Source organism: Chenopodium album, chromosome 19 (genome assembly GCF_948465745.1).
Source record: "Chenopodium album chromosome 19, dcCheAlbu1.1, whole genome shotgun sequence".
NCBI classification, from domain to species: Eukaryota; Viridiplantae; Streptophyta; class Magnoliopsida; order Caryophyllales; family Amaranthaceae; genus Chenopodium; species Chenopodium album.
The window spans coordinates 465534-576730 of record NC_137852.1 but is presented as its reverse complement, the minus strand read 5'-3'; the positions used below and the strand labels follow the sequence as shown (position 1 = coordinate 576730).

Sequence of the window (111197 nt, the reverse complement as noted above, 5' to 3'; positions counted from 1 at the left end):
TGTAAGCAGTAAAAATGTGGTCAAATAATACAGTAAAACAAAAAAGGTAAAAACAAAAGTACCTGAAAATGGAGGCAACGTATAAAAATGACGGCGAGACCAAATCAACGGCGACGACGTGCAAAACGAACATATTGAACGGAATATACGTCGACAAATGGAATTTGCCTCCAATTTTTAACGGCGAACGTAACGGTTACGTCCAATCTCAACGACTGCACACAAAACACACGCACACTCAATACGCGCCGATCAACAAAAACGCAAACGGAAAGATCGATTCAAATTCAATCACCAAAAAAAAAAAAAAAAACAGAAATCAAACTCCTCAAAATTGGTCCAGAACATAGAAATTCTACTTGTATTAAATCTAATTAATGCTTAAAATCGATTAATTAGATTTAAAATATCTATAGAATTTTTTTCTTTTTTTTGCAGGTCCACTGATTATGTACAAGCTACAATGTCCAAATTGTTCAAACATTCAAACCAAAAATCTCCAGATTTTGTCCAGAATCGATATCTTTCTCCATGATCACCATCAGATCTTTGCAAATTTGCAGAAACTCGGCAAAAATGGCGGAAAATTTCAAATTTCAACCAACCTATTGTAACCAAATCAACGAACATCATAATCACCATTACCAGATTTCGACATGAAACGAAGACGGCTAGGACGACGCTGGAAATCGAATCTCCTTTTCTGTTGATGAGACGACGGACGAATCAGAGCCGTTAAAGCACGTTTCACCCAATCACCTTCAACGGTACCGATTCTCACCAGCGAGTTCGTCATCGCAGATCGCCGAAGATTCAGTCGACTTGGCGAGCACGAAACCGAGTGAGAATCGCCGCCGTTTCGAGCAGCGTTTCGATGCATAGAACACCGAAACGAACCAGGATGATTCGTAGGGGAGCACATACACGTCCTCTTTATACTCGCAGGTTTCGAAACGATTTGATCACGTACCGAAACGCGCGAGTTCGGGGAGTGAGAGCGGTGGCTGAGTGAGATACGAAACGGCGCAGTACTCGTCGGAGAGAGATTAACTCTGGTCGGAGACGACGACCGGTGGAACAACGACGATGACAGAGGTGAGGAAGACGACGATGACGCGAAATTCGACGGTAGAGATGAAAAGGAAAACGGATCGGACGGTTGAGATGACGGCAAAGATGAATTTGAAGAAGAGTGAGAAAATCTACGAGGAGGTGAAAGTGAACGTTGAAAGGAAGGGAAAGTTACAGGGAGAACTGGAGCATTGTTGCGTGATTTTGAAGAAGCCGCCATTGATGAAAGCTTGAAGAAAATAGAGGAAGAGAGAGAAAATGGAGGGAAGGGTATTTTGGGAATTTTAGGGCCCCGAGGTGGGGAGATGGTTTGGCAAACTGCGTAATAAGAGATGAAAGGGTTGATTATATAGAAAGTTGGGGTAAGGGTATGATTAGGAAATTTGAGGGTTTATTAGGGGTAGATTAGTAATTAGGAGGTGGACAAAGAAGGAAGTGCGGGTGAGGCAGTGGAGATCTAACGGCTATGATTGAAGTGGGTGTTAATGTGAAGAGTACGGGATTAATGGCGTTTTTTCAACGGGTTCTCGTGGCCTGCTATATTGGTCGACACGTCTCTTATTAATTTATTTTTAGGGATCTTGTTTACAAAATACACTATTCTGATATGTATTTCAGTGTAATATACTCGCACTCCGTATTTCGGTATTTGTATAGCTGTATGTGGTATTCCGTATTAAATTAAGAATTTATGATAAATTTGTATGATCGACCGAGTGATCGATCGCTGGCGATGTTTAATGTTAACTCTGTATTAATGTTAATTGAAGTTCATAATCGATTTATATATACTTTAGAAACGGCGCAGTACTCGTCGGAGAGAGATTAACTCTGGTCGGAGACGACGACCGGTGGAACAACGACGATGACAGAGGTGAGGAAGACGACGATGACGCGAAATTCGACGGTAGAGATGAAAAGGAAAACGGATCGGACGGTTGAGATGACGGCAAAGATGAATTTGAAGAAGAGTGAGAAAATCTACGAGGAGGTGAAAGTGAACGTTGAAAGGAAGGGAAAGTTACAGGGAGAACTGGAGCATTGTTGCGTGATTTTGAAGAAGCCGCCATTGATGAAAGCTTGAAGAAAATAGAGGAAGAGAGAGAAAATGGAGGGAAGGGTATTTTGGGAATTTTAGGGCCCCGAGGTGGGGAGATGGTTTGGCAAACTGCGTAATAAGAGATGAAAGGGTTGATTATATAGAAAGTTGGGGTAAGGGTATGATTAGGAAATTTGAGGGTTTATTAGGGGTAGATTAGTAATTAGGAGGTGGACAAAGAAGGAAGTGCGGGTGAGGCAGTGGAGATCTAACGGCTATGATTGAAGTGGGTGTTAATGTGAAGAGTACGGGATTAATGGCGTTTTTTCAACGGGTTCTCGTGGCCTGCTATATTGGTCGACACGTCTCTTATTAATTTATTTTTAGGGATCTTGTTTACAAAATACACTATTCTGATATGTATTTCAGTGTAATATACTCGCACTCCGTATTTCGGTATTTGTATAGCTGTATGTGGTATTCCGTATTAAATTAAGAATTTATGATAAATTTGTATGATCGACCGAGTGATCGATCGCTGGCGATGTTTAATGTTAACTCTGTATTAATGTTAATTGAAGTTCATAATCGATTTATATATACTTTATCACGCTTTCTCACATAAGAGTTTAAATGGCTTGAAGTGTGGATGTGATATGGATTCCTTCATACCTAGTGCGAAATATTTACATGAAAGTATTTAAGAAGGGGTGTATAAGATTTGAACCTCTTTGTGTCATGCTGGCTCTTAACACCATGTTAAACGAACAACTCAACTTAAACTTAAGTTGATGGTTGAAAGAAAAGCAAGTTAGATTTGTATAAATTATAAGATTGCATGGTAAGTATATTGCAATGGGGGAAGGGCTTTGTAATAAAGAGTACAAAGTTCTTTTTTTTCAACAGTGCTACCTTTGTATATCAATTTTGAAAATCTTGTTTTGTTGTACTTTCATTTTAAGCATCTTTACGTGTTTACCTGAATTGATAGAGTTAACATGTAGTTATAAATCACTGATGTGGAAATTTTTAAACAAGGTGCGTAATGAATATGAAGAGTATTCATTTTTGATAGTTTTGGATCATATTTTGCCAATTTAGATCCTTAGATTAAAACTACCGATTTTAACAAACAATCACAAATCTAGATGTCAAAAAATATGACGTGGACTTGTCAACGATTCCATGGGGATAACTTCATATTGGTAGAGTTTGTAATTCGAGTTCTTAATATTTTGGATCAAACATAATTAGTTTAAACTAGAAACTTCTTTTTCTTACTGTAATTTTTTGGTTGGGATGCTAAGGAACTTTTGATTAAGAGCTTGTTCTCATACGTTGAAGTTCAGTTCAGTTCAGACTTGTTCAGTTCAGCTCTCAATTTCCTTCTCTTATAAAATATTCAGTTCAGTTCAGTTCAGTCAATGAGAACAAGCCGTAAGAAACAAGAAATGAAATAGTTAAACTTTAAATAGGAATAAAAAGCGTCGGTTATACATGACTATCACATATCAGTTAATGACAAAGTGTAGATCGAAGAGTGGATTGACAGATGAGTTTCACCATTTCATACCAATAACGTGATGATGGATGTGAACATGTCTATTGGCTTGAATTATGTCTATGAATGTGACTTGAGCCAATGCACTTAAAGGGGAAGTTGAACATATGCTACGCACAAGACTTTCCTTCAATTTGAGTTGCCCAATGTTTCAAGTCACCCTGATACATTTTAATTTGCAATAGGCCAGGTATTCCGAGGAGTGAATACGGACATACAATTATACATCGTACTATGCGTGAATATTGGGTCTATGTATAAAAGTCAATTTAAAATAGTGTTTATTATTATGCGATTTGGGATGACGATTAACAAAACACAAAGTATGTAGTAAGAGTTGTAAAATTTGTTTTATATTCAAAATATACTTAATAAGTTTTGACAAAAATGTCATATTTGAACGTGCACCATCAACTTTCACATACTTCCTCCGTTTTTTAATACTTGCAACACACCCTTTTTTCATGGTATTTAAGAAAAGTAGGTCTCATGTGATTTAAAACACTTAAAATAGAGGAGAGAGATTGTTAAGAGTATAATTTAATGGGTCGTGAGATTATATAATACTCCCTCCATTTTTAAATACTTGCTCCACTTTTCCGGCCGTTTTTGAATACTTGCTCTATTTTTTTTTTGGAAAGCTTTAACAATATTTAATTCATTTATTACACTTAGTGGACCTAACATGATACTCTCTCTCATCCTATTTTTCCACTACTTTTGCTTTTTATAGTTTTTTATTTTCTCAACTACCCCACTACCTCCATATTTTATTACGGAGTACTTTCTCCAATTTCTCCTACAACTTTGCGCATGGAGAAATAGAGCAAGTATTTAAAAACGGAGGAAGTAAGGGTGATAGTACAACTTTTGACATAAAATACCTTCCAATTATAGTGTATTGCAACTATTATGACATTTCCATTTTAGGGAAGTGTTGCAACCATAAAAAAACAGAGGAAGTATAAAATAGTGCAAGAAGCCAAGAGCCTAGGTATATATACTGATATACACATCTTCTTGAACCATTTCTCATCAAATATTAACTAACACAAATACAAAAATTTATACTCTAGTGAAATAGTAAAAATCAGTTTTAATTTCTAAAAAGACTATACGAGTACAAATAATGAAATAAAGGTCAATAATTCATTATTAGAACCGGTTGAAGTATAATGTAATACCCCGTGTTTTGTTGAGTAGTAAACCGAGAACAATTGATTAATGTCAAAGTAAGGAAATGCACAAATACAGCTGTGGAAATGTTAACTTGAGGTGTTCAAACAATCAAACTCATGCTCCATGTTGACACGACCAATATAATTGACTTTTCTTACAAGATCTAACTAGTATTATTTAATCAATTTAAAATTTGGACAGCTTAAATATCTAGGTGGTTAGGACTATAAATTTTGAACTTGTCAGAAATCTGAAGAAGAATTTTATGTTGAACTTGTCTAAACCACGATCAGTGGCTCATGTAATTTCATTGAATTGATTTTCTTTTTTTTAGAAATTCACAAATAAGATCCCGCTCAATTCATCTTATTTTTGTTGAATTGAAATTATTTTTATTGGACTTAAATAATTTTTACTGAACTTAAAATTATTTTTACTAATTCTATGTTATATTTCTTCTTTTAAAATACTGATTTTTATTAAACTGAAATTATTACTGAGCTAAAATTATTATTATTTTTATTATACTGAGTTGAAATCATTTTACTTGAACTAAAATTATTTTTACTGAAATGAAATTATTTTTTTCTAAATATTTTTTTAAAAGTGAACTAATTAAACAGGTGACGAAATTTGATATCAAAATAATTTTTATTTTTGATATAATTGTTTTCTTATGGTGAGAAAATGCTTCGATCAAATTGAATACTGTAGTAGGGAGTAGATCAGTAGAGAGACTAACCTACAAGTTTACATAAACTTCTTTCTTGAAGTATGAATTGAAAAAATGTTTATTAAATCCAATAAAATTCTAGATTGCCGAGAAATAGGAAGAATAAAACAAGGAAAAGTCATCTTAAAAGAATCCTTAGTGGAGGCCTTGAAATTATAAAATTCATTAGTCATTGCCACAATGCCTTTTCTCACTTGATTAATGTAATATTCTTTTACTCTAGGAGCAATTATACTCCATGTACGATAAGTAAAGGCCTACATAGCTTAATGACCTTCATGAGAGTAATTGTTTGTACAACTATAGTACTTAATGACCTTCATGAGACTAATTGTTTGTACAATTATACTACATAATTCATATACTTTGTATTTGAGTAATCAAATAACTTTCCTCTCAACTTTCTTTTTTAAAATTCCACATTAGGGAGTAAAATTTTTGTGCATGTACTTATTTTGTTTGTATTAAAAGACGCATATTTTGATAAGGAGTATGTGTAGTTAAATGGTTAAGTTTACAAAGATTAATCATATGTCCAATTAAAGAAAAACTAATCGTGTCTTATTATGTGTACATATATATTAAATTATCTAAACTTATACAAAATTTTCATTTTTTAAAATTTCATCAAATCAAATATAGATCAGATCAACATAATAAGTGATTCAAATCCCAAGATATCCTTTTTTAATTGCATATGCACATGTCCATCTGTTAACTTCTTGGCAATACAGTCCATATTATAAGGACTTTAAACACAAAGAAGTGACTTATTAATCTCATTAATTATTTCCTGACATTAGAACTCAATCATTTGGGTACATTTTGAGTAACTATCATATCCAAATGCCCTCCTCTTACACGATTATGTAGTTTACGACCATGTTTGTCCTCCTATTGAGGAGCAGTACACATGCTTATAGTACTCTGTAGAAGATATTTCTTTTTTTTTTTTTGCTTGTTAACACGATTATTATTATGTACTACTTCGTATTTTATATAGAGTAATAAACTAGTATCGTGTCAACATTAGCTGTTTCTTAACACAGTTCGTACTAATTAGATTATTGATACTTGTAGGGTAAATCAAATTTACGGAATACATAGTAAACGAAATGATGACAAAGCTAAAATTCTAAAATTCAGTAATAGCACCAGTATCAGAATTACAGCAAAAATTAGTAATCAATTTACACATTAAGATTTCTTGTAATTACCTTCACTTAAGCGCCTTTTGGTATACAACCTGTGCTTACGTTCTCTACCATAAATCACCCAGAAAATGAGGGACAACATCACTGCAAATGAGACCAAAACCAATCCTGCATACACCCATCTGCTATAGCGCCGAAGACCAGGGCAATGATCGGTGTATATGCTTGTGAAGGTTTCCCTGACAAAAGAGCAGTCCTGTAATGCAACAAGGTCAGGACCATAGTTGTGCAAGCCATAGCTCACATTCACCCGCGGCAATCATTTGGTTGTACATGGCCGGTGTTAAACGGCCTGTAGTAGTGCATACTCCAGTTGGATCAACCTGGCACACATAGTTACCTAAAGCCTGCAGGAAGAAGTGTAGCCAGTGTTATTAGGACTGCAGGGTAGTAGTAGTGTACTGCACCTAGAAACTTTCCTAGCTTGTCGAAATTTCAGGAGTGTTTTGTGAAAGCTTATTTCAAGGCATAATCTGTACAAAGCTAGAGGTAAATAATTTGAGGATTATATGTACAAATAGTTCGAAAAAGGGTTGGTTGGTCTGTTACCTGAGTAGCATTGTTCAAATCAACTTCACCACGAGAGCATTGACGGTCCATTAAATCATGTGTGAATGGGTTGCAAAGAAAAGGCAGTAGAGGGCCAGATTGATTATAGTAAAAGGGTTTGAATTGCACACCAAAATTGATGTTAGAGACATTGGATATAACTGAGTTAACCATGTCCACAAGCTGAGATGTAACCTCCTTGCTTCGCTTCAAGGTTTCCTGTGAAGTAGCAGGGTCGACACAAGGAAGTACTTCATCTAATGCTGTATGAGCCGTTGGGTTCAAAGACCACTGATGCATTGCCAAACAAGTATCTGTGGCCACACTGGTGAGAAACAAACAAGTAAATACGACGAATTTGGTAAGCAAGACGGATACACTAAGGTCAAACAGTATGAGATGTGATAACATAACCACTGAGAATTTTTGAAAGAACATTTGAGTTACAACCAAATACTTACTTGTGGAACAGAAGGAATACGCCGCACAAGATAAGAGTCCCAGTCAATATAATCCATCCAAAAACCACAAGCCTGCAGGATTTCCAATACTCATCTTAAGTGTCACATGAATGTAATGATAGTTGCAGGAGCTAAATTTAGTTAATTGTAAAAATGGTAATATATTCAAGATCTGCTAGTCACTTACGTATACACAAGAACTTGCATACCGAACATTGAGAACACTGAAACAAGAGAAGCGCACAATACAATCAGCATGTTAAGTTCACGAAAGACAGAAGAAAATTCGACATCATAGAAAGCTAATAGCCAAAGTGACTAACAGAATCCTAGAAATGCTAGGAAAAGCATGATGGCAGCAACTATAATGAGAGCGAGCCTCCTGCAAAAACACAAACATTATCAATTCTAGCTGTAAACTTGGTGATTATTTAGTTGTTGTAGGTTCTAGAACTTACACAGAATCTAATACTTCTCGTATGTCATCAGCAGTGTTAGTCGACTGGTGATCCAGGAAGCTAGAAGCAGCAGTGATCTTCATGTCTATGTCGTCAATGTCAGTTTGCACATTAGAAGGCAAGAAAACATTTTGAATTCCTATTTGCTTTGCCGAGGAAAGATAACTGGACACATTGTTGAGCTTCCATTCGGTTATATCAGCTTGACTCACAAGATATTCCAAAGTCGATACAGTACTATGGTGAAACTTTGCTTGTCCGTTATATAAAACAAGACATCCAACACTGAAACAAAATATTATTGACGGATTAAGAATATGTATTGTACTTCGATGTTCTAATGGTACTACTGTTAGAGAGAAAGGGGAGAGCATACACTGCAGCAAGTGTGAAGAGTATAAGAAGTACGAGTGAAAGAATGTAAGCTATACGTGAATAGCCAATGCGCTGCTCCCTTCGACAACAGTGACAGATAGAAATGATCAACAAACACAGCCCAAAGACAAAGAACCAGACTAAGGAGATGATGAACAACGGAGCAGCAGAGTATCCAACACACTGAAATACAACAAAATAAGGAGAATGTTATGAGGTTCGAGCTTCAAAATAAGTTATAATCAGAAACAAAGATGCAACATAATTAGCAGCCAAAATTTTGGCATATAGCCATACATTAAGCTACAATCAAGTCTCTGAAAGACAATGCTGCTGATATTTTCGCTATGCCTTTCTCTTAGCATGTCTTATATTCTCATGAGTTTGATCACAGATTCACAGCTCAAAACCCGACTTTTCATTGAATTAAATAAGTTAAATCATGACATTGGTCGATTTGACACTCTTGGAAGTAGCATACTCATCCCATTTCAACCTCATCTCCTATCTCATTAGCTTGTTGTGAAGTACTAATGTACAAACTACAAAATTACCTTAGAATGCAAATATAAGGGAATAAGTGTTGTCAGTTTGTAAAATAAGGTTGGTTTGTTAAAAATTAAAATCACCATATAGTGCACTCTTTTGCACAAAAATTGTAAAGAACACAAAATGTGATGCTAAAGACTAAAGAGAGTAGCCTTATTGCATAGTACAATGCTAAAATCATGCACGTACTCTATTCGAAATTAGTTGTCACATTAATAATTCAAATTCCATCATCAACGTTACAACTAGCAATTCATTTGCGCTATAGGGCCTAGGGGTGTCCATTCGGTTTTCGGTTTGGATTTAGCCCAAATCCAATTCGATCCGAAATAAATTTCGGTTTTTAGTTTTCAAATCCAATCCGATCCGAATTACTTACCAAATCCGATCCGATCCAATCCGAATTATAATTCAGTTATTTGGATCCAATCCGAGAATCCGAATTAAAATACATTGCTAAATTTTTTTGGGTCTAACGCGATTACAAAAATAAAATTGCAATAATAAAATTCAATTCTTGAAAGTATAGTAGTACATGATTTATACAAGTATTGAAAACATAGGTTTACATTATTAATATTATTATAATCATGAACATAGTTTAACATGATTAATGTTAACAATATTTTTTGAAAAATAACACTTTCATAATTCGGTTATTTCGATTTTTTGGATCCGAACAAGGCCAATCCGATCCGATCCGAAAATCCGAATTTTCAAAAAAATTCAATCCGATCCGATTCAATTTAAAGTTCGGATCCGATCCGAATTGATAATTCGGTTTGGATTTCGGTTTTTATCCGAATAATGGACACCCCTAATAGGGCCCGGGCCTTTGGAGGGTACTTTAACGAATCAAACATGACATGAACTTGGTGACAAAGTTCTTCAAATGATCAGTGTACTAATTTTAGGATCTGTTCAAAACTTTCCAATTTCCCTAAAGTATGCCACAAATTTTGTGACAGGTTGTATTCAACCAGTAGTTTCAGTCAAATTTCTGGTCCCACCATTAATCCTTTTCCCCTCTTTTCCTCTCCCTAATCAATGTAATGTATTATGTATGTGGATTATCTTCACTACATAAAATATGATTAATGAAGATGGGGTGATTAAACTAATGTTTAGCTGGAAATTATGAAGATATTTTTAGGAGTTATGCACAATACCTAAAGTGTGCAGCATTGGGCCCAAATCCATAAAGATAGAGACCCATTTCGATCATAAAGTTCAAAGTAATAAGTGCATTTCTAATTTACAATCATAATCATAATTTTGCCACTAGGAAATAGGAATAGCGATGTACACATTTTGAGACCATGTTAGCAGCTTAGGTACTATTTGTAGACGTGTAGCACTACCTCATAAACCTTGCAATATTTATGAAGTCATCACCCCTAGTTTTATGCACTAATAAAAGATGAAAAAGTAAAATTTGACAATTTAATCATGGCTTAACCTTGTGTCCTCTATCCTTAAGGAGTTAAGGACATATTGGTTCATTAAGGGCATATTGGTATTTTGCCTAATGTAAGAATGTTATATGCCCAAAATTTACTAGTTAGTACTCAATTGGTACATCTTTGCCTAATGTTACATTGTTGAATGCCTAACTCTTTATGCAAAGAAACCTTTTCTAATACAAAGTAAATGTTTTTCACAAGTTAATCAACTTGTCGTTCATTTCCATATCACAATCATTAATCAGTAAAGAAACCCCGTTTAACATACTTTCACACATAGTTTCGATTATGTAACTAGCTAATTGAGTCACCTAATAAAATAAAAACTCAAAGGACAAACATATCCTAGACTTCTCTTTATTTTACCTTCATGCTAAGTTGCTAACCAAGTTATCATTCCTAAATCCTAATTTATACGTTCTAAGTGTTTCTTTTACCCTCCAAAAAAAAAAAAATCCAAAATAAACACATGAATAATAAAATGGATAAAACAAGAAAAAAGAAGATAAGAAGTAAGAACTTACAGCCCAGTAATGGCGGTCAGATATATTCCAACCACCATTGTAATACTTAAAACCATCTAAAGGATCCTTTCTATGTGTTCTTCTTGGTGCCAATGTCATCAACGAACTTTCTCCTCCGTAACCGCCGTAACCACCATAACCACCGTACCCTTCTCCCACTCCTCCACCAATACTCGGCCCCTCCGAAATTCCCCTTTCACCCCCATTATTTGTATTATTTCCTTCACTTTCCCACCCTGAAAATTCAAACAACAAAATGTTAATGTAAGGGGTAAAATGGTAAAAACGATAACTAACTATAAGTCTGGTATAAGACGGTCTGACCAACCATGTATTAGACACACGACGAAAGGATATTATTGTACGTGGTTGGATTGTGAGACCGTCTAATACAAGAATTTATGAGATGGTACCTGGAGAAGGAGGGAGTGAAGCGGGAGTAGCAACTCCAACTACAAGTGTTAAAGTGAACAAGTATAGTAATGTAGGTAGGAGATGAATTGAAGGGCCTACTTTACTACTATTACTACTTCTACTTGTGCAGTGGTTTTGCATTATGAGTGTTTTTTGAGCAGAGAAATGGTGAGAGGAGAAACAATGGGGATTGGAGGAAAGGGATTGTAGAGTAGTGAAGAGTGAAGTGTGAAGTGTGAAGTGTGAAGTGATAGTGACTAGATAGTGTCAAGGTTAGGACTAGAGGGTGAGGATTGAGGAAACATCTACCCCACCACCAACAAAGAATTTTTAGTTTTACTCAAATGCCCTTTTTCGATTTTATTTGTGCTATTGAAGTGGTTTTTTAGGGTGTGTTCTACTCATTTTATTACATTATAAAAAAATAGAAATAAGTTAGAGAAGTATAAAACAAAATACAATTTGGTAAGTTTAATTGTATAAGTAAATAAAGTTCACGTTATCTTAAATAATTTGAATAATTTCTTGCGTTCATCTAATAATTTGTTGATGATTGTTAGGCGATTAAATATGATGAAATTAGAATTGTTTAACCACCTTTTAAAACTATTAACTATATAATATATATGTGTTTGAAGCTTACAAGTTGGGGGCACTAGTTATTTACATGAATGTTTTGCTGATTAGTTGTTTACTTGCAATTTAATAAGTTTTCGGGCAAAAATAATGGGAGTATAAATAATGATTATGATGTAAAAGTTGCTAAAACCTATCGAAAAGTAGTCATGTATTGAACATATTTCTCAAGGGCTATAAATAATTAGGTGTATTATATTCAAAGTCACACAATTAATACAATAATATTCATATAGATATACACTTGTAAATCTATTCTTCATAATTGATTTTGGGAAGTGATAACAAATTTCGTTTATACTAACCCTTTAGTCCCTTTTACATTCGACTATGTAAAAACAAAATAACTAAACTAATGGGTTTATTCACAATTGATTATGTTCTTGATACATGCATTCCATTCAATAACATAACACTTTGAATCTTGATATATGTATTTCATTCAATAAATTAACACCTTGATAAATGCATTATTCACAATCCAATTAATTAAAAACAAGGGCATTTTGGAGAGCAATGGTGATGGAAAGTTACAAATTTGTAGCCAAAAAAATTGAAAACTGGACCTCAGAAGAATTGTGGGGTCCAAAAAGTTGAAAAACCAATAAGACAAGCTTTTTATAGGGCTCAACCTTCAAGAAAATCATGATTTTTTGTCTTTGTTGACTCCAATCAAAATCCTTTTACATTTAGCAAGAAACAACACAACAAGATTCAGCCCATTAGCCCAAAAAATAACCGGGCTTTAAATCTAAAAGCCCAAACAAATATCTGGGCTTTACATTCAAGAGCCCAAATAATAAACCCAAAATAGAACTAAGGATATTTCGGTAATTAAAAACAATTAGGGCTTCTTCAGTCGGCTTACTATATAACTAAAATTTCTTTCATTTCCACTGCTTTCAAGCTGTATTAGTATTAGGGTTTCTGTGAGTGTGCCGTAACGATTTTCTCTCTCCTCGGAAAGCTTCTGCAAAACCCTAACAATGGCGGAACAGGTTTTTCTCTCTCCTCTATCTATTTCTTCATAATGCTGTGTTAAAATCCTTGAATTCAATGGATTATTAAATTTTTTTATTTTTTTTTGGTAGACGGAGAAGGCTTTTTTGAAGCAGCCTAAGGTGTTCCTTTCGTAAGTGATCATCGATTTTTCTGTAATTTTCTGTTGAATTTGAGCTGTGATTTGTTTGAATTTGATTTTATTGAGGTTGAATTTGATTTTATTGAGGTTGAATTTGATTGAAAATGGTGATTTGTGGAAATCTGTAGGTCGAACAAGTCTGGTAAAGGAAAGAGACCTGGAAAGGGAGGTAACAGGTTCTGGAAGAGCATTGGTTTGGGATTCAAGACTCCTCGTGATGCCATTGAAGGTATAATCTCTGATTTTTTGATGAATTTTGTTGAAATAAGCTAGTTATGTGTATTTGTATAGTTCTATTGATCAATGCTACAAAATGTATGAATTGATGAACAATTATTTCTTGTTAAATGACTTGAATTAGTGTTTGAGTTTTAGAGTACTGGATAACTGTTGATGTAAGGCGTGCTTTAGTTTGCTGTATTTCGGTTTAGTGTGAGATACTGAATTAAATTTCGAGGAGATTGAATCAATAGTTTGATCTTTCAAGTTTGGGATCATTTGTTTTTGATTCAATGTTGTTTGTGCTTGTCCTAGTTGATTTGTGGAATTCAAATCTTTTGTTATTTTGAAGTTTTCAAATTTGGATGATACTATGTGCTATGGTATCTGATTAAGGTGGATTAAGGCTTTGATTGATTGAATATGTGCGTGTCTGATTTAAGTTATAGGAATTCTTAGTGGCTTAACTTACATGCACTGCCTGCTTTAAAGAGTGTTCTTTTCCAACTCGTGTCTATGTTCGGTGTCATTAGTGTTTATGATAGTCTTATATTGTGATAAATCGTGTCATGTCATTCCTCATTCGTATCTGTTTTTTACTTGAAAGAGTTTCAGTTTCTAATTGGAAAATACCAAGCATTTATAAAATGCTGATTCTTATTTCTGTTTATAGTTATTTGTATTGCTTGATTGATCACTATCTAGATATTTTGTGAGTCTAAATAGTAGACTATGCGCCTTAAAAAATAAATTTATTTGATCCATGTCCTGTTGATTTGATATCTCTGTCTTTAAGTGAATGTTGAGCTTAATAAATGTAAAATTATAAAACGAGTACGTTAAATTTCCAAGTCATATAACGAAATATATTTAAGGCCAATGCTCATTCTTTTTTCCCCCCCTTAATATGCTGTTTCCAAAGGCATAATGCTTTTGTAGAGTCGAGTCAAGTTTTGTTAAAACGCTGTTTCTAAAGGCATAATGCTTTTTTAGAGTCAAGTCGAGTCAAGTATCGACTCCATACTATTTTATGGAACACAGTGTTCAATGCAGCTCACATACTTTACCTTTGTGTAGGAACATACATCGACAAGAAATGCCCATTTACAGGCAACGTTTCTATCAGAGGTCGTATCCTTGCTGGTACCTGCCACAGTGCCAAGATGCAGAGAACCATAATTGTTCGTCGCAACTATCTTCATTATATCAAGAAGTACCAAAGGTTGGTCATAGTTAGCTTCTTTATCTTTGAATTTTCTTTTTCAAATTTTCACTGATTAAGCTTTATTATCCTTAGATATGAGAAGAGGCACTCCAACATCCCTGCCCATGTTTCACCTTGTTTTCGTGTGAGGGAAGGTGACCATGTGATCATTGGCCAATGCAGGTCTGTTAATACTTTTTTCTCTGAACCGTGTCAAATTTTGCTTGTGGTCTGAATCATTAGACGTGTTGCTCTTATTTGATTACATGGGTTTGTATTGAATGTATCCCTTGTACTGGTCTACCTTGCAGGCCTATCTCAAAGACAGTGAGATTCAATGTCTTGAAGGTCATCCCCGCTGGTGCTGCTACTGGTGGCAAGAAGGCTTTCACTGGTCTGTAAACCAAATTTTGATCACATTCTACTCTTTAGAAGTTGAGAAAGCAGTCAGAAGAAACCTTTTTCATGTATTAGAAGTGTTTCTATGATTGATTTTAGAGTATGTTTTTATCAACTCAGTTCCTTAAATCTGATTTTGTCGGCTAATTTGTTTTTTCATCGTTTATAAATTATTGGCACCCTTTTTTGCTTGAGCTTTCTCATCGTACTTCAATTTCAATTGATTCCATGCTAATATTCTAGCCGATAGATCTTTAGCTGGTATAAGGTGTATGGATATTCTACTTGTGTCTGGTAGCTGTTGGTTGATGCAACATTCCCACCTTATCCAATTTTGGTTCAGTTACATTTTGAGACTATATATCTTTGGGTTGTAATCTTATGATTCGAATAAGCAGAGGTAAATCTATGGTATCTTAATTCTATTCATCCTATGGCTCCTATCATATCAAAAATAAGTCAAAAACAGAATCTGAACCACATTTCTGGTTAAATGTAAACCTTAACTCAAACACGGAATGCCATGTTTTTAGTTCCCTGAATTTTATATTTCAATTTAGATGCATATGCTGATTGCATAATTTTGGTGACAAAAACTCATTGAAATGATACAATAAAACGCTTAAGTCTAAACCACTCAACACCAAAACTTCTAGTCACAAACTTTACGAGTAGCAAATAAATCTAGAATAGCATAAATACATGGCAATATGGAATAAAATCATCTCAATCATATCATTCATATGTATGACCAGTGTCCTTGAGTGAGCCCAACCATGCAGGTGGAACCATCCCAGTTTGTTCTTGAACTGTCTTGAACAGTGGCGGCAAAGTCTGATAGATATTAGCGACCTCTGCCATTGCCGTACCTCCGGCTGTCTTATCATTCGATCCCTCACTATTTGTCCACACACTTATCTTAGGTTGCAAGCCCTTGATACCCTCAGCATTAATTTTAGCAATGTCTTGAAACATGCCATTGTTAATCATCATATAGTCCCTTAGAGCTGCGTAATTGCCCCCAAGTGCCTCTAATAAGGTACGTAAATAGGTGCCTTGTGCTTGTGCAAGTGCTAGAATTCCTTCTGCCTCCTTTTGCTTTGCATAAAGGTCAGCATCAGCTGCTTGTTGACGAGAGTAAAATGCTGCCTGAGCAAGTGCCTTTTGTGCTTCTGCCTCCTTTTCTTTCTTGAATAGTGTTGCTTCCGCTGCTTTTTGCTGTTGGTATAACTCCCAATTTGCTTCTTGTACCTATTTTCACATTTTGACAATAGTTTTAGTTTATGTTGGTGGACCAAAGGGGTCATTATAGGTATACAAGTCATGTCAAAAGTTCTGCATTGTAATGAGAATATGAGATAGAGGAAATATTGTAAATTTATAAGGAGCGGTATTCAAGTGTAATATTTTGTATATTCGTCTCAATACTCAAAGGCTATTTGTATTAGATTGCTATAACTATATGCATTTGTGCAATAGAATACTTTCTTGTGCAATGTAAACTATTGATGACATATTGATTACATAGCTACACAAACATCTATCTTGGATATCTATATTGCAATCTTAGATAAACTAGGTTATTGTCATACTTTAAAAGTTAATGAATATCAAAGATAAATGACCAATTTTGACTGTATTTGAATTACTTTCTCCTTATTGTCTAATTATAATTAAGATAAGTTGTACTACGTATAATTAGTAATTGTATTTGTAAAGTTGTGATACTATTATACTAACCTTTGTTTCATACTCAACACTAGCTTTACTCAAAAACTCAGCCTTCAATTTTTCAGTTTGAGTCAAAGCATTCATCCTCTCAACTTCTCTTTGCAACTCAGCTTCTCTAAGTTTGACTGCTTTATCAGCTTCCACCTCAGCAACCTGTGTTTCTTTAGTCCAACTAGCCTGCTTTGTTGCCAACTCAGCATTTGCTTCTGCCACCTCAGCCAACCTTTCATTCTCATATATTTGCACCTCTGCCTTCACCTTTATCTCTTCCTTCTGTGCTCCTCCTTTCCTTTGCACTGATATTATCCTCGTTTCTGCATCAATCTTTGATGCGTACTGCAACGTTTCTCCATCCCTCAACTTCGATCCTATCTCACCCTTCTTTCTTGCTTCTGCAACATCAATCTTGGCCTAGTGTACATGTCAAAAGATGCATTAAAAGTTAGTACTCAATGAATAATGATGTTACAAGTGTTAAATATGAAAGCGTCTATTTGTAAAATCACATTGTATACGAAGTATGTACTTGATTATGAGAGGTTTAAATTGAACAACATAATACAATGATTGGATATAAAAAAAAAAATGTTGAAACCTGATTGGCAGCCTCCATTTGAGTCTTTTGGCCCAAATAAGATAAGTACTCATGGCCAGGAATATCCACCAATTGCTTGATATTTGCATTATAAATGAGCAATCCAAATTGATTAAGTTCAAGCTGCACCTTTTCAAAGACCTCCTGCTTAAACTTCTTAGCCCCACTAAAAACCTCCTCCATGGTCATGGAAGCAGCAAGTACTCGTGTCTCACCCTCGATCACACCTTGGACAAGCTCCTCCACATGGTGCGAGTGTTTGTCATGAGGAGCAATGAGTTTGGCATACTTCATGAGGGAATCATCATTGTCGGCTCTAGGCCCTATGGTAAACACTGCTGGCAGGATGAATGGCAGCTTCTCTGAGCTCATGGCTTGCACCTCGAAGGTGTAGTTGACCGGTGAAATGTCGAATTTGGTGCATGATTGCCCTGGTAGAACCCATGCCTTCTTGGCTAGCTTTATATCCGAAATTCCTGCCCCGGTTACTACTAAATATTCTGATGCACTCGCTATATAGAAAAACATTTTGTGTTTTTTCTTACACACAAATTAAATTCTTGATGTATAATGGCAAAATTTTTTAATGCTGATCATCAAGGTGTAACAATTTGGACTAATCTGAGATTAGCTATAAGATACACGAATCAAGACCAAATTGTTGTACGACCTTACAAATGCAGGATGATTTATGACTGGTAACAATGTTTTTTTTGATAACATGTATGGAACAAGGAATTGAATTTATCAAAACTTGTTATTTGCAAGTAGAAAATTAAAAGAATTTTCTTTAGAGAAACAAATTTCGATTAAACATATATTGTAGACTTTGACTGAATAATATGAAATTATTGAATAATCATAGCTATAGACTTTGACTAAATGAAATTATTAAAATAATAATCCACCGGCAATTACATTGTTTGTGCATCGCCTATTTGATCATTTCGTTAGAAGACGAAAGGTAACTTCTGTGTAGGCAGACAATACTTGCATATAATATACGAAGTACTTAGCAATTTTGTACATTATTAAATATCGAATCTTCTTTATTTTCTAATAAACGTTCGTTGAACGTGAGAAATGTTTACAAGTTGATGTTATGCGCAAGAACTTGGAATGTTAATCGAAACGTATACTTTGACGAATACTAGAATATACTACGTATAATAAGTGGGTTATTATTTAGATTGATCATCGCCGAAGTATAATAGTGGCCTAATGAGAAAAGAGAAACTAATCACGTAATTACTCTTTTACTTGGTCAACCACATTTTGTAACATCTAGAACTATGTGTGAATGTGTGATGCCTTAAAGTTTTAAGTCCTTGATATAGATTACGGGAAGTATGAGTAAATACATCTCTCCTAGCTGGGACTATTATTGAAGGCAAACACATAACATAGTTGGAATTATTAGATACCGAGTAATAAACATTTGTTAGGAGTAATTAATTTCCTGAGTTACTTATCTTCTTTTTCTTTTCATTTTAACTATTTTTTGGTTTAAAAATAATGAAATTAATTAATGTTAGGCACTTAGGTCACTAATGACTACCATACATTTGTGATGATCTATTTAACCCCACTATTTATGTAGACATACTACTATTTGTCAAAGTATATAATTCGATTAATATAATTCCAAGTTCTTGCGCATTACGTCAAGTGATCTTAGAGAAGACTTGTTAGTTCTTACAGGAGATCATATTAAAAAACAACTCCATATGCATATAGAATATTTCAAATTGTATGTATATGCTACAAATAACAATCTAATTCATACAATCGCCCACGACGTTCGACGTTTGAAAATGAGCTACGACAATGAAGATTTAGTATCCTTGTATATATAATTCCTAACAAAGCTATGATTATCATTTTCTAACGAATGAAATAATCAAACAAATGCACAACCAAAGTATGGTGGTTCCCTGAATAGTTAAGCTTAGTCAAAGTCTACCATACCACAAATGATTAAATGAATTTGAAACTCCAAAGTAAATTGTTTTGTAATTTCTACTTGCAAATTTAATAATATTGAAAAAGTATGAAACTTTACAAGCATATTAGACTTTCGTACAAGCATATTCCTTGATATAAATCACCCGGCTTGATCTTCTAAGAATGTACAATAGGTTGGTTCTCATTCGACTTTCGTACATCAGATCGATCAAATTTGCTCGAATTAGTCCAACTTGTTGCACCTCATTGTTGATCTTTACAAAAATTTTCTACCTTATTGAGACCTCTTAAATTATATATCAAGTATCTTTGAGTTAGAATAAGATGAGGTTCAAAATAGCGAGTGCATCAGAATACTTAGTAGTAACCGGGGTTGGAATCACGGATATAAAGCTAGCCAAGAAGGCTTGGATATTACCAGGGCAGTCATGCACCAAATTCGACATCTCACCGGTCAACTACACCTTCGAGGTACAAGCCATGAGTTCGGAAAAGCTGCCTTTTATCCTTCCTGCAGTGTTTACCATAGGGCCTAGGGTCGACGATGATGTTAGCCTTATCAAGTATGCCAAGCTTATTGCTCCTCATGACAAGCGCTCCCACCATGTGGAGGAGCTTGTCCAAGGTGTGATCGAGGGTGAGACACGAGTACTTGTCGCCTCCATGACCATGGAGGAGGTTTTTAGTGGTGCTAAGAAGTTTAAGGAGGAAGTCTTTGAAAAGGTGCAGCTTGAGCTTAATCAATTTGGACTGCTAATTTATAATGCAAATATCAAACAATTGGTAGATATTCCTGGCCATGAATACTTTTCTTATTTGGGCCAAAAGACCCAAATGGAGGCTGCTAATCAGGTTTGGAGATTTTTTTTTATATATATTTATTATTAGCTCGATTCTGTCACTAGTACATGTCTATAAGCTGGTCTTCGTGTTATTATGTTGTTCAAACCTTTCATAATCATATTAAGATGTAACATGACTTAATAGACGCGTTAATATATTTGTGCCAAATTGTTAGTTTAGATGAACTACTACGAGAGGGGGGGTGAATAGTAGTAGGTTCCAATCGCGGAACTTAAGCGGAAATAAACAATAAAAACATAAAGAAAACTTAAGCACACAGCAAGTTTACGAGGAAACCATCCAGCGCCTAAATGGAAGTAAAACCTCGGCCCTATTGGGACTTATAAACAACTTCCACTATAATAGGCAACTCTCCTAGTACAACCTATTACATAGACCTTTGCTTCGCAAGTTCCTCTTAAGACACTTGCTGATTGACAGGAACCTATCCTATCAGACCTAAGACAAACTCAGGCACCTTTTTCGACCCAAGACACACTCAGGTTCCTTTCTCGACCTAAGACACACTCAGGTTCCTTTTTCCCACTTGCAACCCAAGACAGACTCGGGGTGACTGACTACCACTCGAATTTTAGAGAATTCAAACTCATACACTTGTGTGAATTTAAGAGAATCCACAATCTCACCCCAAAACCAATTACAACTCAAAGACACACTCTAACACATAAATGGAAAGCTACACATGAAACCCGAAATCAAAATGATAAAGCTTAAACCTTTTGGCAAACTTACTCTTAAGCACTAAGTGGTTTTCACGCTTAAAACTCTCACTTTGCTAAGCTGAAATACTTCTATATTTATAGGAGTTCCTCAGCTTCTCAAACTAGGGTTTTCGCAAACAAGATAGATCAAACACAAATCTGATCTTATCTTCTTTAAAACCGAATCCAAACAGATTTAAATTCGTTTTTATAAAAACCAAATTTTATCAAATTCGTTTTTGTTAAAAGATAAGATTTTATAAAAAAGATAAAACCAAGTTAAACCAGATTTTATAAGATAAAACTCATTAAGTACTTTTTTATAAAATTCATAATTATCTTTTACGAATTAGTTAGTTTGCCAAGCTTTATCTGATTTCTAATAAGTTCCAGGCATATCTATCATTTATATGTTTACATCATCCTACGAAAACAAACTTATCTTTTACACAACTATAAGTTATGAAGTCCATCTTCTTCGGTTGATATCTTGATCTTTGTGTTGATCCTTGATTGTTGAGGCTTGCCCCAGCATTACACCAGAACCAGGTCGTTACACCCGTTTTGAAGTTCCTGTTGAGAAACTTCGGGAAGTTCCATTGCTGGAACTCTTCTTCTGTTCTTTACTTGTCCTCATGGATCTTCCAAAGTTCCTTTGTTCCAGTTCCTACTTCAGCCCTCTACGCTTACTGAACCTGCCAACATCACAACACTAGAAAATCCTTATTAAAAGGAAGTTTGCTCAATTCTTAGTATCATCATCAAAACCTCATAAGGGTCAACACAAATCTTTTTTTTTTTTTTTTTTTTTGACACAAAATAAAAATATTTATTCTCTACTAGGCAACATTTGTAACATATTTGAGTAGTACTAACAATTTATTTTGTAACATGTTTTAACACTAGGCCAAGATCGACGTTGCAGAAGCAAGGAAGAAGGGAGAGATAGGATCAAAGCTGAGAGACGGAGAAACTCTGCAAAATGCGTCGAAAATCGATGCGGAAACGAAGATAATATCAGTGCAAAGAAGTGGAGGAGCAAAGAAAGAAGAGATAAAGGTGAAGGCAGAGGTGCAAATATATGAATTTGAAAGATTGGCTGAGGTGGCAGAAGCAAATGCTGAGTTGGCAACAAAAAAGGCTAGTTGGACTAAAGAAACACAGGTTGCTGAGGTGGAAGCTGATAAAGCAGTCAAACTTAGAGAAGCAGAGTTGCAAACAGAGGTTGAGAGGATGAATGCTTTGACTCAAACTGAAAAATTGAAAGCTGAATTTTTGAGTAAAGCTAGTGTTGAGTATGAAACTAAGGTTAGTACTACTTCATACAATTTATCTTAATTATAACTCGCAAATATAGTCATAATTGGTCATCTAATTTTGACATTTATGAAGTTTTTAACAAATATATAGACAATAACCTATTTTAACAAAGATTACATATTGATATCCAACACACTCATTTAATCTCAATCACTAATATGTATGTATAATATTGTACAAGAAAATCGAACTTACTATTTCACAAATGCATACTAGTATACTAAAAAAATATTGTAAAAGCAAACTGAAACAAAATGATAAATGTGAAAACAAAAAAGGTACAAGAAGCAAACTGGGAGTTATACCAACAACAAAAAGGAGCAGAAGCAACTCTATTCAAGAAAGAAAAGGAGGCTGAAGCCCAAAAAAAACTTGCCGAAGCAACATTTTACTCCCGTCAACAAGCGGCTGATGCCGAACTTTATGCAAAGCAAAAGGAGGCAGAAGGTATACTTGCACTTGCACAAGCACAAGGCACTTACGTACGTACCTTATTAGAGGCACTTGGGGGCAATTACGTCGCACTAAGGGACTATATGATGATTAACAACGGCATGTTTCAAGACATTGCTAAAATTAATGCTGAGGGTATCAAGGGCTTGCAGCCTAAGATTAGTGTGTGGACAAATGGAGGTAATGTTGGCGAGGGTTCGAGTGGTGGCACGGCAATGGCAGAGGTCGCAAATATTTATCGGACTTTGCCACCTTTATTCAAGACAGTTCAAGAACAAACTGGGATGGTTCCGCCTGCATGGTTGGGCTCACTTAAGGACAACAATAATGGTCGTATATACGATTGAGGTTTTACTTCAAATTTCTATGGATGAATAATGCAAGCTATTGTAAATTGATTTTTTTTTTTTTTAGGAACCGTTAATTGGGAAATATTATTAAAGCATTGTAAATTGAATTTGTTTAAGCATGTATTGATGATTATGATTGTTATTTGCACCCAAAAAAAATGATTTTGATTGTTATAAAACAGATAGGTTGGACTTGCACTTTTGGATAAAGCCCATAAAGGTGGAGTTGGGCTGTTTAATTGTAAGGGTTTGAATTTATCCTATTCCTAGGCAGTTAAAAAGTCCTCCTCTAAGTTTTGTCTCTTAATTCTTTTAAAGAAAGTTTTGTTTCCTATATAAAGGTGTGATAGTGTCAAACACGGTAAAAAAAAAAAAAAAAAACAAATTACACATCACAATAAGTAGCGAAGTACTCTTAAGTCTTAGCTCAAGAAACTCTAATAAGTACGGCATTGGTTTCTTTTCCTTGTTGGTTTGGTAGAGTTAAAAAACAATTCATGAAAAGACATCTATCAACCACACCAAACCAACAAGGAAAAGAAATCAATGCCGTACCTATTAGAGTTATTTGATAATTCATATAACCCCGTGGTTACATGAAGTTTTATACTGCTTGCATTGAATAAGTGTCGTGATTATTGATAAATTGGATTAAATTACTCGAATTGGATTCTTTGTGACTAGGAGCCTTTAGGGTCAGTATGATGATTGTGGCCTGAATTGTAACACCCCTAAATCTCCCTCTACGGAAATACTAGCATAATACGTATAATTATACCGTAGAGATAGACTTGGGCGTGTTACCGCCGCTTGATTACGCAAGGCTACTCAAAATACTTAACTCAATAACAAAAACTTGCAGCGGAAACTCAACTTTCTTTAATTAATACTTATGAAAATAGTAACATTGTTATGAGTACTCAAAATAAACACAAGACCAACATTCCTAAACTAGGTGAAGCAAATCCCGGGACTGCCATATGCTCATTCATGACTCCACCTGAAAATATTCAACACTGCTTACCATTACGGTAAACAGGGCGAACCAAAACAAATAGGAAATACGGATTAGCAAAATATGCTATGTACGATAAGTGCAAGATAATGTAAACTCAATTTATTTGCAAACATGCTTTTAAAACCAATTCCAATAAATAATCCAATAATTCCAAAACTCATGATTCAAAACCAATTTCAATGATTCAACATATAAAATAATTGATAAACCAATTCCTTTAAAAATCCAATTCCTTTTTGAACCAATTTCTTTAAATCTAATTCCTCACCCAAGTGTGCACACCCCCCAAGCTAGTCTCCTTATATTACAAGGCTATTCTTGAGGAAAGACTAGGTCATACAAAGTCCATAGTCTTATCAATAAACCAAATCCGCATAGTGGGATTACCAACATACTTATAAAGCATTAATAATAATATTTCAATGGCTCAATAATAAATCCTTTTAATATCCAATAATTCCAACATAATTCAAACTCCTTCCACATACTTTCAAATCAAAACCTTTTAAATAAATACTTGAGAATAAAATCTCATATTAATACTTTTCAAAATCAATAACTCTTCCTTGAAAAAAAACCTTTTATTTAATTCAATAAACTTTTCAAATCAATTCCTTTAAACATGATAAGTAATTCGATCAAACCATTCAAAACATGATTTAAAAATCAATAATTCAAAATACTTTTATCAATACCTCCAAACATAATTTATTTCAAAATCATAATTCAAATCAATTTAATTTCATCACCAATCAAATCATATAAAACATGTTATTCAAACCAATCACTTTCAAAGGTATTTAGCCACCTAACGTACCTTGATCCTTGCTTAGTAAACACACCAAAAGAACCTCAAGAATCTTGATAGAACACACCCTACAAATAAATATAACTTTAATCAATATAAGGTTAACAAATAATTAAAAACCCCCAACTATATGTACATGAACCTTTTTAATTAATTTCTCATAAACATCATTAAAATATGATTTTATATAATTAAAACTACTCATAATAATTTTTATAAATCCCCCATAATAATAATAATAATAATAATAATAATAATAATAATAATAATAATAATAATTGAATAAGAGAAGAGAAGAAGAAAAGATAAGAAACCAAGGAAAAGAGAAGAATCGGATTTGCGTAGGAAATACTAGGCAGAACTTGCAGAGGCTATAAATCCTTTGATATAACTCCGAATTGGGTGATTCTTGAGCCTAACCTCAAGGATTTTTCGAGAGGAACAATCTTCTGTGAAACGTTAATACCCCAAAAACTGACCAGAAGTGCCCGAAAATTGGCTTCAAAGATAAACGGGATGATTTGTGTAAAATTGAGGAGAAGAAAAGAAGAGAATTGGTGTGAAGAATGTGAGAGGTATGAAGGGGTATTTATAGGCTAGTATGAGCATGAATTATAGTAGGAAAATGTAGGAAGAATTATGGTAATTAGGGTTTAAGAGATTACTTGGAGAAGTGAATAAAGAATTAAGGAAAGTTTGGATATTAAGGTGATTGTATATACTTGAATATGGAATGTATGTATGTCATGAAAAATAATAAGGAAATTAGAATTACTTGGGGAATAATCAAGAGGAACAAAAGGCAAGAGAATATGATGATTGGATACTAAAAAGATGGAGAATTAGAATTAAGGAAAATAGAAGATTCCCCTACTAGTATTTAGGAAGATTTTGCTCGGTTTAAGGAATAAAAATAATTGTGTAAATAATATAGAATAATTAAATAAATAATTAATTAATTAAAATACCAATTATTCACCAATAATTAACTAAGAAAATCATTTTTTTCTATACATAGAAAATCCAAATTTCCTAGCTAAATAAATGGGAATTTTCGACCATAATAATTAATTTATAAAATATTATTTTTCTTAAATTAAAATATCCGAAATATGTAAATAATCCGGTTTTTAAAATAAGATAAATGGATAATAAATCTTATCCAAAATAATGATTAGTTTTCAAAATGCTTTTGGCGCCAAAATTCAAATATTATTTTGGCTCCAAATAATAAATTTACTAAAATACCCTTTTTATAAAATAATTCCTAATTAATTAATTTGGAAGATACGTATGAAAATACGGGGTATTACATGAATAGCGCCTGTAAATTAGTACAGCGAAGGAGGAGACCAAGTTGATCGTGTTCTCTAGATTCCACAACAACGGGGTGAGCCGCCGGAGCTTCTAATTCCCAATTTCAAGACAAAACGGGGTTTAAAAGGACCGTTAACCTTGGTCTAACGTCCCAATTATGTGCCATATCAGCTCCAAACCATGAAAACATTAAAATATTGAAAGATGCTTCAATAATAACGAAAATGGCATCATATTAACGAAATATGTTAACATGGCATATTAACTGGGGCGGGCTCGGTACTATTATGTGTTACTAAATATAATTATATTTTATTTTTTTATTATCAATTTTGTTTTTGGAAATTTTTTAAATGAGAACTCCGAAACATACTTCCTTCGTTCTTTGGGAAAAAATTGTACTATTTTCTTATTTAAAACATATGACCCACTATCCATTAAAAAAAAAAGCATATGACCCACTAAGGGTCTGTTCATATTTACTGAACTGAGCTGAACTGAACTGAACTGATTAGAGCTGAACTGAACTGAACTGAACTGATTGGAACTGAACTGAACTGAATTGAGCTGAAATGAATATTTTATGTGAGAGGGAAATTAAGAGCTGAACTGAACTGAACTGAATTGATTGGAACTGAACTGAACTGAACTGATTGGAGCTGAACTGAACTGAAATTAAGTAAATGTGAACAGGCCCTAAATCATACTCCAAAAAACCTCTTATCCCATTTTAAAGTGTATTACATCAAGTAAACCCCACTTTTTATAAATATCATAAAAAATGTGTGTTGCAACTATTCATTAGAAGGAAAGGACCCTATTTAATTTAACAACACTAATTAAAAAAAAGAAAAGAAAAGAAAAAGAATAATAATAGTGTGTTGGAATAATAGGAGTAGAAAAGGAAAAAAAAAAACACCTCGAATTCCTCTTCCTTCTGTTCACTCCCATGTTCCTTTTTTCTCTCTCCTCTGTGTTTCCTCACTCTCACTCTTGCTGAGAAGCATAATTGATGACAAGAACAATTGCAATATCCACAAAAATAAAAGGTACTCGTATTGTTCTTCTTTATTATTCTTTTTCTCCTGCTCTTGTTTATTATTCACTAAAGCTTTAATTTATACTCAGCTTTTTAATTTGTTTATTGGAATAATTAGTCTTGAGAGTTACAAAATGCCAGAAAGTTCAATTTATTAGTTTAATTTGATAACCTTTAGTCTGTTAATGTATGTTTTGATTGTAAATATTCTAATTTTTATGTGCTTCTTTGCATTTTCAGGATAATTCTATGTCAGTTTAATTTGTATTCTGGAATTTGATGGTGGAAATTGAATAATTGATCAGTAATTTTTTATTTATTTTTTTTTTTTTTTTGGGGGGGGGGGGGGTGTGTGTGTGTGTGTGTAAGTTGGTGGCGGTGAAGGCGGCGAAGGCGGTGGTGGTTTGAGCTATGGAAAATGGTTGGAAGATGAAATGTGGTATGCAATCACCAAGTTCGGGTTCGAGTTTGAGGGTTGCTTCTTCCTCGGAGCAAATTCAGCTCCACCAGGAAGCTAGGAATCAGGTAACTGTAAATTTTAATTAAGATGTGTGATTTGCAATTCTAATTAATACATTTTATGTACATTGTAATGTGTCTAATTAAGTGTACATTATCGATGTTGGTTGGCCAAATTCTCAGTCATTAAATTTATATTTGATATTGATGGCCGCACCCGCAAACCAAGAGAGAGAGTCCACTTTACACGATCAAAGGAAGTTCCATCCCAAAACCATATGGCAATAAGAGGAGTAGCCCCTTAGCCTTATAAAGTGTTTAACTCTCTCTTCTTTAATCAATGTGGGACTCTTACATGTGTTACTTGGTGGGATATACTTCAACACTCCCCCTCACATGTAAGGTCCCTTTTAACTCAAGGATCACTTGATCCAATACAATTTGGCCCAGAATACTTAATGTCAATTAAAGGTCCCAAACTTGGGCCTGACAATATACTCAAGCCATTAGAGGTCCCAAACCGTGGGCCTGATTCTGATACCATGATAAACGCGGGCTTGGGCCGCACCCGCAAACTAAGAGAGAGAGTCCACTTCACAAGTCCAAGGAGGTTCCATCCCAAAACCATATGGCAATAGGAGGAGTAGTACCTTAGCCTTATAAAGTGTTTAACTCTCTCTTCTTTAATCAATGTGGGACTCTTACATGTGTTACTTGGTGGGATATACTTCAACAGATATACAGTGAACTTATGAACATGTATAAATGCATCGCTATGTATGAGACATGTCATGTGTAGAGCAGTAGAGGGAGTGCTGTTGTATTGAGTTGTGCTTTGTCCATGACATGGTTGACATTCTTGTCTTTGTCGACCCTTTTTGAGCCCAGGGATTTCGAAATCTAGGACACCTATAGAAGAGCATAACATAAAATGGACTGATCGAAATGTATAGTGTATGGATTGTTTAAGGTTGATGGGGAAACAACTATTCAAAATCCACATGCAGCTAAAATTTGTTGATATAATTGAGTATAGAAACCAATTCCGGAAAGAAGACTTAAAAGGTAATAATTTTTGGTAGACAACATAGGAAACAATCTATTTTGAGAAATTCTACTTCCTTCGTTTGATAATTTGAGAAACATTTCTTTACGAGACTGCAATAAGCAATGACCTCTATTTCATTCTATGTAGGACTATGTATGTCAAATAATGATAAAAGTAATGCTACTCAAACCAAAACCTTTTGTCACCCTCAATGTAGTGTGGCATCATGGTTACATTTATGTTCTTTTCTTTGGATCAAAGCGAGGCACATGGTAAATGTTGGGGTTCAAAGCTTCAAATGTTGTGTCCATCTTATGTTGGAGCATAGGACCTGACATGTAAATCTTATGCGTATTTTAATAATGTGAATCTTATCTAGAAATATGGTGCTCACTTATTTTGTCTTTCCATTTTTCTACTGGTTCATGTTGCATGCAATCTTTGCATGTTTAACACAACTGTAGCTGCTGAAATCCAACAACTATGATGATTTGAATTACCTGGTCTGCAGTTGAATACAAACATGAGCCACTGTATTCTTCCCCATGATATGCGAGAACAAGGACCACGGTCTTCTCAAATGAAACAGGCACCCACTTCCAATATATTGAATTTTGGTTCATGCAAGCCAACCCAGCTTGAAACCGGAAGTTCATTTTGCTCTTTGTTATCAGCCCCACCTTCTCTCTTGCAATATGATTTACAGCGACAGTTGAATGTGCATTCTTCCAGTGGAGGGTGCATTCTAGATACTCCCGCTCAGGGAAATATTGGTACAATGAAAAATTGGCAATTGTTGCAGAATAGCGCAAACTACAATGCAAGAGCTGTAGTAGATATACACCCTGTTTTTCCCTTGAGGCCTATTATGAATGCAAATAATGGTAGTAGTCATGGCCTAAGTGACGACCTTAGTACTCTGAGGGCATCCATCACTCATCCTGGCTCTCAGACTGAAAATGGGATTAATATTTTGCAAAAGGGGGTAGCTTGTGCTCCTTTAAGCAGCAGTAATTTTCCAGATGCATCTTTACAAGCTTCAACTTCTGTCCATAAGAAACAGAATTCAGCTGTGAGTGGGTATCCTCGTGTCTTCTGCATGGGTGCATGTGAGTTTATTTATTCCTTTCACTATCCTCATATTAACCAGTGTTTTGGTTGAAAATCTGATTTGCCTGCATGATTGGTTAAAAAGGTGGAGATCTACTTCTCAGCAACACAGGTCTTTTTGGAGTTTTATGCTCATGCCATGGTATGCGAATGTCAGTGTCTAAATTTTGCGAGGTAATTGTAATCAAAAGTTGCTATCTGTGTAGCTTCCATGTGGCTTTCTGCTGTCTTGTCTACGTTATATCTATTTGCAGACTTCTGAAAGCACATTCTGCTTCGTTCTAATGCAGCATTCAGGTTTATCTGATGTTAATCCTGGGTATGCTGTTCGCATGGATAGCGGTGATAGCATTGCTCAATGGCATAAAATGTACCTTCAGAAGTTCGGGGTATGATGTAAATTAAATTCATTTGGAATGTATTCTTATAGGTGACTTCTATAATCTGTAGAATATTTGTTTAGTTTTTTCTTTGCTCACACTATTTTTTTGCCACTTATCATCGACATAATTATGCCCCATATGTCTTCTTTTCTTTGCACCCAGTTATATAGTGAGTCTGTGCCAACGTGTGCCGTTCATGCTTATCTGTATAGCAAATTATGAAATTACTGTCACTAGAAAATTCAGCATTTTATGATTATTCTAGTTAGACACAATTCTGTCACCCTTCTGGCATTGTCCATTTTCCATATGTTATTTTGGTTTAATGGTAATAGGAATATCATGGTGTTGGAATTGCACCACTGTAAGTTTACTTTGCAAATACATCAATTTATGCAAGAAACTAAACTTACTCTCATGATGCATCACGGCTAAACTCATTATGAACTCTAATGGGTTTGTTTACTGTTCTCTTGGCCCCATCATTCTTACTTTTGCTGCAGTAAATTGATGTTAACCTTCTAACTTGTATCCAATCAATCTAACATAATAATATCTGCTACCTATGACTATATACCTGTCTGCACACTTGAGCTCTTGCAGGTCATTGGATTTGGCTGTTTATATATTTCATTTCAAATAAATTCCTAGAACCTTGGTATTCTAATGCTTTGCTAGGAGTTGGACATGACCTGACTTCTACAGCATTATTTACTGTAGTATAGTTGGCTATGCTATCACATAGACTGTAGCGCATTATTGCTTGCTTGTTTTGCATTAACTCTTTAATTCTTATTGGCATGTATTTTAATCATCGAGATGAGGGGTGATATTTTTATAATGATTTAGATTAGGGCTCCAGGGGATCATAGAGGATGGGACTGGCCGGAAGGATTGTTAGCAACTTCTGGCTTGACAAATAGCAGCATGGCTGTTGCTGACAAGAGGAAGGTTTTTGACATGTCTAGTCTGTTTAATCCATCTGCAGAGTCTTCTACGCAGCCTCGGAATAATGTGTCCCCTAGTAGACCTCGAGCAATCCAGGATTTTCCTAATCAAATAATTAAAAATGCCCAAATAGCTTGCACTTCAAGAAATTTAGGGCCGACATTGCTGAGTGATAAAGATGGACCAGGGGATGGTTGTCTCTCAAGGTCCTTCCACTTTACCTCCTCTTGTGAGAATTCGTCTAGTTCTGCTTTACTGAACTTGCAGAGCATTGGCTCCAAAGCCAACAATAATTCAAAGGATGAAGTTGTTCGGCAGAGAGGTCCTATTTCTTCCAGTGTTGAGTTGAAGCTTGGGCAGCCATCTCAGCTGAGTTGGGGTTCTGGAACTGTTTCTCTACCAGCTATGAGACATCACACTAGTGGAGTCCAGATAACTACTGCCCAGGATATGCTGAATCAAAACTGTGCGTTAAGAGAACTCTCCAAGTCTATTATCTATGCAAATTATTCTACTATTTTTATTAGTTTTTATTTTTTACATGTTTAATGCCTTTTCATGCAGTGACAAATGCAAAGGTCTCTGAGAAAAATCAGCAGCACATTTCTCACCATTCTGCCCCTGATTCCTGCAGAGAAAATAAAACATTCGTGTCAGGTCCTCTGAATAATGACCTAACTTCATTCCTGGCAGGCCCTCTTAATAGTGCACTGATTTCTACAAATGGTGCTGCTCATGCGGAACATTTAAAAGATGGGCTGCATAATTATTGTACACATTCAGTGAAAGTTCCCTCTTCTAATTCTACAGCTCGAGGGAATTTGTATCCTAAGAAAATCAATAGAAGGATTAAAGACAGCCATCCTCTCAGTCCTTGGACAGTTCATGGCCAACCTCACGTAGACAGGTCTGTACTGATAGACTTTTCATGTAATGGAGATCCACCAATCAGGCCTTTAGACATCAGTAAAACAGCTTTACCAAATAAGATGAGCAAAGCCATGGATGCTACTTGTGGGAATGAAGGATTGAATGTTGGGAGTGGATCAAGCTCTGGTTTTGCTAGAAATGGGAAACCTTGTAATCCTAATAGTACTGTATTGCCTGCTGTGAAGTTTAGCATATATGGGATGGCGAATATGTCGTCAGATGTCTCTGGAGCTTCAAACTATGTAAGGAATGCGTGTAACCTGGCAAGCAATCTTGACCGAGATCAATTCTCCAATAAATTGAGAAATCCATCTTTGAATTCTAGAGCAAGTTCAACCTTGCAGGCAACTTCTACTGATTTCACTCCACTGTCCGCAGCGGCTACAGGTCATGGTTCTTCTTCTTTTAGTAAAGATGTTGAAGCTGTAAACTCACATTCAAGAATTGAGAGCTTGAAGATTCATGCTTTGGGGAATATAGACAAATCATCTAAGGAAAGGCCACTGGATGCTTCCCTTGCACTTGATCAGCAACCAAAGATCCATTCCAACCACATCCTACAAATTGAGAACTGTGGCATTCCTGATTTGAGAGCACAGGGTTCATTTTTTGATCAAGGGTCGTATGAAGCACAAAGACATGGGCGTCAATCTTCTGTTGGACATATTACCTCACCATCCCTCCTGCCTGATGTCGGTCATAAGAAAGGTGAGAATATTAGAAAAGGGACTATGCAACATGCAAGACATATCTTTTATTTTATCCAATAAGAACATAAAATAGATTGTTGTGTATTTAGGGCACTTCAACTAGTGTTTTGTCTTTACAGGTACAAATTTGGGTGCTAATTCTGAAGAGATGACAATATTTTCTAAGTTAACTGGCAAGTATAATGAAAATACTAGTAATCAACAGCCAACACAACAGTCTGAACTGAGGTTAGCTTTTATTTCATGCAAGTTGTAGTAGTTATAATATATTGAGTAGTTAACTAGAATTTTTTCTGCGCAGAGCCTCTGCTGATGTTATTGGCTGGTTCTTGTTAAAGAGCTTCTAACTGTGCAAAGGTTTAAATTTTAAAAGAGCTTCAGTGAAACTATTTAAACAATACTTGTAAACCCTTAAGTGAATTCTGGAAGTTACTGCAATAAGTTTTAAAATGAATCCTGAAAGACAAAAGCAGCTACAAGCTAACAACAGTGGAAGTGTCAAACCAGTCTTTAGTTTAGCATCTGTGAGATAATTTTTTGTGGGGACACTTGGAAATATGAGTGCTGCCCCTGTTCGGTTTCAATGTTAAGTAATCTGAACCCTTCTTGAATGGCCTAGCCATATGTGTCCTAGAGTTCATTAAATTTTAATCTTGAGTTTTGATACTTCCTTGATTGATGCATTTTCTTTGGCAGTGTTGGAAGACAAGAAAACATGGAATGTGACTGTAACATGGTGCAAGGATGTACTCGAGAATCATCTTCTCATATATCATCCAGGTGCTATTACAATGTTCAGAAAGCATGTTCAAAGAGAAAGCAGGAATCCAAAGGTAGTGGCTCTATGTATGGTTTAAAGAAGCAAGAAAGCGTTGCAATTGTTGAAACCCCTACATATAGTAATCCAAAAATTTCTGATGACTGCGTCTCTATTGAAAAAGCATTCCGAATAGAGTGCAATCATATGGAAAAGGAACATAATGTCAAACTAGATTGTGGAAATTCTCAGTGGACAGATGTTCCTCCCAATGCAAATGTAAATTCAAAAATGAGATTTCCAGATGCAACAGCGCATATGTCGGACTCTAGGAAAGAATCTGAAACTTACTTGAAAGAGCTTGCCACTAAAGGTATTTTCAAATCGAACCAGGCAGCTGCGTTGAAAGGGAAAGAATTATCAGACATTTCTTCTGATTGTTCTGCACCAGTTGTTACCCAAGCATCTAATGAGGTCGACAGGATTGATTCTGGTACTGTTGATGGCGGTCATAAAGTATGTGACAATGTCCAAATAGCAGATCAAGGATCATCTGCTGTTTCCGTAAGTTCATCTGATGAAGCAGTTGAAAGTGTTAGAAATTCACAAGTTTCTGATGGTAACACTAGATCTACTGAAGAAAAATCTTTGTCAGCGTTGGAAAATGTAGCTCATCATAAAGAAATTTATGAATTTAGGTATTCAAATTCAGATGAATTGCAAAGTTTTTCAGTGTCTGGAGGTAATTCTGATGAAAATCCGAATAAGACTCAAAATGAGAATGTATTTAAGTGTAAAAAAAGAAAGCGTACCAATAAATGGAAGATGCTAGGAACAACATTCACCTTCTCAAATCAGTCTAATCAAAATACATCTACAATGCTTAATGTTAGTTCAAGCTATAATTGTCTCAAGCAGGGAAGGTCTGCCTTGTTTGCAGCCAAAATGCTTTCTCGTAAAAGAGATTGTAATGGGATATATAACGTTGTGGAGGGTGAGCCTAGTGATCAGGAACCATTGAAGAGCAATGACGACTCCGTTGAAATGCCAGAAAATGCTCTTGTCAAAAAGGTAAAACAAGTCAAGCCTCCTGAAGTTGCCAAGTTTACTGAAGCTGTAAAAAGATATGCTTTGCACAAACCAATTTCTGATAGAACTTGGAAGAACAGTGCGAAGGACTGCCAAAAGATGAAGCCTGTTGCTTGTGGAAAGTATGGTATTATATGTGATCAGGAACTAGATATTGACCAATTAAAGCCACCAAAGATTGTTCCTCTGAGCCAGGTTCTAAAAGCTTCCAAAAGACTTGCTAAGTTTGAGAAAGAACCGGTGGTGCCTTCAATAAAGAAGAAGAAGAAGAAGAACATCTGTTGCTATGTTGGTAGAGAACGCCATGACGTACCATCTAGTTCCTATCAAGGCCAAGATAGCAGAAACAATAAGGTTTGGTTAGATGCTTCTAATCAGGAGACTCAGAAAATGCACCTGAAAATTATGCAACCTGATAATGCTGATGCATCGGAAGGAGGTGAAATTAATCTAAATACTTCAACATCTCACCCAGCTTCTGCATCAAAGACCAAGGAACTCCGTATGCGCAGCCTCTATGAGTTATCTATGAGAGGTATCATATTAAAATTTAAGGCTTACTTGCATCTTGGATCAATGTTCCTCACTCTGGCATCTGCTTTTACATGTGCAATCTTGTAGTGACCTTATAATTTCTTGTGGGTGCCAGATATAAGAACAAAATTAATTTGAGCTTGTATGACAATTAGATTTTCTTTGTTCTTTCTCACTGTCTACTTGATTAGCTAAGAGAGTGCCTTTATATGTAAAACTCTCTTAGATTCTGATAACATCTCTGTAATGAACTTGTGAATTATGATCCTGCTCCTTTCCCTAGAGATGAATACATAGTGTCTAATGAAATACGACGGATGAGAGTTGTGCTGTGCCTTGGTAGACATAAGGTGCGAGAGAGGTGCTAGCTGACAGATATCTTAGTGTATTGCTTTTGTATGGTACATTACTTGCTAAATGTTTATCATATATCTTAGCCTTTTAGGATCCTGAGTTAAATGCTCTGCAGCAATACCCTCTTTTGTTTTCTGCCTGTTCCCTCCTTGACCTATTCTGGTTAGATATAGGGATCTTCTCTTAAGTGTTTGATGCATATTCTCACATGTACTCTAGTTTTGATAATGTATTATTTGTTATAATGCATTAGCAGAGCAATAATTGGGTTTTGCTATAGGTAACAAACTCATAGCTGCAGATATCAGTCGTTCCCGGAATGTAATGAGTGCACAACCAACAGTATGTGGATTGCAAATGATCACACTGAAAGATGCTGAAAGATGTGATGGTGGTAAAAGAAGAGATACTGGAAGAAGGTGAGGAGAACCAGGAGATCATAGAGTATTTGATTCTCCTGAATAATATGCTGAAGCAATGTTTTCCAGTATAAATGCAGATTCAGTCCTGCTATGGTTTTTCTTATCTGATTGGTTTTTGCTTTTTGATTCAGATCCTGTAGAAAACTGCATAATAGTTCTCTGATTTCAGAAGTGAATAAATTATGCTGTGTGTGTGGAATCTCAAACAAAGACAATGCTAACTGTTTGTTGGAGTGTGGACATTGCTCAATCCAAGTATGCAGCAGTGATTGGAATCTCAGCTAGTTCTTTTTTAGCCTCTTAAATATACTGTAAAATTTATCTCTCATAAATTTACAGATCCATCAAGCTTGCTATGGGATTTCAAGAGTGCCTAAAGGGGATTGGTATTGCAGACCATGCAAAACTAGCTCTAAGGATGTTGTAAGCTTCTATTTTCAATTTCAGATTTCTGGTTTTTTGCTTTAGTTTTTGGTATGATTCTAAAAAAGACCCTACACATTATGGATTAGTGATCACACTAGCTGGATCAATCAGCTCCAAAATTCACATACAACTTACATTTATCTGATTCATTACTTTACGGGCCAGAGGAATGCTATCTTTCAGGGATACAAATTATTTAGAATAAAATGCTTTTGACAAAGCTAGATTTGACTTTCAGTATCAATAACATGTGGGATATTTGTATAAATATAATTGTGGAAGGTGATATATAGATTAGTTTAGGGTACATTAAGCAGATGCAAATAAATGTATTTCGTTAAGACCATGCTAGCGAATAAAGAGATAGTATGTCAAATAATCAGGGAGAAGCGATGGTAGGACTCAGTCTATGTAGAACACTGATAGGACTAATTGCAGATGCATATTGGTCCTATCCCTTTTCCTCTCTCATCCGTCTGCTGTCACTGCTTACCGAGATTGTTCAGCTATTATTGTCACTTGTATTACTTATTCTTTAATTAATATCCCTTTTAATAAACACATTGACTATTCAAAAATGGAAAGGACCTGCCTAATAAACTGAGCCAGACAATGGAAAGTTATATGTTTGGTAGGAAGAAGACTTGTGCAGAGACTGCGGACTGCATAATATATGACAGGGCGATTGGGAGACTACTATAACAGTCTGTATTGAAAATTAGACTATTTTGATTGTGAACCATATACCATTGTGCCAGTACATCTACTTATGTAATCTATGAGAAGAATGTTATACCCCTTATGTCCCTATATACTAATTGTTTCGGGTCTGAAACCTAGGGGACCTTGTGCTCTGGATGCTTGTGCCCTTCCAGGATTTGTGAATGTCAACTACCCTCGGGGGGCTAACCAAGGACCCCCCCCCCCCCCCCCCCCCCCCGCGGATGCCTAACAGCCTAACTCAACTATCAGATGTGGTAGATATGTAGAGAGATAGAGAGAGTATTTTAGAGAGAGATAGAGAGACAAAAAAGGATCCATGTAATGAGGATCGATATAGTGAAAATCATTTTTCAAATAAAGTAGTATTGCAACTTTCCAAAAAAAAAAACATTGCTTATATTTATTAGAAAGAATGGAGGTATATGAATTGTTTGTGAATTTGGTGGATGATCAAACTTGAATTATTTGATCTTGTATAAAGTTCCTGTTAGTGGTGTGGTATTCAATAATTTAAGTCTTCATTGCAAATACTTATGTGTACTTCTTAAATTGGTTGATGTAGAGGTGTCGATTTCCAACCCTTTTAGAAGCAGTAAGAGTCCTATACCTTGCATCACTTGCATGGGCTTTTGCTTGGTTTAGTATAAGAAGGGTTAAGCATTACTGAAATGGAGGTGCTGCATGAAATTTTTTCTTCTTTCAGTTTAAATTGTTTTTTTTTTTTTATTTTTTATTGTTTATTTTTTTATTTTATTTATACATATTTGGGGGGGGGGGGGGGGTGTCCCCAAGGGGAGTTTGTGTGTGTGTACTTATTCTTTCTGATTTATATCTGTATTGGTTTTAAACAACTTATATTGATGATTTGTCTACTTTAGGCTTGTGTCCTATGTGGCTATGGTGATGGGGCCATGACTCGTGCCTTTGGCAGCCGCAATGTGGTGAAAAGTCTGTTGAAAGCATGGGATATTAGAACAGAACCTCATATTATGAGTGTGGGTTCAACTGAAGCCTTGTATGGTATGTCAGTTCCCTTTAGTACCATTATAACAATGTTTACTAAAAACCTGTATTGTATGCACTGTGTTGAGTATTAATTTTAGTAATAATTTCACAGTTCCAGCAAAAATGGAGTGCCTGAAAAATTTGGAAAGTGCAACTTGTCATCCCTGTCCTTCCATAAAACCAGTAGTGCATAACAGCATAATATCAGGATTGTTTGATCCAACTGTCAAGCAGTGGGTCCATATGGTGTGTGGATTATGGACTCCAGGAACAAGATGTCCTAATGTGGATACCATGAGTGCCTTTGATGTTTCAGGTGTTTCCAACCTTAAAGAATACATGGTAAGCACTGTAGATGGAACATTACTTTGCTTCATCTCTGCTTTTTTCATGATCAAAATTTTAAGTCTCAAACATATGACGGAACAATCTATGCAAAATGTGACTGTTCCCCCTCCCCTTCTTCATTCTTCCCATATATTCATATGTTAATTTCCTTGTTCCAGGTATGCTATATATGCAAGCGCGTTGGTGGGTCGTGCATACGATGTTATGTTGAGACATGCTGTACTTACTTTCATCCATGGTGTGCTCATCAGAAGGTAATCCTATGCTTATATGGTGCTCCCAGATAAGTCAATTGATGAACCCTTTTCTTTATGGGTAATAGTTGTAAAATCAAACAGACTTCAATCAAAGTTAATGTCTTCGTTTACAACATCAATCACCCCAATAGGATCCTCTTATATGGGGCATCCACATTTCCCTCTCTTGAATATGGAATTAAGCTTGGCTACCTTGTGGGCATTCACATTTTCCTCGCCTATGAGTTATGACATGGAAATATGAGTAAGTTAGCTAGAATTTTAACAATTCAATTTTATAATTACTAAGGGATTAGAGTTCATTGATGAAACTATTATTACATTAAATATAATTTTCTACCTTTCAGTTTCAATTCTTGCTGGTTTTGGCTTTAAGAAGTTTTATTTAATACAAAGCTTGTCATCATTCAATTTCTGCTTTAAGAATAAAATAATATGGGAAGGATAAAGAACTAGTCAAGGTGATCATCTGCGAAATTGTCTTTTATGGCTATTAGTGATTGCCACTTGATTCAAGGATTGTTTTCTTGAGTTGAGGAAGGTGATGCAGTTTTTACAGAAAATAAACTGCTTAAAGAACCAAAACCAACTCTGCATGATCATCAACCTATCATTATTATATTGGTGATATAGAAGTTCTCAGGGCATGAGATGGAGGCCAGATGTGGTTTGGATGCTACTTTCATATCATTGATAATTTGTTCCTTCTTGCTCACTGAAGAGAAAAAAGGAAAAAAAAAAAAAAAAAAAAAGAAAAAGAAAAAAAAAATTAATATTGGAAAGAAAGTTTCTGATGATAATCATTGATGGAATCTCAAAGTATCTTACCTTGTTGCTTGCAGGGTCTACTGCAAAGTGAGGTAGGAGGAGTTGACAGGGATCAGATTGGTTTTTACGGAAGATGCTTGTTTCATGCAGATTCCAGAACTTGTCATTTAGAGAATGATATTGATACTAACAAGGAAAATTCTGAAACTGGTCAAGAAGAAGAGCCAACTTGCGCCAGAACAGAGGTACAAGTGTTGTTAATTCTTGGCACTTTATGGTGCAGAATATTTTAGAAAGCTCATGATGTAATTGCCTCTCAACCAGGGATATAAAGGGAAAATCCAGGGAGATGGAGGGCATTATTCTTCTTATCAGCATAGGGGTAAAGGTGGGTGCCTTGTCACTCAGGTGCAAGTAGACGCTTGGTTTTACATCAATAGACACAAGCTGAGCAGGAATAAGCTGCCTAAACCTTCAGTTTCAGATATAGACCATGATTATCGGGTATGTAAAGAGTTAAACATAATCTCTTTCTTTGTAAATGCGGGATGGATATCAAACATATTTCACAATATCATTTTTCCTCTAGCAAAGTAGCAATTAAACTTGGGGAATTCAACAACTGACACAGAAATGCTCAAGTGATTATTGCTTTTTCTAGCAATTAATTTGGGGAATTCTACAACTGACACAAATGCTTAAGTGATTATCACAATTGTCTTTGTATATGTCTTTAATTCCTTCCTCAACGGGTTGGATTGTCATTGCATTTAAGTGATGAAAATCAACTAATACATGCATAACATCTTTGCAGAAAGAATATGCTCGATACAAACAAGCAAAGGGCTGGAAACATTTGGTAGTGTATAAATCTGGTATCCATGCTCTTGGTCTGTACACGTCTCAGTTTTTTCATCGTGGGGCTATGGTAGGGTCCTTCATCCTTGTATATACATATATACTCCCTCCGTGTTTTTTTAAGTGATACATATTGACCGGCACATAGTTTTAGGCAATTTAATTGACTTAAATAAAATAAGAGGTAAGTGGGGGTAGTGGAGTATTAAAAAATTGTTAAAGAAAGATAGTGGGGTTAATAGTTTATTGAAAAGTAATATATGTGAGAGGAAAGATATAATAAAAAAGTAGTAGTGGGTTTGGGTGGGGACCATGAGAGGAGAGAGATATAATATTTTAATGTATTGTTTTGCCAAAAAAGAAAATGTATCACTTAAAAAAACACGGCCGGAAATGGAAAATGTATCACTTAAATATATATATATATATATATATATATATATATATATATATATATATATATATATATATATATATATATATATATGTATACATACATATATATATACATATATATATATATATGTATAGATATATATATATATATGTATAGATATATATATATATATATATATATATATATACATATATATATATATACATATATATATATATATATATATATATATATATATATATATATATATATATATATATATATATATATATATTCTTGATGTGAATTAATTGATTGACTTTTGTATCTGCTGAAAATGGCCGAGTTCACTTTTCAGATATTGAGCAGCTATATCTGCTGAACTCTATGTTTTACGGTTTTACTCTATTACAGAGTTTAGACTTGTTGGCTTCTTTTACTGGTATGTGACTCTTTTTACATCTGCATCTCTTAGGTTGTTGAATATGTTGGTGAGATAGTGGGGCACCGTGTTGCTGATAAACGAGAGACTGAGTATCTATCAGGAAGAAAGCTTCAGTATAAGAGTGCATGTTACTTTTTCAGAATAGACAAGGAACAGATTATTGATGCTACCTGCAAAGGTGGAATAGCTCGGTTTGTCAACCATTCATGCCAGGTAATATGCTGTTTTGGATACTATTGCTTGCCTAAATGTTCCTCCCCGTGGAAAGAAAAAATAGAAAGTTTCTTTTGTACATGCTTTCTTTTTTTGGGGTGGTGATGTTTCTGCTCAGTGATCTACTGATCTTTTTAAACTCCTTATCATTCCATATGCACTTTTGTGCTGACTGCTTTTGTTCATGTCATTTTCTGTGACCAGCCAAACTGTGTTGCCAAAGTGTTGACTGTCAGGGGTGAAAAGAAGGTAATGGAACAGATTTCTTCTTTATGCTATGTTGCTTTGCTTCATCAAATGTTCATGAGATTGCTTACTTGATTTAAATAGTTATGTGTTTGCCGAAATATATACATGCTGAATCTGCAGCGATGAGGATGAATGATAACAAGTCAGCATAATGGATTTGAGAAACCATTCTTTTTATTTGTTACATTATAAGATAATCAGAGATTTCTCTCTTCACATGTTATTGAAATGGCAATTCAGTCAGTAACATCCCTTTCCATCTGGAGGATGACCCTGTTAATCGTCTAGCTAAGTTAAAAAAAATGCAGATATTCTGAGATGCTTTATATTTGCACTTACAGGTTGTGTTTTTGGCTCAAAGAGATATTTATCCTGGGGAGGAACTCACTTACGATTATCATTTCAATCGTGAGGATGAAGGTAAGAAAATTCCCTGCTTTTGCAATTCGAAAAACTGCAGGCGTTATTTGAACTAGACAAAGCCGTAAATTCAATGGGCAACAATGTATTTTTCCAGTTATCAAAATCTTGTCTGTCGTATGAATTGCAATGTCAAAATCTTGATGTAATTATAAGGGTGATGACACCTTGTGTTAATATGGTTGTAAATTTTCGTGATATACTAGTTAATGTTATTGCCAATCTGACGTCTGAGTTGGGACAGTGTTCTAACGAGAATTTGACATACTTGATAACATCCAAGGAATTGATAAGTCAAAGTCCTGAAACAAATCAATCCAGGAAGAACTAGATTGTAGATCTGATCTATATTGCTTGGATAGGTCTACCCAAGCATTGGTCAGTTTATTGATCAGTTGAACCAGAAGGTCCTGAATCTAAGTCATGTTCTGTGAGCTGCCGGCATGGCCTGGTGCAATCTGGCCTTTCTCTTAGTTGTTTATTGTACCTGTGGATTCTCGATCCTATTTCCGCTGTTTTGGAGCCAAAACTTCTAGCAATGGTTGATAAATTTTCACATAGCTCATGCTGAGATGGGATTTTCAACAGAATTACCATAATGGAAGACTTACTAGGATCTTATTTCATTTTTTATGCTCCGAGAAATCGTAACTAAGCTATGATCACTGTTTGGCTGCAATGTCTAGAAGAAAAGAGAACTCTAGTGCATTCAAAGGAGTTTTATTCAACTTAAATAAGAATTTTTTTTTATTATTATTATTATTTTTTATTTTTTATTTTTTTATTTTTTGACAACATAAGTCAAGGAGAATTAGTGCACAAGAGTTAACATTTAATTTGCTTATACGAGTACTTCATTGTAGGAGTTAGATGTACCACATAAAAATAAAATATAACAAAATTAGAAAAAATTTAAATGTTTTCAAACTTTGTTCACAAAGTTCATCAAGTTTAGATAAGGACTATCATATTTGTATTACAACCAAATACAGTTTGAAGTTAGATACTGAATTTCAAAATGATGATTCATAATTTGTGAATGTCAGGCGTAGCCTTCCATGCACTTGGGACAATGTACTTTCGGTAGCAGTGGTAGATCAGTACATACACGGATAGACAATTCGTCTAGTCAAAATTGAAGTTCAGATAGTAACATTTAAAGATGATGGTTGAAGAAAAAACAATTGGATTGATTTACCGTAACTTGCACAAGAAATTAACTATATTAACAAACTTTTCTGAGGAATTTCAGCTTTTTACAACTCACCTATGCACTATTACCTAAGGTGCAAAATCTTTTTGTACTTCGGTAATACAAAATATGGGGTGGCACCGTGGCAGTGATTGAAAGGAATGGAAAAAAAGAAACCTCTACTATCAAAGGATGATCTATGATTTTGTATAGTTGGATCTATCTTGCATCAACAAAGCCACATTACCGAAAGCAAGACAACATTACGAGTATCACAGTATTGTAATCCATCACGTATCATTATGACTACCAGTTAGGTATGTTTGATGTTGCCTCGTTCACCATTTTAACAAGCGTCACCTGTAATAGGAAAAACAACACACTAAGAATATCACAGGTAGATTTAAACTGCTAAGAAGCAGATCATTTCAAGTCTACTGTGCAGTTGAAGATCTGAATGGAGTTTTTAACAACCCTGCAATGGTTTATGCAGTTAGCAGCATACGGCTTGGACATTACACGAGTACATGCTAGTTATAAGTCTTATCAACTTGTCATTAATGTAAATTAAAAACTTTCTAGCAGGTTACTATCAAGATAGAAGGTGAAGTCTCTGCTCTCTACTGGGTAAGTTTTTCTTTATACACAGTAGATATACTCATTCATCACATATAATATTCCTAGTCACAAGACTCACAACATAAACATCAAAAGGAATGGCTAATTTGATATGAATCGCAATGATGACATACAGAACTTTCAGGAAGTTTAACCTCTTTAACTTTCCGCGTAAAAATCCACCTAATAACGTCCGTCTGGTAATAAGTGTACCTCATGTTCTCCACTGCGACTAATCTTTATTATCTAATTCTAGCACTAGCTTCCTATTATTAGTCCAGTTAAGGTTTTCCTCTGTTATGACAAAACAATGCTCCTTCATCTTGAAAAACAATCATAATCTTTGTACTTATATATATGACCTTTCATAGCTCCAAACATAGTCACATGTCCTTGCCAAGTATCTAATTTATAAGACAAGGACACGAAATTTGATAAACTAAAACCAATTTTACCAAAGCCTCAAGAGACAAATACATGGCTCCAATGCACGAATGTGTTAGTTCAAAGAAGAGTGGCTTGCAAAAGGAAGACAGCCATAAGGGTGCAGCCAAATGAAAACAATTGCAATGCTACAAATTGAGAAAAGCATACCACACTTTCAGGAACACCAGGTGGTGGCAGTGTCAAGTTTCTTGGAGGTTTAACCTTGTCATAGGATCTCTTGTCAAATCGCCATTCTCCAATCTTTCCATATGTTAGCTTGCCCTGCATTTTAGGATCTAAAAATTTCTAAGGCAATTCAAGAATGCTTTTGAGATACGAAAAAAGGCATGCACACAAGCGAAGACATGCAAATAGTGGGAAGCAGACAGCTTAGGGGAGGAAGGGGTAGGGGTATATACCTTCATATCATAGTCACACCCGTAAGTGTAATGTATGATATACTTTTCTCCCACTTCTGTGTCCCATGGAGGCTGGTTTACATCATAACAGAATATAATAAGTGTAATGATTTCAATAGATTTTTTCTCATAGAGGAAAAATCATAATGATTTAATCAGAATACATAATCAATTTCATCATCCTAAATGAGAGCATGCTCGTTGCCAGCAAGCTTTTTTCTTGTCAAAATATAGACAAGAATAGATATGTACAAATCAGTAATTTGAAGATTTGAACCAAAACCTCAAAATTCTGCTTACACGTTAAATAAGAAGCTTAATTACTTCTAATGAGCAAATCACTAATTTGAAGTAAACCCATTATAATCCAATGCCCAAAAGTAGTGAATATGTCGGCTATATAAAAAATGAACTGCAATGATGGACTCTAATTTAATCAAAGGTTTTATATAAACCTTGAATTATAGGTTGATAGGGCCCATCATCAAATGAAAAATGTAACTTCAGAAGCAAACAGTCAATGTAAAATCAGAAACTCTATGGTCTGACCAAGAAGCATTATGCTTCATACATTTATTGTAAGTTAGGGTCTGGAAGTAATGTAGAATCCGACAACCCTTGCAAGTGATAGGATCCATACTGATGAATGGTGTTTAAATATATTCAATGAAACACTCTAGCTTCATTGAGATATTATGTGATAATCTAACCAAAAAATTTAGTATATTATAACATGTAAACATGTATTAGTATCTCTCAAGCAAGTAGTGTTGTAAGCGAGCAAAACATGGGGAAAGATGGACAAGAATTAGATAAAAGCTATACAACATTAAAATAAAAGATATAAAGGTTAAGGCAGTAGACTAAACCTGAATCATGAAATCCTTATACAAGATGTTCTTTACACCATGCAGGGCAGACGCGACAGCATAGGCATACCTGCAGATTCACAGAGTGAGGCTACAAGACATGCTTTATTATAGATTTATAGTAAACAAATTTCTCAACCTACTTTGAAGAAGCTTACATCTCAAGAACCCAACCAAATGCTTTGTCAGTTTCAGGATCCTTCTTCATTCCCAATGAAACATTCATCCATGTGGGAGCTATCTTCTTTAGAGATTCCTGTAAAGAATAGCAAGAGCCAAAAGAAAAGGATGATACTGATCACAATCATATAGATGCATATTTATTGTAAAAAAAATGAAAAGAACTAGTTACCTTTGCAATAATTACAGGAGAATTTCCAATGGGATCAATCTGTGTTATTTGTCCCTTGTTCTCAGGAAAAAACTTCCGGAGTGCAGCCTCGTACTTCTTAGGTTCAATATAAAAGAATGGAAAAGCAGCTCCATATCCATCACGAGATAAATTAGGTATAGGCTTCACAATAATGTGATCTGGCTCTGCCATTAGTATGTAACTGCATTACAGTGAGAAACTGCTAATTAATTATAGAAAGAAATGATAACAGAATCCCCCCCTCCCCAAAACTTTTTAGTTCTCCATTGGGAGGGGAAGAGTGGGGGGGGGGGGGGGGGGGGGGGGGGGGGGGTAAGGGATGTGAAAGGACCAAGGAATTCATATCAGATTTCATACTCTTCTTTGATGTCTGCTTGTTCAAGCCATTGTACAAATGCCCAAGGTCTGTTAAGAACAATGTAGCCCTACAAGTTCAAAAGGACATAAACAAGGACAAATGAGATTGGTAGGACTGCCAAAGCCAGAATTTCAAGTACAATATGAACAGTATTACACATCACACAACATCGACAAACAAATTAAGTGCAAAAAAATAAAAAAAAGTCTTAGCAGGTGTACATGGGCTTTTACACCACATAAAGAAGAATGACTTCCTCTTTTTATCATTCAGTTCGATTACATGTCAATAATGGGGCTCCTCAGCTCAAACTTCTCACAGGCAACCAGTACCTAGTTACTTGAATGCATGTGCTTTAATATTCCAAATTAACATCAAACCAGCTTATTGAATTGAACATAAGAAGCATTTACTGCACCTGCATTTAGATAGCATCACCATAATTATTCAAGCCTACAGTCACAATTTACTGGGATACAGCTACATGCACAATTGCACATCTTCCAGTATTTTCACATACAAAGTAGCGTCTTATACAGACATGAACTGCCTAAACCAGTATCAACTTAGGTTTTGACTTCCTAAAAAACCTTCAGAAAAATAGGCGAACAACTATCTACACAGCCATCCAAGTAGACTATACCAATTTCTACACATACTCAACTTCAATAACTTCAGACTCTCACACTGATCAAAAGTTTCAGTACATGCATAATGGTGAAGGCCCTTCATTATCCTACAGATTTGAACTTGAAAGTTAATATATCCCTGATGGAATTCTATAACAATGTTTTTACCAATCACATCTATTGTTTATTTAAAAATCAAACAGACGTTTACTATGCTCGGGTGATAAGCCTAACTAATCTATCATATTGTTCTAACTTCCAAAAGTTTAGGCACCGCATCCATGATTCAACAAAATGAAAGCAAGTATATAGTACATTTAAATCATACAATCATCACTTCTCAAAAGGACCACAACCATTCCATCTTCTGCCAACTTCCCCAACCACCAATAGACTTTCTTATGTCCAAATTTTCTATCTTTTCAACTATTCAAGATCAAAATTGCTTTCACTTGTAGCCAGTTAACTCCACAAACTTGTAGCCAATTAACTCCACAAACTTCAAACTCAGCAACCTAAATCACAAACTCCACTCTGCAATCAGAAACTTACATAGGTTCTATAAAAGAAACCCCCTTCTCCTAACTGTGCAAAGTTCCAATACACATTTGCTACACACCAAGGATCAAGCAATCTTCGATTTGTCAAAACAGAATCCAAATTCACCCTAAAATGAGCTAAATCAATATTATTTCGTAGTATATATATCATTTCAAATATGGTACTTTGATTTACCTAATATGGAATTTATGAATTCAACATCAAATCAGGAAAATGAAACCAACAACATTTCTAACTCAAAACAAAATCCATCAAAAATCAACCATTAACTTCAAAATCTACCTAACAAAAACAAGATTAATTCCTAAAATTGATCAAAACTCAACAAATAAAAATCAATCACCTGATCCACCCCAGAAGGAAGAGGCTGAGCAACAAAAGTAGGGATCTCATCCATATACTCATCCCGGTGACCCGAATGCAAAATCCGGGTAAACCCACCCATCTCAGAATTGGGTTGATTCTGAAACTTCTTGAACCAATAATACATGACTCTACATTGCCAAGTATTGTACAGAGAATCCGAGGCAGTAACAGCAGTATGAAAGAGCCTTTTTTGAGATGAACCCAGTTTTAATTTGCGATCAATAGGAAGTTTGATAACCGGGTCAAGTGAAGATGGGTTATTGGGTCCTGGGAAATCGAGCTTTAAGGGTGCATTTGCAGAGATTATGACATTGTAGGTGATTAGAGCTGCTGAAAATGTAATTAATAGGGTTTTGAAGAATGCCCCAAAACCCATTCTCAGTTATTTTTTTCTTCTTCTGAGTTGTTCACTCTGAAAATGATGACTGTGATTTGTGAATTTGGGGAAGAGGAGAGAGGAGAGAGGTTGACGATGACTCTTTCTTTCCAAACTTCGTTTCTATTACGGAGTTGTACTAATTGCAAGTATATGTGCATTCAATATTTCCGTACTTCCTCGTTCTTTTTTTACTTGACCCGCTTTGACTTTTATACTGTTCATCACCCTTCTTTTAACCGTGTTTTGTGAATAATATGTAAGGAAAAACATATTCATGTTGGATCTTTTTGAATTCGTCTCAATAGCTACTATCATAATATATAACTTTTACTATATTTTTTGTAAAATTAAAGTTATTAATCGTTAAAGTTTTGCATTGGCAAGAGTGATAAAAGAAACAGGTCAAGTAAAAAAGAACAGAGAAAGTACTCCCTCCATCCCTAAATTACATTCCTCCTTTCTATTTTTGGTATTCCAAAATTACATTCCTCCTTTCTATCTTTGGTAAGTTTTTTTTAGTAAATCAACTCTTTTTTTTTGTTTTATATTTAATGCTTTCTCACTCATCCTTACCTAATCTCACTCATAATCCTTGTGCCAAATTACAATGAATATGATTGGTTAAAAATTTTCAATTAGGAGCATGTGATTGGTCCTTTTTTTTGCAAAGGATTGATGACATGTCATGAGTAATAACTATTCTATCTTTGTACTTCCCATTGCATTATTTAATTATTGTTATTTGTCTTATTCTTCTCTCCTTAATTCCCGTGTAAAGTTCCAAAGAGGAATGTAATTTAGGGACGGAGGTAGTATTTTTTTAGGCATTGAATAATTTGTTACTTAAGTTCAATTAATAGACCATTTTAATATATGTAATGATATACAGTACTCTTTTTTTTTTTTGAAGGATATGATATACTTTATCATATACTCCGTATATAGTCCAAACTTTCCTTTTTAGTACTCGTATTAATTTGAAAATTTATCGATAATTTACGAGTAATTGGGTGTAATAAATTTGGCTATGATATTCAGCGTAATGATTATAAGATTGTCGTAATAATTCTAGGAGGAAAGAGGGACATGCTGACTTATAGTTTGAAGGCAAATTTATGGAAGATAATTCCTTCTAAACATGAACAACCTATCCAAAAAGGAAACCATGTAACATGTCAATATAATATTGTATATGGAAATGGTATGCTACATAGCCTAGATTGTATATTATTATTGATGATTAATCCTCGAATCACAATAAATTTGCAAAGCCTACTCCTAACTCTGCAAAGTTCCAAATATTCCAATACACATTATTTGCATACCGTTAGTAATGAAGTAGGGGAAGATATCGTACTGTATTATTTATGCCATAAGAAATCAAATGGCCCAATAGCAAATAATGATTTCTTAACAAAGCCCAATCATGAAAAATGACTTCTAAACAAAAGCCCAGTTACGGCACTTAGCCCATGAATAAATCAAAAATATATAAAATCCTTAACATAAGGCCGTTTATTTATTTATTCCTCATTTGATTGGAGATCATAAATCGTGGAAAAAGGTTATGTATCATAAATCGTGGAAAAAGGTTATGTAACATTTGCGCCAAAAAACCAAAAAAAAAAAAAAAAAAAAAAAAAAAAAAAAAAAAAAAAAAAAAGAGAGACTAGTAACATTATAACCCTAATTAATATTTTATAGATCGATTATACACTGTACCTCTGCCTAATATAAACAACTTGTGTATGTGAAAAAACAAAATCAAGCATGGCCGTCAATTCATCACCCTTAAACCCAATACCTCAAGATTTGATGTATGAAATACTAGTATGGCTACCCGTAAAATCATTGTTACGATTCAAGAGTGTATGCAAAGATTGGTACAACCTCATCAATAACTCACCTTTCATCCAAGATCATCTTAACAAATCTAGTAAAACCAATTCCAATTTCTATCACCATAATCGTCCCTTCGTATTTATTCACAACAATTGCCTATATGTTGGGGATGATATCGATTCCCACTCTCAACTCGTTAAATTAAATATTTTCGACGATTATATGATAGATGAGGACTCGTACATAGATGGTGTAGGTTCTTGCCGTGGCTTATTTTGCCAAATAATAAGTCCCAACATGTTTAACTACAACAATGAGGCTTTTGATGGTTTCATGGTATGTAACCCATCAACTCGACATACTTCCAAACCAATCATATATCCTAGCAAGGAGATAGATAATAATTTCCGTGATAAACGTTATGGGTTTGGCTATGATATTAAGCGTGATGATTATAAGATTGTCGTGATAATTCTAGGAGGGAAGAGAGACATGCTCACTTAGAGTTTTCTGATTTATAGTTTGAAGTCGGGAGGATGACTTGAGTTTTCCAAATACTAATAATCTTCCTACCAAATATGCTCATTCAACATTTATAGATGGACGTTTTTGTATATGTCTTAAAACTAAGGATGGTTATATTGAAGTATGGAGCATGAAGGAATATGGGATCAAAGAATCATGGACAAAAGTGTTGCGCGTTTCAAATTTCTACGTAGTATCTAATAGAATGACATGGTTTAATCCTATTGCTTATTCGAGAAGAAGATCTTCGGGGGTTTTAATCTTCTACAACAACAAATGTGTCGATACTAAACATTGTAACCATGTTAGTATAGTTGGACATTCTAGTCTTATTTGGTATGATCCGAAATATGAAATTGTGGAGTCGAATGAACTTGCCATCTCAAGCTATGGGGTTAATGGCAGTGTATATCTTTGTGTAGAAAGCCTTATTTCTATTCCAGGGAGCTCCCAAATGAGGAGCAAGCTCGAGCCACCAATAAATATTTTACAAAGTACGTAGTATTATTAAAGGAATTTATTGAGATATTATCGTATATTAGGAAGACTTGATAGAATATTTCCATATATTTATCTTCTATATTTTAGTTAATTTCCTAAGATCCTACGATATCTTTTGATATGAGGACAGAATATATAATAATTAGAATAGCTTTCTCATTGATAATAATTGGGAATATATAGAGTTACAAAGTCCTAATAATCCTCGTATCAAAAGATATCATATGATCTATGGACTAAGTGCTTGTTCACATCTACTGAACTGATTGGAACTGAACTGACTGATTGGAGCTGAACCGAGAGAAATTAAGAGCTGAACTGACCTGAACTGATTAGAGCTAACTGAACTGAAATTAAGTAAATGTGAACAGGCCTTAAGGTGTACAGTAGTATTTTATTCTACTAGTTTGACGGAATTTAATCAAGTTATAGTGTGCAATATTTATATATTTCTAACTTTCTTTGTATTTAGGAAAATTTCACAAGAATAATCCAACCTTTCGCTGGTTCTCCTAAAATAATCCAACCTTTGGATTAACCCTGAATAATCCCACCTTTGGTATATATTCTCCCATACTGAACCTAAGTGACTGGTTACCTGAAGATTAGGTAATTTAATTTTTTTTTTCCTCCATGACCACTTCTTTCTCTCTCTTTCTCTATGAACACCTTTCTTCATCCCTCCTCCATGAACACAACCTTCATCCTAACCTCCATTACCACCTCGTCCATCATCCTTCTTCCATCACCACAAACCACAATAACCACCACCTCCATTTTCGTCCTCACAGCTAGTGATCAAGCCACCTCCTTCATCTTTTCTCCATATTACAAACCACAATCACTACCACGAAGGGAGAGAGAAGGAAAACGGGGAAAGGGAGGTTTTGAAAGAGGAGGCAGGAGGGGGTGGTTTCCATGGGTTTTGGTGTGACGGTGGGGGTTTGTGGGTTGGTTGATGGTGCGTGGAGGTTTATGGGTTGGTTGATTTTGTCACGGGAAGACGGAGTTGGGACAGTGGGGATTTCTGGTTTGGTTGATGGTGGCGCGGAGGTGGGTCGGTGTGGGTGGATCGATGGTGGGGTTGTGATGGTGCTATGGTGTTGTGGGCGGCTGTGGAGGTGCGGATGATGGTGGATTGACGGTGGGGTTGATGGTGTGAAGCTAAGGGTGGGTTTCGGTTTTTCTTTTTTTCAATTTTTGGGATTTTTTTTTCATTTTTTAGGATTTTTTTTTTTTATAAAATTAAGTTTTAAAATTAAAAAAAAAAAAATCAAACCAATTAGAAGTTAACACGTGGCTTACAACCGGTCATAGGGGGTATGGTGACCTGCTGGGGGTGGTGTGGGAGAATAATAGGTAAAGGTGGGATTATTCAAGGTTAATCCAAAGGTTGGATTATTTTGGGAGAACCAGCGAAAGGTTGGATTATTCTTGTGAAATTTTCCTTGTATTTATGTATACATGGGCGAGCATAGTATCGAGTAAGTTGTATGGTAATATATAGGCTATTAGCTATTTAATTCTTGTCGTGCATTATTTTTTTGGTATGTACTTCTTGAACAATTTCACTCTCAACCTCTAAAGTGAGCCTAGATTTGGATCTAAAGAAATTGGTCTAAAGAAATTGGTAGACGGTCGAAATCACAACTTGTTGGCAGTATAATATATAAAACTACTTAGAAAATTAGGATTTGATAAATTAAAAATATTATCATTTATTCGTGGGATCGTGGTCGCGATATCTGTGTTGACTTGACAGGGTCTTTTCCATTGACACAGTCTAGGCTTTCTGACTTTGTTCCTGGACGGGTAGTGACTGATGCGACCAATCGGAAGCGAATCAAGTACGAATCCAGTTGTCGAGCAATTGGGTATGGCTTCCTTCCTTTCTCTTTCTCTTCTCTTGGGGAGTTAGAAAAGATATTTAGTGGGGTCAAAACATATTTGATAAATTTTAATAGGATCATTTAATGAAAAATATAAACAATTTTTATAGGAAAAAAAAAATAATTTGATAAGAATTTTTTTGTTTTTTAAATTCAAGTGGGTCAAGGGACCCCACAAAAATCCCTTGCATCCGCCACTGTCAGATTGTATCTCGGCTTCCCACTAATTTATTATAGGTTGTATAACTTTTGTTTATAATAATAATAAAATAAACCGTTAGTACTGAAGTAGATATCGTATTATTTGTGCCATAAGAAATCAAATGGCCCAATTGCGAATAATGATTTCTTAACAAAGGCCAATTATGAAAAATGACTTCTTAAAAAAAGCCCAATTACGGCACTTAGCCCATGAATAAATCATAAAATCCTTAACATGAAGGCCGTTCATTTATTCCTCACTAGATAAGCCCCGTGCGATGCACGGCATAAAAAAATTTATTGAAATAAATATATATTTTATATATGTCCCTTATATGAGATAAATTATAGAAACATAACTATTAATTTCCATTTGCAATAATATATAGATCTTATTAATTTTGAAAAAGAGTAAAAATAAACTTAAGAAATCTATGCATTACGGGGTACTTTATAACCGAGAGAATTATATTTTGAAGTCAGATAGTCACTCATAAATTTATAATATAAAATATGGAGTATAATATAATAATAATAATAATAATAATAATAATAATAATAATTTTCTTACAAAAATATTATTATAATTTAAGGTAAAAAAATAAATAAGAATATATGATGTCAGCAATTGATTTAGGTGGGAAAAATTTTAACAACAACTTGACATGTGTACAATTTTAAAAAGTGATGATGTCAGCGGTTGTTGTTTTAGTTTATTTATAGATTTGATTGGAGATCATAAATCGTGGAAAAAGGTTATGAATATGTAAATCGGCAAATCGCCAATAGTAATGGTTATATTTTTTTTTTTTTTTTTTTTTTTTTTTTTTTTTTTTTTTTTTTTTTTTGTGTTCTATTATTGAATTTTGAACTCTTCACCACAAGGTCATCCAAATAAACTCTTTCTTTGAAATTCATTATCAGGGTAATGAATAATTTGTGACATGTAAACTACTTCCTCCATTTTGTAATATTCGTAACACTTTTTTTATACATCCATTTCATCCTTTGTCCTTCATCATATCCTTTTTTTAGATGCATCGTTTTAGAATTCACATACTACATACTAGGCAATTTTATGGAGATGAAATATAGAGAGAAAGAAAAAAGAGGACTCATGTGATATGAGAGAGGTTGAGAGAATTTATAAGCTAAAAAGAAAGTGATGCATCTAAATTGAAACTTACATATATAAAAATTGATGCATCTAAACGACGGAAGCAATAAACAAAATTTCTCCACCGTTGGAATATTTGATTAGGTAATGGAATCTATTAACTCATTATTTGAAAGAGCTAGTTTTTCCATTTATCAATCTAGAAATATCAATTTTCTTTTGAAACATAAACTGTGTCCTTATACAGCTCTAGCAAGCTACTGAATAAGCTTGGCCTAACTTGGCCCTATTAGCCACCATTACTCTCACAAAATACTTCATTGTCATATACTCCCTCCGTTACTTTTTACTCGCAACAATTACCATATTTAGCCGTTACACATTACTTGCAACAATTTTTTTTCTTTCCTTTTATGGTAAGTTTTTTTGTGTGGTTTTACAAAATTACCCTTACTTTTTTTTTAAACACCCTAATTAAACTATTGATTTTATTTTAAACTTCAACCCTAACATTAATTAACTTAACCATTACAACCTAAATCATTCACCTTCCAAATTCACCATCACCTTCATTGGTATCCACCACCACCGCCACCACCACCACCACCATTACCACCATTACCACCTTCGTTTTTCTCTCTCTTCCATTTTTTTGTTTCGCCATTGCCTCTGTAGCTCAAATTTGAAGGTATTATGGTCAAATTTAACCATGAAAACTCTAGATTTAGAGTTTTTATGGTTAAATTTGACCAATTACATCTTTAATTCAAGATGGAGAAGGCAGTAGTAGATTGTGGGTTCGTTGATTCGTAGATTATGGGTTCGTGGGTTTAGGGGTGCGGAGTTCGAGTTTTGGGTTGTGGGTCGATTGCGATTGCGATTTCTGGTTCTGGATTCGTGTGTTGTGGGTTGTGAGGTTGTGGGTGATGGTGGGTTTTGAGGTGTTCGTGCTACTGTGATGTGGTGGGTTCGGTGTATCGCGCGTTTGCGCTGCTGCTGGTGGTGGGTTGTGGGCGAAAGGTGGTGGTAGGTCGAAATCGCGCGTTGGTGGTGGTGGTGCTTCAAAATCGGGGGTGTGGGTTGTGGGTTATGGGCGACATAGATGGTGGTGGTGGTTCAAAATCGGGGGTGTGGGTTGTGGGCGACATAGATGGTGGTGGTGGTGGTGCTTCGAAATCGGTTGTGGGATGTGGGCGACATAGATGGTGGTGGTGGTCGAAGTCGTATGGTGCTAGGTGGTGGTCGTATGGTGCTGCTGCTAGGTGGTGGTGGTGCTGCTGCTGCTGGTGATAGGTGGTTGTATTTTGTTTTATTTTATTTTATTTTTTTTTGGGTTGGATTAATACTAAACACATGCCCTTATTTTTTGTTAATTACACTTACCAATCTTTTGCCTAAGAGTCCGTTCCTCCCTCCAAAATTGCGAGTAAAAAGTAACGGAGGGAGTATATCATATATGTCATATAATCTCATGTCATATTCCACGTTATGATATTTATATCATGATATTCTAATTAAAATTATCTCTTATAGATATTAATTAGAGTAAGACTCTAGTCAAAATCAAGTTACATTTCCAAAAGTGACACAAAACCTCCCTTTTCATGTATATGCACCATATGTGCAAAATAGGTTCACATTTACATTTGATGATGAATGTGTGGTTCATCAACTTTACACGAAATATGGATAATTCCACCAATCAAGTCAACTTCAGCTAGCTAATTGTGGCCTTTAACTTTCTTCATGAAATATATGTCGTGTAAAGTAGTAAAGATGACCTTATCTTATACTATAATTTATGTAACACAAATATATTAGCTGTAATATAAAGTAAAATTGGACCAATTTCGATTTGCTTTAATTTGATGAGGATGATGTAGGGCTACATATAGCTGTAGAATCACTTTGACTCTCATTGATTTGATTTGGAGCCGACCTCTAAAGTTCCATGACTTGTGCTTATGCAAGTTTAACTATTCTACTTTGCTTTTACTCATTTCAAGTAAAATCGTCATCTAATCTAATTTTTCTAGTCGACATAGGACATCACTAATTTGGTTTTCATGTCTCCCCCAAAAAGGAAGAAAGAAACATGCATGAGGCATGGCATGAGCCTTATAGGCTTATATTTTCATGATGATACATCGTAGCACGGTTAAGCATGTTTAGACGAAAACACTTTATAATATTTGATCGAATTGAGCTAAAAAGACTTGTGTTGGTTAGGCAATTTGTTCATTAAAAAAGGAACATCTCGAACTACTCACTACAAGAAGGTGTTCAGGAAGTACATATATGTAAGCATTTTGCAAATTTAAGTATATGCACGTACTCTTACCTTTGTATGTTTTGTCACACGCATGTAAAGGCCCTGGGAAAGCTTATAACCAATATAAGAGGCGTCTACAAAAACCGGTAAATTGGTCATTTAAGGTAAATTGGAGGGTTCCAACAACCCAATTACATTCCCGGAGGGTATTAGGGACCATAGTAAAGATCTCGGCAATTTTTATATGCGGGCGAAAAAAAGTCAAAAAATTCCAAAATTAAAGGCTAATATCCACGCTTTTTGAGAAATTTGGAGGTTTCAGGGTCCGGTGTCGAAAAGTCTTGAAATTCTATGGGATACATCTCGGTGTCATATAATGCCGTTTGGAACCATATATGATCATTAGATATTGTCATAAACGTTTGTGGTAGGCTTGAGTTAATGAAATCGTTGCAAGTTGTAAACCGGTAAATTGGCCGTTTAAAGGCAAATTGGATGGTTTCACCCACCCAATTAGACTCCCGGAGGGTCTTAGGGACCATGGTAAACATCTCGGCAATTTTTTTTTCCGGACAAAAAAAAAGTCAAAAAATTCCAAAATTGAAGGCTAATATCCACGTTTTTTGAGAAATTTGGAGGTTTCGGGCCCGGTGTCGAAAAGTCTTGAGAATCTAGAGGACACATCTTAGGGTCATATGTCGTTTGGAACCATATATGATCATTATATATTGTCATAAACGTTCGTGGTAGGCTTAAATTAATGAAATCGGTGCAAGTTGTAAACCGGTAAATTGGTCGTTTAAAGACAAATTGGATGGTCACCACCAATTGGACTCCCGAACCCAATTGGGATCCCGGAGGATCTTAGGGACCATGGTAAACATCTCGGAAATTTTTATTTCCGCGCGTAAAAAAGTCAAAAAATTCCAAAATTGAACGTTTTTTGAGAAATTTGGAGGTTTCGTGGCCCGGTGTCGAAAAGTCTTGAGATTCTAGGGGACACATCTCGGGGTCATATAATGTCGTTTAGAACCATATATGATCGTGATATATTGTCATAAACGTTCGTGGTAGGCTTGAGTTAATGAAATCGGTGCAAATTATAAACCGGTAAATTGGTCGTTTAAAGGCAAATTGGATGGTTTCACCCACCCAATTGGACTCCCGGAGGGTCTTAAGGATCATGGTAAATATCTCGGCAATTTTTATTTCTGGGCAAAAAAAAGTCAAAAAATTCCAAAATTGAAGGCTAATATCCACGCTTTTTGAGAAATTTGGAGGTTTCGGGGCCCGGTGTCGAAAAGTTTTGAGATTATAGGGGATACATCTCGGGGTCATATAATGTCGTTTGGAACCATATATGATCATAATATATTGTCATAAAACGTTCGTGGTAGGCTTGAGTTACTGAAATTGGTGCAAGTTGTAAACCGGTAAATTGGCCGTTTAAAGGCAAATTGGATGGTTTCACCCACCCAATTGGACTCCCAGAGGGTCTTAGGGACCATGGTAAACATCTCGGCAATTTTTATTTCCGGACGAAAAAAAGTAAAAAAAAAAAAAATAAATAAAATTGAAGGCTAATATCCACGTTTTTTGAGGAATTTTGGAGGTTTTCGGGCCAGTGTCAAAAAGTCTTGAGATATTAGGGGATACTTCTCGGGGGTTATATAACGGCGTTTGGAACCATATGTGATCATTATATGTTATCATAAATGTTTGTGGTAGGCTTGAGTTAATGAAATTGGTATAAGTAGCAAACGGGTTAATTGACCTTTAAAAGGCATATTGGATGGTTGTATGTACCAGCCAAATAGACTCCCAGAGTGTATTAGGATTCATGATAAGCATCTCGACAATTTTTATTTCTGGGTCAAAATAAGTGAAAAATTGTTCAAAATTAAAGGCGCATAATACACTTTTTCAGGTCAACTTATATGTGATATGTGATATGTGTTATGTGTGTCTATTCATCAATTGATCATAGCTTGACCCTTCTCAAATAGCTCACAAACCGATTGTGGTCATTATCACCCCTATGAAAATGAAGCATTGTATGTTTCGTTAGTTAGTTAATTTTATGACAAAGGTCCTCATTAGATATGTTAATCAAATACCACTCCGAGTTTTTCTTTTCTTGTCTCTAGACTATGCATAATAATTAATAACTATGTACTTTACTTGATTTCTTGATTAACTTTTGAGCCTTGATAATTGCATGCCTTTTTCTATCCATACATCTATCAATGGCTTAATGTAATCATTCACGGAGGTTGTTAACATCATGAGATAACAAAACCAAATTAGGCAGTTTTAGTAAGTTAAATTGTCATCCAAGAAAATTGTTACTAATTAGAACTACAATCCATCAACCGAGATGCCACAATCTTCTCAATTAAAGGTGATTGTGTGTTTTGTGTACACCTTAAAATTTGAATCAATGCAAGGAATCATGTGGAAGCTCCAAATAATTAAGCTATAATATAGGTAATACTATAATTAACTAGAATAACTCCTAATGTACTTCCTAAGTGCATGCCTTGGAACTCCCTACCATGTTCTATAGAGCCTTAAACTATTGTTAAACCGTTATTAGGTGTAACACTAAGTCACTAATAACCATATAATCTACTTTTTTGCCGGAATTACCCTAATAAAAAAATATTAATTTGTCTCTAAATTGTGTTTTCGTGAATTTTGATTGATGCTTAAATTTGACAGTGGTAGAGGTGATGTAGTAGTGATGGTAGATCTCGATGCAATTGGGAATTAGAAATTCAATTAACCTAGATTTAGTTAATTAAATAATGTCACTACTTTGAATTTGACCTAGCATTCTATTGAATAAGGAAAGGTAGCAATGAAGGACGGATGTTTTGCTGCCGTCAAACGCAAACAAACTAATAAAGTTCGTTATGGATGAAGACTTGTATTGTGTTTTTTTGAATGTGTTTGTCAATAATTTGCGGTTACTTTGAGTGTTTTGAACTCGTAACTTACAAAACCATTTCACCAAAAAAAACAAAACTATTGGTTTTTAAATATTTGTAGTCAATTAAATAATGGTGGTGTCTTTCAAAAAAAAAAATAATGGTGGTGAGTACTAGTAACTTTTATTATATCTTTGGCAATTTAAAGCAAAAATAAGATGAATTTTGCATAAATTTTAGTTTAAATATTAAATAACCTAAATACATACAAAACCTTATGAGAAATGTTACTCGTATAATATTACAATGACATTTTGAAATGAGAATGAGATGTACAAATTGTATTAATAAACAAGCTATCATGGTCAAATCCAAATCTATTTGATAGGAACCCAACTTAAGTAACATCTAAGTAATAATGTTAACACTTTCTCTGTCTAATAATAACTGACATAATAACTAACATAGTCCTCATTTTCGTCTGTCGTCCTTAAATAATTGATACGTACTAAATAATACTTCGTATTAAATACAACATGGAATCACTAATTTAAAACTGTTTTCCTCTACTCTTCCACGGCCTACTAATTTTTGAAAAAAAAAAAACAATTTTAGCCACATTAAAAAAAAAAAAAACCAAAAGGAGTCTTTTTACGGTTTCACCCAAAGTTTTATGTACCCATCCTAATGACCCTAATATTTTGGGACCGATGAAGTTAATAATCTAATTCGATTCAATTTTACAATCTTATTCACTAATCCTACCGTAAACTAACTTATAATCCTTAGTAAAAATCATCTTATATTCTCCATATTATCCTTGCATATCCTTAGAGCAAAGCCAATGGTTGTCCATTTAAAATGGGCATGAAGAGAGAGAGAAAAAAAATATTAAAAAACTCAAAAGATGATACTTTAGGAGAGAGAAACCTAATGACCAGGTCATAGCCATGACCATTGGCAAAGGTGGGCAAACAATATGTATGTGCCACTTGTCATAGTATGAGTGGACTGTCGGTTTTTTATTTTTTTATTTTCTTAATTAGTGATGAATATTAAGATCATAGGGCAACCAATAGGTATATATGGGCAAGGATGAGATGGAAGAGAGAGATATTAATAAAAAAGTTGATGACCACCATTGATTTGGACAACCATTGGCTTTGCTCTTATAGTCAACTCGACTCAATTCAACTCAACTTCAATTCAAATCAACCTCATTAAAAATAACACTTGTATTAGTCCACAAATTAAGAAGTATAATGACAAACTTAAAAAACAATGGGTGCATCATCGTCACCATCCATGTGGAGTCACGATGCGTCAACCAAAATCCGCGCAACGCACACCTTTTACACATCATCCTTACACACACTCTACTTTACATGGGTCCCACCCTAAATCCCAAAACCTTATCCTCCTTCTTCTTTATTTTCTCTCTCCAAATTTCTATATATTCCCCTTCTTCTTCCACACTCTTCCTCAACTTCCCACCATTTATCTCTCCTCCAAATCTCAAACAAACCCAGAATTTCCTTCATTCAATTCATTGATTCAGCAATCTAACTTCATTTTCTCTCTCCTCAATTTCAATGGAGTTCGACAAGAAGCACTCGCTATCACTCAAGCAGAAGATCAAGCTCTTCGTCTGCGCAACCTGCTGCGACGCCGAAGAAGACGACATCTCCATCCAGAAGAGTCTAGAACATTCCGAGAAGAAGACGACTACGTTGTCCTCTTGGTTGAAATCTGAGCTTCCTGTAATCAAAGAGGTTTGTTCTCATGTGTTTTCTGGAAAAAATCGCCGATCTAATTCGACTGAGTTCAGGTATGATCCGTTGAGTTACGCGCTTAATTTCGAAGATGATGATTCGCACCTCGATGAGTTTCCTCTTCGTGATTTCTCCTCTAGGCTTCCTCCTTCCCCTGTTAAAGCGAACAAAAACGCCGTCGTTTCTACTCACACTGTCAACTGGAGTTGACTGATGAAACTAATTTTATTTTCTAGGGTTTGATTTTTGTCGAAATTGGCGAAATCAATGTAGATTTTGAGAGTTATTTTTCTTTATTCACTTATGATTAGTGTATGTAAATTACAAATTTATGATCAGCTTAGCATTATTAGAAAATGATTTGTAAACTGAAATGTGTTCTGGATTGTACATACTACTCCGTAGAATATGATTATAAATTTAGCAGAGTTTGATCAAAAGTTACAATTGGTGCCTATTTTTTTTTCTTATGCAGTTGATTTTGCTTTTTAATTCAATGATTGCTGACCATGATTTAGTGAAAATTAAGGATTAATTATTTTAAACTAGATAGATCATGTTGATTGCCACGTTTTTCTTTTTTAAGATGTCTTAAATTAAGTTTGAATATTTGATGTGCAACATTAATAATGAATTAACGACTACTACAGTACTACTTTGCAGTTTGTATGTAATTGAGTGTCTGAGTGGTTAGGGCCTGTTCTAATTGACTGATTTCAGCTGAACTGAATTAAACTGAATTGAACTCAGCTGAACTGAATTAAACTGAATTGAACTCAGCTGAACTGAGCTGAGCTGAGCTGAACTGAAATGAACATTTTATAAGAGAAGGAAGTTAGGAGCTGAACTGAACTGAACTGAGCTGAATTGAATTTCAACGTTAGAAAACAGGCTCTTAGTAAGCAGAAAAAAAAAAAGATGCTCAACTCAACTAGTCAAGTTGCTAACTTTTAACGGCCCTTCAATATCTGATGGAGCCCTTTAAATCTTCTGTGGGGAAAAAGCAAAAAGGGCAATGTACCGTTTTGTAGATGTAAAGTGTAGTGTACTCTATTAACTTGTGTATGTTTCAACATTTTGGGCCCTCGAATTTACATACTACCGAGTACTAGATATGCATACTAGTATACTAGTATAGGATTTCTAAAATTCTAAGACATTAAAATGACCTTTGGTTCTAGATATGCATACTAGTATACTAGTATAGGATTTCTAAAATTCTAAGACATTAGAAATTTAGTCACGGTGAAAACATAATAAATGTTGGTACTTCGTGTTCTGAATTTGAAACATTATGGCATGGCTATTCTTATTTGGTATTGTAATTTAAATACTTCGTATAATTGCCCTAAACACCTTAAGAATTTTCTTTGATACTCTAGCATAATACGATGTTAATACAATAATACTTAATACTATGAAAAAGAACATTCTTTAGACACTAGAGCTCTTACTTCTTAACTTGATAGTACAAATTCTTAATTTTAAGGATTTTTGGACTTATAACACCACAATTTTGTCAAAATAAAAGTGGATTATAACACCACAAAATCAAAACTTTTATCATAACACCAAAAAAGAAAAAAAAAATGAAAAAAATAAAATAAAATAAAATGAAAAAAAGAAAAGATTTTAGCACCTATAAATGGATGTCATTCAAAAAACTGCTATTGGACCCTACAACGTATACATGTCACTAATCTACTGGCTCAAAAAAAAAAAAAAAACGACTTTTCTTTACAAAAAAACCCCTAAACCAGCCACCACCCTCACCACCAACACCTCTACACCCCACTGCCACCAAGCCCACCCTTGGTACCTAGGCTAGGCGGTGGGATTGTGATGGGAGGGGGGGCTGTCGGAAAGTTGGCAATGAAGTTTTTTTTAGTTTATTATTTTTTTTAATTAATGTTTTTCAACTAATTCTATAGTTATTAATTACTAGTCACTTGAGACCCATAAAAGTCCATGACCTCCAAAGTTCAAATTATTTAAAATTAATCTATAGTTGAGATTATTTTGAGTAAACGCGCAAAAGTTGGGAGTGTTTTTACAAACTTCTTCAATACTCCCTCCGTGTTTTTTTAAGTGACACAGTTTGACTGACATAGAGTTTTAGGAGATTTTATTGACTTTAACAAATAAGATGTTAGTGGGGTAGGTTGGAGGGGTGAGAAATGATAAAGTAAAAGAATGTGAGAGGAAGTAGGGACCATAAAAGGAGTGGGAAATGAAAAGTAAGAGATAGTGGGGTGAAGATATATTATTAAAATGTAAGAAATTTTTAAAAGAAGAAGTGTGTAACTTAAAAAAACACGGCCGAAAATGAAAAGTGTGTCACTTAAAAAACACACCGAGGGAGTATCAACAATAAAAAGATTTATGTGGCTATCAAGAAGTACGCTTGCAGTAGAAGTCTGGAGTCTTGGAAAACACCTCTAAAAGGGACTATCAAAATCATGCTTCACTCTCTATCAAAATCAATTTGTAACTATGACTTTCTCTCAACATTAGTGTAATTCTATTGCATGATGTAATTATTTCTTGTAATGTTAGTGGTTAAGAAGTTGCAATGATAATGGATGTCTGAATCAACGAAACAACAACTGACATTAAATTAATTTCACAAAAACACAAAACACATATCCATGGTCATCATTCAAATCAAACGAACTACAAAAAACAAAACAATATACATATACAAGTATCAAATCATCAAACCATTGTAACACCTAAATTATATGCTCAAATAAGACAATAGTTTGATTCGATGAAATTGCATATTACTAATTAGCCAAAATCAACAATCATAAAAACCAACTAATTCAATACGTTATGATACTAGTATACCACTTGTTATGATTAATTCCTAATATATATAAACTTTGATATTCATATCAAATTAATCGATAAATCATACACCCTACTTGATTATGTATTTATGTGTATATAATAGCGTATAAATACAATCATAATCGAATAGTACACATACATAACGAGTAAACTACACAACTACTCCCTAAACTTTGCACAAAGTTGCAGATCACTCACTAAACTTTCAAAAGTTGCAAATCACTCACTCACTTGAGTTTTGACCTTCAATAACAGGTAAAATGCAAGAACTCCCTAAACTTTCGGACAACTCCCTAAACTTCCTCACATGATTTTTAATTAGCTAGTCATTACAAAAACAACAACAACAACAACAACAATAATAATAATAATAATTATTATTATTATTATTATTATTAAAAAAACGATTATTATGTAATAAAATTATACTCCATTCTAACAACAGCTATATATATACTCCAACAACTATAGTTCAATATTTTTGGTTTTTTTATATATATATATTTTTGGTTTTTTTAATTTTTTTTTTATTTTTGTTGTTTTAGTTAGAATATTTTATAGCCACGTACTAATATAAGTAAACAACCGCGCGCTATTAAGCAATCTTAATTTCAACATCACAAAAAAAAATTCTAAACTTTTTTCTAGATCATGTTCGTTTCACAAAATTTGGAACTTTAAGTTTTTTTTTTAATAAACGCACCCAACTTCAAATTCATACGACAATGAGAGTTTTTTTTTTTTTTGTAAGGAGGCGATAAGGGATTTTTAGTACTAGGTTCTCTACTAAAGTCTGCTAATTATAAATTTTGTTGAGTTTAATGTGTATAATAAATCAAACATTCAAACATTTTTTTTTTTTTGAAGAAAAGACAACCAAACTAATTAATATGTGATATATAATGGCACACAATGAATATGCTCATCTTGTTCGAAGAACAATGATTCCTAATTGTTTGATTTCGTAAATCATTCTTTCTACTCTGATGTTAATTGGATCAACTAATTTTATATTTTTTTAAAAAAAAAAACGAAAAAAACGAACCAAACTAGTGCAAAGGAAAAAATGAAAAAGTAATTTTTTTTTTCCAAGTTAAAAATTTAGTTAGTTCCCATTAGCTTACAAATGTATGATTAGATTGTTAAATTAAAAAAATACCAAAGTTTAGGGAGTTTACCTATTAGTATAATAGTTTAGGCAAAGTTTAGGGAGTTAACCTGCTATATCAGGTAACTACCTAAAAAATGACCTTCAGCCACCTGAGTAGTGAGTAAATTGCAACTTTTAAGAGTTTAGTGAGTAAAGTGCAACATTTGGCTAAGTTTAGGGAGTAGTTGTATGCTTTACTCCATACATAACTGTATTTAGGTCATAAATTCCTTCAGACTTTTAGGCCATAAATTTCCACATACATAATTATATGTATGTATGTTGAACTGTTATTATAATTCTTGATTTAGTACAAAAACTCATCAATTTCTCTCTTTAATTTCTGCTTATCTTTTGAAATTGTGCTTACAAGTTAATTAAGAATTTCATCAAAAACTCTACATTGCAGAATTCAAAATGCAATGATTAGTTCAATTAAGAAGAAAACTAAGATTATGCAACAATTCTCTATTATTCCATTAATAGCAATTCATTAGAGTTGTTCGTCAAAAAATTTAGATAATTTCCTCATTTTAATTATGAACTAACACTCTTTCTTTAATCCTTTGATTTTTCTCTTGAATTTCTGTCTCTCTCTAATTTTTGCTTACTTAGTTTATCAAGAACTTAATGAAATTATACTACTTCGCAAAGTTCAACATGCAGTGATGAGTTCAATCCAAAAGAAAATTACGCTTTCACAAGTCCGCAACATTTTCCTATTATTCCAATTTTAGCAAATTTCTGTAAAGTTGTTCGACAAAAATATATGAGATGACATGTACGGGAAGAAAGACGAAGGGATGAAGAAGAGAGCGAGGGAACGTCAAGCAAGAGAGCGGTTTAAATGCGACTTATATGGTTGCATACTTGCGAATAGAGGCTACACATGGTATGTTAGGGTTGGTGGCCCTTGGTGGGTGCACAACAGAAGCAAATTAAAGATATAGCGATTGATAAATAATTTGGAGAAAGATACATATAGGTAAGACAAGTAGTAAAAATGGACACACAATATTTAACGTGGGAAAATTATAAAAAAAAACACCACTATTTATAGGTGATGTATGGAGGTGGAAGAAGTGTGTAAAAAATTCTACACACATGCTCTAAAATTCTCCACATAAATCTAGAATCATCATGACCATTAACCAAATTCTAGGTTGTTCCACAATTCTCCATCAATTTCTCAATAAACGATAATTTTTTAGAAACTTTGAAAAATAAGTTGGGCTATGGAATTTGAGCCACACTAACCCAACAGGGTGAAAGGATTTTGTGCCTCCCCATCCTCTTCCTCTTCCTCTTCCTCTTACTCATGATCAGGATCATCAAGGGATCAACTTCTGTTAGTTGTAACAACTTAGTCTGTTATATAGTTGGTTATGTAAGCATTGATTTTGTAATGAATTGAGCTTAGTATAAATATCTCTTCCCTGTTGTAATCTGATTCTCATTCATTCAGATTAAATAATAAATCTTAGTCTCTAATTACTTCTTTCTCATTCATTCAGCATTGATGTGTGTAATTTTTTGCTAAATGATTTGCAGTCAAGTAATGATATTCGAGTTCCTCCTTGGGAACTTTCTTTCAAATTTTTTAATAAAAGGATTTCATAATTGCATTATATGGAGTGAAATAGGAAACAAACTACTTAATCTGTACATCCACAACTTCACCAGCGTTTGATTCAAATTACTATATAAAGGTTACAAAAATATAGAATCGCCAGAAATGGCGACTCTTCTGCCATTTTATCTGAGATATACATTTTCCTATAATTCAGCAAATCTTCCTACTGATAAGGATATATCCTTGTGGATAATTCAGTATACAGGACCATTCATCTTCTGCTCATATGCACCTCTCGAAATTGAAGGATTCTTTGCCACTTTCATTAGCAGGGTTTCTCCACTTCCTCCCATATCACAGAAAACTATCCCACGTTCAATGCCAGTGTCGTAGAATTATGTTAAAGAGGTACAAAATACAGATGCTTGCCACCATTGTTCCTCATCTATATGAAACAATTGCCGCAGTTTTACCTATATTAATTACATTTATCCTGTTAGGTTCAAAGCTTGAGAAGGAGGTTATTTATAATGTACAGAGGGATTAGAAAATAAATTGAAATACCTTTTGCGTTTACTCTTCAATGCACTAGAGCTTGAAGGATTACTATGCCAGTTCCTCTTTCTTTGATTGATGAACCAATTGTTGATCTGCTTTAGCTGCAGACCTGTCTCCTGTACCAACCTCACCTTGTCTTCCTCCTGCATATATTATTTAGATCAGTATTTTCGTTCCTTATATGACAGAAGTTGAATGGAAGACAGCATTTTTGTAACAGTGGCCAAATACACCCCAGCATATCATGCAGACTGCAGCAACACAATTACAAAGCATCTTTCTGTATACATATATAGAGATTATACTCTTACTGTCTAGATATGCGTATATAAGCTACATATACATTTACATTAGTAAAATCTCTCTACTCACAAGCCACAATGAAACTAATCAATGAAATGAGATTTTACCATTAAGCAAAAGTGATGCATGACATGATTCTAAAAGTTCCCAAAGTATTAATACATATTAATCAAGTCCAAATGCCTAGTATAGCATACAAGAAACTACAGCTCCCATGATGATTTGTTTTCGATCCCAAATAGCTTACCGTTGGGTATGGCCACTTAGAATGTGATTGCCACCAAGCCTTTAAGACAGAGGTGGTGTCACCAGGGAGTTTTCCTGCTCTTCTTTTGCGCAAGATTTCTTCTCTTATATCCACAATCTTGTCCTTGTAGCCCTTTTAGAAAAGAAGAACAAACATATTAGTGACTTGCACAAGAAATAGCCTAGTTTATGCCCTTATGTGCAACAATGTGGCTTGCCTGTTTTAGCTCATGCTTCAGCTCTTGCCTCACACGCTCCATCAGTGACCGTTCACTCTCAGTTGGGATGAGGGGTCCGAACCCCATGGTGTCTGCACCGTCCAAACCTCCATCGAACAAGTTACTATCACTTTCTATGGGATCATCTTCATCATCAGACATAGTAGCCCCTGTGCCTTCACCGGGAGAGACTCCTGCACACAGGAGAGCACAAATTACCAACATCAGTATGCTATCCTGGCTTCAACAAACAGAACCAATACCTTTTCCTCCTATCACTTGGACAGAAAGTTGAGGCATATATTTCATGACCCAAAAGATAAGTTCCTAATTTTTCTGCTATACATCACCTTCATCGAAGGCAGTAACAGAATAACTTCACCCTAAGATGCCCTCAGAAGATGGTAAAGAAGAAGGTAAAACATCTTTCAGAATGTCATTTTTAAAACAATTTTCATTTTCACTTGGTTACTTTCAAAGTCCAGCAATTGCAAGAATTGTAAGAACGGAGATCCAGACCAGACCAGACTAATACAAACATGACAGTGGGAAGTGGTCCTGTGATCATTTTCAAGCTAGAATCAAGTACTTGCTCACACCAATGCAGAGGGGTTTTAAGGTTAATGGGAAAGGTATATGCACCTGTCAAGCTTTGAAGAGATTGCTCAATTTCCCAGCATGCCATCACAGCTTCCATTGCATGGACACGAACATGTTGTTGTAGTTGCTCTTTAAAGGAACACAGCAACAGAACATACTGTGTCTACAGTGTCAACCAAGATGAAACAACATAAACGTAAGATATAATCAATAACCTCCCTCTATTACATAACTTGTTCCATCACCAAAGCAATCTCAGGTTGTGTTTTCATAGTTAAGGGGAAGAAGTAGTTGCAAAAATCGGTAATTACAGCCAGGAAAACCATGTGGGAAAATCTTCAAATATGGGTAGCACAAGAAGTTGTTGGAAATTACATACTGTTCAAAAATAATCACACCATGAGAAACTAGATTTTCTATCATGATGAGTGTCTGCATCTCAACTGTACTAAAGCATTAGGAGGTGCCATCACAGCTCAGTAAGAAGTGTAATTATAATCTGTCAAGAAACTCAAGATTGATCCGATCCACTGAGGAAAGAAATTACATTAAGTAGAAAGCAATTCTATAACTGGTGTAACGATGTGTTACCGCCAGCACAATTAGTTCCTATACTATTCATATCTTGCCGTTTCCAAATTGAGAGTAATAAAAACCTCAAGTAAATATGCTGTAACATCTTGCGGGTGATTGAAATGTTACAATACTACAGTATTTTTCAAATCACAAACTCACATATGATGAACATCCATTTGACCAGTTTATTATACTTACTAGTTTAACCAAAGAATTCTGACATGAAAAAAAGTTCCATGCCACCATAACATGTTTCCCACCCAAATAAAAAGTAGTATACCACTTTCACATTTTTCCTCAGCATCATCATGATCAAAGCCTTATTCATTAAACAGTTAAGTGAAAATTTTGTCCATATTACCAGTAGTAGCATTGCATCCATCCTTAATAAATTTCACTCAAACTATCCCTCAACATAATAATGAAGATTAAAGATTTATAAACCACACCCCCACAAAATGTCACATTCATATTTTGAGCTTGATAAAATGATTATACTACTAAGTACTCACACACTTCAATATGTCAGTACCATCTTTAAAGTGTTATAAACAAGTAAAATAATCATTGACATTGAGAATTGGCAATCCGTCTCAACTGGTACACATTAGACCATTGCTATTAAGAATTAGGACTATCCCCTCCATCTCTTTCACTAAGGTTGGCAATGCTCAAATATTTCATGAGAAGAATCATCTTTGCACACAAGTTCTTTTTTACCCTAGAAAAAAGGTAATTTATCACTGCATACTAATAAGATGCCACAAACTTTGCCGGGATTCTGGAAATTAAAAAAACATTAGAATCAATGTGATTTGAGACATGGAATTTTGGATAGTAAACTATTAAGAAGTTTCTGATCAAAGACATACAAAGTACAAATTAGAATAATGCAAAACCAACATACAACTGTACAAGTTTGAGTAATACATGCAATTTGAGGACTTAAATAAAAAATAAGAAAACCAAATTGCTTATTCCCCCCATAGAAAAGTTGACATTAGAAGAATCTTTGTATCTATCTTCCTTCCAAAAGGCTGAAACAACAGAATTTCCATTGGGATGAGGTAAAAAACAAATGCATAACGATAGCTAAGATTGCTAAATGCCAAAAAGCAACCCACCTTCTTCTTTCCTAATATTGAATTCCATAAACCAACCCTCCCAAAACCTTTTTTGAATTTATTCAAGCTTGTTTCAATTCAATCAACATGGCACCTTCTCCCAAAAAATGTAACCAAAAACTCCTCTTTCTACACATCCTACAATGTCTTTATGACTCCTAATGCCATACTTACTACGACTCAACGAGTACTAGGTGTTTAGGTCCCAAGTTCGAATCCCCCTCGGTACTAGGTGTTTAGGTCCCAAGTTCGAATCCCCCTTGATTATGAATGTTGAACACATCTTTACGTCTTCCCTGGATCCACAAAGAGAAAAAAAATTCACATCCAACAAAAATCCGTCACCATTCTTCGTTACAAAGGTCCAGATGTACGCAATCTTATCCTACTCAAATCAACACCACTAAGGAAAAAAAAAAAAAATCTATCAAAAAAACATGTTGAAAACTTGAAATCATACAAAACCCAAAACTAAAAGATTCAATAACCTATCAAGTCAAGCATGACCCCATTTTAATTTATCAAATAAAACCTAACAATCAACCAAACACGACTCCAACATATCAAATTATACATTTATACTCCATATATTACCTAAAATCATCATGTAATTTAATCTAACATAAATTACTCCTCAATCTAACTCCAGAATAATTCAATTCATACCATATTTAACCAAAAATTAAGCAACAACATCAAATTGATAATAATAATAATAATATAAAACAAATTAAAAATTATATACCATGAATTGGTCCAATTCCTTATCATCCCCAACCATAGTATGACCACTTCCAAGAGCAGAATACTTAGCCACGACGTTCTGCGATTGATCAAGCTGCGCACCAATCCTCGGTATCTGGTCCACCGGAGTTGCGATCCTCAAACACGCAACATGCGCCGCTAACAACTGTTCGTAAAGCGGATGCCCTAATATCTCCGCCTTAAACTTCGCATTTTGCCAATTCACTTGTTCACCTCTATCTCCACCACCGCCGCCGCTGTTTCCGGCGCCGACAGAAACCTCGCCGTCTCCGATCTCCGGTTTCCCTGTCTCCTCATTGTGAGTCAACTCACCTGGTTGTGTCGGAATCGCCGACATCCCTGCTGAGTCATCTACTGAGTGGAGGTTTAAGAATTTACTTGCTCCACCGCCGGAACCGCCGCCGCCTGATGAACCGAGGATTGCCGAGGTTAGCCAGTTTGGTTGGTGAAGTTGCTGTTGTTGTTGTTGTTGTTGTTGTTGTTGTTGTTGTTGTCGTTGATGGTGGTGGTGTTGTTGTTGGTGGTGCGCCGACATGTTTTGCTGTTGTCCGGCGAATTGTGCCGCCATTTCCGACTGAGAGAGGTGGTGGTTATGATGATACGCCATTTTTTTGAATTTCAGAAAAGATAAAATTGAAAATATAAATTAAAAATGGAGGGAAAGATTGTATTTATAAGAGACGGTCCATTAATATATTAAAATAATAGGAGTATGTAATATAAAAACTATAGTAATCGTATAATATAAGGTGAGGAAGAAGGAGGGAGTTTCAGAGAGAGGAGAGAGAAAATTGGTCGGGAAAATGGTGGGAGAAGAGAAGGTGATAATGAGAGAAGGTTTTTTTTTTTTTTTTTTTTTTTGGAATTATAAAAAAGAAAAAGAAAGCCGCCGAAATTAAATTATAAAGGAAATATTTAATTTAATATTTGGGGGGGGACCAATTTAATTTGGAAAATACTGGGTCGTTGATTTTATTTAATTTGATCGAAAGGTAAGATGAGAGACAACGTGGATATATTGTCGTTTCCATGTCGTATTTGACATTTTTGTAATTTTCTTTTTAGGCACAGGTTTTTTATTTATTGCACTACAAGTAGTAGGACTACTACTAGTCTACTACTACTTCAATGGTAGGGGCCTGGGGGATAATATTGGACTATTGTCTATAAATAATCTCAACTATTGTTCGTGTGCGGTAAATAATTTGTACGAACTAATCATTTGGCGCAAATTCTATAGTTAAGATTATTTATAATTACTACACTTGAGTAATTGGATAAATAAATGTATGTAATATAGAAAATATTATGAGTAGCAAATAAACAACTTAAGGAAACTGTGTTTTTTTAAAATAACTCGAATTAGTGTCTATGGGAAATTTGCTTGCTTTGGAATCATGCATGGCATTGGCAATAGCTTGTAGCATACTATATGGTGGTATTGGGAAATTTATAACATCATTGTCCATGCCCAAGTTATATCTAGCAAGTAAGTCACTGTCCATTGTGACTAAATATTATTTGACATTTGCTAAAATATCAATTTATATGAAGTTAAGATTCATTTCACATCATTGTAAGTTTCCCTTTATTTCAAATTACTTAACTATGTTTTTAGATTTTATTTTCTTAGTCAAATTTGGTTACTGATACTTATTCATATGACTTAATGACTATGTGAGAGTAACATTATTTTTCTCTCGAATATCTTAATTGTGTTCTCGTTATTGATAAATTAGTTACATAATACATAGATGTGAGTTTTGAGTGCTTTAAGTTGTCTACTTACTTTTATCTCCTACTAGATTCAAGATTCCCTAATTTCATTATTTTTCTCTAATTTTTTTTTTATTTTTTTATTTTTTTTGTTTTTTTTATAAACCATAGGATGTAATATTGTAATAGCAAGTTGAGACTTGCAAGTTGTAATTGCAACTACTTCATACAATATATAATTTAATCAATTTGGATTTTACTTTTTTTTTTATTATTATTATTTAATTTAAAATAAATTTGGCCCACAATATTTACTTATTTTCAGTTCAGTTCATTTCAGTTCAGTTCAGCTCCAATCAGTTCAGTTCAGTTCAGTTCAATTCAGCTCCAATCAGTTCAGTTCAGTTCAGCTCTTAATTTCCCTCTCTCATAAAATATTCATTTCAGCTTAGTTCAGTTCAGTTCAGTTCCAATCAGTTCAGTTCAGTTCAGTTCAGCTCCAATCAGTTCAGTTCAGTTCAGTTCAGCTCTTAATTTCCCTCTCTCATAAAATATTCATTTCAGCTTAGTTCAGTTCAGTTCCAATCAGTTCAGTTCAGTAAATATGAACAGGCCCTAGTTTTGATTCCTCCAAAAGAAAATTAATCTAAATCTATCACTGAGATTAACTAGGTGATTATATTAAGTAAGTGAATGTTATTTGTTAGTTATTTTAGTGCATGTAATAATTAAAAAAAAACTATAAGTAGTTCAATAAGCTAATTTCAAACCTTTCCTATTATTAGGACAGCTAACGCGCACATAGCTAGTCATGTTCGAAAGTTCGGTCGATTTGACGTCATTAGTAGCGTTAATTAGAGAAAATATATAAATAAACATTTTAGCGACATAATCATTTCAACACTATTCATAAAATGTAGTTAGACTTTTAAAAGGGATAAATACGTAAACAAACATTTTTTAAGGGTATAGTCTCAACAAGATTTAACACTATTTAAAAGAGTTTACTCATATGTTTTTTAAATGTAGGGATATATGTTTTTTTTTTTTTTAAGAAAAAAGTTAATTCAATAAACTACTTTCTTTGTTCTAATAATATTGCAATAAAAACTTTTGCCCCTTTTCATCATTTTTGTTTGTCCATATAGTATAATTTATACGTTAAAAAAAAATATAGTCTTGTATGTGGGATCTTGTTAGAATCGTCTCATAAAATACCTTCAATTTTTTATAATATTTACTTTTATACAAATATAGATATTTAACAAATAAAAATGTGATTTGAGATGCGTGATTTTATCCTTGTTCTATTATTATTGAAACAGAAGAAGTATTTCATTACCAACCACCCAAATTAAATTATTCAGAATGGTAAAGTCATTAATATAGTAAACTAAAATCTTTTTCACGCAAACAAGACCAATATTGTCATTATTTTCATCACCGCAATATTCTACAAACTTCCCCAAGCTTTCACTCATTGGGAGCTAGGTGTTCATAAGAAACACATACATGGACTTTCCCATTATAATACTCCGTACTAAAAGCTTATATTTGGCAAATTTTATTACCTGATTTTCATGAATAACAAACCAATAAAATTTTAAATAAAATGCTCCATTACTTAAATTCATCATTATATAATCATATACTCCGGAATTTTGACTTGACAAAATTAGAAACATTATTAAGTGTATCAGTTTATGCAGCCATGTCCTGCATATACTTTCTTATTAATTACTCCGTTATTTTGTTTCCAAAAAAATAAAAACGTTATTTAGTAAAGTTCAGATGATAAATAAACTACAAATATTTCCTAGATTTATCTAAATTAAAGATCCGAAAACAAGTTCTAGCTTATTAATTAAACAATGAGCTAGAATAATAATATTCATTTTCGTTCGATATTTATGGACCGTCCTCGGTACTAGCCTAACTTAATGAAGGGCATTACGAAGAGTTGTAGCAAAATCTCTTACATTCTTGTTGAACCCTTTTTCCATCTGCAAAAATGAATGTAAAATCGTCCGAAAATAAATTTCATTAATTAAAATTCAACAAAAATAATTCATTAAGATTAAAAAAAAAATGCATTATTTTATTTTAGTTTATAAGGGGTGAGTTATTACCTGAGCAACAATGGTAACAGTTAGGGCAACGTTTTCAAATGGTATGACACTAAAATTAGTAATGACCAAATGATGCTTGTCTACCTCGGCAAATAACTTGGCCAATATCTCCTTTCGTTTTTCACAATAAACTCTTAAGAGAACTGTGTTACCCAATACTTTTACTTCAATTTCTGAGAATGAGTCACTGCTATTATTATTATTACTTCCATCACCATCGCTACTGCCACTACTACCTTTTCCACAATAGTCGTCCATAGTCGACGAGGAAGAAACATTATCATCTGCAGTGCCATTGACAAGTATCACGGACTCCACAATCCTCTTTGCGACCTCACTTTCGAGTACCTTTACTTTCTCTTGAAGTTCCTTCATGTGTCTTATTGCCTCTCCTAACACCGATGTTTTATCTATCTGTATAACCATTACCAAAACTTATATTTCAGTCTTTAAATCTTTAATTATCATAGTATATTGGTCAAACATATACACGATTGAAATATATTAATTCAGAAAAGCCAATAGTAGTAACTTTTTTTTTTTTTTATTCATTCTGATAAGTTAGGTTATAGTTTTAAAAAAAACTGTCCGAACTTCTTGTGTATCTAAAAAAAAAAAAAAAAAAGAAGTGTGCGCACCTTTTTTAGGCCAGGAAGGATGGCGGAGAGCGAAATGAACATCTGGCTAAGTAATTCCCGGCGCTTCCTCTCGGCGATAATGTGATCTTGCACTTGGCTCGGCTGTCGTTTCCTCTTTGGGGCATGACTCGTACTCACTGCTTGCTTCTTCGTCTTTTGCTTAGTTTTAGAAGGTTGGCTCTCTTGAACATCGGAGCTTACAATGTTATCGCTATCATTGTTATTGTTACCGTTGTGGTTTTCACTGATGTCGGAAATAGGAGGGGTTGATATATATTGTTCAATGACATTGCACTCAATATCTACCTGAGGAGAGGCCGTGTCGAAAAATGTAGCAGCAAGTTGTTCGTCAAATGTTGATTCCATATCCATTACACTTTGATGGTAAGGGTCGATTAAACTATCAACTGGATCCATATCAATTTCCTACATCAAGCAATTGATACAATGGATCAGTTCATTAATTACAAAATTAATTTCAATGAACAAAAAATTAAGATGGATGTATATTTAATTTGTACTCCGTATAAAATATGTATGCTATTAAACTTTGTCTATCCCAAAACCAAAAAAAAAAAAAAGTCAAACCACTACTCAACAAAAAAAATGTGAGTGTTTGGCAAAGTAATGGTTCAAGTACTCCGTAGCTTTTAGTGGTGGAGGTAGCTTTTATTAAAAGTTAGGATTATTAGCTTTTGAAGTTAGAGGTAGCTTTTGAAAATTTAATGTATAGTTTTAAAAATAAAATATTGATTCTTAAATGTAAGAGCTAGCCAACCACTACTTTACCGAACAATCATACCTAAATTATCTTTTTTCACATCTAACAGCTTGTTGACAGCTAACAACTATCTCCACAGCTACAGCTACCTTCACAGCTATATTTTGCCAAACATGCCCTAAATATGCACAAAGTATTTTATAACAATACAGTGGAGAACTATTTTGAAGCTTGCCCCTCGGTTCCACCAAAAAAATTAATAATCAATTAAAGATATCTAGACGGTGTAAAATAGAAATGAGCACATCATTTTAAACCGAAGGATTTATAAATAACTTCACAATTATTAAAGAAAGCAAAATTTTTGACTCCATCAAATTTAATTGTACACTATATTACTATTTCAAATTACATTAGAGAGAGCAAAATTTTACGTAATCATTACAAGTAATAAATTAATTAAATTATTTAGAGTTGTATATTAAGCTCTTACCAATTCTGCTAACCATGCATCCATAGTCATGGTCGAAGTCATTGTTTCCTCTTCTTAACAATTCAAGTAGGACGACAAAAGGGGTATATGAATGCTATTATACTGATTGGAAAGTAGTGTTGTTGAGTTTTCAGTCTTTAGAGTTCCCTTATTTATAGAGAGCAATGTCACCAATGTCACCAATTAGGTTTCCCCACCATTTTTAATACTCTCTCCTCATTTTATATTCTTTCTTATAAGAATTTTGCAGTTTAAAATAAATATCTTTAATTATAAATACACTCAATAAGATCAAAGTAAGACCCTGTTTGATTCACCTTAATTTTACTTAACTGAAATTATTTTTAATGAACTGAACTTAATTTTACTGAACTTAAATTATTTTTACTAAACTTAAATTATTTTTACTGAACTAAAATTATTTTTACTGATTTTCTATTATAATTCTTCTTTAAGAAAACTGAATTTTACTGAACTTAACTTATTTTTACTGAACTGAAATTAATTTTACTGAACTGAACTAATTTTTACTGAACTGAAATTATTTTACTTAATATTATTTTTTTTAAGGTGAAGAGAACATGACCTAAAAAATAAGGATTCTAAATAATTTCTGAAAATATATCTTAAATTAGATCTAACAAGATTCCACGTGATATAATTTTGATGTTTATATTGTAGTGACTCATGTGACCATTAATTAATAGAAGCAAACTAATTAAACCCAAAAATAAAATGTACTACGTACTTGCCTATCAAGAAAAATTATAACTTAAAAAAAAAAAAAAAAAAAAACTGTAGTAGTTTACTTTGAAAAAGATAAATAGTAGAATGCATTATGTTGTTAGTAATGAAGATGGTGCGTCAAAATACTAGGATTATTACTCATTCCTTTCGTTTAAACTTCTAAATCAAGTGTAGCATAGATTCATAAGCAGTGACAATACTTTTACTAATTAGATAATGATGAATAATTCAACTTTTTAGTGAATACGACCTAGAGGAGAATATCTTATACTACTACTATTGGAGTGATCATTGATCCTAACTCTACTCATAAATTGTGTATGAGTATTTTACTCATTTTGCCCCTAAATATATTGGTCATATTTAACTTAAGAGGTTGAACTAATATAGCTAATTAATTAAATTATACATAACATTTTATTAATCATGCATGCATATACGTTTACTTATTATCTTTTGCAAGAAAACAATAGATTATTAATCCTAATTGAATCCAATACCTCTCACTTCAAATTACTCTACCGCTTTCCCTCCATAAATTTGTCTAATATCGACTATTTTAAGTTTAACTAAAACCAATCACCTTGGCTGAGGCTTATATTTAATGGATCAAAACAAGAATGCCTTAATGAATTGATTGCAATGATGACATGGTTGTGTCACTCTTTGCTCACCAGCTAATTAACTTAGGCATGAGCCAAGCCTTTGACACACCCTCAAGGCCTATTTGTGTGATTGGTGGTGCAGGTAACTAGCTCGTACGTTTGCAATCACTTAACCAAGTAAGCTAAGGTCATACTTTTTCACTATGTACAAGTGAATTTCGGTCACAGTGATTGTTTTTTGACAAAAAGCATTGTCTAATATCTACACACACTTTCACGGTTTACATTACATTATATGGCTATATCATTGTAATGGCTCTTGATTATTGTATTCATAATATATCTTATGAGTATAAGGGCCCGTTCACATTTACTTAATTTCGGTTCGGCTCCAATCAGTCCAGTTCAGTTCATCTCAGCTCCTAATTTCCCTCTCTCATAAAATATTCATCCAGCTCAATTCAGTTCAGTTCGGCTCCAATCAGTCCAGTTCAGTTCATCTCAGCTCCTAATTTCCCTCTCTCATAAAATATTCATCCAGCTCAATTCAGTTCAGTTCGGCTCCAATCAGTCCAGTTCAGTTCATCTCAGCTCCTAATTTCCCTCTCTCATAAAATATTCATCCAGCTCAATTCAGTTCAGTTCAGTACAGTTCAGCTCAGCTTAGTTCAGTAAATGTGAACAGACCCTAAGTCACAAGCTAAGATTATTGATCCAACGTTATTACCCCGAGAAGAATTGCATTTTTAGCAAATTAAAATATAATTGAAATGAAATTGTGAGATACAAGTGTGCATGCATTATGATGTATAGTAATGGAATTAACGCATATAACGCATAGCTACTCTTAGCTATATGATATAAGTGCGTTTGCTAGTGAAAGTAAAAGGAGGGTCGCATGATTAAGCATATTGTTAAATTAAATTAAAAATGAAGTTTTGGATTTATTTTATACTACCTCCGTTAATGGTTATTTGCAACATATACTATAAATGAATGCTAACTATTATGTGCAACAAATGTTTTTTTTTTCCTTTTTAGGTAATCATTTCTCTCTATCTCTCTCCTCATCACATGCACCCAACTTTTTCTCTCTCCATTTTACTCTCACAAACAAATTTTGCCTAGGAGTCCGCAAACACCTCCTTTGTTGCAAATAATAGTTAACGGAGGAAGTATTAAACCTTAAAAATGACCACACAATAAAGACATTTGGGCCCTCGTATTTGGAGGTTTAGCATGGATTGAACCACTTGAAGTCACATCAAGAGCCTTTTTACAAGCAAATGTTTAAGATTTGAAGTGATAAGATCGATGGTGTAATTCATTGTAGTTGCATTATTACAAATTTAAATCATTTTTTCAAGAATTGGGTGTCGTTTCAATGTTTACCCTAAGAGTAACAAACAATCTTAATTTCTTTGTAATTAAAGACAACAAAGCTACTAGCTCCCTTTCTCTCCCAAAACCACAATATTAATTAGAAGAGGCTAGATATATTGCAAAAATGGCGAAAATTCTACAGTAAATGACATGTACTGATATATACCACTAAAATAATATACCGCTATGTACCACTAATTTTATCTATTAAATATTTTATTTTTGTAATTTTTAACAAATTTCACATCTAGCTAAGTTGGCAGTGTTTTCTATTTTCACTTGAAGGTACCATGATTGATTTTTTTCTAATCCAATTTTTTTATTTTTTTATTATTTGGAAAAGTTTGAGCAACCCATCAATGGCGGAATACACTGGATTCTCCTTCACCAACACTTCTTCAACCTCCCCTTCTTCCTCTCTCTCCCATATTCTCTCTCCTCTCCCCCCTATCCCTTCACCGCTAACCTAAACGCCTCCGCCTAAAACGGAGCGGTAATCGAGGTCGTGGGGTTTCGGGTGCGCGGTGGTCGAGGTCAGATGGTTCTGGCCTGGGCACGCCGTGGTCGGGGTTTGGTTAGGGTCTGGTGTGGTGATGGCTGAGGGAAGATGAAGGTGAAAGTGAGGAGATTTAAAATTGACAAAAATCAAATTAGTTACTCCCTCCGTGTTTTTTTAAGTGATACATATTGACCGGCACATCGTTTTAGGCAATTTAATTGACTTAAATAAAAATAAGAGGTAAGTGGGGTAGTGGAGTATTAAAAAATTGTTAAAGAAAGATAGTGGGGTTAATAATTTATTGAAAAGTAATATATGTGAGAGGAAAGATATAATAAAAAAGTATTAGTGGGTTTGGGTGGGGACCATGAGAGGAGGGAGATATAATATTTTAATGTATTGTTTTGCCAAAAAAAGAAATGTACTCCCTCCGTGTTTTTTTAAGTGATACATATTGACCGGCACATAGTTTTAGGCAATTTAATTGACTTAAATAAAATAAGAGGTAAGTGGGGTAGTGGAGTATTAAAAAATTGTTAAAGAAAGATAGTGAGGTTAATAGTTTATTGAAAAGTAATATATGTGAGAGGAAAGATATAATAAAAAAGTAGTAGTGGGTTTGGGTGGGGACCATGAGAAGAGAGAGATATAATATTTTAATGTATTATTTTCTCAAAAAAGGAAATGTATCACTTAAAAAAACACGACCGGAAATGGAAAATGTATCACTTAAAAAAGCACGGAGGGAGTATCACTTAAAAAAACACGGCCGAAAATAGAAAATGTATCACTTAAAAAACACACGGAGGGAGTACCTTAATTGAATCTTCAATGATATTGAGTGATTTTATTCCTTCTGATTATAATTTGCTTCAAGATACATGAATAATTAAAGAGGAAAGCAAATGGGGAGAAATTGGAATGCGAGGAGATCAAAGAATCTGACTTTTTGTTTTGATTTTTTTTACAGAAAATTAAATTTTAATAATTTTAATTTTAAATCTATATATATAATTTAGTACAATAGTGCATAGCAGTACATATCGTTTATAATACATAGCAATGTATGTCGTGTACTGTAGACTCTCCCCAAAAATGGATGCAATTGTCAAAAATAAGTTAAGATTATATTGTTCGAAGCCCTCGCAAATTACATTTATTGTTAATAGTCCATATTTCATTAATATTCCAAGATTAACAAGAATGAAATTAATTATAATAAAAACAAGTTTAGATAATTTTAACTAAATTACACAAATGAATGAATGATAATCAAATGAATAAAACATTAAAGTCTTACTCTATTAAAGTCAAATAATACTCCGTAATACGGAATATTTTAACCAAGTCAATTACGGGCTATAACTCTTTGCAATTCGTTTATCGCACTTTTAAAAACGAAGGTAAAAAAAAAATAAATAAATAAAAAACTTTAAGGGGCCACAAATTTCGTTGGTACTCTCCGCCACTCGCGGAACAACGACGTGGAAGCTGGTGAGAAGGGGACACGCGGCGCTTGTAAAACTAATGGACCACCGAAGTAGGGCCCGTAAACTGTCACGCGCCGTCTCTGCGAATTGAAGTTGTACACGTGGAGAAATATTAGTCTGAGGACCACTTAATGAAATTTTTTTGATTCTCATTTACGGCCATGTCAGCACAGTACTACTGTATGGAATGGAAGCTCTACTGTATCTACATACGCATATATCCCAACTCGAATTACTAGTATTAATAGTTTAGTAATTACTTGTTCCATTTCATAATAACTGATTAAACTTCATTAAAATAATACTCCGTACGTTAAATTATCTACTCTTCTATTCCATTACAACTGATACATTTCGATGAATACAAAGTTTAAATACGAAATAGTCAAATAGTTGAAGGAGTTGATTTTAGACAAAATTGGCCGTAACACCCTAAACTATGGCTTAGGTGCACCAAGCACCTTAAACTTTGCGTAGTCTACAACCTAGCTTAAGAGTTAAGATTTAAGAGACTCAAGAAGATCTGAAATTCCATAAATAAAGACTGTGAGCTTCTTGTTTTAAATCCTATATATAGAATTGATTAAAGACTATGTACATTTGAATTGACTATAGAGTTAATAATTAATACCTTTGAATTAAATTAGTACGTTGGGCGAAATAATATGATGAAACTGATCAAGTTTAAGGTGTACCAACATTGTAATAATAAGCTAAAAAGTATTGTAATTAATATTAGAGAGTGTGGTTGTTGTTGTTAGATCCATCAATTGTTTCTTCTTTTTTTTTTTCTTTTTTTTTTTAGACTATATCAATTGTTTCTATGTATTAATAGTTTATATCTATTTACTGGACTTATTGAGATAATCCGTAGTTTGTATTCCATAGTTTATTAATTGTATAAAAATATATATAATATATATATATAATATTTTTGACAATAATATTACAAAATATAAAGGCAATGACAAGTGTATGGAAGGATTTGCTTTTAGTATAGGTTAAATAGATAGATAGATAGATAGATACTATGTTTTTTGTATTATAAAACGTTTAAATTATAAAATAAGTGCGTGGAAAATTTTCTAATTCCATTTTCTAGCTTGCCATTCTAAGAAACATTGTAAGTTGGTTTTTCTCGGGTATGATTACCTATAAAATACTTATTATGTAATTTATTTAATTTTGTAGACATACATATAAGTACATTAGAATTCTAATAAATTCCTAATCATATAAATTTTCTTATGATGTACGAATTAAGAACAATCATCGTATATACTTTAGATAAGTGACTCTTACATAATAGAATGTATTGTAGAAAATCCATAAGATAAGATGAACATTTACTTTTTTTATTTTTAGGGCAAGCAAAAGGTTAACCATTAATAGCAAGAGTATCCATGAATACATAAGGAGCTTAATACAAATACAACTTTTTTTGAGGGCAAATAAAAGATGAACATTTACTTAGCTTAACTCAAATACAAATTTTAAGTAAATAAAATTACTTCATATTGATTAGTATTTTATGTTCATCAAAAATCAGATAAAGAAACTATGACCTTAATTAATTATTATCCAAATTAATACATGCATGTTATACTTAACTAAACATAAGCATTATTCTTACAATAAGTCCCTTTAATTAAAAGGGTACAAAAGTTATTGTACAACATAATCTATCTTTTAAGAATAACAAGATTCATAAAATTGACATGCTAAATTTTCAACTGACATAAACAGTATAGTTAACTTTTTTACTCTATTTGTATAACTTTGGATGAAGATCGACAACGAACCACCCTAACCCTTTTAGCAGTATTCGGTGGTTAGCAAATAAAAGTAAAGTACTTTTTAAAAAAAAAAAACGGAAAAAGTACCCTTTTTCAATATTATGCATGGATGATATCCATTCTTTTATATATACAAGTAATTACAATAATGTTTAAAAATTTAAAATAGCTATATGCATAACCTTGACTATTTAATAAAATCAAGTGAAATGATCGACCTTGTATTGTTTGATTGATTGAAATTTTACACTATTGCTAAGAGACAATAAAAATTAGTCGTTTATTTTTTTTTTGAAGAAACAATTAGATAATATGTGCATTGACAACTATTAGTCGATCAGCTCGAGCTCATCTTTGAAATTAAGGCTTCGATTACTGTTGTTTTCGTTTGTGACGTTATAAAACCTTGGTGATGTATACTATAAAACCTTAAACGTTGCAGTTAAAAAAGAACGAAAAATGTGGTACGTTAAAGTTGAACACAGGAGTTGATATGTTGTGTAGGAGTAAAACTATAGTAGGGAGTATAAAAGGAAGCATGCTTAAAACTGTACGTAGGCCAGGAATACGTCTGAGAGTGTGAAAACAGGAGGTGCCCGGCTTTTGCTGAGACCGCCGCCGGCCAAAGTTAAGGCCCTCTGCCTACTGATCAACTTTATTAGCTAGGTCCACTTCTTCTTCATCTGTATTTTTGTTGGAGGATCATATCGTATATAATAAGCTTTTTTACTGCTTTACTGTGCTTTGAGTGACAGATTAATAGTAACTATTCTAATTTTTGTGTAATGTGCGTTATCATCTTTTTTAGTGTCATAGATGATGAGTACAATCTTTTCATGCAAGGTTCAGAATTTTGGCATGGTACGTAACTGTTATAGTAATAATCTAAGGTAAGAGTATGTAAATTGATTATTACGTATGGTAAGACGGAATTAAATTATTTTTACGTATGAAAGTAAACTCAATTTTTAAAGGTTTATTAATCGAGTGGCATGTTAAAAATGAAGGAATTTTTTTCCTCATCCTGAAATGATTAGATTGGACAGTGTTGTTATTGTTTTCCTTATTTAAGTGACAACTTCTGGTGGCCTGGTTCTTATGATTCATAATATTTTCACTGGAACGAACCATTATAAAGATAATATCATCATAATTACCAACTCACTATAGGGATTTACTACATTTTCCCATATACTAGTCAAACAAACGAATCAACCTGATATAATCCTTAGTTCGACTTGATTGAAATTAAAACACTGACCCCATTAAAACTAACTCGAAAAGTAAAATTGAGTTTAATAAATAAAAAAATAATCGCCTTGAGTGTTCAACTAGCTAATCTCAAAGTATGAACATTGGACGTGATTAGAGATAGAACCAAACCTAGACAAACTTATTTTGAATTGAATATTTGAATACATAATAACCTCTAAAAACCAACTAAGTTTGGTACTCGTACAAGAATACATGTGCACAAAACATAGGAATCAAAAATGAAATTAAACAGATACAATTGAGTCGTCAATTTTGGCTACATAATGTAGTCACACACAAAACTGAGTTTGACAAAGCCCCATTGCTTTCAAATTTTCACAGTAAAGAATAATACCAGTAGTAGTAGAAGAAAACATGCATGGTAAGAGAATAATAAAAGGCGTGGGAATTGTAATGGCATTACATGGTCCCCTACCCTAATTGGAGCGCAGCGTGCCCTTGTGCCAACGGCAATCTTCCACATTCTTACAGTGGTCACGCACAGGCACAGGCACAGGCGCACAGCCCCTCGGCCCCCCCTTCGTCTAAGGTCCCCTACTCCCTCCCCTTTTTTGTCATCCTCTTGTGCACGTCAATGCTTAATTAGGTGCTGTGCCATCCAACGATTTGAAATTATAAGGGGGGCATTTGTTTGATTCCCTTCGCCAAATGCCCCTTTCGCAATACATATGTGCGTGTCACACATGTCGCAGACTCACTCATTATAGCTGTATATGGTAAGGTAAAGGTATGTAATAAATGATATATGCATGTATGATGTATGAGTGTATTTCAGTATTAGATTCTTCATATCAATAATTTCCTTTTATATAATTTAATGCCACATGGAGATGACTTTTTTTTTTTTTTTTTTTTTTTGACGCAACATGGAGATGACTTTATGTTCTACGGTCTAATTAATAAAAAAATGTATTTTTGCAACTATTTAACTTATTAAAAGGATTTAAACACAACTTTTTTCATGCATTAATGTATATGTTATGAGGCAACTTTTTATTGATTTGTGTAGTTAACTTTTATTGTATTTTGTTTAACAAATACATGGTTAAATGAAATAGAACATTCATCACAATATGGTCTTTTATGAGGATTGTCAATACTTAGATTTTTTAACTAAAAGTTGATAAATTAGATAAATTTAAATAAAGTTGATTATAAATTTGATAAGTCCAAAGTTTTTATAAAATATTCTCCTAAATTTCAATTATCTCGGGATGGATTTAATATGACAAAAATATTTTTAAATGTAAAAAATAGGCCTCAATTTGGAAGTGTGTCTGTTCCGCTGTTCGTACAAAGTCATGCATCCATCTTGAAGTTTGAATTTTGGCAAGCTAACTAACAAATAATTGAGTGATCAATCAACTGTGGTTGTAGAAAAGGGAAACTTGTAGCCTTATAATATCTGATTGATAGTGAGTCAAAGTTCCATATTCATCACCAGAATTGGTAGAATAATGCTTCTACATAATAGTAATTGATTTGTATTATACACCCAAGTATAAATACGGGAAAAAGGAGTTAAGAAAAATTCACCCAAAATTTTAATACTTAATCATCTTTTCCTATAGACAGTTCAACAAAAATAATGACCGTAACAATTATATTAGTCTCATCCATTTATATTATGTACAACTTCTTTGTTACAGGAATTACATATTCATGTGTACCGTAGATCATGTTATTGTATATGCAAGTCTCATTTGAAACCACCAAAATTAAAGTGGATTATAATAATGCTACGTGGTAAATTTGTATACTGCTCAGAATGATGACTGAGGATGCGTTCTGTTCATCTGATTTTTACTTATATGATCTTATCTGAACTTATTAGAACTTATATTAGTTATAATTGAACTTGGGTAGCCTTGATTAACCTTTATCACAACGTATATGAACTTATTTTTTTAAAACTTATCTGAACATATTAACCCTGATTGAAATTATCTAAACTTATTTTTTTTTTTTTTAAATAAGTTAAAATAAGGTGAATAGATTAGGGCCTAATATTATTATACTTCGTACTTTGTATTTAGAGTGACTTTTTGCATGATACATGTCTCACACGCAGATTAGTCACACCAAGACCGACTACTCAATATCTTTTAATTTAGTACAACGTTAAGGTGACACGATGTCAACATAATTAACAGTAATATGATTGTAATTAAAACACATAAATTTTAATTGAAATAGAAAGTCATAGAAACATAAGTTATCAACACAAGGAGCTAGTTGATTTCGTAGAGCACCTTCTAGCCTTTTCCTTGTATACAAATTCTGTTTATGAAAGGCACCGTCGATCCAATAAAAAATTGCCAAGTATATATGAATATATCCAGAATTACATAGGCCCCTCCACGTATGTGGTTGCACCCCATATCAAACAACATAAGAACTTTATTATGTTGTCATCTATTCATAAGCTAAATTTCATCTAATTTCATCATATCATTCAATAATTAATTAAGCATATAGAATCTAATAAATTAAACAAATAATTAATTGGTTAGGTTAAAGTACATATATTTTGATTTTTAAAAAAAAGGGTTTGGTACGTCAAGATAAACTATTGTATTAATTATATTATTATATTGTATGGGTCCCATTAATACTTGAAATCAAGAACTAGGATTAAAGAAAAGGAAATACTAGAAATGAGGCTTTGATGGAGGAGAAAGTTCACATCATGCATGTTTGTGGACGATAAAAGTCGTATATGTGAGGCTTTGTCTCCATTTGTGCCTCTTTTTGGGGCAAATCTTCATGTTTTAATCCTTTATTAACTAAAAAAGGTTTAAGTGCTAACATCACACTTGAGCACTAATTGAATTTTTTTAGGTTTAGCTAGATTTTTTATTTATTCATTTCTTTTTCAACATGATGATGATAATGCAAAGTGGAGTTTTTTCTTATCAAATTAAACATGATGAGAGTACGTGTATTTTTACCAAACATTCATGAAATTTAGACGGATACTTCAAAACAAGTGTAAGAAAGAAATTGTGGAAAATAGACTTTATAGTATTACACTCATTCTTTTATACGAAGCATATGTCTAGCTGTCCCGTTTGCCTTTTGTAGGTTCTCCATTAATGCAGAAATTTAATTAGCAATCGTCTTTGGTTACATCCTCACATTTAATTAAAATGTAGATATAAAAAAAGGCAAATACTCACAAAGTTATGAATCTATATATGTACATTGAGATCAATCTAACAATATATCCTACATATATATATACTTCGTATGCTGATTTGATCTGACTTATATAGCAATAAGTTTATTCATCATGCATGGTCTATTTTAAATTATTTTTTATTTTTTTATCCCGTAAATATCTATTGAGACAAACAAAAACAAACGGAATTAGTATAATTTAATTTGGTTGAATAAAAGTATAAATAATAATTTTATTTTCATATGCTAACAATAGGCACACATCAATATACAGTATATAATAAATACATACACAACTACTTTCGTACAAAAGTTAGTTATAAGAGTTATCATTATTTGTCATAATCAAAATCAAATTGATTCACCATATTAAAAACGATAAGTCCTTTTGTTTTCTTTGACATGGTACATTAATGATATATTGCAGTGGTTGATCAAATTTGTTAAACAGCTTGTTATGAAATAACTCTATATGTATGAATATGGATCTTTATCATACACTGTACTGTATACTTTCATATTCGTTATTTCGTGAAGTTATTTGATTTTCATAGATTATAGTACGAGTAGTATACTTCATTACTTGCACATCTCACAAAAAAACAAAGGTTTACTATTTATCACTAATTACATTTTATATTATATAGTTTAATGCATGCATGATTAATTAATATAATGTTGAACTTTTTCTTGATTTGTCGATTACTTCTTACAAGGTAATTCATTGCTTCTCTAATGTCAGTCAACCACCGACCAAGAATGTTCAAATCATCTTCGCTTTCGCATACTCGCTCTCTTGTATAATCAAACTTTTCTTTCAATGTTATTTATTAATGGCTGTGCCAGCTATATAATTAAGCAAGATACAGTGTCTTTTATTTTTTAAAGTTTAATCCTCATGCATACAAATACGAAGTATATTAGCTTGATGAATTTTGAGTAAAGTTTTATGGATTTTCGAAAATTTTGAATATATTCATGCGTTTAAAGTTTAATAACATCATATTATTTCTATGTATAAAGGGACAAATCTCACTGTAAAACTTGTACATAATCTTAAATGCAAAAACAGCTGTATAAGGGAACATAGAAATTAGAAAATACGAGTACACTATAATTATAATCGACTCAATGTCTTAACATGCTAGTAATGAAAGTGTGGGAGAATAATAATGGTTGAAAACATGAGGATAATTTGCCCAATATGCTGGATGACTAGAATAAAGAATCAAATAAAAAAAATTCAAGGAATCTACATACATCCTTAAATAATGGTACACATCGATTATCCCAAACAAACAAACATCCATTTCCTTGAAATAGAATCAATCTTGAAAAGGGAGCCATCACTTTCAACCATACTGATAGAGTGATGATAAAAACATTTTCAATTATTATGACATATCCTAAAGCTTCGAACTTGAAAGTAAGAAAAAAAATTCATCCTCCACTTCTTTCTTCTTTTTTGGTAGTTTTTTCATGTTATTCTACCACTTTGATGCCCTTTATTACTTAAATTCTATCTTTAAAAGGTTTTGTATTTTTTAAATTACCTCCAATTATTTTGCTCTTTGGAAAAGGACATGCATGCCGTTGATATTTTTGATTTCCACTTATATAATTAGATAGGTGAACACGTAAAGATATTTTTATATGGTGTAAATGATAATTCCGATTGATATTTTGATTTTCTAGTGTACTTTTCTAGATTCCCTAGGGAATACACTTAAGAGTAGAGTAGGGTTTCCAAATTTATAGCCAAAGAAACAAAATTGATTTTGTACTCATACTTCATACCAATTATCTAAGATTGATATAAACGAGTATTGAGGTAGCAAAATCAATGAGGTATAAATCAAAAGGAGGGTGGCTTCAATTGAACACATGTTATAAGTGAGTTTTCCTTTTTCTTGTAAAATAATTGTGATATTGATTATAAAACAAAATACAGTAAGATGGAAAATTGTGCTTTCATCTGATTCTAATGGATCTTGTACGGAATACTTGTCATAATAAACCATTCAAAAATCATACCCTATTTTTTCGTGCTAATCAATAGGCATACATGCTGTAAACTAGATTACGAACTATTACATTTTAAACCTTTATCATAAAATTTGTAACAATAGTACTTATAGCTTTGTACTATTTAGTTTTTTGTCATGTTGTTTTTGCTTCTATTTTATTTTTCTATATTGGACATTGTAATAAAAAAAAAAAAAAAAACAGATACATTACTTTAGAGTAATGATTAGTCATTTTATGAATAGAATGGCTCTTTAGATAGTACTTGTACTATATAAGAGTAGGGTTTTTTTTTTTTTTTTTTTTTTTTTTTTTTTTTTTTTTTTTTTTTTGGAAAGAATATATGAGTAGTTAGGTATGAACAATAATCACATAAATAGAGAGAAAAATACAATGTGGATTACAAATAATTCCAATCACACAAATTCACTGTATACATGAAATTATTGGCTGTCAATTCTGACTTAGAATTTGAGGGCTGGTTTCCAAAAAATTTGATGGATTGAAGGCAATTTTGGCATTTTTGGGACTAGCTTTATAATATAAGTAATGTAGCTACAATATAAAGTATAATAAATAGACCAAAATAAAACAACCTTTTCTCATTCATGCTAACGTATACAAGAAGGAAATTGCTTTATTGGTTCGAATGAATAAATTCATTGTATTTTTTGAGTATTAATTTTCATCACGCGTGACAATTTGTTTGTCCCACCTTGACATGATCTATCCTCTTATCCATTTATAAGAACTAAGATGAATGATAATATCGGGTGATCGTTTAGTTGATATAAAAGTGTACGAACCCAAATTATATTACTACTTCCGTTACATATTATTTGCAACGATTAGACTTTTTTCTCTTTACTTTATGTCACATCGTTGTAAATAATATGTAACGAAGGTAGTAAATTGTTTTGCATTTTAGGTATAGCAAATGTAACTAAGAAATTATGTGTTGGTAATTGCTTTAATTTATGTCAACTCAACCAAAAAAAAAAAAAAGCCTTATCAAATTTCTAAAGTTGAAATGGTTTCAAGAATTAAAAAGCATTATATGGTTGGATAGGTTGCTTGGGAACCTAGCTCTACCACTACTTAATGTTATCAAATCTTAACTTATATAGGTAAGATATCGCCTTTGTATTGCAAGATTATGCTAGTTGTTTGATTACAGGTGCACCATGTATGTTAATTGGCTAATTAAGGTCGTTCGGGTTGGCATAAGGCCATCAACGTCGACTACAGAACGGTTATGTTAATTAAGGATAATTATAAATTAAGTTAGAGTTGGAGATATCAATGTTGAAGAATGACAAACTAATAATGATTATAATTTTAAACATCCTAAAAGATCAGTTTACATGTTCATATGGATGACCTAGTTGATAATCCAACCTGGTCTACGTACATTTACTCCTTTAACCTTGTACTCAGAAGTAGAAAATACATTGATTTATTTAAAGGTAAGAAAACATTAGGAAACTCTACTTATGAGGAAAATTCCTAATGTGAGCAAATGTGAAACTCATATATATAGGGTCTAATTTGCGTCACTAACCCTTACAAAATATGAGACTGGTATCATAAAACAGTTTGGAACTCAAACGTAATCATATTTCATTAATAATAATCTACATATGCTTATCAATCAATGCCATTATTTTGTAATTATAAATGCTTGGACGTTGAGATATATACATTACAAATTTCATAATAGTAGAAAATGTAGATATTATTAGTAGGCCAAAAATATTTCGTGTGATATCGTCAGTAATTCAGTATGCAAATGCACCGGTACTTTATACGCGTAATAAAGAAGGTTTTTTATTTGAGTTTCAATCATCAAGGGAATTTCTATAAGGTGGGCTCCCAAATTTATGCTCCTTCACCTATGATCATTGACTTTACAATTGTTTCTCGCGTTGTTTTTCCGGATTCTTTCATCAACATTTTCTGTCTAATTACTTTTTATTTTTCCATAGATGTGATTAATTGGATTTTTAGGCAAATGGTTAGACGAGATTCAATTGTAGCTATTGGTTGATTATATATATTTACGTCATAATAAAGAAAAATTAGTGTAGACGAATAATAAATTTTAATTTTCTAATTTTTTTGGTGAGTGACTTCTGTATGTATATTACGTTTTTTTCCCTTTATATTATAATTTGACATAAGATACTTACCTTTAAATAGATGGGTTCAATTATTACTACTTTCTCTCTAATTTTTGTTCATTTATTAATTATATGCTCAAATTACCATTTAATCTTAATATAATAATGTAAATCGGCCTTCAATTAATCTATACAGTATGTACTAACATTTTATTTCTCGAACACAGAACAAAGACAACTACATTAATAGAATTCTCTCTCTAAAAATCCTCTCTCTCTCTCCCATAAACCGCCGCCCCTCTTCTTCTTCTTCTCCGGCTATGAGGCTCGCCGGCGGGCGTGTGGCTCACCGCCCACGCCACAGCGTCGGCGAGCCTCCGATCTACCCCTTTAGCTTGTTTATTTCTTTTTCCGTTATGGTTTTTCGTTTTTTCAGCCTTTCATCTTGCGCCGCTCCGCCTCTTCGTCCGCCGCCGTTGTTCTTCTCCGACTGTGAGGCCGGCCTGCCGTCGCTTCTTTGTACCGCCTCCCCGCCGCGCCTACGCCCCACCCCATTGTCCGTTGCCGCGACGTGGTTTACGAGAACGGGGAGGGGGAGTTTCCTCCTTCTGAGTCCCTCGTGTAGGGCCGTTCTAAGTCCCTCGTGTAGGGTTGTCGTTGCAGCGGCTCAGGGGGGTGTGGGGTTCGGGCTTCTCAGGCGGGCCTCGGTGGTCCGTGCGTTTATTTCCGGCGGTTCGTGGGCTGGGTCGGTGAATCCCAGAGCGTGGGTGGTGGGACTCGGTTTGGCGGCGGGGTGGGATGTTAGGGTTTCGTTTTTTGTTTTAGGTTTTAGTTTTCGTTCTGTTTTTCCTTTTAGAAGTCGTTGTGTGCTTTTTAGTTTTATTATTTTTTCTGTTTGTGTGGTGTGTTGGAGTGATATGGGGCTTGCAGATCGGTGTACCGATCTTCTGGTGCAGGATTTAAGCCGGGTTTTTTGGCTATGGGGCTTCGGTTTGATCTTCTGTTGGTTTGGGCTAAAGGGTTTTGCTTCCATGCCGATATCCGTGTTTGAATCGGAGTTGATCTTGTCTATGGTGAAGTGTACGACACCAATTTTGATTTCAGGTCGAGGAGTACGGGATTCTGAGCCAATGAAGGTTCTCGTCAGAAATTACATCATATTGCCAGACCCTCTTGCAAGAGGCTGCATAGGACAGCGTTATATGAGCCAAGGGTACTTAAGAAAGTCATTCTGCGCGTGCAATTGTAGTTTCGTTTATTTCGAACCTGTAATTGGTTCGGTTGTCTTTGTATTGTTCGATTATGATCTCTTATGTAAGTGCCGTATGGCTTTTTATTAATGAATATAATCTCCCCCCTTAAAAAAAAAAACATTTTATTTCTCGAGAAAAACGGGATAACAGTAATACAGAAAAAGCGAAAGGTCGGATTAAATGAAGGAATACGATAGATTTGGCATTTACTCGAAGGGATAAATTAACATGACAACTTTAGATTTTTATAGGAAGGAGTATGTATATGAGGTTTATAATTGATGAAAATGAAGCTTTAAATAAGTTCGAATGGGTGGGCATTAATATCCATAAACCCAATTGCCCACCTTATGTTCCTTACTTTGCCACCTTGTTTTCTCTTAGGTTGCTTTCCAAAATTTGGACCACTTTACCACTTCTAAATTTAAGCCCTTTTTATTCATGGACCACTTTACCACTTTCTCTCTCCTCTTTTACAAGAACCTGAAATCTCAACAGTTTCAATAAGAGCTTCCTGCTCACACACACACATACACAGTCCAGCTCATAAATCATTGATGCCCCATGAGATCATTATGGCCAATACCAAACCAATCCTTCCTTTTATTATTCCTCTTTATCTAATTTAATGTTGCACATTTTTATTATAATATGGTGTAGTGAGCTAGAGTGAATCCGTGCTAATATGTTAGTTCGGGTTTATTAGAAAAGAAAAATCAACGCTGGTTGAGGTAACGTGTAATACTGAGTTAAGTATGTCTGGTTAGATTGTCAAGTCTACTAAAGATATAGATATAAACGGTGTGATTAATTACAAGACCTGGGCCTATCACTAAAGTGGGTCATCGTTGGATAAGTGTCGTACACTCATTTCATCTAACAAGTAATAGAATTTTAGGGTGGGAAAAAAACAGAAATTTTAAATGCATAGGTATATATCAATGTCAAATTCAATCCTTAAGACTTGGAAGAATATGGTCTAAGTTATGTCTATTGAAGTGAAAGGATAGAACCTTAACCCCACATAAGAAAATCCTTGTATTGTAGGCTAATTGACAAGATAAGCTAAGTTGAAAACATATGATGAAAGATTAAATAAAAGAAAAGGTAACAAGAAAAAGGAGAAAGAGATAATGAGCTTTATATGAAATTAGATAACATGATAATATGTTTCATTTGGCCATTTTATGTGATGTCACACTCTTTTTATTAATGGAATATGAATCAAAGAGTTGTTAAAACATAAAATTTAAAGTAAAAAACCATAGTCTATGAATTTATGTTCCTATTTTCTTTTCTTAACTTCCTGTTGGTTGATGTTGATGACTCTTTTGTATGGCATGGGAGAATATTTCATTGTTTATTGATTTGATGTTACAAAAATTCAAATCGGGCCTAACCATAGGGCAAATTACAATTAATTGTTGTCCTATTAGCCCAATAAGGGACCCAATACATGAATTTGGGCTTGATTTTTTTATTTTTTATTTTTTTATTTTTTGGATTAATTTATTTAAAATCATATACTCCGTAATAATCAACAGGAAATTGCGTTAGTAGTCCAACGGTTTGGATAAATGCCTTCCAAACATTAGACCCGGACACCCGGTTCGACTGACGCATTCTTTTTTTTTTTTTTGGTGAACGATGCATTCTTATTATTAGTTTGGTCTTTTTAATATGTTAGATTCATCATGAACTTTAGACAATTTTCAAATAACTAACTGAGAATGACATTAGAGAAGCTTTCATACGATTTCTTGCGTTTTCTCTAAGTTTGAAGTCATTTAATATTAAATTGATAAGACATTCTATGGTGATGACAATAAGTGTTGAATACATAGGTGCGAGTATTGTTATCCTTTACGACATTCTGCTAAATCTAATACTATGTATATGTTAAGTTTTTGTGACAACCGCATTTTCTCTTTTGGTAGTGCTATTTTACGAATGCACAAATTAAAGATACTAGAAATTTTTTTTAAAAAAAAATAATTGGCTCAAACTATTCGGAAAATCATGCACAGATTGTACACTAGTTGGTCTTATATTTGCCATGAAACTAATATTGTGCATCATGATTAATTATCATCTTCGAGTAGCAAGTACATTTTTTTGTCAAAAAAAAAAAAAGTAAAAAAAAGTACCTGAATTTTGATAATTATTTCAAATATTGTTCAATGAAACATTTCGATTAAAAAAATGCTCAATCAATTTTTTCAGAAATTTGGTAGCGGTCCATGAATAAAGATGAGATAATAATCAGACTTGCCCAGAGAATTCTAAAAGGAACTACCCCATTAAAAAAAAAAAAAAAAAAAAAAAAAAAAAAAAAAAAAAAACCCAGAATTGAAATCATAAAAATTCATAATGGTACATGTATACAACCTAATAGGCTTTCACACCCAGCCATATGCCCATATGCTGATCACCAAAAGTTCCAACTCAACGACCCCCAGAGCAGCAAAATTATGCAGAAGGGGTACAAACTCAAATGATTTCTGCAGCCGGGACACAGATGGAGCAAAAAGCCGGATTTGTATTCAACTCCTATGGATAATGTAACCTGCTAATCTCTGCCTAATTATTGGCAATCAATTTCAGCAAACCACATCATGCCGCCCCACAAACATTGATGTGAACAGGAGGTCCTCGACAGAAGATTGGTTCGGTGGGTGAATCGCTTCTTGCACGTGCCCTAAGGATCTCGTTAGCATCATTGATTACCGAGGCAGCAACTAATGTGTATTCACCAGGTACGAGGAAATACAATGAAAATTGGTGCTTAATTTCTTGAAGTGGAGGTACTTCCAAAGTAATTCCAGAGAGAACACCTTAAACAAAAGCAGCAATATGATAAGAATCAGTAATCGGTCTAACAGGCACATGCTCACCCCTTGTGTTTAGCCTTTCTTTCTTTCTTTTTTTTTTTTTTTGGTTAAGTTGTGTTTAGCATTTCATTTAGAACGAAATGCATGTTACAAACTTACACCAGACCATATACAAGGAGCTTCTATCTTTAAGTAGACAATTAACAGTGGTCATTTTCAGCAAACTACCATCTAGTTTGATGTAAAGTTGAAATAGGAAAACTAGCATGAATTATTTTCCGTAACAGTTAATGACAAATTCACCGAATTAAATTGTACTAGTACTTCTTTGCTCTCCAAAATTACCACCATAAAAAAAAAAAAAAAAAAAAAAAAAAAAAAAAAAAAAAAAAAACCCAAAAAGAAATGCTCCAAAGTTATACTTACCAGCCCACAATACAGTAGCGTTGGGACCCTCAAGACAGTTCTCTCCAGCTACGTCTCTGCATGTAATGCTGAGATTTATCTTGATTAATTCCTTGGTATTATTACGAACCAGAACTTCCATAGGAGTCATGTCATGTGCTAACACCGAGCTCTCTGTTGCAGAACTCTGTAGATCATCTCCTAAACCACCACGAGCAAGCCGAAAGGCAAAAGTCAAGGGATCAGGGAGCAGCACATCCATAACAGATGATTGAAGGGCAGCTCGCATTGCATCCTTGATATTCAGTTCTCCAGTGTTGTTCCTTCCAGATTCCCATCGGACTTTAATCCTTGATATCAAGTTCTTTATACAAGCATTTAGCTCGGCTTTAGCACTCTTCTCTGAAAAGCTTGAATTTCTACCACCAGAAGTTCTATCAACCAAACGCTCCTTTATAAAAAAGGAAGCATCAAGAACTGGTAACTTAAAATGTTCCAGTGGTATCAGCACTCTAGCAGAGGAATCCCTGTCAATGGTGGTTTTTGGATAGCCAAACTCAGCAGGTTCTTGGTCAGTAGAACTATCCTCATTACTAGAATTTTCGAGCAGAACAGAAACACTAATATCAAATACAACATCAGTAGGATTAGACAGCTCAAGTTCAAGGAACCGCAATCCCCAAGTACCCCTATATGGATCCTTTTTCACCAATCTTTCAATTCTGTTAGAACCTGAAGATAGCTCAGTATCATTGTCTGCTATAGATGGTTTAGGAAGGTTTTTGCCAACATGAGCAGGAATCTCCATAGACAACATGCGAGCCTTCACAAAACATAATCCCTGTGAAACACAGACATTCAATGGCACAACTAAGCGTCTTCCAGGAGGTACAACGGAATTGTCTGCTGCAGACTCCATGTCACATCCCAAGGGCCCTGGCAAAGAAATCCATTTGAAAATAGATTAATTATCGAATCTTTATAACATAAACACGAAAGGAGTTTGGAGGGGGAGTGGGGGGAACAAATAAGAGCTTGCAGCTGGTGTTCCAATTATTTGGAAAAAATTAAGATGGATAATTTAAAGGAGAATCATGACAGTGTATGTAAATGTGCAGCAACTAAGTAATACTCGTACAATGCAGACGTGAGCAGCACCTTGAACACCAAGACGACCACTCAGTACCACACAGAAATAGTAAAGCAATAGAAAGCATGCAGAGCAGCAGAGCAGAATTTTGTCTCTACTATAAAAAGAACCTACAAGCTAAAGTATCAATCTTCATGAACCATAGGTCATTCATGAAGGATTGCATTGGCTAAAACAATTTTTAAAAAAAGGGGGAGGGGAATTTGCTGGAGTTAAACAGAAGTTCATCAGAAAATCAACAGCAAACTTGGTTAATAGGGTGAGCAGGTTTAATCATTGATCAAGCAACATTGAATATTGTGCAAATTGTTTATAAACAAACATTCAATATTATTCTAGGAGAGAGGGAAATGAAAAAAAAAAAAAATTATTGATCATGAATGTGAAGAATTTTTTTTTATTCTGGACCAAAAGGTAGAACAAAATCTGAAAATGATGCAGAGGAGAGCAAAATGATGCAGAGGAGATCAAAAGGAGAGAAAGGGAAGATTAACTCCTTTATATTATCTTATTTATGTTTACAGCAATAGTTGACCTATGAATTCATAGCTGTTTCTTAACAGAATTACATACGAGAACATATTTAGATTATACTGGCAGAGTTTAGTGCCAAGTAGTAACTAGTCTTGAATTTTTTTTTTTTTTTTGGGTCGAAACTAGTCTTGAGTTTAGAATAGAAATGCTGACAAAAACCATGCCAATCTCAATGTCTCATGACTAACTACATACCTGCATAATGAATCATCAACATTGGGCTGGTCCCATCTTTAGACTGTCGTCCCAAACCCCCAGACCTCCCTGCAGCAGTATCAAAGTCCACAGTGGTATGTTGCCAGGCTCTGATCGTCACTGGTAAAGTGATCTCTGCACCTGGTTTAAGTGGAAGGGCAGATTTTAAATTTTCATATGCAATTGAAATGACAGCATCTTGGTTTTTCCCAGACAATGATATATGTGCTTGCTCAACTGGAACTGTTCCTGCATTGGCCAGGCTTATACACACATCACGAATTTCACCTTCATATAGAATGACAGCGCCATCACCACCTACAACATGCGAGACAAGCAATGGCAGAGGTGAAACCACGGAAACATTTGGGACTGATACATTCCTCAAAGTTGGGGAGCCACTGCTACGGAAAGGATCAGACAAAACAAGCCCTTGTGCAGCACCAAGCAGCAGGTTATCAACGTCCCTAAAAAGATGTTCAGTGATAACTCCAAAGCAATGAACAATGCATCCGGGAACTGTTATGGGTCCCACAGATGTAGGAATTCCAGATAATGCAATAACTTTTGATGAATTAGAGGAAAGGGTCACACTGATGGGAAAAGCATCAAAGTTTCCAGTAGGAACTGAGAGATATATACTATTGACAACCAAATCAAAACCACATGGGTTGGCCAATTCAACAAGCACCTGAACTGGTTCACCAACAACCCAAACCAGCTCTTGCTTATTGTTAATATTAGTGTCCCCTTTGCTAAATGGGGTGTAAATAAAAGGTCCTGAAGGAGCAGCACCCGCCCACCAATCTTCTCTTCCAGAAGTGCGCTTCACAATATCCATCTGAGATGGACTGATTGGAAAAGAATGTAATCTGCATTTAAACAAACACATACACATAAACCAAACTTATACCTGATGATAGGTAGCAAAAGTGTAAGCTGTCACTGCAAGGTTTAAATTTTAAGATTATCTAGTGCATTCAAAATAGCTTTTAGAATACTATCATTACATTGATTGATCCCGTCAACTTTACACCGGATTTAGGAGCAATAGTTCTTCACTAACCTCCACCTTACAGGTAGACGGCAGATTCAGAGCATCGAGATAAATGAGAACAACAAATTATCAACACGTCCAACTTAAGCTAAAACATGTAGCCTATTCCTACTTAAGATACTAGATATATGTTCAATAAAGGTTCTGCAACTGAAACACGGGGGCAGGTGATGCAAAAGTACTTGAACAATTTTGTGGAAATTAGTATAGAGATAAACATAAAGAAAGCATAAAATGTAACAATAGCATAAAAAGCTATAGAGAAACTTAAGTTGACTTAATATTTAACAGTCCTTCAACAGCTAAAACATGAAGCAAATAAAAGAATACAGAAAAATAAGCATAGAAATTTTAAATAACATGATAGGTTTCTGAGATTGCCATGGTTGTAGTTACTATTTTTATAAAAGCAATTCAATATTTTACAAAATAACAAGAAACTACACGGACACGGTATCACACAGATTGATTCAGAATACATATACAATGAATAATCTTGTTGTAACATCCCTATTAATGTCAAGGCTTATTTTCTTAATTTTTGAGCATGGCATCGATACTGAAATCACTTTGCAGATTAAGAACACATATAGCACCACTTCTGCAGGCTGGGCTAATTATCAAGTTTCACAGGAATCTGAAGATGCCAAAACTGCCATGCATAAACAAGATGAAAAAGATACTTAGGGCCAGAATTTACCTAATGAAAGGCAAAGCAGGGTCAGCAGAGCGAGTCCCTGAAGGAAGCCTAGCTGCTGAGTTGGTTAGAGCAGTAGCAAGACCATCTTGACCAGCTGGTGTAATAAGAGGGTAGTAACTTCTCAACAGTCGTGCAGCCGCACTCCATGCAGCAAGAGGATCACCAGCTCGCACAGCAGATTGAAGAATTTCTCTAAGCACAACCATCTGTAGAGTGCTCCACTGGGACTCGAATAGTGAAACTATAGAATTGAGATTCATCTTTCCACCATCCACAGGACTTGATCCATTTTCCTATCATCAACAAATAGACGGTTGAAAGAAAGTAAAAAGGACAATTTTAACATCTCAACTTCTTGCAGAAAAAAAAAAAAAAAAAAAAAAAAAAAAAAGAGTTATAAGGCAGCAAATAAATTAAGATATTTTTCTTAACAAAGTCACAAGAACAGTACTAAACAAAGTTCCGCAGCTTCTAGCCTAAAAGTAAACTACTCCCTCCGTTTTAAAATACTTGCTCCACTTTCCTTTTCCGGCCGTTTTTAAATACTTGCTCCATTTCCTTTTTTGGAAAGCTTTTACAATATTTAATTTATTTCTCACTTGGTGGACCCAACATAATACTCTCTCTCCTCCTATTCTTCCACTACTTTTGCTTTTTACAATTTTTTATTATCTCAACTACCCCACTATCTCCATATTTTATTACTTTCTCCAATTTCTCCTAAAACTCCGCGCATGGAGAAATGGAGCAAGTATTTAAAAACGGAGGGAGTACAATTTTCATTACATACATTCTGTCATGGGATGTCACAGGACTCAATCAGACTAAGATATTACATTCAAACTAAAAGCAATCAGCCAATCACCTAAGAAGAACTGGAAAATAAGCAGCAGCTGAAGTCAGTTTATTCCTTCATTAACTCTTTCAACAAAAATGAAGCCATGCTTACCTGCACTCCATAATTGTCTTCTTGAACTCCTTAACTGTGAATGCACAATAACAGTAGAGCAAGAAGACAATTTGGAAGTGTTGATCAAGATTTTGATCATACAGAGGAAGGTGAAAAAAACTGAATAAGAGATACTATTGTTCGTTTTCAAAACAATAGTTTCAATACAAGATACTAGTTTCAGAACAAGCTTTGCAAATATCAAACTTTAATATATGCCATTAGTTACTCACAGGAAGCGAATCTCTGGCCCTAGATGCTTTGCTTTCAACACGATAGGCTTTTGTTGATATAGCCAACACTTGCAAGGCACTTATAGCAGCAAATCTATTATCCTGTTGCAGATACAGCTGTGCTACCAACCTTGAGAAGAAGGCAGCTTTTCTCTCATACCCAAGCCTTGCATAAAGTCGAGCTATCTCAACATATAGTACTAATCGATCAGTGGCATCAATCAATGATTTTGCGCCATCCGCTGCATTTGTCAGTAGTTCTACTACGTCTTTAGCTTGTTCCCTCCTGACAAAATGAAATAATTTGCAAGGACCAAGATTAGAAAATCGTGAGGGAAGAAGCAGAATACACCTTCCAATCTTAGACTATAAAATCCAAACCATCATCAGGTAAGGAAAAGCAGGTATAAAGATCAACCAGTTGTTCAGAATAGAAAATGTTTAGACCAACAGCTTTAACCATATCAGCCTATCAGGTACAGCCCATGATGGCTCAAAATACATTACGGAGTAAAATTTAACTTCTATACCACTTGCATCACAAGGCCAAGATGTAGCGGGTAGCCATCCATGGCAACTATACTAAAAACATTATAATTATACATACTCTATAATAACAGAATCAACATTTAGAGCAGAGTAATTGAAATCAACTTTAAGATATAAACAACTGTGTCTGTCTAGTACTACTCTAAAAACTGCAGGTAGCATTCCAACTACTGAGATAGATTTTTTTTAAAATACAACCATCAAAAGGAACAAACGACATCACTGGCACTATTGCATACTTCTAGATTCCATTATGCAACAACAAATAAAACAGAGAATATTTACTCACTAATCAGAATTTTCAACCTCAGACCATTCGGAATTTTCACAAACAAATAATATCAAGAAGGTAAGCAAGATAATTAGGAAAAAATATCCCATAAAGTAATCAATCACCTGCAAAGGAATCGGGCCAGCCTCAAAGTAGCCTCAAGTTCAAAGCTCACAGGTGACACTCTGCAAGAAAACAAGGAGACTGTATGGTCAGGCTAACACGTCAAAGGGTTTTTTTTTTTTTTTCCATTTTCAAAGGTTATACATCAAAGGCTGAAATGTGCGAGAATATAGTACAAACAATTTTTTTGAAACTATGAACTCTAATAAATAATATGAACCCTTGTGGAAATTTTGCCATCAATTCATTCTTGTGAGCCCATGAACATTCCATCATTCTCCTTATAACCAAAGCCATTAAAAAAAAATTTAAAAAATAAAAAGAAAGTTGAACTACCAACTTCCCCCACCCTCAGTCTTAGACTCTTAGCTTTATACAAAGTGCCTGAGGAGGCACTGAGCTCCAGGCCTAATTGCTTCTTTGAAAAACAAGGTGCAGCAACCTAAAAGGCTACAATAGGTGCAGGGATGTGCACACTTCCAAGGACCCTTTGTGCTTTGCGACACAGACTTTTGTAAACTAAGTCCTTTGCTTAAGAAAGTTAAATTGAAATTTGGCATAAAAGTTAATACTTTGTTCCATCACATACTAGCATAAGTTCTCTTCACCTAGAATAAATTGTTTTGGAGGTCTAGTTCTCTATGTTTTGGATTTTAATGGTTTGGTATGATCATGTCTTGTTTGACTGGACTTTGACCATATTTTTACGCTAATATTTAAGGAAATGCATCATCAAGTTAGATCTTGTTAGATTCATTTCAATGTATATATTCTAAACATCCAAATATTTTTAGTCTGATCTAATCTAAGTATCTAACATGACTAGATCATAGAATAAGTAATAAGTTTGGATCATCTTCAATCAGAAGAAAAATACACTCAAATTAGATCATAGATCACAAAAAGACCAATTCTGATCATACCAAATAAGTAAAATTCAAGTGAACTGAGGCTATGTTCTCTTCACCTTAAATAAAGGTATGAATTCTGTCAGCTGAATTATTCGTTCAAGTCTGATTAGATCTCCAGTTTTGACTAATGAAAATGATATTTGTCTAAAACTCCCAATAGCCCCCCATGCTCACATCCAAAATCCATTACAAAGTGGCCAACTTTCTAAATGACTTAAAGATAGAATTATTACCCCAAAGTGAGAATAAAAATATTGCCCTCATCGGTGCAGATATTACATAAAACACACTCTTTAGTACTCCCTCCATCCCTTAATACAAAGCCTCATTTCCATTTTGGGTAAACCAAAATACAATGTCTCTTTCTATTTAAAGGTTGTATTTTTTGACATTATTATCCTCTTTTTATGAGTTGTCATCTTTTTCATTTACTTTTTTTATACTTTTAACATCAATTTTCAACACTTTCTCTCTCTATCTCTTCAATTATTCCCAACTACTTTTTCTTTCTCTCAATCTCTCTCTAACCCCACATGCACATATTATGTACTTTTAATCATTAGTTTTATAGAATTTATGACTTTCTTAATTCCCACGCAAAAACCAAAAGAGGCTTTGTATTAAGGGACGGAGGGAGTACCAAAATTGTGCTCACATTAAAATCTTTAGAAAATCTGTCAATTATCTTTTTAGATTAATTTACCTCTTCCCCTTTTACCAAATTCACCCATTTTAATTGCTTCTTTGCTAGGGGAATATATAGGAGCAATTGGAGAAATGGCTTTAAATTATAAACATAATTTCACACACATATTTGATGTTTACCAGCAGAAACAATGACAAGGTGATGCTCTGTATGCAAACTAAGTGTTAAGGGTGATTTCATATAATTTGATTGATTTCTACCGCAAATGATGAGCATCTCATTAAAAGCCCGCTTATGGGTGATTATGTTCCAACTATCCTTAAAGATAACAATCATAACATACACACAAAGCAAGTATAGAGTAGACTGTACCTCTGTGAATTGTCCTGTATAAATGACTTCCTATAGTGTACAATAACACTGTTATACCGGTACTTCACTTCATCCTCCAAAACTGGATCCCTCTGGCCTATACGATCCATCTATTCACCAAAAAAAGAAAAGGAAAAAAAAAAAGCGAACAATCAAAAGCTGGATCACAGAAAAATAAGATGGCCAACGGACTATACCGGTGTAATTATAGAGTATACCAGCTTAGATTTGTACAAACTAAATGATAACCTTATTGCAGACGTAACCAATATACGAAGGGCTATAATCCCTTTCTTCAAACAGAAAGGGAAGAGACTATGCACAGAAATCAAGTAGGAGTAAAAAAGATACTCCCTAGATAGGAAATGAAGATTCACAATACAAACTACAGGCTGATAAAGTGATATTCCATCTACTTGATGATAAACATGTGCAATTTAAGTGATTTCAAGTCAATTCCATTCTCATTAGAACAGACTAACTTTTGCTAAACAGATATACTCAAAATAGACTAAAATAATACTCCATATAATATAACATAATTGACAAATAATGAGACAGCTAGTGGGCCCAACGGTTACCATTAATGCACAAACACTGCCTTCAAGCGCCCCCGCATACCAGAAAAAGTCCCCTGTCAATCTGGCAAGTTCTAAAGCAGTATTGTAGTGGGCATTGGCATCAACAGGTGAACCGGCTAAAAGACAGTAATCTCCTATGGTTTTTTGTGCACGGCCAAGTCTCCGCTTTTTTGCCTTGATCACCTGCTTCCATCATACATGTCAGATACAATCACTGGGAAGGGGCAACCAGGCTACAGAGCAAGAAAAATTAAAATCTAAATCCATGTAAACACCTAAACCATAAACCTCCTCTGAGCTGAGACTGGCTTGTGAATCCAAAGGTGTCTTGACAATTGTCCCAGCAGATTCCGCTTTGAGGACCCATTTTTCGAATTCCATCAACAATGAAGCAGCGATATCCTGCATCATTGTGTGCATATGCATCTCCAGAGTCTGTCTATCGGCAGGAGGAAACAAGTTCAAATTGTCCTGTCTTCTATTGCCATCTTTAAGCTGCAAGAGAAGATATAGGTCCCATTAAACCAAGCATCTACAAGTAAAGAGAACAAAAAGAAAGGATCAAAGGAAGCAAGACACATGGAATTTAATAGGACAACTGGACAGCTAGTTTCACACTTTAAATGTGTCGCAAGACCAGTTGATAATTGTATAACCCCTCATAGCTTTTGACCTTTTGTCTCCATAAAAGATATTCAGAAAATTCCACTGTAACACAGTAAAACCTTTAAAATGTGCAGAGCTGCTAAATGTACTGATGACCCCGAATTAAAGGTTCAAATCTGGTGATTTTTGGAGTTCAGTGAAACAGTGAGTTACTTGTACAACAAATACAACTTCAAGGCACAAGTAGACTCTACACTATAAATGTCCATGTAATCGAGAAAGCTTAAATATTGAACCAACAAAAGCAGGCGTGTCAAACATAAGTACATGGCAAATAAACTAACTGAACCTATCAAACTAATAACATTCTGGATTCCGCCTCTACATGAATAGGTATCAATCAATCAAAGGCTTAATCCCATAAGTGGGGTCGGCTACATGAACCAAAAGTGATTATTCCGTATAGTCATCCACAAAAAATTTCCTCCTCCATCCCTTTCATGAACATATATAAAAACCAAAATTCAATCTTATAAGAAATTCAAGCTCACTGTTATCTTTATCTAATGCAAGGCTCTAACTCTGTCCTCCGTAACATAATATACAAACAACCAAATGTTGTCCATTTCCACAAAATTAAAAGAGACCACAGTAGACAATATTACAACTATGGTAGACAATGTTTCAGCTTATAATCACTGAATCAATATCCCTATTCCTAAAAAAAGGTTAACTAGTAGCAGGTAAATCAATTGCCTTTAGAGTTCAGAATTGGGGACTAACAAGAATAGCTTCTTTGCTTTTGACAAAAATGCTAAAAGAAACAAACGCAATCCCACATGTGTAACAAACTAACAATGAAACCCCCACCATGGCACCATCCTATTACCCACAGGCCAATGCCACTGCATTTTGTTGTGGCAAAGGGTGCATTGCCAATTCCCCCCCCCCCCCCCCCAATCCCCCGTTCATCTTTAACATTTCCTATAGCATTCTAGAGAACTAAGAAAACCAACAGGTATGTGTGGGTCCAAATTCTCAATCATATCAAACCCTGCCTCATACAAAAAATCATGGATAAACTTGTAAGAGATTTGGAACACTAAATAACAAATAATTGTCCAAGTCCAATCATAATACTGACAATCAATACTAAAAGCATTGGGATTTTTGAAACAGACAGAGCAATGTTACAGACTTGCAGCTCAATAACTCATAGTCTCAACCCTGTTAAGAGTACTAAGGCTAGAATTGCTTAAAACAAAAAATTCCGGTTTACGAAAAAAGAAGTCCAATTTGAACCAAGGTTAACAAACTGCACGTAATCTAGCAAGCAAATATATTGATCAAATAACAAATAAACCAAGGTTAACATATAAGGCAACTAGATGAAATGATGCATTTCATAAAACATAAGATCTGCCAACATGAGCCCAAAATCTAACTTACCATAAAAATCAACAACTAAATGGGCAATTACATCAACAATTATAGTAATATTACCTGGATTTATATATAATAGGAGATTGCATTAAAATAAGGTTCATATCCATATCCAAAGTAACCATAAAATCAACAATTTCCCAAATGCAGAAATCACATAATAATTACAGGTATACCACATTATCAACTCCTCATCCACCCACACACACACACACAATATGACATATTTCTCCAAATCACCCACAAATGACACTAAGTGTCAACTAGCTTAATTGGTTAAAATGTTTAGGGACAATACTCGGGACCTTGGATCAAATCCCGTTTACATCACTACCTTTGCAGCACTATGCATGATAATGCCATTAAGAATCACATTGAAAGTTAAATAGATTAAATACCTGCTCATCACTAGGGCAAAACCCAAAGCACTTCTGAGACAAAGAAGAATTATACCCCTTACAAACAATGTTAAACTGATCATTGACTGAATCAAGATCAGGGGAAGAAGGGCAATGAAAGATCCCAATTACAGAAAGGATTTTACGATTGGATTGAAAATCTTCCCAAGGGCTAGGAGGTGACCCACCAAGAATGAACTTAAAACGAAGACACCCAGAATCCCATGGTTGATGGGTAAAAGGGGATTTCTGGTGTTCAGTGTAGAACGAACTGATTGATGAAAGATCGATTTTTGAGTGAAGGGTTAAGAGAGAAGCGTATTCTCTGAAAAGGGATGGTGAGATTTGGCCGATTGGAAGCACTGCTATTCGGATCGTGCACATTGATTCAATGCTTACATCTGGTTCCATTTCTGGGGAGTTTGAAGGTGGAGGATTGAGATTGTAGGAGAGAGAATCAAGTGTTTGAAGGTGGATCGGAAATGGTTAAGTGTTTTTGGGTATGTTTTCTGCAATATGAATGTTGTCGAATTGTTGGGAAGAGGGTTAAAGGGAGCAGTAAAATGCAATAATTTGGTGAAAGTAACACCGTAGAGTCCGTCAACAACTAATCCGACTGACCCGATTCGAAGTATTTTAATTAGGTATTGACTGAAATTTTTAAGGGGCATTTGGTTTGCAAAGTGGTATGGGTTTGGAATTATGAATGGGGTTAAGGTGGTATCGGGTTAGAACTCGATACTTAATACCGTGTGCTTGGTTCAATCCTGAAATGGAATCTCATCCCCTTAGTACCATGTATTTAATACCTAAGGAAATGGAATGAGTCAAACCCACCTCCCCCCAAGATTTTTAAACCCCATACCTTATGGGCTTGAGATATGGGTTTAAAATTCACATTTTTGACAACCAAACATCTGGTATGGGTTTTAGTCATTCTAAACCCATACCTCATACCTATATTTTGCGAACCAAACACCCCCTAATTAGGTATCGACTTGTTTGAGCACGATAACTTAGTAGACACAATCTGACCTAATTCTACTTCATCAAATTCGATCCGGACATTCGAATTGACAATTATGTGAAGTGATATAATCATAATCACGAAAAATGGGTTACATATAAACATTTACTATGGCTAACATTATATAATAAAATCACAATGCGACTAATGCTTAGTTATTATCAATCTTTTCTGTTTTAGCATTTTCCATTTGATTATATTTAAGTGTGTTTTATATTCATCAAAAAAAAAAAAAAAATTATTTAAGTGTGTTTTATAACAATGTTTATTTATAATTGTCTATGTGCCTTTAAAATAACATTTGTGTTCGTCTTGTATGGTGTATTCATCTTTTGTCCCTTGTTTTTTTGCATCATTTGACGGTTTGACCCAAAGAAACTCTCACGAGAATTGAGTCCACGGTATAAAAACAAAGCCAAACCATACGTCGTTTATAATATTTTTTGTTATATCAATAACTATATACTAAAAGACACACCAGTAATGACACGTGTCAATTTCTGGTGTGTCCTTAGTATTTTTGTTTTTTTTTTTTTTAAAAAACAATCCTTTTATAAAACTTTTATATTTAAGGAAATTATTATATACAATAATAATTGTCATAATTAACTATATAAAATAATTAAAGATCTTTTACATTCTATAGATGGGTTCACAACTATTATAGGTATGCGTTTTGGCAACATTACCATATAATTATTTTGAAAATGCAACCTTTGTGAATTTTTTTTAAGAATATATAATCTTAAGAATATACTGGACAAGAATAATTACTAAATTAGGAAGAAAAAAAAAACCTATATAATTTATACATACTTCTTTGATTAATTGTAAAAAATAAAAAGGATACATCAATTATGTCTTTGAAAAATTAAAATGACGGGCATCAAATTAGTCGATAAAATGAATGTTAGCAAATGATTATAAAAACGGTCGCTAATTACCGAACGTTTTTAAAATCAGTCATTCAACATAATTTTAATATACTCATTCGACTAAAGTACTAAACAACTCTTTAACGTGGTATTAATACAAGTATTTAAATATTTTTGTAAAGACATGATATAAGAAGAAAATAACTATTTTTTTGGTAAAAAATTGCTCACAATAGTTTTAGAAATTTTTTAATTAAAAATAATGTTATTTAATGATAAAAATTACGATATACCATGCATGGCACGGGACCTAACCTAGTTTAGGTAATTGCTCACAAACCCAATAAAAAATAACCCATAAAATTTTGATAATCATGTTATTAATCTTGCACACATTGGCATTTACTAACCCTTATAGCGTAAGTTACTAAGTTGTCAAAACCTAGCTCAACCCGAAAAAACAGTCAATTTAGATTTCGACTCACATGTGCAAGCTTACAAGCATAACTCAAGTTTTAAATGAGGCCCAATCCAAGCTCACTAAACTCGACCCAAACACCCTAATTGACATTTGACAACTATACTTAGGGATTGTTCACTTTAGCTTAATTTTAATTCATTTCAGTTCAGTTCTCAATTTTCTTCTCTCCTAAATATTTATTTTAGCTCTATTTAGTTTAGTGCAGTTCAGTTCAGCAGCTCAACTCCAATCAGTTCTGTTCAGTAAAAGTGAATAGGCGTTTGCTTACTCAAAAAAAAAAAAAAAAGTTCTATGTCATCTTCCCGCGAATTCACTGGAAAGTTTACTCCAAAACCCCCAACATTGAGCAGCAATAGAATCCCGCTAAAACTCAGCACAAAGCTTCAACAATGTCAGCACCATCAGAAGAAACATCTACAGCTTCTCCTTCTTCGCAATCCTTGATTATTCACCTTCAACAATCCCTTGAATCCTGCTCCAAGGTTTTCACTCTCATCCCTTTTCGCATTTGATCAAGTAATTACAGCACTAAGTATTTGATCAGAAAGTTTAAACACCCATTTGACTGTTTTTACATGTACCCTTTATTGATCTTTTGTTGTAGGCAGTAGAAGATGGTGATATTCGTCAATCGGAAGAAGTAATTTCTGGGATTGTTGAGTTTCTCAGCTCAATTTCTGATGCTGCTATTTCAGATCCTGATGATGAAGAAAATCGAAACAATTCTATCGTTGTTCTTACGCAGATTCATTCTTTCCTTTCAAATCCTTCTCTTGATCAGGTATTATTCTTTCTTGCTTCCTATTAAATTTGGGGTTTGGAGGATTGATTGTGAATTTGTGTGAATAGGGTTTTGTGGGCATGTGTTACATTGAAGGTTGATGAACCTATTCTGCAGAAATTGAGAAGAGGGTATTGTTGGGGTTTAGTTTAAGCAATTACTGTCATGTTTTGGATGTGTTATGAGTTGTTTAATGGAGCTGTTTGATTATTGGTGTGACTGAAACAGCCCTAACAAATACATGTTTGAGAGCGTTGTTATAAGTTTATTGGTGTTATGCATCATCTACCATTCTACATCAACAACATCATCCCTGTGCCTTTAATCAAGCTCTCGCCATTGGCGGGGTAAGGGGGGTTGGATGTAAGTAGCTTGCCAGGCTCCTTCTAGTAAGGATACCTTTAACTGGTTGACATTTAACAGGCTATTGTTGATGCACTTTCATTTGAGCTGCCCAAAGCTATTGCCAAGTTTGCAGGAGTGTCACAGAGGTGCTGTGAGATTGTTGGAAGTGTTATTGATCACTTCACAGCAAAATGTAGTCCACGCGACATGATTTCTGTGTTCTGTGAGGTATATATATTCAGACCCGTGTACTAATTTTGGTATTTACTTTTCTACA

General features: G+C 34.1%; 9 protein-coding genes and 2 pseudogenes across 12 annotated transcripts; 4 read left to right on the top strand and 7 right to left on the bottom strand.

The window, feature by feature from the left end:
- Nucleotides 1-619: 619 nt before the first annotated feature.
- LOC145596048 (uncharacterized) lies at nt 620-1291 on the bottom strand. The gene has a single exon (XM_081652479.1). The coding sequence runs from the start codon at nt 1289-1291 to the stop codon at nt 620-622; it is 672 nt and encodes a 223-aa protein (XP_081508605.1).
- Nucleotides 1292-6780: 5489 nt separating this feature from the next.
- Nucleotides 6781-11818, bottom strand: LOC145596044 (uncharacterized; annotated as a pseudogene). The gene is made up of 9 exons (XR_014103067.1): nt 11590-11818; nt 11177-11412; nt 8642-8823; nt 8266-8550; nt 8131-8189; nt 7995-8031; nt 7808-7879; nt 7347-7671; nt 6781-7144 (listed from the first exon to the last, which is right to left on the bottom strand). The product of XR_014103067.1 is annotated as an uncharacterized LOC145596044 (transcript).
- Nucleotides 11819-13096: 1278 nt separating this feature from the next.
- LOC145594563 (small ribosomal subunit protein uS17) lies at nt 13097-15384 on the top strand. The gene is made up of 6 exons (XM_081650880.1): nt 13097-13224; nt 13318-13358; nt 13496-13596; nt 14664-14808; nt 14884-14973; nt 15102-15384. Exons 1-6 carry the CDS (start codon nt 13213-13215, stop codon nt 15190-15192), a joined length of 480 nt encoding a protein of 159 aa, XP_081507006.1. The 5' UTR covers nt 13097-13212; the 3' UTR covers nt 15193-15384.
- Nucleotides 15385-15924: 540 nt separating this feature from the next.
- LOC145596043 (flotillin-like protein 3 pseudogene) lies at nt 15925-18048 on the bottom strand (annotated as a pseudogene). The gene is made up of 3 exons (XR_014103066.1): nt 17516-18048; nt 16930-17331; nt 15925-16440 (listed from the first exon to the last, which is right to left on the bottom strand). The product of XR_014103066.1 is annotated as a flotillin-like protein 3 pseudogene (transcript).
- Nucleotides 18049-19804: 1756 nt separating this feature from the next.
- On the top strand, nt 19805-23376 carry LOC145594868 (flotillin-like protein 3). Its single transcript, XM_081651213.1, has 3 exons — nt 19805-20332; nt 21952-22353; nt 22644-23376. Exons 1-3 carry the CDS (start codon nt 19805-19807, stop codon nt 23163-23165), a joined length of 1452 nt encoding a protein of 483 aa, XP_081507339.1. The 3' UTR covers nt 23166-23376.
- A 4329-nt stretch (nt 23377-27705) lies between these two features.
- LOC145594807 (uncharacterized) lies at nt 27706-42404 on the top strand. 2 transcript variants are annotated; one of them, XM_081651139.1, is made up of 20 exons: nt 27706-27875; nt 29369-29966; nt 30053-30141; nt 30258-30356; nt 31200-31764; nt 31863-32936; nt 33058-33166; nt 33635-35319; nt 35953-36091; nt 36226-36349; nt 36434-36517; nt 38122-38263; nt 38361-38590; nt 38755-38850; nt 39696-39866; nt 39946-40125; nt 40436-40549; nt 41331-41513; nt 41718-41762; nt 42104-42404. In XM_081651139.1, the coding sequence occupies exons 1-20, from the start codon at nt 27762-27764 to the stop codon at nt 42236-42238; spliced, it is 5976 nt and encodes a 1991-aa protein (XP_081507265.1). In that variant the 5' UTR covers nt 27706-27761; the 3' UTR covers nt 42239-42404. The 2 variants fall into 2 exon arrangements, with proteins under 2 accessions (XP_081507265.1, XP_081507266.1); XM_081651140.1 differs by having other exon boundaries at nt 27744-27875; nt 29322-29966.
- A 943-nt stretch (nt 42405-43347) lies between these two features.
- On the bottom strand, nt 43348-48495 carry LOC145594806 (hydroxyproline O-arabinosyltransferase 1-like). Its single transcript, XM_081651138.1, has 8 exons — nt 47971-48495; nt 46437-46504; nt 46059-46260; nt 45865-45962; nt 45707-45776; nt 44838-44909; nt 44587-44700; nt 43348-43734 (listed from the first exon to the last, which is right to left on the bottom strand). Exons 1-8 carry the CDS (start codon nt 48367-48369, stop codon nt 43681-43683), a joined length of 1077 nt encoding a protein of 358 aa, XP_081507264.1. The 5' UTR covers nt 48370-48495; the 3' UTR covers nt 43348-43680.
- Nucleotides 48496-50142: 1647 nt separating this feature from the next.
- Nucleotides 50143-50718, top strand: LOC145596042 (F-box/kelch-repeat protein At3g23880-like). The gene has a single exon (XM_081652476.1). It carries the CDS (start codon nt 50143-50145, stop codon nt 50716-50718), a length of 576 nt encoding a protein of 191 aa, XP_081508602.1.
- A 16346-nt stretch (nt 50719-67064) lies between these two features.
- Nucleotides 67065-72257, bottom strand: LOC145594802 (homeobox protein HD1-like). Its single transcript, XM_081651134.1, has 6 exons — nt 71368-72257; nt 68965-69085; nt 68323-68516; nt 68106-68237; nt 67562-67698; nt 67065-67470 (listed from the first exon to the last, which is right to left on the bottom strand). Exons 1-6 carry the CDS (start codon nt 71992-71994, stop codon nt 67467-67469), a joined length of 1215 nt encoding a protein of 404 aa, XP_081507260.1. The 5' UTR covers nt 71995-72257; the 3' UTR covers nt 67065-67466.
- Nucleotides 72258-74845: 2588 nt separating this feature from the next.
- LOC145595899 (transcription factor bHLH25-like) lies at nt 74846-77108 on the bottom strand. Its single transcript, XM_081652328.1, has 4 exons — nt 77085-77108; nt 75871-76296; nt 75233-75646; nt 74846-75106 (listed from the first exon to the last, which is right to left on the bottom strand). Exons 1-4 carry the CDS (start codon nt 77106-77108, stop codon nt 75041-75043), a joined length of 930 nt encoding a protein of 309 aa, XP_081508454.1. The 3' UTR covers nt 74846-75040.
- An 18649-nt stretch (nt 77109-95757) lies between these two features.
- On the bottom strand, nt 95758-107840 carry LOC145594800 (trafficking protein particle complex II-specific subunit 120 homolog). Its single transcript, XM_081651132.1, has 10 exons — nt 107412-107840; nt 105253-105459; nt 104965-105147; nt 104384-104493; nt 102457-102516; nt 101512-101797; nt 100330-100622; nt 98573-99444; nt 96715-97629; nt 95758-96291 (listed from the first exon to the last, which is right to left on the bottom strand). Exons 1-10 carry the CDS (start codon nt 107820-107822, stop codon nt 96071-96073), a joined length of 3558 nt encoding a protein of 1185 aa, XP_081507258.1. The 5' UTR covers nt 107823-107840; the 3' UTR covers nt 95758-96070.
- Nucleotides 107841-111197: the final 3357 nt, after the last annotated feature.

Bases quoted from the DNA above. Each gene is read 5' to 3' on its own strand.
- LOC145594802 (XM_081651134.1), bottom strand. From the start codon at position 71,994: ATGGCGTATCATCATAACCACCACCTCTCTCAGTCGGAAATGGCGGCA. The intron at 68,238-68,322 runs GCAAGCCACATT...CTTTTCTAAAAG, and splicing joins TGAAGCATGAGCTAAAACAG to GGCTACAAGGACAAGATTGT. The intron at 67,699-68,105 runs GTAAGCTATTTG...TAATATATGCAG, and splicing joins CTAAGTGGCCATACCCAACG to GAGGAAGACAAGGTGAGGTT.
- LOC145594868 (XM_081651213.1), top strand. From the start codon at position 19,805: ATGAGGTTCAAAATAGCGAGTGCATCAGAATACTTAGTAGTAACCGGG. The intron at 20,333-21,951 runs GTTTGGAGATTT...TTTTAACACTAG, and splicing joins AAATGGAGGCTGCTAATCAG to GCCAAGATCGACGTTGCAGA. The intron at 22,354-22,643 runs GTTAGTACTACT...AAAACAAAAAAG, and splicing joins GTGTTGAGTATGAAACTAAG to GTACAAGAAGCAAACTGGGA.
- LOC145594806 (XM_081651138.1), bottom strand. From the start codon at position 48,369: ATGGGTTTTGGGGCATTCTTCAAAACCCTATTAATTACATTTTCAGCA. The intron at 45,963-46,058 runs GTAACTAGTTCT...TATTCTTTACAG, and splicing joins CTCCTGTAATTATTGCAAAG to GAATCTCTAAAGAAGATAGC. The intron at 44,910-45,706 runs GTTTAGTCTACT...GATGTAAACCAG, and splicing joins ATAAGGATTTCATGATTCAG to CCTCCATGGGACACAGAAGT.
- LOC145594800 (XM_081651132.1), bottom strand. From the start codon at position 107,822: ATGGAACCAGATGTAAGCATTGAATCAATGTGCACGATCCGAATAGCA. The intron at 100,623-101,511 runs GTGAGTAACTAA...TGTTGATGATAG, and splicing joins GGGCCAGAGATTCGCTTCCT to GAAAATGGATCAAGTCCTGT. The intron at 97,630-98,572 runs GTATGTAGTTAG...TTTCTTTGCCAG, and splicing joins GTTGATGATTCATTATGCAG to GGCCCTTGGGATGTGACATG.
- LOC145594807 (XM_081651139.1), top strand. From the start codon at position 27,762: ATGGAAAATGGTTGGAAGATGAAATGTGGTATGCAATCACCAAGTTCG. The intron at 29,967-30,052 runs GTGAGTTTATTT...TTGGTTAAAAAG, and splicing joins TGTCTTCTGCATGGGTGCAT to GTGGAGATCTACTTCTCAGC. The intron at 32,937-33,057 runs GTGAGAATATTA...TTGTCTTTACAG, and splicing joins TGATGTCGGTCATAAGAAAG to GTACAAATTTGGGTGCTAAT.
- LOC145594563 (XM_081650880.1), top strand. The intron at 13,359-13,495 runs GTAAGTGATCAT...GGAAATCTGTAG, and splicing joins CAGCCTAAGGTGTTCCTTTC to GTCGAACAAGTCTGGTAAAG. The intron at 13,597-14,663 runs GTATAATCTCTG...ACCTTTGTGTAG, and splicing joins TCCTCGTGATGCCATTGAAG to GAACATACATCGACAAGAAA.
- LOC145596048 (XM_081652479.1), bottom strand. From the start codon at position 1,291: ATGGCGGCTTCTTCAAAATCACGCAACAATGCTCCAGTTCTCCCTGTA.
- LOC145596042 (XM_081652476.1), top strand. From the start codon at position 50,143: ATGGCCGTCAATTCATCACCCTTAAACCCAATACCTCAAGATTTGATG.
- LOC145595899 (XM_081652328.1), bottom strand. From the start codon at position 77,108: ATGGATGCATGGTTAGCAGAATTG. The intron at 75,647-75,870 runs GTGCGCACACTT...ATGGTTATACAG, and splicing joins TCCTTCCTGGCCTAAAAAAG to ATAGATAAAACATCGGTGTT. The intron at 75,107-75,232 runs GTAATAACTCAC...TCATTTTTGCAG, and splicing joins CTGTTACCATTGTTGCTCAG to ATGGAAAAAGGGTTCAACAA.